Here is a 144179-nt window from a genome sequence, read left to right as displayed (position 1 = left end):
TCATTCTCCATCAGCACCTTGTATCCATTTTGAATGAGCTAACTCATCAAATTGTGCTTCATACTAGGGGCAAAATACATGTTTTATATTTCCTTCTTCTCACCTTTCTTGGTGCGGACCATAATTGATCATTTGCCAACAACTGGTAGGGTTCCATTCTTACCCATCTTAATTTCTGATTTGAAACTCTTCTCAATGAATGAAAACAAGGTTTCATTACCACTCATGTGGTTGCTACATCCACTGTCGAGGTACCAAACCTTAGGGCTTCCTTATTCACCAACAGTACACATGATGAAGGCAGTGGCATTATTTCCACTTTCCGTTTTCACATCAGCCACATTTGCTTGTCTTGACTGATCATTTTGCTTCTTCCAGCATTCACTTGCATAATGCCCATATTTATGACAGTAGTAGCATTCTACATTATTCTTATTTGAGTTGTAGTTTTTTTTACCTCCTCTTGAGATATTTTGTGAGCTACTTGCTCCATCTGCTCTTCCTGAGCTTTTTGCTGCAGCATTCCTGTGTCCTCAATTACCTTGGCCTCTGCCTTTGGAGTTTCTACCTGAGCCATTTCTTCCTCTCCCCCTTTCTCTTGGATTTGTCTGAGCCTTGAATGCTTGCTCTTGGGAAGATGAAGAAGTAGATCTGTTGATCCTATGCTCATGGGTTTGAAGTGTACCCATCAACTCATCCATTATCAAAATAGTGAGGGCTTTTGCCTCTTCTATGGTCATGACCAAATTGTCATATTTATAAGGTAAACTCCTCAATATCTTTTTCACTATTCTCTTCTTTTGATAGTCTTCTCCATTTGACTTCAGTTGGTTAATCACATTGGAGGTCCTTGAATTGAAGTTTGCAACTGATTCATTTTCTTTCATCTGAAGGTTCTCAAACTCTCTCCTTATGTTCTTTAATTTTACAGTACGAACTTTATCAGTTCCCTTGAAGTTTGTCTCAAGGGTATCCCATGCTTCCTTTGCATAATTTGCTACTGCAATCTTGAGAAATACTATCTCTATCGTTGCTACTTCAATAAGACTTAATGCCTTTGCATCTTTCCTTCTTGACTCTTTCAAATAAGTCTTTTGTGCATTTGTAAGAGCAGCATACTGAGTTGGATCAGTCACATCATTGAATCCATTAACTACAAACTCTCACAAATCATTTGCAACCATTATGGTCTTCATCTTCTTTGCCCATATATCATAATTTTTTTCATTAAAGGATGGTGGCTATTGCCATATCTTTCCTACATCTCTTGCCATGTATCCCAAGAAAACAAATGCCCTAACTCACTGTGGATGTGGAGCCTCAAAGCTCTGATACCATGTGAGAAATATCAATTAAAATTTAATTTAATACTCACAACCCTAACTCAAAAAACTTTACTCGGCACTTGAAAAAATGCTTGGCACGAAGGTGCCGAGTGAGCTCGGCACATGAAGGAAAATGTAGTAGATGCCGAGTTAGCTCAGCACTTAAAGAAGATGCTCAACACTTGAAGAGCTCGGCACAAAAATGCAGTAGGTGCCAAGTGTTCTGTTTCAACTGAAATATTATAACTTAGAAACAATCTAACATGAATGCTTTCATGATTAAAACTAGAGAGCCAAGCTTTAACCTTTCAACCAAGTTTCTCAAATGCAATGAATAGAAGAGGAAGAACAATAGATTCAAGTATGTCTACTTTCTTTCTATTCAATCTTTGATATAAACTATTACAAAATCTGGAAGCATTTAGCTTCAACCAGAATACCCTAAAATAACACTAAACTGATAATACTTCAAACTTCAATAAACTTTTAAACTTGCAGCTCTAATGGCTACATACAAAGGTGCCTGGAGCAATCACTGCTTCAATAGGACAAAACAAAACAACAACCAACTCACACAATGAATAGAGGAGTCGTGTGCGATTGGAGACACTGAACATACTTCCTTCTATCTCTGCAACAAGTGGATCTGCTGACCACTTTCTTCTTCTTCCTTTTCTCTGCTCTGCCGAACTTCTCTCTGATCTCCTTGATCTGCAAACTCTATTGAATGAATGAATAAAACATTCCTTTTTGTCATATCTTTCCCCCTCAACGTCCAAATTCAAAATCTCACCTACCAAAAATAAATGTCTGCCGTTCATGGATGCCTACGGTGACCTGACAAGGTAGATGGGTGTGGGGCTCGAGGACAACCTGCTGGCTCTTCAATGTTTAAGTTTTCCAACACTTTTTACTGTCGGGATAGATATGTTTGCAAAATACGAACAGCTACAAAAGGCACACAAACTGTTTGTAAAAAAAATGCCTAAACAAAATGTGATCACACGGACTGTAGTTATTGAGGGTTATACGCAAAATGAGTTTGTTGAGAAAGCCTGATGCAATCGGTAGCTATAGTGCCAAACTCATCAACCTATTCCAGTATCTTACCGGCTTGTACCAAACTTGAAGTTTTGGAGTAAGGTATACAAATCCATTTAAAAAATGGTTGAAAAGTGGATTTTTGTTAGCTGTTGAGGGAATGCTTTGATGGAGATGTATTCAAAATGTGGAAGCCTACACGCAGCACGTGAACTGCTTGACAAAATGTTCGGAGAGAGTGGGAATATTGAAGAAGCAGTGAAAGGCCTTAGGCCAATGCAGTGCCCGTTTCTTACAAAGATTATAAATGGTGTTCCAGTTTGGTAAAAATCAAGCGTAGTTTTATTTTCAAGCGAAGATTTGTCAGGCTTCAGTTTTCGGCACATCCAGGTAACTATTTATCTTGTGAGGATACGCATGTTACATTTGATCCACGACGGGATGGTCGACGTGGTCAAACAGGTCGGTAAAATGCTAACGGTGAAACGTTGATATGTAAGCCTAACCTCACGATGGCTTTGGAAATAGAGGTGTTGCCTTGTAATATGATGTTGCTTGAGAGGAGCTACCATACTCCTCCACGCTGGCGTTTAGCAACTTTTCAGGAAGTAATTGATAATCTTGACATGATTAAGCAGCTGTGTGATCCTCTTCAGGAATGGCAGACGGCTCGTCTTCTTGACGGTTGGATAAGCAGGCCATCTCATCACTTCCAGATGGGAGATCACTTCAGAAGCTATTTGGGATACATGCCTCTTACACAACTCTACTCACCGCCAAACTACAGCTCTGGTAACTCAGATGATGTGAGGAGCAGATATGAAGATGTTCCCCTCACCCAGAAAGGAAGAGAAGTGGCGCTGCTTTTATGTTCGGAGGACTGGAATTTTGAAGTTTTGTACTGGCTGCTCAACTTTTGGGAAATAAGAGAGCCTTTCAATCCACTAGATGTTAGAGAGGGCAACATACCTTTCAGCAATAGACGCAAATTTGAAGAGATGAACAGATTGATATGTCAAATGGGCAGAATATTGGGAGAAGAATGACTTCCCTGTGAGAAAGCGATGAGGAGGCATTTTTCTGTCGAGTCAGTTAAACAAGTCGATGATTCAACCTTCTGAAGACATGTTTTAAGCCGTATATTTCAATTAGTGATCTTTGTCATTTAAGGTAAATTTTAGTGAGTTTAATTAACCTCACCCAAATTATGTATTTGGGAAGTAGTTATTAACCACGAAAAGGTAGTTCTTAACCTTGATGTCTATAGAAAGAGTCTTTTTAGCTTTGTAATGAGACTTTTTGAATTTTAGAAAAAGGGACCACTATGCTGAAATTTTGATTAGAATATGATATTTGGAAAGTATGTACAAATCTTGTCTTTGTAATCAGAAATTCCTCTTAGGTTCTTGGTGCAAGAAAATAAAAGAACATGCAATTTGAGTTCTCTTCTTCTGAATCTAAACTGTTAGAAATGTTGATTCTTTTTGTAGTGAGCATTCTCACGTATTGTGCAAATGTTTATCAATTTTGGATCAACATTGTGTTGGTAATAGTTCTCAAGCGTAAATCTTGATTGTTGTTATTAGCAAGTTATGTTAAATTCTAAGAAGCTATGAAGTTGTGTGGTGCATTCGTCATTATGAGCTTTCTCATCTTTTAAAGTTTGATTTCATATTTATTTGAAAACTTCTAAATTATATCATATGAGGGAGTTGCCCCTCTAAATGCAGAGGAAGGCCACATACCAAGGGCCTATCCAACTATCGAAAACATCAATTTGCCACACACTCCATTGGGCCAAATTGCATATTTTCTAAGTGACAAATCTATTTACCAACAAGAATAAAAGTTTGTTATAAAATTTAAAATTTCTTATAAATATGTAAGAATATGTTTCATCTTATTGTACAGAAATCCAAATAAATGAACATACATTGTTTACATACAAGTCATAGAAGAAATTATAAAACAAAAATACACATTTTTAGAAAATTTATAAGAAATATTATACATAGCAAGTTTGCAAAAGATTCACATTTTAATATTGATTGGAAAATTAGAACAAAAAGAGTGGGAGAGATTAATTGTGAATTTATGCCATCGATTTGTTGCTCTTGTAACCCAATAACTAACCGTAGTGGCGGATACTTGCCATTATAGTTGTAATGTAGTTATAGTTAATAAAATACAAAGATAATTACAATTAATCCAATAAATGTGTAGTTATAGTTAAGAAAATACATATGTAGTATTATAGTTCATATTTTAAATTTTATTTTATATGCTATAGATAGTTTTTAATCATTTTTACTATAATATAAAGTAATATTTGAAATACTAATAAATGATATTAAATTGTTGAAATAATGAGTTGTACTCAACTTTGGTACTAGAAATATACCTATAAATGCCTAACATTGATTTTTCCTCTCAATGAATTCTAATGTGGAGTAAAATATCAAATTTGGATGGAGCTCAATTATTTTAGTTGATTGGTACATATTCACATTTATTAAATTTAAATATGTAGATTTATGAGAGAATTATTAGTAATCATTTTTCATGCTCATTATTTTAAAAAAAAAAATAATTGTGATAAGCGAAGGAAAATTTATATTCTATTGAATTAAGATAATTTTATCAAAATCATATTTTATTTTATTTTTATTCTCACACCCATAAGCCCCACTTCCACTATTTTTTACAATTTAATCCTTCCGCTTTGCTTTCATGCCCTAGAAAATACATCATCATAAGTAGTAGTATAATGATTTGTTTGCATTGACATAGCATGCCTACCAATTAACAAGAAAGTTATAATGCTGGAATTTAATGTGTGGAATATAGAGATTATTTTTTTAGTTTTTATTAATTTTCATAAAAATATACTTTTTGGAACTTACATTTCAAATTTTATATTCTTTTTGATGATTTCCATACCATAAGCCCTATCCCCATTATCATGTCAGAATAAAAAAATGATGTAAAATTATATATTGTATTACAATAATATATTTTTAAATAAATTTCAAATTTTTCTAAATTATAATATAATATGTTTTCAAATTTGATTAAATAAGTTTCTTTAGGACATCATGAATAAAATATTATCACAGTAATGTTTAACCTTAAGAGAAATAAAATATTTAACAAACCCTAAATTCTTGCCAAAGATTATGAATATGGAGCACTGGTCCCAAAAAAGGGGCCTTACAAGACAAAATTGATTGAGCCAATCAAAAGTGAATAAAATCAATCATATCAACTTTAAAATTAAGAAATATTTATTAAAACTTTAGTAATAATGAAAGCCAAAAAAATATAAACATCTAATTGGTTTGAGAGTGAACAACTATTGATTAATTCAGAAGAACTAAATACAATAGTACATTGCCTACGACAAGTACAATAGGGCCATTTACAACTACAATTAAGCATATCAAAAATAAAACAAAAAAGTGGAAAAAGAACAAACACTTACAATACCTTTTAGTGCTTTCTCTGCCTTGACATTCTTAGTTTTTTGCACTAATAGTTTAGTTGTTATATTACAAACAATATACTCTACATAGCTTTTTTTCTTTAATTTTCATAATAATGATGAAAAAAGTTAGGGACTACAAAAAAACTTGGAAAGAAGAATTATATTCAAGAATATGAGCTCTCCCATTGTATGAAATGTTTGAAAATTTTATTTATAGATTCACTATTTTAAAGCTTAAAAAAATAATATGTGTACTCAATCGACATTTACAAAGTGACAAAAAGCAACATAAAAATAATAATAGTATATACATTTTTTAACTACATAAAAATAATAATAGTATATACATTTTTTAACTATCATATTGTTTTGTACAAACTCTCACTAATTTAATATTTAATTGGAAGATAACTTTTATTTTAGTTTAATAAATTTATTAGTAACTTAAAAAAAAAAAGATTTTAATTTAATTTATATAATTTATTATTATAATTCTATATAATATTAAATTATATAACTATAAATATAGTAAATGTAAGGTTTAAATATAACATCAAAATAATTACTATAAATTTTATTTAAAATTAAATTATTAATTATGTTTTTGAACAATTAGCTAGCAGTCAAAAGAAAGGGGGATGATCCCAAAGTACAAAAAGGTTGAAGAACAGTCGGGAGTCCTCCTACTTATCTAACCATTATTAGTTTTATACTTAAAAACCAAATAAGGTCTAGCTCCAAAAAAGAGTAACCCTTATCAATAATCCTATCCCTATTAAGCATATAAAACAGAAAATTATACCAACAGTCATACAACTTATTGCTACTACTAGTCCAGTTCATGATCATATACAAAATAAAAAACCCATAGGGCACCAAGTTTAATAGGATCCAAATCATAACAATTTTTTTTAAAAAACCAAAGAACTAGAGGCTAATTGCCCACTTGCTCACCCTATTCCTCCTCCTTCTTTTCTTTGGGTTCCTCCCTATCCAAATCCACTTAGGATCCTCTTTGATAGGTTTATCAAGCAACGTCTTCAACCAATCCTCCACTAGGAAATCATAGGTGGAGTGGGTAGTTTCGCTCTCTTTTCTTGTATCTTTCTCCTCCTTGTTTACCTACAAAAAATAGATAGTGGTGGCTATAGAGTGCATGACCTTCATAGTGAATTCTACCAAGGCATCAATTTTTTTGCAAATGCCAATCTGGTTATCGGCAAGCTTCTTCATTGAATTCTCTAGCTTCTCGAACCAAGCTTTTCTTTGACTTTGTTTGTGGCTATGTCTCTCTTTCTCCCCCTACCTTTGAGAGTTTCTTTCATGGGGGAGGTGATATCCTTCCCCCATGGATGAGATGGCTTCCAGGGTGTCCAAGATATGTGAGGGGCTAGGAACTGCCTTCTGGGTGTTGCCTCTTCCTTTTAGTGAGCTTGTTCTCACTCTTAGTGGACTTAGAACTAAAATCCCATTGAGGGGAGGGATTATTAATTATTTTATTACATATATTATTTTTTAAAACTTTATTTTAAGAAAAATATTATAATAAAATAAAATTTAAATCCAATAAATTGAATTTAAATTACAATATAATGTAAAGAATATTTTCAACTTAAATATTTTTAAATGTATAAATAATATATAATAAAATAATTTTTTAATATACAAATAAAAATAGCATTGAAATTTTGAAAAACTCTCTCTTCCTAGTGAATATTATGAAAGAAGCAGGGCACCTAGCAAGCTGTGATAGTAAAAATGAGTATCATTCTTATGCCCCCATGAATAATTCCATGCACTGGAATCACCCTAAAGAAGCATCAAAACACCATTAGACAATAGGTAAGAGCTCTCTTCTAACTCAAAATCAATTTGAAGTTTTATCAACAAATCGGGAAGAACAACGAACTAGTAAAACAATGGCAAAGATCAACAATTTTGAAACCCTAATCTAGCTCCATGTAAATTAGAGTGTAGACATCATCAAGAGTTAGAAGAACAAAGAAAAAGATGGATGGTAGCAAGTCAAAAATTGGAAAAGAAAAAAGCATAGATACGATCAAACAATCTCTAATCCAAGCACCATTGAAGATTTATCTGATCAACGATTGAAGAAACAAGAACCTTTCTTCAAACAAACCAAATACATAAATGACAAAGGTAAATAGAAGAATTATACCTCAATCATTAATATTCCAAGCCTAGGTTTGTTGTCTCGACCACAAAGGTTTTAGAAGCAAACAATATACCTATAAGAATCTCTAAATATCACCTGCACTAGGCTAAAGCCCTAATGAAAATGTAGAAACCTAAACTACCCCTATCAAAAAACCCTATAGATAGAGTGACTAAGATGGTAGCAACAACACCCAAGCCATTGGTATATATCCCTCTACATAAGAAGAATTAGCTTGTAGTTAACAAGCAGATTGAACTAGTTAACCCTCTTAGAGATACTAACAATGTAGAAAATAGTGAAACAATAATTATTAGCAACAAATATAGTGAAGTAAAATGACAAGAATGCTCTGATCTCAAAATTTATGTGATTTGGAATGGCTTGACAAGGTACAGAGCTAACTTGGAAAAGAACCTTACAAAGATATGTGGTGCAAAGGTGTGTAACATAACCCCTTTCGATAATCACTCTAGGTATTTGCAATGTAAAAATCATAAAATTGGGAACAAACTGGTAGAATTATCAAATTTCTATTACAAAGGGCATCCAATTAAATTCATAGCATGGAAACCTAATTTTAATGAAAATAAAAATTAGAAGATATAGACAATAAAATGGATGGAATGTGAAAATATTCCCCTAGAACTAAATGAAATTAGTATTCTAAAAAGAATAGGGCAAGCCCTAGGAGATCTTATAGGTTTTGAAGTAAACCATTATAAATCAAGCAAGACAAGATTCTTAGTTCAATGAAAACATAATAGAGTGAATCTATAATAAAGAAAATATAATGAACAGATCAATATACAAATTAGCTTTCTATAAATATGAAGGAGAAATCAATGGAATAATTGGAATAAACTTTAAAAAGGAAAACATAAAGTACAATCGAAAAGAAGCATTAAGAAATATCAGGAAAAGGGAGAAGAAAATAGAGAAAAGAAAAAGAAAAAATAAAATCAGAGGACACAGAGAATACAAATAGTCAAGTATTGAAGGAAAAAGTGATAGAGGAAAGAAGTTTAGAGGGAAAACATAGGAAAAATAGAAGAGCCAAAGATTTTTTTTAAAAAGTATGGATTATCAATTAATAATGGAGAAATATATAAATTTTAAATAGTGCAGACAAGATAAGGAAACCCTAGAAGAAATAGAGCTCAATATGAAAAATATGAATATTCTATATCATGAGGTGTTGCCTTGCAAAATGATCTAGAAGATCAATTTATTATAGTAGATAGTAACCACACATAACATAAGGGCAAATCAGTCATGAGGACAAAAACATAAAGTGATATAGAAAAAGAAAGAAATATAGAGACAAAATAAATAGAAGAGGAAATAGACAAGGATTAGAGGGTAGTGGAAAACAATAAACAAAAACAAAATAATGAGAACAGAAAAAATTATTAATCAAGAATAGAGCCCTATAAAAAAGGAAGAAACATCAATTGAAAAATAAAATCAGAGCCCTTGCATACCGATAGTTGAATCAACTCAATGAAGTAATGTTACTATCAAGAAAAAGTTAAAGCAAAAAAATTTATATGTTCTGGCAGACACCCATCAGTAAGATGGATATATTCAATCAGGAAAATGATGAGGAAATTAGGATAGAGGACAAGACATCTAAGAAACCATTAATACGAATGGAAATAGAAACTTTAATTAGATAAGTAGAATAGAGTAGCAGTAAATCAAGAAAACCTAGAGAAGATTAGGAAAATCAACCAAGAGACAATATGAATTGGGAAGAGTTTGGAATCCTAGGGGAAAAAATTCCTAAGAGAAGAAAGAGTAGAAAATAGAAGAAATGAGGGGGAAGGTAAGATTGTAGAAGAAGAAGAAGAAAATCCATTAAATCATCAAATGGTTAAGCTCTTATCAAAAGGTGAATAGGAAGCAAAAGAGTTGGAAATATCTGCAAAGGTCAAAAATCAATCAAATTTGGAAAATCTAGGAATATCCATCAATCAAGAAGGTCTAAAAACACAAACTGTGGAAAACAAAAACTTAAAAGAGGGAAGAAATCACTAAAAAAATCGAGGTAGTAGGACAAGCAAATGAACAAATCAAGATTAGTGAAATATTACAAAGTGAGAAGGGGAAGAACCTTTCCAAGGAACAATGAGAATAACAACATGGAATGCTAGGGGTCTAAATGCCCCTAGCAAGAAATGCTTGTTGAAGCGTAACCTCACATTGTTTGAAACGGAAATCTTATTAATTCAGAAAACAAAATTAAATAAAGAAGAAGGAGCTCAGTTAGGATAGAACCTAGGCATCTAGAAATCTAAATTTAAAGAATCAAATGGAGCTTCAAGTGGACTGGGAATACTATAGACTTATTAGAAAATTGGTCTAGAAATAATAGCCACTAATCTTAATTGGATGGGATGTAGGGTTACAAGTACCCAAAATAATCTCCAGAACATAGTAATAAATGTTTATGGGCCTACCCAAATATCAAACAAGTTAGCAATATGGAATGAGATCACCTCATTCTTAATTAATCATCAAGATAAGAACTTCATAATTGGAGGAGACTTAAATGCAATATTAAAAAGGGAGGAAAAATATGGGGAGATACAAACAATTCCAAGAGAAAAAGAGGATTTCAAAGAATGGGAAAAAAGTAACTCATGTATAGATATACCAACTAAAAATGGAATATATACATGGAATAATAGATGAAAATATTTTAGCTATATAGCGAAAAGGTAGAATAGATTCTTTTTAAAGGAGAATTGAGCAACTTGAATAGAGAAATCCAGGCAGAAATTTTACCAATGGTAGGCTTGGATCACTTTCCTATAAAAATAGATATCAAGGAACCATCTAAACCTACTAGAAATCCATTTAAATGTGAAAAAATGTGGTTCCTTGGTAAAAAAACTTCATGGACAATATAAAAAACTAGTGGCAAGAAGGACAAGTTTAGGGATAAAAAATGTTCTACTTTGTATCCAAATTAAAAATAGTAAAGGAAAATATTCTAAAATCGAATAAAGCACAATTCAATAATATATTTAAAGATAAATTGGATATAGAAGGAAAATTGGAAAAACTAAATAAAGAAAACATTAGAAAGGGAATGAATAATGAAAAATATTTGCAAGAAAAAGAAAACCTATTAAAACAAGAAGAAATTTTAGCCAAAGAAGAGATGTTTTGGAAACAAAAATCTATGGAGAAATGGTTGGCAGAAGGACATCGCAACACAAAATACTTTCATACTAGTGCATTACAACACATAAGTACTAATAATATATCAAAAATAAAATATATACAAGGAAAATCAATAGATAATCCAACTGAAATCACAAGAATATTTGTAGATTACTTTAAAGATATCCTAAATAATTATGAATCATCCAACCGAGTAGCACAAGAGGAAATGTTGAAAGTAATTCCTAAGGTTATCACAACACAAGATAATAAGCCTTTCAATAAACCTTTATCTCTACAAGAGATTAAAACAACTCTCTTTAATATCAATCCAAATAAATCACTAGGACCAAATGGATTTCAGGCCTTCTTCTTCCAAAAATGCTAGGAAATTATAGGAGTAGGTCTATGGAAAGCAATAGAAGCATCAAGAAATGGAGGGAAACTACTTGCAGAAATTAATCATACATTCCTAACTCTAATTCCAAAGAAAAGTAAGGTTGAAGAACCATGCGACTTTAGGCCTATTTCTCTTTGTAGTACCATCTATAAAAAAAGTTCTAAAGTGTTAGCAAACCGATTAAAAGAATATCTCGCTAGGTAAATTTCAAAAGAATAGACTGGGTTTATTCTCAAGAGATCTGTTCTAGATAACATCTCAATCATACAAGAAACATTACATTCAACATCAAAGAATAAAGAAGCATGTATGCTACTAAACTAGATGTTAAAAAAGCATATGATAAATTGGACTGGAGATTCCCATGTAAAACCTTAGAAGCATTTGGATTTTCACATCAATGGATTAACATCATTTTTCAGTGTATTTCTACCCCTAAGATTTCACTCCTTATAAATGGAACCCACGAAAGATTCTTTAGTATATCTAGGGGGATTTGACAAGGTGGCCCTATCTCCCCCTTTCTTTTCATTATCATGGCTGAAACGTTCAGGAGATCAATCAAAATGGCACAAACTAAAAAGAAAATTAAAGGAATTAAGGTCATGAAGGATGTGACTAATACCACACACCAACAATTCACTGATGATACAATATTAGCCAAAGTTAGTACTAAAAAAGAAACAGAAAACATTAAGACAATTCTGAATAACTATATAAAAGCACTAGGGCAAAAAATTAATGCATAAAAAAAAAAATCTTTTTCCTAAATACACGATTAGGAAGAGAAGATTATATCTGCAATGGAATAGGATACAAGAAAGGTACTTTCCCTTGTAAATATTTAGGAATATACTTGGATAAAGGGTCAAAAGAACCAAGGATGGGAGCAAACATTAGAAAGAATAGATAATCATATAGAAGCATGGAAAGGAAAATGGTTAACCAAAGTTAGGAAAGACACAAAAATCAAAGTAGTTCTATCAACAATACCCATCTTTCAACTAAGTTTTTCACAATTACCAAAGAATATCAATTAGAATATAGAAATGAAACTAAGCAATTTCTTTTGGAAAGGCATAGAGGACAAGAAGAAGGCAACTTTAATAAGATGGATAAAAATTTGTAGACCTAAGGAAGTAGGAAGGCTAGGAATAGAAAATCTAGATTGGTAGCATGAAGCACTAGGTCCTAAACAAATCTGGAGAATGTACCAAGAAGGAGACAAAAAATGGGCTAGAATTCTATATAATAAATATCTGAATGCATCAGAGAAAACATCATTATTAAGGACAAGGGACCCCCCAAAAGGGTTTGCAACATGGAATTTTATGCTAAAATGTCACCCCCTGATGATAAAATATGCAACCTAGGATATAGGGAGAGGAGATAAAGCCCTATTCTAGGAAGACTCTTGGAATGGGTACCCCCCGCTTGATCAAACTAATATTTCTAACAATGCAAAAATTATATTAATATCAATATGTGGAACCAAGGTAGAGGACTATATCCAACATGATCCCTCTAATGAAGAAGCCCCATGGAAATAGAAATCCCCAGAAAATAGAGGTCTCAACCCTACCGAGCAAGAGACATTAGAAGCTATTCTTAGAGAGTGTCCAATCAACTATCACAATAGGGAGAATAAGCTTGTTTGAACAGTTGCTAAAGATAGAAATTACAAAGTAAAGGATGGATATAATCAAATAATAAACTCACAAAGATGGGAAGCAATAAAATTTCCTGTAAATCTATGTTGGGACCTGATAGGTCCACCCAAAACTAAAATCTTTTTTTGGGTATCATCTCAAAATCGAATCCTAACAGTAGATAGAATCAAGAAAATGGTATTTGAAGGCCCTTCAAGATGCATCCTCTACAAAGAAAACTCAGAAATGATAGAGCATCTCTTATACCAATGCAAATATGCTAAGAAATGTTGGGAATGGCTTAAATACAAATTCTACTAGTTTACCCCACTTTCGGGGAAATGGCAAAATCATCTAATAGGATGGCTAAAAAATAATAATAAAACAGTATATGGAAAACCCTAAAACATTACTCCAGCAATTCTAGCATGGGAAATGTGGAAGGAAAGAAATAAATGAATCTTTAATAATGAAGAACTTAATATAACATGTCTTCTTAACAAGATTAAAGAAAGTTTTATAGAAGTTATAAATTGCAACCTCAAAAAGACTTCAAAAGAAGAAGGGTCCTTCTCAGAATTGGATGTAGAAATAAAAAAGAACTAGAAATATCTAATTGATCCAACCCCCATCTATAAAAACAAGAATATTAAAGCTAGGAAAGAATGCAAATGGGAACCCTCGCCAAAAGGATGGAAGAAACTTAATGTTTATGGAGCCTCTAGAGGTAATCCAGGAGTAGCAAGAATAGATTGTATAATTAGGGAGGATTCTATAAACTGGCTCATGAAACGAGCCAAGCCTTTGGGAATGGTTTCAAATAATATGGCAGAACTAGAAGTAGTACATGGAGGTTTAAAATGGAGTATAAACTTAAAAATCAAGAAGATTATAATCAAACGAGACTTGCGGATCATCCTTAATGCGCTTAGAAAAGGGATGACCCCTAATTGGATTTTAAATTCAAAATTAGAAAAAACTATTAGGCTTTTGGATAAATTTGAAGAAGTAAGGTTCACAGACATTTAAAAAGAAGGTAATATAGAATTAGACCAATTAGCTAACAAAGGAACGGATGGAGAAAATATTCAATTGATTAACCAAATTTAGTTGGCCAAGGTATTCATGTTTTTTAGTCTTCTCTCTAGCATCTCCCTTCAACACTTGGTTATATGATTATCCCATTAAGTACGAATTTGGCATACATTTTTTTAGCTTATGTGGTATCATCACTCTTATTACTCATGATCTTTGGTACTCCTTTTTATTATCCCCCACATTGTTTTCATCATTACCTGGTTGTATCATGATTATGTCATCGATGGTTTCCTTCTAGATCTTTCCCAATTTCTCTAAAGCTTCTATATGTCTAAGTTGGGTCCTTAGATCTCTACATTTATCTTAATGGCCTAGATTCTATCATTAATAAGTGTCATCATGGATACTAATATTTTCCTGTGTCATGCTATTCAAGTCTGAACTATGGCATTCTGAGGTAATGTGAAGCCTGAGAGATGGACTCACTTGCTCAATCCTATAGATGATATGAGTAGGGTTGACATTAGTAGGTTTTTAGGGGAAGGTGTCTTCAATTATGACTTCACTTGGTGCACCAATAGTGACATTATAGGTTCCTAGAGTGGTTGCTTAGTTAGGGCCAAAGTCAGGAAATGAGATATTATTAGGCTCTGCTATAATATATTTGACCCTATTTGGTTGGTAGGTCTAGAACAGGTGGTCTTTAGTATTGATGAGAAACTCAAAATCCTCTTGTTAGAAGCTTATATGGCTCATCTGCCAGGGAGTTTTGAGCTATCAATTGATCCTAGGCACCCCACACTAGTTATTCGAGATAATATCCCCTTCTCGTGAATGACCTAGGATAGAAGCCAGCTTTTAGTTCCTGGTATGCTTGAGGGGTATTATAGAAGATCCTATTAAAGAGTGGCTTTTGAAGTACCTAAATCTATTTGATGCATACATACATCTGGGAGTGAATTTTTCATACTTGGAAGCCATGGAATTAAGCCTTCCTAATTTAGACAAGTCTAGCAGAGCCAAAAGTACTTACGAGTTTCCTCCAAGGTCTAGGGCCAAAGACATTAGGGAAGCTTTGAAAATCACCATGGTCTTATAGAAGGAGGATGGTGGTGTGTATCTTGGAGCTCTAGTCTAGCACTGGTGGCTTTTTGGTGCTCCTGTTGGCCTTGCAGCCATGGTGGTTCTCTCTCCCTCTCTTTGTGGGAATTTTGGGTGGTTTTTTCTGGTAGCTTCTCGGTTGGACAATGGAGCCTTCTCTTGGTATATTTTCAATTTTTTGGCTCTCCTACATAAGGTATAGGGTTGTTTTTTGATGGCTTCGATGCTATGGGTAGTTTATATGCTCATTGGGTTATTGTATATATTTATGCTATATATATGGCATACTATGAATATATTCCATATGTTTTACTAAGTCCTATTGTTTCTTTCTTCATTTCATCAGTGTTCTTGTGCTTGGCCTCTCTATTGATCTATCCCCCCTCTACTGATCTATCCCTTTGATTCATTTTTGGATATTAGCTCTTGCTTTCTTCTGTGTTTGTTCCTTTTTCATAGGTGATGGGGACACAACCCAAGCACAGAATGGACACAATGGGAAAAGGGAAATTGTATTAACTATGAAAATAAGCTAGTACATTCAATACAGAGATAATAGAATTCAAAACATGCCCTAAGGGCTTACAATGGCACAAAACTAGAGATAATTTCTCCTTTTGGTACCTCCTCTCAAATTTCACTCTGAACTGCCTTTTACAATGCTAGTAATGTCCTTAAATAGACCCTGGAGGATTAAGGACTAGGAGTACATTCTAGAAAGTGCTAGTAGGCATCCACCAACCAAGTAGAAGGCTCCAGAAGCTGCATTAGAAGTTGGTACAAATCTAGAAGAATCCAAAAATGGTAACTGAACTTCTGGGAGGCATAACTTTTGAACCGTAGCTCCGATTGACGAACCGTTTACATTTTCGAAAAGCTCTCGAAGCGCTCTTTAGCCCTATGGACCAGCTTTTCTCATCCTCTATTTTTTGGCCCTTTTCAAGGTCATTTAATGCCCCTAACCTGACTTTGATGCATTCTTAGGAGGTCTCTAGAAACTGAAAAACTGCGATAACTTTCAAACCATGGGACCTTTTGACCTAATTCTTTTTTTGGAATGCTCTAAATTGAAATTACATTCATCTAGCCAATTTACACCTCTTATTTCACCAAAATGATGGCTCAATTACATACTCCTATTTTTTTGGCATTTACACGTATCCCAAGGTGTTCAAATACTCTATCCTAGAACACTGATAGTGGAACTGTGAGAGTTGGAACCTTTATTTGACCCAAATGGGTATCCAAAAATGAAAAACATGAAACAGAAACTAAGTCTAAGTACATTTTTTTCAGGTGACAAAGGATTGCCTTTATACCTCTAGATGCTCCTACATCAGACACCCAGGGTAGATTGAAAAGTGACCCTATCACTTTATGAATGGTAGAGGAAATCCCAAATGGGAAACCTTAGCTACTAAAATCTAAGTTGAGTCCCTTATCAGTCATCCTTTCCACTTGACCAAATACTCTTCATATTGCCTATTTCTGGTACTCCTACCCACACGATGATCTAGAATGTCTTCTATCTCCTCCTTTTTAGAAGCAGGAATTAGACATGGCTCTAACATCAGTTCCTCATCTACACCATCATCATGATACTTTGTTAAGTCTACAATGTTTAAAATACTTGAGAAATGTGAATACCATCTGGCAACTCCGCCTCATATGCATTTCCTGAGTCATGTTTCTTCAAAATTTTGCAAAGGCCAAATTTCTTCATTTTCAGCTTGTTGTAAGTACCGAATGGAAATCTTTTTTTTCGTAAGTGTACCATGACTAGTTAGATCCCCTACTTGGAATTCTTTATGTCTTCTCCTTTGATCAGCCCTAGCTTAATACTCTTGATTCATCTTGGTAATGTGTGCTTGAACCTCCTCATGTAGACACTTGATATGTTCAGCAAATTCTTCAGCTTCAGCACTTGTCCTCTCCCCTTGCTCTATCTTTCTCAATTCTGGCACAGTCCTTGGGCTACTTCCATATACAATTTGGAATGGTGATCTACTAGTACTCCTATTTACAGATTTATTGTAAGCAAACTCGGCTTGTGGTAGAATCAAATCCCACCCCTTGGGCTTATCCCCAACTAAACATCTCAGCAAATTGCACAGACTTCTGTTTACCACTTTCGTTTGGCCGTCAGTCTGTGGGTGATGTGTGGAATTGAATTTCAAGTCTGTTCTCAACTTTTTCCACAATGTTCTCCAGAAATACCCCACAAATTTAGTGTCTCTGTCAGAAACTATACTCCTTGGAAGACCATGTAGTCTTACTACCTCTCTGAAAAACAAGTCTGCAATATGGACAGCATCATGAGTTTTGTGGCATGGAATAAAATGTGCCATTTTGGAGAACCTATCAACCACCACAAATACTGAGTCATTACCCCTTTGTGTCCTCGGCAATCCAGGAACAAAATCCATACTTATGTCCTCCCATGGCTTTGATGGAATAGGAAATGGCTGATATAGTCCAGTATTGTGGCTAAATCCCTTGGCACCTTGACAAACCTGGCAACTCTGTACAAAATTCTTCACATCTTGTGAAATCTGAGGCCAAAAATAATGTTCTCTAAGAATGGCAATGGTCTTATCTAGACCAAAATGTCCTGCCATCCCTCCACTGTGTTTCTCCTTAATTAGATTTTCCCTCATGGAACTCCTTGGAATGCACAATTGGCCACCCTTGAATAACATAGCATCCTGAATCAGATAGTCTAACCACTTAGTTCTGTCTACAACAACAGGCTCTTTACAAGCTTTCCACACTTCAGCAAAATCAGGATCACCAGGGTACAGATTCTTGAGTTCATCAAACCCAACTACTTCAACCTGCATTACTATTAGCAACAACTGTCTCCTACTTAGTGCATCTGCAACCCTGGTAGATTTTCCACTTCTATGCTTCAACACAAATGTATAGCTCTGCAAGAACTCTACCCACTTCATATGCCTCTAATTCAATTTACCTTGGCTATTTAGGTATTGTAATGTCTGGTGATCAATATACAAAACAAATTCCTTTGGCAATAAATAATGCCTCCATTTCTTTAAGGCCTAAATTATTCATAGAACTCTTGATCATAAACATAATACTTCTTCTTTGCATCATTCAATTTTTCACTAAAATATGCAATAGGCTTACCTTCTTAGCTTAATACAGCCCCAATAGCACTGCCACTAGCATCACAATCCACCTGGAACACCTTACTAAAATTTGGAAGTGCCAACACAGGTTGTTCTGTCACCTTCTTCTTCAGCATTTCAAAAATTCTCGCAACTGCTACAGTCCATTTGAACTCTTTTCTATCCCCTCTTATTGTGTTAGTTAGGGGTGCACATATGCCACTGAAATTCTTAATAAACTTCCTATAAAAACTAACCAGACCATGAAATGATCTTACCTCAGTAGCAAACCTTGGAGTAGGCCATTCCAAGATGACTTTTACCTTCTCTGGATCCATTTTGAGACCTTCCGGTGATATAACAAATCCCAAATAGACTAACTCCCTTTTTGCAAAGATACACTTCTTCAAATTAATTAACAGTTTCTCTTCCCTTAACCTTTCAAGGACACTACGAATATGCAATAAATGTTCTTTGAAAGTCTTGCTGAAAATTAAAATATCATCCAAATAGACAATAACAAATTTTCTCAAGAACTTCTTAAGTACCTCATTCATAAGCCGCATGAAGGTGCTTGGGGTGTTCGTCAATCCAAAGGGCATGACTAACCACTCATAAAGACCCTCCTTGGTCTTGAAGGTTGTTTTCCACTCATCTCCTTCTCAAATCTGTATCTGGTGATAACCACTCTTGAGATCTATCTTTGTGAAGTACTGAGCTCCACTCAAGCAGTTCGTAAGATCATCCATTCTTGGCAAAGGAAACTGATATTTGATGGTTATCCTATTTATATCTTGAGAGTCTGTACACATCCTCCACTCTCCATCCTTCTTTAGTGCTAGTACTACAGGTACTGCACATGGACTCAAGCTCTCCTGAATCAAGCCCTTCCTCAATAGTTCCTAAACTTGTCTATTTATCTCCTCAATTTCAGTAGGAGTCATCCTATGAGCAGCCTTGTTAGGAAAACTAGCTCTTGGGATTAAATCTATCTAATGACTGATTTGCCTTACTGGTAGCAATCCTTCTAGAACATTATCAGAGATAATTTCTCCAAACTCACCTAGTAAATTTGAAACTTCAAGTGGTATTTCACTACTACCTTCTTTATCTTTCCTAGGAATCAAAGCATAACACATACGCTGATGTTTCATTCCATCTAAAAAATTTCTTCCATCAACAAGACAAATCCTAGCACTGCTACATACCTTTTCACTTTCCTTTTTCATGGGCTTCAGTTTGTGGCGAACTCCATCCTTTTTAAGAGAGTATGTGTTTGCATGACCATCATGTATTGCATGTCTATCAAACTGCCATGGTCTAGCCAACAATAGATGGAAAACATCCATTGGAATAACATCACAGAGAACTTCATCATGGTAACTCCCAGTTTTGAATTTCACAAGACATTGTTCACTTACCAAGACCTTATGATCATCTTTCACCCAAGCAATCTGATAGGGCTGGGGATGTTTCTCCCTCTTGAGCTTCAGCTTAGAGACCATCTCCTTTGATACCAAGTTATTAGTGCTACCACCATCAATGATCACATCACAACATTTATCCTCACACTTGCATCTGGTACAGAACAAAATCCTCCTTTGTCCTGGTTCAATCTCACCCCTTAGTAGGACCCTTTCATTTACCAAGGTCTCTCCTCCCTCTGCATCCTCTGAATGTGATGACTGTGCATCCTCATCCACATGAGCAACCCTAGCTTGACCCTCAGCTCTCCTATCTGTCCTTCCTTGTCATTGAGGGCATTCAAAGGCACGATGACCTTCTTCACTGCAATGGAAATAGGTACTACGGAAGCCTCCTCTTCCTTGTCCACATCCTCTTCCTCTTCCTCTCTGATTTCCAAAGTCTTGATCATGGGAGCAGTTGAAACCCTCATTCCTTTGGTTCCTGCTAGTACCCACATCTTCATTTTTATTTTGGGTTTCATTTCGGCCTCTAGATGACTTACCGTTTCCCCTTCTTCCTTGACCATGCCCTCTTTATCTCCCTTCAAACCTCTTATTTAGCTTCTCTTCAACTCGTAGGGAAAACTGGTATGCATCTTCAATGTTAGTCATTCTTACCAGACTTAATTCCTCCTGGATGCTAGGTTGCAACCCACTGATGTAACGAGCAACCTTCTCCTTATTTGCTTCTGCATGCCCTGCTCTAATCAAAAGTCGATAAATCTCCTCTATATATTCTTGGACTGATCTTCCTGCTTGCTTTAGCCCATGCATCTTCTTAAACAAATCAAGCTCGTAGTCCACAGGAATGAACTACTTCTTCAATTTGTCCACCATGCGATCCCACCTTGTGATCTTCTCCTTTCCTCTTCTATTTCTTTTCAATTGAACCTCTTGCCTCCAGATTTTGGCATGGCCTTTCAGTTTGACCTTTGCAAACTTAACCCTATCTGGGTCCCTGGCATCCTCATACTCAAATTATTCTTCCAGTTCATTGATCCAGTCGATCAACTCATCTGGTTTCAGATTTCCTAAAAATACACCCACATCAATTGTAGGTCTTTTCCCAAACTTAGTAATGGCCCTAAAAAGCCTTTCCTCTGCCTGATTCAGAACTTCCCCGTCAAATTCCCCTTCTGGTCCAATTTCTTCTTCTTCATTGTCATCCTCACTGTCGTCACCTATGGCAACATTTTTTCCTCTACGGAGCTCCTCCTGTAATGCCTGTACTTGCCTTTGGAGGGCTCTAACCTCCTCAGGATTAATAGCTCCAGCCCTTCCACCATGCTCTCTTCGTGGAGGCATCTTCTTAACTCAAACCCAAAACCACATAGTCCTGGTGCAAACTACCTCATAGTCGGCGCTCTGTCTACACACTCAGGAAAACCAGCTTTGATATCACTTGATGGGGACACAACCCAAGTACAGAATGGACACAACGGGAAAAGGGAAATTGTATTAACTGTGAAAATAAGCTAGTACATTCAGTACAGAGATAATAAACTTCAAAACATGCCCTAAGGGCTTACAATAGCACAAAATTGGAGATAATTTCTCCTTTTGGTACCTCCTCTCAAATTCCACTCCAAACTACCTTTTACAATGCCAGTAATGTCCTTAAATAGACCCTGGAGGGTTAAGGACTAGGAGTACATTCTAGAAAGTGCTAGTAGGCATCCACCGACCAAGTAGAAAGCTCCAAAAGCTGCGTTAGAAGTTGGTACAAATCTAGAAGAATTCAAAAACGGTAACCAAACTTCCGGGAGGCATAACTTTTGAACTGTAGCTCTGATTGATGAACCGTTTACATTTCCAGAAAGCTCTCAAAGCACTCTATAGCGCTATGGACTAGCTTCACGCATCCCCCATTTTTTGGCCCTTTTCAAGGTCATTTAATGCCCCTAACTTGACTTTGAAGCATTCTTAAGAGGTCTCCAAAAATTGAAAAACTGCAATAACTTTCAAACTGTGGGGCCTTTTGACCTGATTCTTTTTTTGGAATGCTCTAAATTGCAATTACATTCATCTGGCCAATTTACACCTCCTAGTTCACCAAAATGATGGCTCAATTATATACTCCTTTTTTTTTGGCATTTACACGTATCCCAAGGTGTTCAAATACTATATCCTAGAACACTGATAGTGGAACTATGAGAGTTGGAACCTTTATTTGACCCAAATGGGTATCCAAAAATGAAAACACATGAAACAGAAACTAAGTCTAAGTACTTTTTTTTTGGGTGGCACAGGATTGCCCTTATACCTCTGGATGCTCCTACATCAATAGGTCTATAACTCAATGTATCTTTCATATATGGCTGGTACAGAAGCTCACTGACTCATGATTTCGTGATTGGTAGAGAATCTTCAAGTTTTTTATACCAAGTTTATTAATTAAAATAGAAGGAACTGAAATTTGATATAGCTGTTAAACTTTTTCAAGAGATGGTTAAGCCTTAACCTTAACACATTTGTTGCATGGCTAGATTTTTCATTCAAACTTATATTATTTAACTATAATCTTAATTTTTAGCCAAGCATAGGATCATAACGGATCTTAAGGGAGACCAACCACTGGGCTGTAATCATTGACAACTTAGGCACCACTACAATTTAATCCAATAATAATATCAAATTAGCATCATAAATCAGCAGGAGAACAGAATGTTAATATAAATAATTAACTGATTACAAACAAGGATATATTTGCATATGTAATGATTAACATATTTGACAAATTTCATCATAATAGAGTAGGATTACTATTTTTTTGTGTCTCTTATACCTAATTTTAGATAATTGGAATTTAAATAATTAACTGATAGTTATTCTTTGCACTTATTACTATTGTGGAGTTTGGAAAAGTGGCATAATCAGCAAAGGAAGGAAAGGGCAACATATCTAAAGGGGGCTATGTTGCAAAGTTTCCCTTTTGTGGTTATTGGATTTGTTTACTCCTCCCTTGATTTTTATTCTTTTCCGTAACTCTGGCTACTAATCCCCTTTGGGAAGATTGTTATGTGTTGTCTTGCATATGTAGGATAGTTCTCCACCTTTTGACTGGACTCTTTTGTCTCTCCTTGAGCATGTTGTCCCTTTCATAATATTTGTACCTATTGTAAGAAAAAAAAATATTTCACTACGGTATGCCCCTTTTAAAATCTATATAATATTGGACTTCAGTCTCGGCCTAGATTGGGGGTTTTCTTACTCTGTTCTTCCCTACTAGTGTGCATTTCAACAGAGAACTATGTTATCTTTTTTATCTAATATAATATAAGACTTCGGTCATTTACCGATAAAAAAATATATATATACAAATAAAAATAATTAAATGTTATTGTATAATACATATTTATAATATTTTTATTTTTATTATGAATTTTTAAAAATATATATTATATACTAGTGTAAAAAAAATTTAAATGCTTTTTTCAACTATCAAATTAATTTTTAAAAAATATTCAAAATTTTAGTTAGACATACAATAAAATTTTGTCGAAAATTATGTATTATGACAAAATTTTAAAACTTTTATAAATCATCTAACCAATCAAATAATTAGATTTATTCAAAAAGTGATACAGAGTAATTAGTCTAAAGACAAGTACTAATAACATAAGAATTATAGTGTAATTTAAAATAGTATGTCTCTTTACTCAGCTAAGAGGCAAGTAAGCCCATCTTTGGTAACTGTAAAACACTCTTATAGGCGAATTAGTTTTCGATGCTGAATTATATAGTCAACTTTGGCATTATATCAATAAAATGTAACGATGGAATATCACTGATATTCATGGGAAGTTGGCTGTGGAGGAGAATATCACGTTTTTCACTGCGAGTCCTTATTCCAGAGATTTCGCAGTACAATTTGTTGCATTACTATCATCCATCTTGCATGATGTTTTTGTATGCTAGGCGTTTAATTAATTAAGCACATAGTAGAAGGATGAATGTAAATAAAAAAATACTAAAGGCTAAGTCATCTTCATTTTAGCAGCAAAAGGATGGAATGCATTTGGAATATGATAATATATTTACTATTTAACATATTCTTTCACCATATGGAATATCCGATTTTTTATATGTATGCCTATATATATATATGATTATATAGTATTTAATATAAATATGTAAAATTACAAAATTAAAATAAAATAAAATTATATCAAATATGTTCAATAATATAAATATAGAAATTTAGTAAATTAAAGATTATTTATATATTCTAACTTATATGATTTTTATATTTTTTAATGATTAATATTTTTTTCTTTTTAAGAAGTATTTTTCTTATAACTAAAATCCGATCTCAATCTTTCCCTATCTTAATCCATAATTATCTATCTCATTTATCTCCGTATTCACTTTTACTCATAGTCTCTCTATCACTTTCTCACATCTCTCTCCCACACATAAATCTCCATCTCTCTCTCTCTCTCTCTCTCTCTCTCTCTCTCTCTCTCTCTCTCTCTCTCTCTACCCAATTACTTACTCTTTTTCTTTCTCTCCTACACTCCACCCACTATATCATCTCATGTGTTATCGTCTATGTTAGTCAATGTTAGCCTCATATCTATCATCCTCTTCCACTTCTCTCTCACATTTCTCCCTTTAATAACCATCTCTCTCTCTCTCTCTCTCTCTCTCTCTCTCTCTCTCTCTCTCTCTCTCTCTCTCTCATGCACACACACACACACACACACACAAAACTAACATTCACTCTCTCCCCAAACCATAACTTTTTGAAAAAATCAAGGTTGGAAAGTTAGATTTGGGGATTTGAAGTTAATGGTCAAGCTTTCTCTGAGCAAACTTTAACTTTCACTCTCTCCCCCCAAAGCTTAAATTTCTAACAAGTTTTGGTTAAAATTTGAACTTTGCCCAAATGCATACCCTAATCTTAACCCATACTTTTCAACAACCCAAGCCTCAGTTCATGAAAATATGTAGGCGACGGTGAGAATAAAGATTTCAAAATTTTCTTGAATCTTATTTTCTAGAGCTTGCTTATAATCTATATAGAATTTGAAATATGTCTTAAATAATTTTGAAATAAACAAAATACTGATATAATAGAAAAAAATGGCTATATTTTAAATTAAATTGAATCTCTTAAATCAGATTCATATTCAAAACCTATCATAAATTTCCAATTAAAAAATGCAAAATTCATTCAATTCTTTTGTAGGAGCTCTAAACATTTTATTAAGCCAAAACAATCATTCGTGTTCACTTGAAAAGATTATGCACCATCTATAGAAAGGAATGATTGGTTAATGTTGATGACTTTCCTATGATTTTGCAATTGGTTCTTTTTGTTTATGCAAATTGACTGGAAATGTTAAATTCTTTGGGTCCTATAATGGAGATAATATACTCTTGCCTCCCATATATAGACAGTTAGTGGAAACAAAATGGGTTGATTATAATTATAAATTTTAAGTAATGGTGGATAGAGAATTGCCTTAAGGAGAAAAATTGTGAGTTAAAATGGTATATATTGTCTTCTTTCATAGCTAAAAGTACTGGTATAAAAAGAAAAACTTATCCTATGTAGTTTTTTATACAACATGGAATTAATTGGCATTTCTCTTAAATCCTACACAAACTAGTTGGTAATTTGGCTAAGGTAGACGTTGGATGTTGTCATTCATGGCAAGATATCTTTAGTATGAAGAAGGAAAACCTTGAAGATTAAGTTATGACATTCATACTTAGAAAATTGTCTAAGTATCATATGTAGATTATATGTTAGAACAGATAGAGTTTTGGTCAGCGAGATTCACACAAGTCATATTGGGATGTACACACTTAAGGAAAGGTAGTGTAGACTATGATGACGATGTATATCAGAGAGCAGGTGAGTATGGACAATATAGACAAAGTTATGAGAATATTACCAGTTACAATAGGATACAGGCAAAATAGAGCATAATAGAGAAATGGGTATTTTGGGTTAAAGAATTATAATTTTACAAAATAATTACTTAACTAATTAGGGATGACATCCTCAATGTTAACCCTAAGTCAAGGAATTATAATAATACATTTTGTAAAGTGTATAAAAGGATGAAGACCAACTAGGATATAATATTGTAATTGTAAAGGTATAAAGGAAAGATTGGAAATATGAAGTTTAAGTGTGCAATATATGTGTTATGTGATATGTGAATTCTAATGTATGATATATGATCAGTGGAATGCAAACTAAAGTTTTTTGTTCGACACTGAAGGCAATATCAGATATTGAAGATATCAACAACACCATAAAAGAGGTTTTTGTATCTAACACTTTGAATTAAAGGAATCACATTGTATATTGCATGTTTGAGAAATGAGCTCATCTTGAATATATTTTGTATTTGTAGATAACAACTCCTAACAGAGTTGAGGCTTCTAACAAGGCCTAAGTCCTCTAACAAGGACCAAGACACTATACAAATGTAAGACTCCTAGCAGGGTCAATATCTTTAACCATATACTTTTGATTAGTGGATCATTTTGTAAGTATCATCCCCACAAGGGTTTTTCCTTGGCCAAGGTTTTTCTAGTTCAAAAAAAATTGGTGTTATGAGTTCTCTTATGACATGGTTATGTTTACTATTCAACATAATTAGTTTATTTTCATATGCAAGTTATAAGGCCATTAATACTATCCAAATTTGGGCTAAAGTTTGTAAAATACTAATTCACTCATCACACCCCCCCCCCGCCCACTTCCCCCTCCCCCCCCCCTCACCCCCACCCCCTCTTTTAGTATTTCCTATTTTTAACAATTGGTAGAAAAGCATAGTTACTACAAAGAGGCATAATAGCTTGAGTAAGATACTTTGGATATGGAAGAGTTACAAAATAACCTAGAAGAAGCTCTTGAGAAGATTGATATAATCACTGAAGAAAGAGATACTTTGAAGGAAAGATATGAAGATGCTAAAGACTATATTGGAAATCTAAAAGACAAGCTTGATCATCTCAAGTCCAAGAAAGAGCCTAAATATCAAATCAGGGATAGTGATGAAGTTTGAAGTTTGAAGAAAGAAAATGAGATCTTGAAGCATGAACTAAAGATTACTTGAAGAAAGATGATAACAAAATTGAGTCAAATCTAAAATTTGAGAATGCAGATTTAAGGTTCAACCTTACAAAAGTTACCTTTGAACTCGAATCCACGAAGTTGCAATATGAAAAACTTGAGAAGTAGAATGCTATTGTGAAAGGAGAGCTAACCCAGACTAAGAAACAACTAGAGAAGTTATGTTTTAGTAGTGAGAAGGTTCATGAACAAATGTATTTTCAGAGACCTTCTTATGATAAGACCAGTCTAGGATATTTTATTGGAGAAAAATCAGATTAAAAATATGAAGCTAGAAAGGAATGTAGTAATGAAATTCATCAGCCTATGCAAGAATAAGAAGATTCGAACAAGATTGAGTCAAAAGAATCTCATAATGCACCCAAGGAGATTGAACATGTTGATCAACCTAAACAAATTGATGAACCAAAATAATCTAAGAAAAATGAGTCACCTAAAGAAGTGAGATATGAATTCAAAGGTAGATGTTATGCATTTAATTAATTTGGTCATATGAATTTAAGGGAATGCATAGGTAAGCCATTTAAACATTTTACTAATTTTAATTGTTATAATTGTCATTTTTTTTGTCATAGAGAAGTTAATTGTAAGAAAGCTAAGTTTGATAATAGTAATAGTAATAGAAAAATGTTTAGAGCTACTAACCCTATAGGAAGAAGATCTGAAGAAGGAACAATGGAGAAAGGAACAACATTGTGTTTTATAAGTGTAACAACTTTGGACACATAGCCAAAAATTCTTGAGCACCTATAAACTAGCCTAGACCCAGAATTGGAAACAATACACCAATATGTCAATTTTGTAATAACTTTGGACATATAGTGAGATTCTGTAGAATGGATATGAGGAACATTAATAGGAATCCAAACTTCAGAAGAAATATGAACAAGAATGATAGAATAATAGATAGTAGTAATGACAATTAGAAAGAAAGCTCAAAGGAACATGTAGAATAATTCAAAGAGGTATTTTTCAAAGCTAAAGATCCATCCAAATCACATGTGGTGTTAGAAGAATAGTCATTTGAAGCACCTAAAGGAAGATTGAAGTCACCAATTGTATTCAATTCATCCTATTTGAATTAAGTACTTTAGATAAGAGATCGAGCATTACAAAGGTAAAAGCAATGATAGAGTGTGTGTTAAAGTTAGTATAAGGTAAAATATGATGTTTTGAATCCATGGTTTAGAGTGTAGATGATTTGGAGATCAAATGTGAGTGTGTATAAGAATTTGAGTTTCTTGGTAACCAGAAACAATTTTTTAGAAATTGAGTACTTGCACACTTAATACATCAATGAATTGAAAGTATTTTAATGATTAAAATTGATTGATGGAGAACTATTTGATCGTACAAGAGTTGAAGAAGTACTTTGGAGTGGTAAGCTTGAAAGAGTTTTCAAGTGCGAGTACAAGAAACCCTACTTCCATAAAGTTGATGTATTTAAGAAATTTTAAAAGCTTTATCTATGAATTTGAATTTAGAATTTGTGGTGGGCATGGATAAGAATTTGGTTTATAATTTCAAGGTTGAGGATACACCTAAGGTCAAGATGAATCCTATTCAACCCTTGGAGGAAGACCCCATGGAAGCATTTTTCATTATTCTAAATAGAGTGTTGTATTTGGAGAACGTAGGAAGTTATCTACAAAGAAAGTTTGAAATAGTAGGTGCGAGAAGCATATCAAAGGAATTTTATCATGTGTACAATAAATAGATGAGATTTAAAGATGGTTATGAAAACCTTGAACAAATTAAGAAAATTAAGCTTTTATTTTTGTAGGACTTTGACTATGAGGATTGGGCAAGAGCTATACTAAGTAGGATTTATGATGGGCAGTTTTGGTTAGGAGACAATATAGTAGATATATTAGCTAACTTGATTCATGAAGTGACTGGCTTGTGCAATGAAGGATCAATATTGGTCAATGAAAAGAATGTGAATAAACTTGTATTGCAAAACACCAAGTCTGAGTAAATTGGAAGAGGAATTGTGATAAACAAGATAAAATAACATGATGTGAGATTTATATGTAGAATCATGACATCTAAGGTATGTGCTAGTTTTAAAGAGGATGACATGGAATTTTTTTTACACATGTATCCTACAAGATGTGTATATAAATATTAAAGGTCAACATGTGTGAAATCCTTAGAGTGCAGTTGATAGAGAACTTGGAAAGGATAAAGAAAGTAAAGAATAATCAATTCAAATTTAGGTCAATGATTACTTATATGATTTTCCATTTAATTAAGAGCTTTCCATTCCTATCTATGACTGAATTGGTTAACAATGATAAGTGCACAATTGTGAAGATAACTAATATGTATATAAGAAATCTAGTTGATAAGATTGACAACAACCATTAGTAAATTTTGTGTTGGTCAAAATTTTGACCTATATTGGTCAAATTCACGAACAAGTTGTGTTTCACTATTTCTAGCATCAAAATTTTGACACACCCTCCAATTGGTTAGAATTTTAACCAAGTATTTGGTCGAAATAGGCTACATTTGGTGTGAGCATTATTGGTGGCCAATGGTCAAAATTTTGACCAATCTTCATCGAAAGTTCCACCAAACAATGATTGAACTATTGGTCTAATTGTTGACCAATATTTTTCAAAATGGTCATCAAACAATGGTCCAACTATTGGTCAAAATTTAGACCAATATTATTTGAAATGGCAAGCAAAGTGTGGTCAAAAGTTCAACCAATTCTGGTCTATCAACTATTGGAAATCTAATTGAAAAGATCATTGTTGAAGATCAAAGAGGGAGATTGTTATAAAGGAATGTTTTCAATCATTGTTTTGTCATTGATGTCAAACCTGCTATTTGTAGGAAAGATAATTGCTTATAAGATCCAAGTGCTATCACTAAGTTGATTGATGAAGATGATTTGATCAATAAGATGTAATAAGAGCACCTAAGGGAAAGGTTAAGTTATGGTTTTGTAATGAAGTGCAAGGATCAGTTAAGACATTTATAAAATGATGTATTGATAATATATTTGAAGATACAGAGGTTGGTCACACTTAGAAACATTAGAAGTATACATTGTAACAAGATTGATTGCAAAGCTTAACTAAGTTCATTAGTGAAGTGCCAAGCAAGCTAGTTCAAGCCGAGAAAATTTTTAGTTGGAACTAAGAAAAAGAAAAATCTAGTGTGTGCTGAGTGATATAGAAGAAGCCAAGAATGTTCAGATGCTGAGAAAACTTTAGGTGCCATCTAAATAAAAACTTAGTAGATGTCGAGTGAATCCATAGTAGTTGAGCATTAGTAAAATGTAGTTGATGCAGAGTAACACAAGATGTGTTGAGCACTAGAACTTCAATAGTGCTAAGCTGATCCATTATTTGAAAAGTCAAAGATTCACTAGATCTAAGCCAATAAAGTTGTTACCTAGAATTTTGTGAACTAGATGGAGGATCAGAATGAAGAGCTAGAGGCACAAAATTTTATGTAAACTATTTTAGGGCGAATTCAAAAGGATTATTCAAGAAGTTTCTAGAAGAAACAAAATATGGGTTAGATTCAATGAATCCTACCTAATCCATTTGAACTAGAATTAAAGAATGGAAGAATTGAGTGAGAAAGAGGATCCAAACTTCTATTTAAAGAGTCACAAGACAAGAAGCAAGAGTTGTTGGGGTGCCAAAATTACAAAGTGGTTGAAGGGTGTCAAGGAGAAGACATTCACATGAGAAGAAAAATAGAGCACAGAGACTCTGCTTTGACAAGTGGTCAAGAACAAGATTGCATTGGTTTTTCGAGCATGGAGACTCAAGGAGACAAAGATTGAAAGATAAAGACAAGCTATCAGAGTTGCAGAGATTGAAAGCCAAGAAAATTATGAAGAGCTGAACAAAGACCTAAAATCTACAAGATAAGTTGTATGTTGTAATCAGCTCAAAAAACCTTATTGTTACTCTCTAGAAATTGTATCAGTTAGGGTGAAATCCTATGGACTTAGGTTGGTTTAATAGCCATTTTTAAATCCTTTAATAGGGTGTCATTCTGAGTGAATATTCTAAAGTCCTCTAACTAGGCCCACTTCTAATAGGGTGGATAAATCCTTTAACCAGGTCACGTTTAATAGTGTTTTGTAGCCTTTAATAGGGCAGGCCTTTCATAGGGCATCACTTCAACAGAGTGAGAATTGAGTAACATGTTACTAGTGATTTTTTCCAAATTTGGTTTCCACATAAATCACTATGTTATGTGTTGATTCTTTATGTGTTATGCTTTCATATTGATTTACAGTAACTTGCTAAGTAGGAAAGTTTAGGCTTGGATGAATGGATAGTTGAATGGGCTCACTACACTTGATGAAAAAATTTGAATTGGACATTTGGACCTTGAATAACTGATTCACCCCCCTCTTAGTTATTCTAAAGCATTTCTAACATCAACGACTAGGATGCTAAACCCACAACCAATTCTAATCTTTGATCGATCACCATGTCATTCTCATGACCAAAGCATTGGTCAAAATTTTGACCAATATTTGGTGGAAATATCGACCAAGACTGGTCAAAATTTTGAATAGTATGATTTCTTTAAACAAAAATTAGTGCAAGATAAATATCCAAAGTAATCATCAGCCTAGTCACTAATTAGTTTGGATGTTTATCTTCAAGTCTTTGGTGGGTCTACCAACACCCTGAGATAAGATTTCATAGACCTATATTGATGGCACTACAAGTGGCTATAGATGGATGAGGTTCTAATATTGTCTGCATATACAAGTATAGAAATGTGATTGTACCTTGATCATTGACTACATATGGAGTTGGGAGTGGAGTTCTTAATTAAAAATGTGTGAGGTTAGGAGTTTTCAATGAAAGAAGTTTGTATTAAGATAACTTTCCTTCCAAAAATATAAACAAGCATTATAATTGTTGACATATATTATCCTTTGAATGGACCCAAAGCTAGGGCTTAAAATCTTGATGGATTCAAGAAGCAGTTGGGTTAAATCCATTTCAATATAGACTATGGGGTGCACTTTCAAGCTAGCCCATTTGTTAGCGTTAGTGTTGCACTAAATGAATCCCTAGATGTGAAACAACATTATGAAGAAAGGGGTGAAATGCTGGTTTAAGTAGTGGTAAATTTCACCCACATGATATATTTAATTTACAAACTCTTTCTAGACAAAAAATTTCATGAGTCTTTGAAGATAAAAAATTTGGCCACAAATCATACCTATATCCTTAACTATATGTAAATATTAAATTTAAAAAAAACATCATAAGATCTCTATTAGGCTATTACTAGCTAGTTATGTGCACAAAATTCGTACGTAAAAATGGAAGTAAAATTTTATATGGATCCAGAAAAAAGGTCAACTAATTTAAGGTAGAGAGTCTCAATCATAAAGATTGTACTCATAAGCTTAGTCAGTATCATTTAAGACATAATGAAGAAACTAAATATGCTCTATAAATGATATAACTACTAGCTCTACCACACCGGCACATTCAAGTACTCATGGCCTAAGGTTCTATAACTTCTAATAGTCCAACCACCCTTCTACTCTACTCCTTGTACTACTACTTTGTCCATATTCATATAGATAGAGACATTTTCATCAATTTAGATGATAATCATTAAAGCAATCAATGTCAAATAAAATATAGAAAAGATAACCACCATGTGCCTACTAAATTTGGATCTATGAAGTCTTTTTAACGTCAATAGATGTTTAATGAAAATTCTATTAAATAATTTCCTACTTTCATGAGGCATGACATATGAAAATTGTATTTGATCATTTCCTACTTTCATGAAGCATGAAACTTCACTTTTTTATGATAAGATTTGTGTTTTTTGGAAATGAATGTTCTCATTTCATCCAAGTGTCTACAAGATGTTTATATTGACAAGGACTCTTTTATAAAGGAAGCTCTAGAGAAGTTTCTTGGAAGCTCTCTCCTTATGGCTTTCCCCTAAATTGGTTCCTCCTGCTAGTAATAAAATTCAATCAACCCTTAAAAACTATCATTACAATATAAACATTAACTTCTAATTATAAATATTTAGTAACTACCAATCAATCCACCAATCACACGCATATTCTAAACTATTGAAAAAAAAAACTAAGATCTCAAATTAGATAATAACTTTTGTAACACTTTTCATTTTTACATTGTTTATGTGTGGGGCCTTCTCTCCATGTATCTTAATTGTAATCTAATTCTACCTTTAATTTAATGGAATCTACCTACTCTCAAACTCTTCCTTCTTTAAAATGGTTTATATTTATATTTTTAATATTAAAAGTTGGTATAATTCTATAGAGTGACTGATAAGATCCATCATTTATAGTAATGTTTAAATAGGTCAAGTATGTTTTGATGAAATTCTTTAACTACTCCAACAGCGACACCTCGAATGAAGTTTACCAATGACTAATTTTAAATTTTAATGCCCTTAAATATTGTCTGCAACACCAAACAATAAGCCAAATCAGAAATGAGTTACCAATAACAGAGCTCAATTAAATGGGAAAAGCCACTAATCAATACTAGAATCTAAAATATTTTGTCATTTACATTTATATTAGAAAATACTTCTTATCAAAAGCACATTAAGAATATTGTAAAGTAATGCATAATTTATAACTAAAAAAGTGTAATCTTCCTCAACTTTAATGACATCAAAGTCAAATTCCCAAATTAGATTTTTCAAACTCAATTCTTAGATTTTAAAAATAGGTTGTCTTTTCCTCTATTAGTTTTCTGTAATAATTATAAATTTATTTATCATCGTCTGTGCTTGAACGTGCAAAACATGAAGACCTAAACAATCATTTTCTAGGGTAAATATGTAAATACTCACACAAATTCAAAGTACATGTTGTGATATTTTCACTCCATCACCCCATTACAGATGGACAACCATGGGAAACCTTTTTGCTTAGCAGTTTTGTGGTTTGCCTAGTTTTGTCTTGGCTTACCAATATTTTTGCAAGTCTTAGGTAAGAAAACTCAGCCAAATAGAGGTTGGACGAGGTGAGAAGTGAAGCATTTGATCAGTAAAAGAATGAAGGTGTAAGGATGCTCTCAGTCAACAAGTCAAACTCCCAGTGTGGAATACCAATCACCTTGTCTCCATCATTCTCACAACATGCAAAATTTAGACCTTCATCTTTAGAAAATTAGTGTAAGATCATGTTCACAACCAATTCTTAGATGATAACTCTGAGAAACCATAGGTGGTTGGACATTAGACGGTGAGTGTGAATCTCACTTACACATGGAAATCATAAAGTGTTATACCAAGGAAGGGAATGAGGATTAGAATGAGTATGAAGAAGTAAATCACTCTTATAAAGTACATAGATTAGAGAAGAAAAGTATTCTTTTAAAAGAGTACCCCAAAAAAATCAATGAAAAATGTGTTGCAGCCTTTTGGTATTTGTTTGCAATTGAGAGAAAAGTTGTAGCAAGCTATTAAATTTGTGACATTAGAGAATGGGAACTCATGTAAGAGGATCAAAGAAAAGACATGGAGGAGTTCACAACTAAATTATATCATTGTAAGAGTGCAATAGAGGGAAGATCAAGGTATGATGATATGAAATTAGTTTAAGGGCAGCTTCAAACAGAAGAATTCAATCCAATGAACAAGAAGACTACCAAAATCTAGTTAAGTCCAACAAAATTTAAGCATCTACCTAAAACAAAAGAACCATTTGAGACTAAGAGGACAAATAGTCAAATGACCTATTGACTAAAACATTTAATATCTTGAGCATTTGCATCTTAATCTATTACTACTAAACCTAATCAAAAGATGCCATAAAGCACCTAGAGCATACCAACAACGAAAGTCATAAAGAATGAAAAACTTAATTAGCATCTATGTGTGCAAGAGTCATAGTGGATAAGTGAAGAATAAAGAGATAATCCTATGGTTGTTAACAAATTTTTGAGGTCATGCATAAAAATGGTAGTATAAGATCAAAAGGATATGGTTACATGAAATTAGTCTAATGGCAGCTTCAAAAGGAAGAACTCAGTCCAATGAACAAGAAAATGGTGTCAAAAATTATTCAAAGCCTAGTAGTTTAAACATCTAACTATAATGAAGGAACTATTAGATATATATTAAGACCACAATAGCATTAAGCATGATAGACTTAATTTTCTATGATAGTTTACACATCTACCTAAATGAAAGACCTATTGTAGATTACACATTAAGAGCATAGTTAGTGAATGGCATTTTGCATCAAATATTTAGTACTATGATTGTGTGTTCCTTAATCTATTCAGACTCTAATTATTGGATCTAAAAAATTTTGGCATTATGTTGTATTTTTCATTAGTGACAACACTTATTTGATTTCGAATAGCTACCGAGCTCATCACTCAATTCACAATTTATACCAAGAATTCAGTGGTTACCTTGTAAGTTCAATAGTTAAGTAGTTCACACCGAGCATTCATGTGGCTACCAAGTGAATATGCAGTTCAATAGTGTTTACCGAGCTCACAGTGTTTACCAAATAGATAATGGTCACTGAGCTTCACAATATCTACTGAGTCATCAGTTTTCATGATATGAAATAAGTTTCTATGAAGTGATGGATATGCAGTGTTTACCGAGTGACAACAAGTTAAATGAAGGTTTTAGTATTTACCAAGTGACACTATATCTACTGAGTCTCTAATGGTTATCGAGCTCCAAGCTATGTTTTGTGATTAGTATGGACTATGCTTCTACTTCTACTGAGTGCATGACGATGTTGAGTAATGCAGTGGATGTCAAGTATCAAAAGGTCACCAAGTCAGCTTGAAGAGCCTGAGTTTTCTACTATTTGGCCAACTCAATAATGTTTTGTTTACTTGTGCTTTAGCCGACCTTGAAATTGTAATTATTGGAATGATATATATGCAATGTATTGTATCATTTGAAATGTATGTATTATTGTCATGAATGTCAAGGAATGGATATGTAATGTTAGAGAAGAGTAAATGTGAATCAACAATAGAGTAGGGTTTTTAGCAAGGTCATTAAGGAGCAGCAAGGACATATCAGTAACAAGAGGTGATCTGTACTTCAAGATCTATTTAGCAATCAAATTGTAAGTTAGATCTATTGTTTCATCCTAATCGGTGAATTAATTTTCCAAATCCTTTAACAGGGTAGATTTAATAGTCTTTGTACAAATCTCCTAACAGAGTGCATACTTCATTGTATGTTTGTAAAACCTCTAACAAGGTGGACCTAGCAGTCCAAATTGCTCTTAATAGGGAAGATCATCAGAAGTGGTCAATTTAAGCCCTAACAGGCCAACTTTATACTATAGTAGTGAAGTTTTGTGGGTATCATGCTCACCCCAGTTTTACTTTCTATTTGGAAGGTTTCTGGGTCACCAAAATACTGTGTTTGTGTTATGAATGTTTATCTTTTCTCATGCATGCAATAGATTATATTAATGAATGATGAATGATTTATATGGTTAAGTACTTAATTGATTTAAAGTTTTTGAGGTTACCGATTCACTACTCCCCTCTTAGTAACCTAGCTAGTCTTGATTATTTCCAACAATTGGTATCAGAGCTTTGTGGTTCTCAAGATAAAGCTTGATAGCTTGAGTAAAGATCAAGGACAATGGAGATATTCAAACTTCACAAAGCTATTGAGAATGAGAATCTAGATCTGGAAATGGCCATAGCTCAACTCAAGATAGAAAAAGAGCATATTTCCCAATCTCTGAAAAGAAGAAAGGAAATTGCAAGACAAATGAATGACCATTAGTATGTTGAAGAAAAGATTGAATAATTTTTCCCATCAAGTAGCTTAGATGAAGCAAATGAGGCAATCAAAGAACTCTTAGCAAGGAATGGCTCTCTACAAGAAGAAGTAAGAAAATTGAAAAGAGAATAAGAAGTTCAATCAATAAGAATGTGTGAAATCTTGGAACAAAGGAATAATGCAAGTGAAGACTTGGAGGTAAGGAACAATGCAAATCAAAATCAATCCCTTTAGAAAGAAAGTCTTATCAATCAACTCTCCAATGCTATTGAGGAAATCATGAATCTGAGATCTGAAAATGCAAACCTAAGGAATGATCTAATCATTGAAAGATAGATCAACGAAAGATTGAAAGTTGATCTAATCTCTAAAAAGAAACTCAATGAAAGGATGATGAAATCTCAAGTAGACATGGATCAATTGAATCAACAAAGTGAGCAGAATCTTCATAGACAAAAAGGTAAAGCAAGAGTTGATTACAAAGAAGAAGGTGAATCTTCCAAACAAGGTACCCAAAGGAATCAAAGAACTACTTGCAATCACTGTAGAAAATTAGGTCATACATCAAACAAATGTTGGAGCAATGGAAAGACAAAATTCAATGGAAAATGCTACAATTTTAGTAAATAGGGTCATAAAGCTAATGAATGCAAGGAGGAACCAAAATTTGAAGGTAAATGTCACAAATGCAAGAAACAAGGTCACAAGGCATCTAAATGCAGAACCAAACCATTCAATCTAGCTGAACAAATTGTCAAAGAAATATTTGGTTGGGATTACAAAACTTGGTGTAGATGTCACTATTGTGGATAATATGGACATATTGGCATAGAATACATAAGGCATCAGTTAAGAAAAAGAGATTCAACAGTAAGATGTTACACATGCACTGAAATTGGTCACATAGCTAAAAACTACATGAACATAGGAAGAGTTTAAGATGAGAAGAAAGCTAAAATTGATAACATCAGGAAGTAGATGAGACAACAATGGATTCCCAAATCTACTAATAAGAATAGTTCAAATGATGGCAACATCACTCAAGAAGTGGGTGACTCCACCATTTCCAATTAGATTCTTCTAAGGAGGGACTGGAACTGTATCTTCAAGCTATATCCTGAGCAGTTGCAAATGGAAGAAAGTAGAAGATCCAAATTAGTGTTTTCGATACAAAAGGATCACATGAGTTTAGTTCATACTGAGCAAGGATGGTCATCGACTCAACCAAGATAGGTTAGGAGAAATGAAAGTTTTGTTTGATTGTCGAGTTAAAGTTTCTACCAAGCTAGTGAGTGGATGACAATCTTTCATGCACTACGTAAGTATGGTACCTAGCATTTATAGAAACTTTTCATCAAAAGAGGTAGAATTTGACTCCATTTTTTACCATGTCTTTAGTATTCAAAGAGAAAAGAGATTTCTAGGTGCACACAAGTATTTACAAGTGATTTTGAGAAAATTTGCAGCTAAGAAATTTGTTCAAAAAAATTCATCACTTACCGAGTAGTAATGGCATCCAAAAGTACATCCAAAAGTACTAGAAACAACAAGGTGAAAAGGGGTTCAGAGATGTTGGTCAAGGGTGTAGAATGGAAAGCACTAAATTTCAAACTTGTTCTAGCAGTGGTAGAGGCATTCAACCCTAATGGTGTGCAATCCCAAATTTTGCCAAAGGTACTATTAATAAATGATATCCACACTCATTTTAAGTGTTCAATTTAGGAGATAGGAACCCTAGAAATGGATAGTGCTTTAGAGGAAATGCATGTTGATGGCTCATTGAAACCTGAGCATAATCATCTTGAAAAAAAAGGGTTGACACACATATCACACCTGCCAAGGAGTTTTTCAGATAAAATGGATTAGGTATATTCTTAGTCGTGTACACAATGGTCAGTTATGGTTGGAGCAGCCAATATTAATAACCAAAAAGATGATTCACAAGATTACTGACTTTCTCATTCTGAGAAAAGAAAAATCCACCAAAACCCTAGGTCAGGATGAACTCCAAAAGAAAACCCTAGCCGAGTGGGACAGTAGAGGTTTGAAAATTAGCACCATTTTTGATATGGAGTTGAGGTTCAAAATTCATGTGATTTCCCATAAAATGTATAGTTTAAGTCATTTAAATAGCATGCCATGTGAGGCAGTGGACTTAGCATTCAAAGTCATGAAGAAAAGCATGGAATTTAACCTATCAGAGCTACTACACAAGCAATTGAACAAGAAAATGGACAACATCTAGACATCAAAAAACAATCCCTATAAATTTGGTTCTTTGTTGACATGCCTTTTCTTTTATGTGCAAAAATTCTTTCCATCCAAAGGTTCTATTGTATCGAGAAAGGATGTTCCCATTTTGTATCAAATAAATGAGTTTATTATAGAAATGGGTGTAAATTTTGACAGCATATTGGACAATTATTTTGAAAATTTCAAAGAAAGGATGAACAACAAGTTGAAGATTCCTCCTAATCTTGTTGAGGATTATAAAGATGAATTGTGTTTCATGGTTGACTATGATAGAGTATATATTCAGGCAATCAAGCCTTGAGTTGAATGGGTGAAACCTCTTCATTGTGAGGTCAATATTGATGAAACTAGGGACATCATTGAGGCATTGGTGAATAAGCCTATGGACCCTAGGCAACTAGTTTTTGGCACTTATGATGAGGCAAAAGCTAGAATTGAATTGGAAATCAAGCTACCTCAAGCAATTAGCAAAGGCAAGAGGAAGATAGCTAAGATGAAAATAGCCACTGGTCCCTTAATGCTTACTGAGGGAAAAGGAGACGATGAAGAAGAAGAAGAAGAAGGAGAAGAGCAAGAAGCTGAAAAGGAGGTAGAGCCAGCAAAGAAGAAGGGAAGGGTAATCATTACCAAGCTAGAAAAGGCCACTGCAATTGTTTTCACCAAGACAGGCAAAGGGAAAGGTAAAGGTGAAGTTGTGCTCAGCAAGCCCCAACTTACCTTCCAAGAAAGGATGAAATAGATGGAAGAAGGAGTTGGCATCACAAACTTCAAGGCTTTTAAGTTTGAAACAAGAACTAATGCTGAGAAGATGCAGATTGAGGAACTAGTACTCACCAAAATGGGAAAGTGGAAGTATTCCCTAGACCAGATTGCTCCTCAAATCTCAAAAGAATTATTAGTGAGATTACAACCAAGATGGAAATCTATTGTGCAGATAGCTAAAGATATCTATGAACAATCTTTGAGGAAACTATTTCCAAATCTTGGTGATGAAGTAAAGGTAGCCATGAAGAACAATGAAGCTAAAATGATGATCAGATTTCGCACATGTTTGATTTTAATTAAAGACATTGAGCATGTTGTAAGAGATGGAACAAACATGTGGAAGAATATCTACCATCTACATAAGCCTAGTGATGATCTAGTTGAGATCAAGGATGATGATGGTGATAGTGATGATGAAGAATATGATAACACTCCATGTGCTACTGTTGATGTTGAAGACTATCAGATACTAAGGGTTGATGATGAAGAGAAAGAGGAAGACAAGTAGATGAGGAAGATGACACAATGAAGATTGTATCAGAAGTCATTACTTCCCTTCCTCACTCTCCATGTAAGCCAACAACATCATCAGGGTTGGAGTCAACTTCAACAAGATTGATTGCAACTACATCAAAAATATAATCTACTCTTATCACCTCACAACTCTAGGTATCTTCAATGGAAGTATCAGTTACTTCATCTACTGAGATGCATCCCTCTTCATTAGCACTCAAGCAATCCACCTCAGCAATGTGCACAGCTACCAGTTCTTTAATTGTATCAACTTCTTCTGCACCATGTATAGTAAGTCTACAAGTTTGTTCTACATTTTTTTCTATTATAGCTTTAACTACATCAATTTTTGTTCTAGTTAGCTCTTCAATTATAAATATTCCATCTTGTACATTACCTATTGGTACATCATTTTTGGGAGGCACATCAATTTTGGACACAATTGGTACTTCTCTCAGTTTTCCTCTAGTTAGAGCAATCCAAGTATTTATTGCTAGTCCATCTACATCAACTATTGTCTCTATTTCTAAATCCAAGGAAGTAAACATTAAAGTAAAACCAAAGACTCCTCTAAAACTTTTTCTTACTAACAAGGCAATTGATGAAGATATAGACTTCGATAAAGAAATTATTATCCCTAAGATAAATTTGGACACTACCTTAGCCAATGAAATGAGATTGGTCAGTTAGCTTTTAGAGCAAAAGGCAAGGTAGAAATAGCTAAGGGAAGAGAGAGACAAAGAATTCACAATAATTGAGAATGCCAAAAACATAATTACTGAGGCTATAGGTGTTGATGTTGATCCATCTCAACACATTTTGTTACAATTAGAAGAGGCTATAAATAAGTTCAATGAGGACACTTCTGGTCAAGAGAAGCTCATTGAGAAGGCAAAGAAGAAATTTGACAATAAGGTTCTTGAGCGCATTGCAATAAATCAAGTAGAGTTATCCTCAATTTTGAGCAACCTTGAACAATCCTTCACAAATGTAACATTCCTTTTTGACAAGCTTTGTGATGTTACTAAGTATACCAAGGTATTAAGCAGAAATTGAATAAGATTGATATGGACATGAAGGCTAGTGCTCAAAGGTTATAGCTTGACCCTAGTTCAAGCTCAGCACATCACATGAAGGTGAATTTTTTTTTAGAAATGCAGGTAGAGTTACTCAGAGAGGAAGCCAAGATCAGGTCTATACTGATGGATATCTAGAATATGATCCTTCAAGTTATGGACCCAATGCAAAAACATATTGCATATTCAAAAACATTGGTCTGAGATAACAATTTTTCAATAGCATATCATATGATTGAGCTTTCTGCAAAATTTCAAGTGGCACTATGCAAGATAATTGGGATAAGAGATTGGCTCTTATTCTCAAGGTAGACTCTGAATTTCTCTCACATTTTGGTGTCTCTATTTGAATATATTTTATATACCCTTTGGCATTACTATCAAAAAGGGGGAGTATGAGATGAACAAGGGATAGAATAGGGAGAGTAAAGAGACTTGTGGAGAAATAAGGAAGATAATAGATTGATATATGTACAGATAAAGCTATGTATATATTATGCCATATGTATGGGGGAGATATGTAAGATATGTATATATAGCAGCTTTACAAAGATCAATTTTGAAAAATCAAAATCAAAATGTCATTGTACATAAGTTTTGGCTCATAAGTGTTTTTGTCACTAATGCCAAAGGGGGAGATTATTGGCATTATATTGTATTTGTCATTAGTGACAACACTTATTTGATTCTAAATAGCTACCAAACTCATCACTGAATTCATAGTTTATACAGAACATTTAGTGGTTACCTTGCAAGTTGAGTAGTTTAGTAGTTCACACCGAGCATTCCTATGGGTACCGAGTGAATATGTAATTCAATAGTGTTTACCAAACTCATAGTGTTTACTAAATAGATAATGGTCACTGAGCTTCACACTATCTACCAAGTCATCAATTTGCATGATATGAGATTAGTTTCTATGAAGTGATGGATATGTAGTGTTTATCGAGTGATAGCAAGGTAAACGAAGGTTTTAGTATTTATCGAGTGACACTATATCTACTGAGTCTCCAATAGTTATCGAGCTCCAAGCTACATTGTGTGATTAGTATGGACTGTGCTTCTACTTCTATCGAGTGCATGATGATTCCAAGTAATGCAATGGATGCCAAGTATCAAAAGGTCACTGAGTCAACTTGAAGAGCCCAAGTTTTCTACTGTTTGGCTAACTCAATAATGTTTTGTTTACTTGTGTTTTAATTGACCTTGAAATTGTAATTATTGGAATGATATATATGTAATGTATTGTATCATTTTTAATGTATGTATTATTGTCATGAATGTCAAGGAATGGATATGTAATGTTAGAGAAGAGTAAATGTGAATTAGTAGTAGAGTAGAGTTTTTAGCAAGGTCATTAAGGAGCAACAAAGACATATTAGTCACAAGAGGTGATCTATACTTCAAGTTCTATTCATCAATCAAATTATAAGTCAGATGTGGGTAAGTGCACCAAGTTGTGGTGCCAAAAGGGGGGTATAAGTGGACACCTTTTTCCTGAAATTAGAAAATTCTGGACTTCAACAAGAATTTGAAGATAGTTACGCTCAAAATTTTAAGATATGACAAAAACAAAAGTCGTAGTCCTTTGAATCTAGTTTCTAAACTACTAATTTTTTTTCAAAATGGTTTAGTTTTAGGTCCTCAAAAAAGGGGGCCACAAAAAGTGGTACTGTTTATTCCAAAAAAACATAACATAGTACAAAGTGTGGCCCCCCTAAAATTTTAACTTTTTTTTTGAAATTCTTTAATCGCTCCAGTCAAAAGTTACCTAACACTATGTAGTTTATCCCAGATTTTTCGAGTAATTTTATAATGTGTATTTTTTTTTTAATGAATTTTTTAATTAGACCCATCCCAAAAATGTGAAATATCTGTGTGCTCCCCCTAGAAATGATTGAAAACTAATCTAAAATCAAAACTTCTTTTTTTCAAAGTGTGTAGAATGGAGTCTAGTTTCTAAAAAACTAAGTTGTTACAAAATTCGATGAATGAGCTAAAATCTACAGCCCAATTAGTACACGGTGGTTTTTGACAAAAAAAGAACATACATTCAAAAGAAATTATAGATGAAAGACTTAAAATAGTTAAAATTAAAAATAAATTATATGGTTAGATAGCTAACACAAAGACCTATAATGTTATGTAACCTGATCTTATCAATACCCAACCACGAGGAATCTTGAAGGGGAGCACACAAGAAAAATAAATCATTTTTTGTATGTTTGCTGGAAAACATGTCTCAAACCTGTTTATAAACTCCAAACCTTTGGGTTGGATCTCCAAGGGAAAACCAAGCCTTAGGCTTGGTTTTAATGCAAAGCTTTTAATAGCGCGTGCGCCCTATAGCATGTACGCGCTATTAAAATGCTTTTGAATTCGAAGTAGTGCGCACGCACTATAGTGCACACACACTATTGAGACCTAAATTGCAAACCAAAACCAAGAGAGAGCTAGGGGGGGCGGGGCGAGGGAATGGCTATTTGTGTGTGTGAGAGAGATAGAGAGAAAGTAGGGGATGGGAGAGGGGAGAGAGGAAGTGAGAAAGAGTAGGGGTGGCAAAGAGAGTATAGGATGGGAGATAGAGGAAATGTGAGAGAGTAGGGGTGGCAAAGAGAATATAGGATGCAAGAGAGAGGAAGTGAGAGAGAGAGTACGGGATGGGGGAGAGAGATTGAAAGTAGGGGATGGGAGAGAGAGGAAGTGTGAGAGAGAGTACAAGTTGGGAGAGAGAGATTGAGAGTAGGGGATGGGGGAGAGAGAGAGTAGGTGGTGGGAGACGGAGTGGGAGAGGAAGAGCGAGAGAGAGGAGGATGGGAGTGCATGTGTGTGAAAGAGAGAGAGTAGGGAATGGGAGAGAGGGAAGATAGAGTAGCTTGAGAGAGAGTAGGGGATGGAAGAGAGAGTAGGCGATGGGAGAGGGAGTGAGAGAGGGAGAGAGAGAGGGGGGATGGAAATGTGTGTAAGAGAGAAAGAGAGAGAGTGTGAAAATGTGAGAGAGGGTAGGGGGTAGCAGAGAGAGAGTAGAGAGGGAGAGAGTGAGAGTGAGAGGAGGTAGTGGGAGAGGGAGATCAAGTGAGAGAAAAAGTAGAGGATGGGAGAGGAGAGAGGGGGGATGGGTGTGTGTGAAAGAGAGAGAGAGTAGGGAATGAGAGAGGGGAGAGAGAGATAGAGAGAGTAGGGGATGGGATAGAAAGAGAGTAGGCAATGGCAAAGGGAGTGGGAGAGGGAGAGAGAGGGTGGATGGAAGAGAAAGAGATTAGGCAATGGCAGAGGGAGTGGGAGAGGGAGAGAGAGGGGGGATGGAAGTGTGTGTAAGAGAGAAAGTAGGGGATGCGAGAGAGTGTGAGAGTGTGAGAGAGAGTAGGGGTGGTAGAGAGAGAGAGTGAGAGTAGGGGATGGGAGAGAGAGGGAGAGAGTGAGAGAGAGAGAGATAGTAGGCGATGGGAGAGGGAGTGGGAGGGAGAGAGAGAGAGGGGGAATGGAAGTGTGTAAGAGAGATAGAGTTGGGGATGGGAGAGAGTAGGCAATGGGAGAGGGAGTGTGAGAGAGAGAGAGAGAAGGGGGGAATGGGAATGTGTATAAGAGAGATAGAGTAGGGGATGGGAGAGAGTGTGAGAGTTTGAGAGAGAGAAGGGGGTGGTAGAGAGAGCTTGTATAGGATGGGGGTGAGTGAGAGAGAGAGAGAGAGTAGGGGATGGGAGAGAGTGTGAGAGAGAGTAGGGGATGGAAGAGAGAGAGTGAGAGTAGGGGATGGGAGAGAGAAAGTAAAGAGGGAAAGAGAGTACTTGAGAGAGAGAGATAGTAGGTGGTGCAAGAGGGAGTGGGAGAGGGAGAGAGAGGGGGGATGGGAGTGTGTGTGACAAATCTAGAGAGTAGGGGATGGGAGAGGAGAGAGAGAGAGGGGGGATGGGAGTGTGTGTGACAAATCTAGAGAGTAGGGGATGGGAGAGGAGAGAGAGAGAGGGGGGATGGGAGTGTGTGTCTATGAAAGAGAGAGAGTAGGGGATGGGAGAGGGGAGAGAGAGAATAGGGGATGGGGGAGAGAAAGTAGGCAGTGGGAGAGGGAGTGGGAGAGGGAGAGGGAGAGAGGGGGAATGGGAATGTGTGTAAGAGAGACAGAGTAGGGGATGGGAGAGAGTGTGAGAGTTTGAGAGAGAGTAGGTGGTGGTGGAGAGATCTCGTACGGGATGGGAGAGAGAGAGAGAGAGAGAACTTGAGAGATAGAGAGATCTAGTAGGCAGTAGGAGAGGGAGAGGGAGAGAGATAGGGGGGATGGGAGTGTGCGTGATAGATGTAGAGAGTAGGGGATGGGAGAGAAGAGAGTGGGGGGATAAGAGTGTGTGTGTCTGTGAAAGAGAGAGAGTAGGGGATGGGAGAGAGTGTGAGAGTGTGAGAGAGAGTAGGGGGTGGTAGAGAGAGAGTACGGGATGGGAGAGATAGAGTGAAAGGATGGGAGAGAGTGTGAGAGAGAGTAGGGGATGGGAGAGAGTGTGAGAGAGAGTTGGGAATGGGAGACAGAGAGTAAGAGTAGGGGATGGGAGAGAGAGAACTTGAGAAAGAGAGATAGTAGGTGACCTGGGAGAGGGAGTGGGAGAGGAGGAGAGAGAGGGATGAGAGTGTGTGTGAGAGATCTAGAGAGTAAGGGATGGGAGAGGGGAGAGAGAAAGGGGGGTGGGAGTGTGTATCTACAAAAGAGAGAGTTTAGGGGATGGGAGAGGGGAGAGAGAGAGAGTAGCCCAAGAGAGAGAGAGAGTAGCAGATGGGAGAGAGGGGCAGATAGGAGTGTGTGTAAGAGAGAGTAGGGGATGGGAGAGAGTGTGAGAGAGAGTAGGAGGTGGCAAAGAGAGAGAATGGGATGGGAGAGAGAGAGAGAGAGAGATTAGGGGATGGGAGAGAGTGTGAGAGAGAGAGTAGGGGATGGGAGAGAGTGTGAGAGAGTAGGGAGAGGGAGATAGAGAGAGGGGGATGGGAGTGCGTGTGACAAATCTAGAGAGTAGGGGATGGGAGAGAAGAGAGAGGGGGGATGGAAGTTTGTGTGTGTGTGTGTGTGTGTGTGTGTGTGAAAGAGAGAGAGTAGGGGATAGGAGAGAGTGTGAGAGTGTGAGAGAGAGTAGGGGGTGACAAAGAGAGAGTACGAGATGGGAGAGACAGAGTGAAAGGATGGGAAAGAGTGTGAGAGAGAGTAGGAGGTGGCGGAGAGAGAGAGAGTAGGGGATGAGAGAGACAGAGTGAAAGGATGAGAGAGAGTGTCAGAGAGAGTAGGGGATGGGAGAGAGTGTGAGAGAGAGTTAGGGATTGGAGAGAGAGAGAGAGAGAGTAAGAGTAGGGGATGGAAGAGAGAGAGAGAGTAGAGAGGGAGAGAGAGAACCTAAGAGAGAGATAGTAGGTGGTGGGAGAGGGAGTGGGAGAGGAGGAGAGAGAGGGATGGGAGTGTGTGTGAGCAATCTAGAGGGTAAGGGATGGGAGAGGGGAGAGAGAGAGGGGGATGGGAGTGTGTATCTACAAAAGAGAGAGTTTAGGGGATGGGAGAGGGGAGAGAGAGAGTAGCCCAAGAGAGAGAGAGAGTAGCAGATGGGAGAGAGGGGCGGATGGGAGTGTGTGTAATAGAGAGTAGGGGATGGGAGAGAGTGTGAGAGAGAGTAGGAGGTGGCAGAGAGAGAGAATGGGATGGGGGAGAGAGAGAGAGTGAGAGTAGGGGATGGGAGAGAGTGTGAGAGAGAGAGAGTAGGGGATGGGAGAGAGTGTGAGAGAGTAGGGAGAGGGAGATAGAGAGAGGGGGATAGGAGTGCGTGTGACAAATCTAGAGAGTAGGGGATGGGAGAGAAGAGAGAGGGGGGATGGGAGTGTGTGTGTGTCTGTGTGTGTGTATGTCTATGAAAGAGAGAGAGTAGGGGATGGGAGAGAGTGTGAGAGTGTGAGAGAGAGTAGGGGGTGGCAAAGAGAGAGTACGAGATGGGAGAGACAGAGTGAAAGGATGGGAAAGAGTGTGAGAGAGAGTAGGAGGTGGCAGAGAGAGAGAGTACAAGATGAGAGAGACAGAGTGAAAGGATGAGAGAGAGTGTGAGAGAGAGTTGGGGATGGGAGAGAGTGTGAGAGAGAGTTGGGGATTGGAGAGAGAGAGAGTAAGAGTATGGGATGGGAGAGAGAGAGTAGAGAGGGAGAGAGAGAACTTGAGAGAGAGAGATATAGTAGGTGGTGGGAGAGGGGAGAGAGAGAGAGTAGCAGATGGGAGAGAGGGGCGGATGGGAGTGTGTGGATCTTCGTGTTGGAAATACAAACTAGCTCATTCCAAATGATGCCAAAATGTTGCAACCATAAGTTTATAATGCAAAATGGCTCTTTGGGCTTGGTATATTTTTGAAGAAACTTAAGCAATGTGTTGTTATTGAGTCTTTTCTTATGATTGCCAATAATGATATATCTTGCATATAAAGTTACAGCTCCCTCAAAGGATATTCAATGAATAACATTGATGGTATGCCTTTAATCAGAAGGCATAGAAGGCAAGCTATCATCTATCCATAGACATGAGGTAGATGAGAGAATTTACAAATAAGAAAATAAAAACTAAGAACTCAAAGATTCTAAATTAAATATTCACAATCAGAAAATCAAGGGGAAAGATCAAAATGATTTATTTTAGATTGTGTGATACGCGAAACTCAAAGTTTTCCTTATATGCACAAACACAATTTACTCTATAAATTTTATCAGAGATAACCAAACTAGTAGAAAGAACAACACATCTCAAATTAATATATTTAAATACAAAGATTTGAAATATATTGCATCTCCTCTCTGATAAAAGATAACAATTCACAAACTATCATTCTTATTCACGCAGAAAGCCCAATCTAAAAATGAAAAAAATGTTTATAATTTTCCCTCTACCATTATTACAAAACTAAAAAAAGAATCCCTCTTCCTCTTTTTTTGTATCTACTGAATATTTGTGGGTTTGAAAACCTTATAAACATATTGGTTGAAGTTGTTTAAGGTGTGTAGAGGTGGAGGAAACAATTGGTGAAGGTAAATCCAACTTAAGCTTACTTAGGTCATGCATTTATTTAATATTTTGTATTTAATGCATGTAGTGGTTGTTGTTGACAACTCGGGAGTTTTCTCCTTTTTTAGCATATTCCACTTTTTGTGGATGTGTGCTGAGTTGTCAATCTTATCTTCTACCTCCTTCCAGCTTGTTCTACAAGCTTCCATGAGCTCTTTATATTCGGGCTCTCTCTCATTGTAAACATTGAACATCAAGATCATCATATCATTTCTTATTGTAAATACATTTCTTCTTGTGTTTGCATTATGATGGCTCTCATGTCCGTTTAGGGTTTTTGCCTGTGTTCCATGCTCTCCCCTTCTATGGCTTCTCTTTGACAAGTTTGCATGCAGGTGATCTTGGCGTCTTCGGAGTTGGCTTTCCTCAACTCCAACATGGTATCAGAGCCTTCCTGCTGCTGCTTCGTTAAAGAAATTTTGAAGCCGTGATTTGAAGTCACAAACCCTAGTTTGTTTGTGCAATTTTTCTTCAAATCAGGGGATCAGCGAATTTTCGGAGCACTTTCAGCCCAAACGGACATCACCATTGGATCCGGAAGGCCATTTGCAGTCAGGATTCATATAAAGCTTTTCGTTTTTGGAGACAGGGCATTTTTGGCGATTTTTTGAGGCTTCCAGGGCCGCTGCCGTACGGATCGTACGGACGCAGAGCGTTAAAATTTTTTTAAAAAGCAGGTTTCCGGGCGCACCGCCGCCGCGCCACCGCGGGGCCGCCACCGCGCCACCCGCGCGCCGCCCGCAGCGGCCGCAGCAGGCAGCGCCGCCCGCGAACCATCGCGGCCCGGCCGCCTCCTGGCCGCCGCCCTCCACTGGCGGCGCCTCTCCAGCCCGCCGCCCTGCGGCCACCTCTGCCGGCGGCTCCTCCCAGCTCCGCCGCCCGTGCGGCTGCCTCCGCCCGTCGACAGCTCAGCCGGACAGCACTGCACAGTCAGCGACAGATATTCAATCCGCGTGTGACACGTGGCAGGCGTCCCACGTGGCACATTGCCACGTGGCCCTGCCACGTCATCGTCCGTACTGCCACGTGGCACTTCTTTTTTGCGGCGATGGCCTCCAAGCCGTCAAATTTAATCGCGTGACTTGCTGATGTCAGCGCTGCATCAGCCCTTGCATGCACCTCTCCTGATTGACTTTTGGACCTACTTGTGGTTTTTTGGCCATAACTCTTGCATACGGAGGTATTTTTCCGATCCGAAAGAAGCGCCGGAAAGCTGGTTCCAAGACGGAGATTTTGGTGCAGGTATTTTTAGGTTTTGATGCTTTTTTATTGCTCGTTTTTTCTGTTGAAGTCCGAAGTCTTATTTTTGACTCCGGCATGCATATCTTTTGCGTCCCATGTCAGTTTTTGGAAAACTTTATATTTTTGGAAAGCTGGTTTTCTCAAATTTTCATAACTATTGTCTTTTTTCCTCACTTTTGGCCTCTTCTCTTTCTATCATAGTTTTGGCATTTTTTGCTCTATGGTTGATATTTTGAGTGTTTTAGGCCCGAGGATCATTTTCCTGGCATGGTTTGCTTTTTTTTTGGCTGTACTTTCTCTTGGTTCAGCTCTTTTTCTGTTTTGATCATTGCAGCTATCTTTTTGAAGCACTTTTTCTTTTTGCACTGAGATAAATTGTCACTTTTGTATTTCGGGAGTCATGAACGTTGTTTTGAGTCAGGTGTACTTGCACTATTTCATAAAGCACCATGGGGGGGATTATTTGTTTACTGTTTTAGGCATTCTCCCTTTGTCAAGTGAGTGTCCCTTCCACGACATTAGCCCATGCAGAGTCAGTTAGACCGTGTCTTTATCAGTGTCTGTACCTCTTTTCCTCTTTCCTCGTTCTTGGTTCTTTTGCAGAAGATTTTGGCTCACCTTCTCAGTTGCCTGTCATCACACCCCGTCTGCATTAAGGGGGGATTATGTTGTGTTCTAATGCATCCGTGGTTCGATGGTTCAATAGTGTGAACTATGTATTCAGTGGTTGATCCTACATACAAGGCGATTGCAGTGGCTGGCTACCTATGCATTTCGGTGAGATGGATCATCTACCATATAGACATGCTCGGCTCGTGCCTTCTTCTTCCATGGAGGTTTCTTCAGATCAGCAGTTTGACAGATTTGCGGCTCTTCATGCTTCAGTGATGCTGCTTCTTCATGATCACTCATTGTTCCTGTTTTAGGGGACATTTTCCCTAGTTGGAGACTTCTTCAGCTCTTCACTAGGTTCTTACCTCTTTTTAGGGGAGGGTTTTTCCCATGTGGTTTTCTCTCTTTCCCCGTTTACAGAGGTTTCATTTCTTCTTGCATTGTACTTGGGTACCTAAAATGGCCTCGTTGTCGGGACCCATTATGCATTCATCTTTGTTTTGTGAGCTTAAGGCATTTCCCTAAGTTGCACTTAAGGGGGGGTGTTAGAGTAAATAATTAATATTTAATTATTTATTCTATTGCTTAAGCTTACTTAGGTCATGCATTTATTTAATATTTTGTATTTAATGCATGTAGTGGTTGTTGTTGACAACTCGGGAGTTTTCTCCTTTTTTAGCATATTCCACTTTTTGTGGATGTGTGCTGAGTTGTCAATCTTATCTTCTACCTCCTTCCAGCTTGTTCTACAAGCTTCCATGAGCTCTTTATATTCGGGCTCTCTCTCATTGTAAACATTGAACATCAAGATCATCATATCATTTCTTATTGTAAATACATTTCTTCTTGTGTTTGCATTATGATGGCTCTCATGTCCGTTTAGGGTTTTTGCCCGTGTTCCATGCTCTCCCCTTCTATGGCTTCTCTTTGACAGGTTTGCATGCAGGTGATCTTGGCGTCTTCGGAGTTGGCTTTCCTCAACTCCAACATATTTGTGGGTTTGAAAAGCTTATAAACATATTGGTTGAAGTTGTTTAAGGTGTGTAGAGGTGGAGGAAACAATTGGTGAAGGTAAATCCAAGTTTGGAGTCTTTGGTGGCATTGTGTGCATTTGGGAACACCATTTTGGAAAATATCAGAGATCCTTCACGCTGCCCCTGTTTCCAACAATGTAAGAATAATAACAACTATTTATTAAACTTTTATTTTTACCTTAATCTAGCTACTATAGAATAATAACAACGCATTCCAATCAACTGGTGATTATGTTACAATCATTAATGTATGAAAACACAGAAAACTATCAGTGATTATGTTACATTTATGATATTTAAAATGACTTTTTTTGCAAATAATCCATCTTTTATCTACTATCTCTGACATTTTTTAATTGATGATAAAGAATGGTGGTTATGTATTGAAGCTTAACAAATGGAGAGCTTCTCAAGCTACTGATTTCTTTCATGGAGTTCCTAATAAATCTCAAGGTTCTCATTTAGGTGACCAATTGCCTGGAGGTCCAAGAATATTGCCTGATAAAGTTTATTGCCAGGAGGTCCTAATCGATCTTGACTGATAAAGTTTATTGCTAATCAATATTGTATCAAAAATTCAAACTAATTAGGTATTGAATTAAACTTGATAAACAAATGATAGAGAAGGAAAAATTTAAGCATGAACAAGATCATAAATCATATGACGATGACATATTGCAAATGATTAACTTATGCTTAAACAATGATAAATTTTATTGTTACTCAATATTCTATCAAAGTTTCGAACATATTAGGTATTGAATTTAATGTCATACATAAACATATCTAATTTAATGTCATACATGCACATATCTAATTTAATGTCATACACGAACATATCTTATTTAATGTCATACATGAACAAACATATAATATAAAATGATAACCAATAATGTCATGTACATTAACAAACACATAATATATTATGATAACCAATAATGTCGCATATGAACAAACATATCATATATTAACCAATAATGTCATAAGTTGAATAATGTCATACATCAAATAAATGTCATACATCAAATATAAAATGTCATATACATCAAATGTGTATCGAATATGTCCATTGATGCCTATATATATATATATATATATATATATATATATATATATATATATATATATATATATATATATATATATATATATATATATATATATATATATATATATATATATATGTCTAGATCAACTATATCTTTTCCTTCCCACGAGGGGAAGGAAACAAATCTCTCGACATCTTCTGTCGTCATGTCGAGGGAGATGGTGGAGATGATAGGGTCCTCCTGACACGCTCGCTCATCCTCTTGTTGAGGCTCTTCTCCAACTCGAGCTGATACAAAAAAAGTAGATATGAATTAGTATTTATTATACGTTGAAATCAAATATATGTACACACAAAATCAATTATTTTCTTACCGCCATCAAATAGTCACTCTGTACATCCACCTTGAAGGCTCGTGGATGATCAGGCGTGATGAGACCCTACAAAAATTCAATAAATATAATCACTTATAAATACCATTAGAAATTTTGAGACTAACTATTATAAACAACAACTAAAATGGAGAAAATTCTTTCATACCTCAGTCAATGGCTGTGAGCTAGCCATAGCTGCGGCCACTCCATGATCAACAGACTGTCGGAGATGAGGAGGTGTGTCCGACGTCATGAGCTGCATGCCATACAATACACGTTACATGTAACATGAAACATGAAACAAATATAATAAAATGAATTAAATTAACATGAAACAACTGTACCTGTACGAAGCTCGTACGATGTCTATGCTCTGAGTCCATACTAAAGGTTGAGGGTCCTGTGGAGAACTGATGCACATGCATAATTTTTTTTGTCAATCCTTAATATGATAACTTAATAAATATATGTATTAATTTAAATGATTAAATCAATACATACCTCTGGACTCGTGGAGGGGACAAAAAATGGGGCCGGAGCATCACTGCTAGGCTCGGCAACACTCTGACCCTGAATTTTGAACAATGTCAATAGATGCTAATTAATTAATCATTCACTATACATATGAAATGTGATCAAATTAGTAAATTATAATTGTAATTTACCTGTGTGTCAATGCCAAATGTTTCGTTCAAGAACTGATCAGTGACGAGCCCATCATCCGCAGCATCTCCAGCATGAATGCCAAATGTGCATAGGGATCCGCATGAAGTGCACATGTGACCACGATGCACAGAAGGCTCCCCCTCAACTAATGGGCTCATGGAATGGATGAGGGTCTATGTCAAAGAATTAATGGTCCCTAGAGTGCTGGCCTCTACATGTTCCTTCACAACTGAAGGAATAGTCACATGCTCACGTTGTGGCTTGACCACAGGTGCCCTAACTACATTAGGGTCACGACGTGCTCCCAACCTCTCGAATGATGACCCCACACCTCTACCCTGGGAGTCTAATAGATCAAAATAATTGGGGATCTCCCCAAGGACAAACTCACAATACAATTTCTTCAAAAAATATATTGGGACCTCATGATTGTTGCAAGGAGGGGCAACAAAAACCATCCACCATCTATCCCAAAAATGATTTCTCATAGCATCATGTATACACCAATGGATGGGGAACCGTTTAGTACCCTCTCTAACAGTATTTTGCTCACCGGGTTTTCTAAATAATGCACATATTGAACCTTTTGGTATTTCTTTTTTTTTAACATCTTCATATGACAATTTATTTGCATAAAATCTTTTTTGTTCTTCCCTCTTAACCCGCCAAACATCTAACTGACCAGTAACTGAGGCTATCTGGGTCTTAATGGATTCGAGGGATGATGCCAATTGAGCCCTCATTGGATTGGTTTGTCCAGCTTGTTTCAACTGACCAATGAGTCCTTCTAATTCAATTTTGCCTATCTCAATTTCATTTAATATATTTTCTTGTGTGCCTGGTGGAGGTCTTGGAATTGGTTCGGGTTCTGGAATTTGTTGTTCTTTAGGAGGGTTTTGTGGATTTTGGTTTTGAGGTTCTTCAGGTTCTTGAGGGTTTTGTGGATTTGCCGGTTGATTATGGACATTTCCTGATAAAGAATCAATTGAAATCCAAATGAATAAACAAATCTAAATAAAAATTGTAAAAACCCTATAAAACAATATGAAAAACATATAAAATAATGCAAAGTCAAGTTTAGATTACATATAGCATCGGCGTCGGCGTGCTGGTGATCTTGGATTTTGTCGACGAGGAGGCATATTGGCAAGGGATGTTGAAAATGAATTGTTCTCCAACCCGCGTGCGCGCTACCCTTATAAATAGTAAAAATCACTGTTAATATGATGGGCTGCGGGTGTGCAACCCATCATTTATAAAAAAAATTTCTTTTTAATAGCGCGTACGCACTATTGTGCGTACGCACTATAGCACATATGCACTATGGTTTGGGTAACCCGAACCATAGTGCGTATGCACAATAGCGTGTGCGCGCTATTGAAAAATGAAAAAAAAAAAGGCTTGTCACCTTTTTGGCACCACAACTCGGTGCATATGCCCATGTATTGTTTCATCCTAACAATTGAATCAGTTTTCCAAATTCTTTAATAGGGTAGACTTAACAGTCTTTGTACAAATCTCCTAACAAAGTGCATACTTCATTGGATGTTTGTAAAACCTCTAACAAGGTGGACCTAGCAGTCTAAATTTCTCTTAACATGGTAGATCATTAGAAGTGGTTAATGTAAGCCCTAACAGGCCAACTTTATACTATAGTAGTGAAGTTTTTTGGGTATCATCCCCACCCTAGTTTTACTTTCTATTTGGAAGGTTTCTAGGTCACTAAAATATTGTGTTTATGTGTTATGAATGTTTATCTTTTCTCATGCATGCAATAGATTAGATGAATGAATGATGAATGATTTATGTGGTTAAGTATTGAATTGATTTAAATTTTTTAAGGTTACTAATTAACCCCTCCCGTCTCAGTAACCTAGCTAGTCTTGATTATTTCCAACAAAAAAGTCTTTAAAAAATGAGAGTATGTCAGCAAGAGTAGTCATTAAGCATGATAGAATTAATTTTTATGTGCTATAAAAGTCATAGTTGATAAATAAAGAGATGGTCCCATGACTATCAACAACTTTTTAAAGTTATGCATAAGAGTTGTAGTCAAAGATCAAAAGGGAGGGTAGCTTGAAAAGGAAAAGTTCAATCCAATGTAGAAGAAGACTACTAGAAGATAGTTAGACTCATAATTTAAGCATCTCCCTATAATAAAAACACTGCTAAAGATATATTAAGAGCATAATTCTAGTAAATGACCTTTAACCTGAAACATTTAACACCATGACCATTTGCTTCTTAATCCATTCAAAATGTAATAACATATTGAACCTTATGCAACAACTACAAACATTATTCAATCATAATGTTCATAAGTAAAGAGTAAAGTGATAGTCCTATGGATTTTGACAACTTTTTCAAGTGATGCATAACAACAATGGTAGAAGATAAAAAAGGTATGATGATATGAAATTAGTTTAAGGGAATCTTCAAAAAGAAGAATTCAATCCAATGAACAAGAAGACTACAAAAAGCTAGTTAATTCTAACAAAATTGAAGCATCTACCTAAAACAAAAGAACCATTTGAGAGTAAGAGCACAAATAGTGAAATGACCTCTTTGAAAATTCATCTTCTTAGAGGAATTTTATTGTATTTGATTCATTTATTGTGACATCCATATTTTTTAACATCTATATATGAGCTGCATTGATGTGGTTGTTCAGGTTAAGTAATTTGTGAGGACATATTGTAATGATCTAGAGGGAATCATTTCAGTAGTATCTTTCCTTTAGCATTTTCAAAATTTCATGATATGCTAAGAAGATTTGGGGAATTTCCCTTCATGGTCTTAAGGTAAGTGATCTTAATTCTTAGTTTTTGCAAGCAAGGTGTAATAGGTCTTCCATTAGGTCTCTCTACTCTTGGATATATGAAAACTTATTGATAGACAATATTTTGATTTCTCGTGACATATCTAACAATATTTTGGTATCATGTTGAAATGTTGTCCAAAACAGGTCCATGTACAATTTGGAATGGTAAGTGTATGGAAGTAACCTAGTTTTCAAACAAACAACCACAAATAATTAGCCAAAATAAATCACAAATTAAAAATTTAGCATACTTATAAACAAAGCATGTGGTTTAAATTTTTTGTAGGAATAAATACCTTGTATGGTGTTTTTCTTGTCCTCACTACATCATTTTTATTGAAAATTGGAACTACGTGCAGCTCTAGCAAAGAACCTACTATTGGAATTAACAATTGGGAATACTTACTTTTGAGAGCGAGAGTGAATCATAAATAACTAACTTAACCATTTTAAATTCTTTTAACTAAAACCATTCACATACATTCAATCTATCTATTGAACTTCAAAGTAAAGACATGGATGAAAATAGACAACAAACAAATTTGGTAACCTAGAAACCCTCCAAAATAAAAAAGTAAAATTGGGGTGGAGATGACACCCACAAAATTTCACTAGAGCAATGTGTAACTGTTCAAGGTTACAATGTTTGACCACTTTCAATGGCCTGCCCTATGAAAGGCATGTCTTGTTAAAGACTTTACACTCTGTTAAAAGTGACCTGGTTAAAGGATTTTCCTACCCTACTAAAAGTAGGCCTAGTTAAAGGACTTCAGTACATTCACTTGGAATGCCACCCTATTAAAGGATTTACAAATGGCTACTAGGCCAATCTAAGTCCATAGGATTTCCATTATCTAATACAATTGCCATAGAGTATTAGAAAGTCTTTGAGCTGATTACTTGCAATCTCCAATTGCTAATTCTAGATCCTTGTTCTGCTCTAACTGACCTGACACTTGCTTGATCTGATATGTCACCCTTTGAAGTTTTGATACTCTATTCTTGATCAATTGAATATTGCAATGCTACTCTATTCTTCTAAGTCTTTTCACTCTTCCCTCTAAATTTCACTATAGTTCACCCATACACTTCATTCATCCACACATACAATGGGTTTTCATCCTCCTTTTATATATTTCAAAGACTTAGGGCTAGGTATGAATCTATAATCCATATTAAATCATTATTTCCCACTCAATTCATGCACTTTTCTTATTGGTTGCATGCCTTCTCCATTTTTATTATTGGATGCATGCAAATTGCATAGTAATGCAAAAGTTTCATTCTTATCTTTAATATCCTTTGAGATTCTTCTATGTCAGCTTAGAAAATGGTTTACATAGGTTTTTGTGCAATTACAAAAAACTATGTCCAATCTATGTTACTTGGTAGTTTATCAAAGTCTAATCTCCTCAAGTAAAATATGCATATAGTTTGACATATATACAAAACTTCTCAAAATTCTATGAAAACTATATATATATATATATATATCTCAAAAAATTAATAACTCCCCTTGAGCTAATGTGCCATTTCTATCTTGTAACTGTAAGCAAAATTCTTGTGCTTCTCCTGAGTTGATGTATCTATGTACCCTATACTCTACTTCTTGTACTCTATATCTGTGTTAGCTTCCATTCTTATTTACAACTCCCCCAAAACATTATATCTCCCTCTTAGTTATTTCTCCCTCTTAACTATATCTCTCCCTTTTTGATACTTATGTCAAAGGGTTCTAAGGGTTAAGACCATATTTTTCCAAAAAAATCTTATTGACCTCCATAATCATCTTGAGAGATGCATCCCAATTGTCTAAAGTAGTTTCCAATGATTTATGTTGGATTGTTGTCTCTATTGCAAGATGAACAAGTCCTTCCAAATTAGAAATATTTGAGTCTTTCTTTAGTACATTCTTAGCATAGGCTTGCTCTTTATCGAGCACTTCTAGGTGTGGGCTTATGGAAGACTATATTTGCATCAGTTTGGCCTTAATATTGGCCTCTTCAATTATCAACATAGCTAATTCTTTTTGTGTGTGAAGCGTTTAAGAAAAATTCTTCTCACTCTAAGCTGGATTTTTTGGTAATTGTGTGATGGAAATCTTTAGATTTTTCTCATGGCTCATTATTCTTTGGCTTGTCTCTTGTGTGAAATATGAGAAATCACACAACTTTTTGTACAATGAGAATATATTCTCAAGTACCTTTTTCACTTTTTCAATCTTTTTTACCAATTCAACCTGTGACAATGCTATTTCACTTGACATCTTTTCATTTACTTTAATCTAAAATTTCTTCTCTAACCATTCCAATAATTTGACATTGGTTTCAAGGTCCTCATTCTATACCTAGTCCACAATGTTGGATAATTTCTCCATAATGGGCTAAGTTTCATCAAGTACTTGCAAGCTAAAGACATCAAGAAATATGTCTTTGATCTCCACAAATGCCTGCTTTTGCTTGTACTCATTTCTAAGTATCTCTTATATTTTCCTCTTTTCTGGTGCTTCTTGCACTTCATATATCTATTGCAGGTTCATTTTCTTTGAGTCATAGCTTGGTATGACTATTTCTTCATCTAATGTAGGGTCTCCATAGTGAGGTACCCATGTAACCTTGATAGAGCTTGAGCCTGGTGTGGAGATTTGCAATGGCATTGCATCAATGCTCAACTACTTTTGAAGGGTCCCTGAGCTAGGCAAGTTTATCAATGTTTTTATTGCCTCCTACTCCTTAGGGATTTTCTCTACTTCTTTCTCCTCTTCTCTACTACCTTGGTCAATTATGACAATTTAAGGAGGTGCACATGTGGTTTGTGCTATAGGAACATCTTGTCCTATTTATTCCTTTGGTTGCTCCTCGGTAGTAGTTGTCACCTTTATTGTCAGGGATAACTTTAAGGAATCCCCCCCGCCTCCCAAAATTTATAAAATTGTGGTGAATCACATGTCATTCGGGTGAAAAAAAAATTAATAGTGTTGGCGAATTATGCGTCAATCGATGGATATTTGGTGGCAATTTTTTTAATAGTTTAGACAATTTTTATAAAATAATGGCCATTATAATTTTTGTTTTAAAAAAAATTATTAATATTGATGGAAAATTATGTTTTGAAATATGGATATTGGTTGGCGAATATTTTAATAATCGATACCTTTTTTATAAAAAAATGGCAAAATTATTTTCCAAATAATTGAATTAATTTATTTGTTATGGCGAATGGTTTTTAGAAAGTTATAGTTGGTATGGCTATTTTCAAAAGATGGGAAATAAGTAGCCTAACCTAACATACCAACTTACATAAATTATTGGCAACTGGCAACTGGCAACTGACAAGTGATGGTTTAAAGATGTGGTTGTTTGACCATACATTATAGAAGCATAATCTTTGTCACTACCACTGTAATTATGTTAAATGTATTATTTGAGAACTCAGACTATCTGATGATCCAAGATCAATGGCTGAGGTTTAATTTAGGCCAACATTTCTTGAAGGAAGAAGAATTGTCAAGGTAATCATCGAAATGTTGACACATATCAAGGTAAGTTGTTTGCAGAGTATAGTGTACCCAGAAAGAATTAAATGCCATGTCAGTGATAGCGACATTCTCTCACTAGTATGCTACCACTAACCATACACCACTTTCCAAATTGTTTAGCCAATTTTTGATAGTTTTTTATTGACAGTTACCAATACCATTATAGTTTAGTTTATCTATAACTATATATAATAAGCTGAAAGATATATTATTATTATTACCAATACAAAATGAACAAAGCTAGAATGATTGAAATGATAAACATTAATTACACGTAGATTATAAACAAAAAATTAAAATTTAAAATGAACAAAGCTCAGGTTGTTTAAATGATAAACATTAATTACATATAGAATATTAATTACATGATTCAGACTACCGTCTGATGATAATATATCAATGGTTGAAGGTTTATTTTGGGACCAAATATCTGGAATGAAGCCTCAACCTTGTTCAAGTGTCCAGAATGGTGCCACGTTTATATCCAATGTGTATCACTTAAGTTGCAGGAGATAGTATATTGATTTCTTGTCACTGTTAATTACAATTTACAATTGGCCTTTTCCATTGGCTAAGAGACTTCACATGCATTACAGGACATGCCATAGTCCACTAGTAGTAGTACTATTAGTCTTAATTACAATTGGCCTTTTCCATTGGTTAAGCAGCTTCACATGCATTACAGGACAATGGATGGTGTTAGTGTTTAATTACAATTGGCATTTTTGACATGTACTTGCAATTATGTTCAAGATTTGAGAATATTTGCTAATTTAATTAATTGAATTGGTAGTTAGACAAACAAATATTTAAGAAATATTTCTCAATAGCTAAGCTTATTTAGGAAAAAAATAAATAATCCTTGGCACCCTGCCCACCAAGCTTATTTATAGGCTATTGAGTTACTTCTTTCATCATTGCTCATCTCATTTTTGGTAGTCGATAGGTCTGGTTTGTTTGGTGTTAGTCTTTTAGAACTTAGAGTTTGAACTTTGCAGTAAAGATGGACAACCCTATTCGCCTGAGATGCAGTTTGGAAGAGGAGCAAAAGGCCTTTTGAGGTCGCGTTCCTAAGGAAAACCTCTTGTCAATTTGCAATGAGGTTGTTCCATGTTATGGTGTGAAGTTTGTTATTGATGTTGTCAAAATGGTTTTGGGGAGTGAGTTTTTGGAGAATGAGAATTTGTATCATGTCAACAGTGACATTACATCACAATTTATAGCCTCCCCGCTTGACCTCAGAGAAGCAAGGGCCAAAATTGTGCTGCTCCTAAGGAAGATTTTTAAAGTAGTATATCTAGGCGATGACATTGAAAGTGTTGCTCATGTAGTTTTAGGAGTGGGGATCCCTTGGGTAGGTGAAGTCCACAAGCTTCTAGAACCTGGCTAGAATGTGGTCCTGCAACCATTTTTACTAGGCTTGACTATTGGGCAGTTGAAGCACCATAGGAAATGGGCAAGAATTGGGCTGAATTTTCTTCAAAAATGGTTTTTCCTAGATGAAGTGGAAGATCGCAACCATTGGCTACAAGAATTTGCAACCATGGTCAATTCTGGTGGTTTCTATGATGAATAGTATAGTAGTACTAGAGTCTAGGGTTTTCCCCTAATTTTGTAAATTTGTAGATTTCAAGAAATATCAATGAAATTTCTAGAGTTTTAATTCCATATAAAATTTTATTTCATTGTTTTAACTTCTTATGCTTACTTATGCAACATTACAATATTTTGCATTTTTGAATTTTCTATTGAATTATTTATAAAAGCCTATGTGAATAAAAAATATTATTTATAATGATAATCACTAATACATTTCCCCTAGAAACAAGGTTGCAGAGCAACGTAGTTCCTGCCTCAAACTTTACCTAATAGCAAAATATGTTATTACTTATTATTAAAAAATTATGTGAAACTTGATTGGTTAAAGTTGTTTATTTCAAACACTGATTAAAAAATTATGTTGCCTATAGTTCCTATGGCAGGCACTAATAACTAATGTCCAACTAGTAAAGTTAAACTACCAAGATTAATTATGTAAATAATTGTATTTCTGCCTTCATTAAAATTGTTAGGTAAAATTTTATTATTTTATGTATTTTGTTGCTTGTGCAAAAGATCCATTTTCCACTTCTTTTGATTTTAAATAAAGTTTTGCGAAAAAAAAAAAAATTAACAACTACAAGAGCTCTATTGGAGCATGAGTCCCTACCTATTGTGAAAAGAAAGTAGAAAGCTCTAAAGATAAGTAATATTAGTTAGAGATATAATTTGTGAATATATAATATTAATATTATAATACAAAATTTAGATATATATCTATGTCTTATGAAATATATTTAATTTTAGCTATATAGAAAATTTAATTTAATTTTTATAAATTAACAAATATATTAAATTGTAATTTTGATTTGAGGCAGACTCATTGACCCATGTTAATTATATGATTAGAACTTATATATTAAATCTTGAGATGATTAGTAATATTAATATTAGTTCAAAATATTAATTTATAGATAATGTCTTAAAATTCGATTAATATTAGTTTTGATTGTACTAGCTAGTTGTTTTCCCAAATATTTAGTTAAAATTATATAGTAATATTATCTTAAATTACTCTGTCTATGCAATTATACAACTCGGTAGTCTCATGGGGCCACCACACCATTCACAAATCACCATTTCGTTGGATTCTTATAGATGAATGATCAAAGTTGAGTTTCGGGCTGAAAGGAAAAAGAAACCCTGTCATTTTAAATGCATCCTAGAATCATGACACATGTCACTAAACTCCTTGATCGACCAACAAATAAGTGTCAATTCGGTGATGATGTGACACTAACATGTCTGACTCATGATGTGAGCCATCCTGATAGCTTACTAGCTTAGTTAGTGGGAGTGGGACCCACGACCCATGGGGCCACCACACCTTTCACCAGTGTCATTGGATGTTTATAGATCAATGACCGAAGTTGAGTTTTGGACTGAAAGGAAAAAGAAACCCTGTCATTTCAAACACGTCCCAAAATCATGACATGTGTCACTACTCAGTTAACATATTGACATAATCACATTCCACTTGTAGTTAACAGTGATGTTATGAATGACATTAATACATTATGATTGGTTAGTTAACACTTAACGCATGTCTAGTAACTAGTGGTCCATGATTCCACTCACATTTAAATTAAAAGTGTAGTATGTGACAAGTGTGATGACTATAGACTATAGAGTATAGATTGTACAATTTTGGCTTGTTAAGTTTCTTTAATTTTGCAGATATACGTTGTTTGTAGATTTAGAAATTAGAAAGGGGTTACAATTTACAAAGTTATAGCACAACAAAGTTACAGATTCTTAATTTCTAGGTTGAGGATTGTGGTCCGAGGAAAGCAACAAACTACAGTCTCTCAGCTCTCTGCAAAAATCGAAACTAAGGGTAACATGAACATGAACGAGTAAGTGTAACTACTAAAATCCTAAAAATTTACGTCTCACATTTTAAATTTTTCAAGCCTCATGATTTTAAACTTTACTGTTTATATTATATATAAAAATTTAATTTGTAAGGTTTTAATTTTGAATCACCCCTGTAGGCTTGTAGCTATGTTTAAATATTTACCATGATGGGAAAAGCAAATACCAAGAATAACATGGACAAAATAACAAAATTCTACAATATGCTTAAAACACCAGGTTTCAGTGATTTATTCCATGATATACATGATCTTGTTATTCATGGAAATAAGGGTATAAAGGAGATAAAATTTGCACTTGAAAACAAGTGGAATGATCCAAATAAGGCTTCAAATTTGTGTTCATTTAACCCTAGTGTAAATGCAACTGCAAATAAAATTGCACCATGGGTAGGTGGGTCGACACACATGGTATTACCTCAAGTATTCCCTTGCCCGAAAATTGTTATGCTCTACACCAAAAATTATGATGAAAATAGAAAATAAATTGTGAATAAAATTCCTTAGGAGGAAATTTTTTCCATAACTAAGAGTGAATTTGCTAGTCTGTTGAACCTAGGGTTTCAACAACAATAGTCAAATGTACATATTGACCTGGGAAAGTTGGCAAATGATTATGAAAAATTAGATGCAAAATAGAGAGATTCTTATATTAGAGGAATAACAAGCGGTTGTAGGCTGAGTCCAAATCACATGCCTCCTTATGATTTTGAATTATTTGTGCCATGGGCACATGACAGTATTTCCTTGCTAACATTTCATTTGGGATTGGATAGTAACAAACAAGTGGATGCCAACATTCTTGAAATGCTTTATCATATTCATTTTAAAAAAGAACCAGTAAGATATCATTTTATTGAGCACATTGTTCATTGCATGCAAGATCAATTACTAATTATTCAAAGAGGTTCACAGAAGACATTCAGATTCACAACCTACTTGTGCTATCTTCTCCTAGCAAAGTATCATGCATTATTTGAGGCAAACAAGCTTCGCAGTCAGACTCAAGGCCAAAATCCAATATATGAGTGGACACCTCAAATAAGGATGATTGATAACAGAAGGAACTACAACAATTTTTTAGACTTCTATTTGGCACCAATGTACTATAAAATTATAGGCACTCCAATGTCTAGATTGCCTGTTACTTGTAGAAATTGTATTCAACTTGGAAGTGAACTACAATTGGCTGACTAGTACTTAATGGAAGAGTACACTGTGTTAAGGTTTTATAGTTCATGGGTAGAACCCTACAAACTTCCAATTCATGTAACAGAGAGGGTACTTGCATTGGAATATGTACGAAAAATGGAGAGCATAGATGTACTCTTTCATGGTCAGCAAAAGAAAATTGTATTTCCCTCCTTGCCATTCTCCTTTGGAGGGTTCGGATTTGAGAGAAGAGGATTCAAAGTGGCAGAAGCCTTTTTTTCAATTTTTTGATTTGATGTTGATAGTCATTGGCAGTACGATCCACTGAAGATAATTGGAGCAAGGCTTAAGGGCATTGGGACTTCTATAAGAAAATATCAACATGAAAGTTTTCCTTTGATTGAAAAATTTAAAAACATGGACTCCTGGGAGGAGGTCAAAAAATAGATGGAGAAATATGCTACTGAAAATAATATGTCAATACAAGAATTGTCATCACAAATAATGGCATTGCACAAATAGAAAGAAAAAGTATAGGGCATGACATCGTTCAATTTCTACAAGAAATATGATAAACTATATACAAAACCTATTCCAAAAGAGCTAATGAATGAATATATAGATGATGGATGGAGTCAAAGAAAAATTTCTCAATTTTGGGGAATGAGGAAGAATCTTGATGAGCCAAAGACCTTTGCAGATTGTGATGAGGTTGAAGAGGATACAATGTTTGACAAATTTTGGAATAAGGAGCATCCACCTAAAGCACATCATAGTAATATTGATGATGATTATGATGACCAGGATTCTTTGAATCCCTCATCTAGTACACAAATTCATAGAGGAGTTGATGCATCCACCAAAATTCTATATAGCAAAGGGGCAAAAATTGTAGAAAAAATGGGCTAACAAGGTTCTGGTGGTCTGGGTCCCAGTGGAGAAGGGGTTTGGTTACCACCACAACCACCAACTATAGCACCAAAACATGGTTACAAACCAAGCCTTGGGCATGGAGATCAATCATCAACTCAGTCAATTCCATCCACATTGGATTCATCTTAGTTAATTAAATTTGTTCCTACTTCATTTACAGTTCCACTTCCAATCACTTAGATTCAATCTAAATCAACTGTCACTCCCACAGCTATAGATATCATGGGTACAACTATAACTAGTGGTCCAAAAAGGATATTGTATATAGATGCAAAAAAATTTGGTCCCAGAGATCAAGAAAGTGTAAAGAAGCACAAGGTTATGACAAGTGTTAGTAGTACTACTAGTACAATAATGCCAATGGTGACTGTGAGTCCAACAATTGCCCATCCTTTAGGAAAAAACCCTCAGAATAGTCCACAAACCCCACTAATGGGTCTAGATGTTGGTTATCCTCATGGTATTGGTGGAATCTTTTACATTAGAGCAAGTGCTACTGCTATTTCACCATTCAAACATTCAATTGTCTCACAAAATCTTGATTTTTGTTACAATGAATTTGTAACTAACTATGAAAAATCAAAAAACAAGAATAGACAAAATAGTAAGATAATGAAGATGGAAGCAATTGTTGCAGCTCGTGATGCAAAACCTACAACCAATAGGTTATTTCCCACATATGACCTAGATAAAGATATGATGGAATTCATGGTTGTTATGCCCCCAGCTAGACATAACAATCCACCAAAGAGTCAGTTAGATCCATCTGAATTTCAAGTTAGCACCCTCCAAATGGATTTATCCAAAATTAAAAATGTGGACAAGATAAATGTGTCCAAAATGACTAACCAAGTGGTCTATAGTTCAGTGATGAAGTTGGAGAGAGAGAAAGGAAAGCTTTAGGGAACAATAGATAAGTTAAAGGTAGACTTGGAAAATGTAAAGGCAAGTGAGAAAGCAATAGTAAACAGGTGCAAAGAATTAGAGAAAAGAATTAAAAATTAATCCTCTGGCTCTAAAGAAGCAATTGAATGGAAAGAACAAATGGATGCAGAACTAAAAACTCTGAGGGAAAATTTGGAAAAAATGGAAAAAAAACTTCAGGATGAAAAAGACTCTTCAACAAAGTTATACAAAAACTTGGAGAATGCTACAAATGTAAACAATAAGTTAAATAAAGAATTGGAAAATTAGAGGGTAAAAACAAAAGAGTCGGAAGAGAAAGCAAAAGGGTGGGAAAATAAAGCAGAGCAAATAAGAAAACATAGTGAACACTAGTACTCAAAAATGAAAGAAACCTAAAGAAGGTAAATGATACTATTAAAAAATATGAAAATGTCTTGAATGACGATGTAAATAATACAGTAAAGCAAATAAAAAATTACTTCTAGGGGAAAATAAAGACTTCTACTGATAGGTTGTGTGATTGGTTCGAACTCTATGAAGCTCTTACAGATGTTTTTGGGAAGTTGAAAGAGCAACTTAAGGAGAACAAATATTTTGGTCAGAGACAGAAAATTACAAAGTGGATTATGGAAGAAATCAATAGCATTGGTGACAAGCATTTGGCAAGCAAGGGAATTTAGGACCACATTGGTTCAATAATAAAGGCAACCTCTGTATTTCATAAATGTCAAAAACTAATAGAAGCAGAAGAAGTTCTTGCTTTATTTGGGCCAAAGCTTGCCAAGATGAATAATAAAACAACAAAATTGATATCTCTTGTTTTACCTAGTCCTGGACTTGATTTCTCAACAATAGGTTTTGTTGGAAGAGAAGTTTACAAAAAAAAATTGGAGGACCAAATAACCTCTAATTTAGGCAACCTTCCTCAAGACAAAACTCATGAAAGCATTGCAAAGTGCATCAAAATATTAACAAATTTGCATGCACTAGTGGAAGGAACATTGCTTGAAACTCGCTCTTCCAAGTATGGAATACTGACAAAAATGTAGGTCATTTACCATAACATCAAAAAATTTCCCCTTCCAATTGAAGAAGAATGGAGCATACTATAGAAACTTATAGTCTGTATGTGAAAGTACTTTCAATTTCAATCATCTCTATATCTTTACTTTATATGAATATCTTTCATATTATCCTACATACTACAGTCTGAACTCTAGAATTGAGTTTAAAGTAACAAGTTTGAACTTTGTTTTTTGAATATGATCAATGTTGTAGTCTTGCAGATGCTATTGCCTATGCTAAAATTGCTAATTTACTAAACCAGCCTATCAAATGTAGAAATGTACAATTAAAGCTATAGAGATGTTGTAGACTTGTAGATGTCTTACTGATTTAGATTTTGAGACTTCACATTAGGCAAATCGACCTGAAGTTGTTGTTGCTCCCTTGTTTCTATAAAAGGGAATTTAGGGTCATTGGCTTATAAGAATTGTACCATATTAGCTAAATATTGTAAATGAAGACCATTAATAATTATTAATTGTGGAATTGAATCTATGATTCTATCTCATTTTCATGTTTTCCAATTCAATGTATGTTGAATAAATGAATAAAATAGAAAAAAAAAATTCATTCAAGAATTTCAAATTCAAATATGAATGATCATTAATGACATGATATAAACTACACTCTACAGTAATAATACTCTTTGTTCTCAAATTTTAATGATGAAACATAATACATTCTAATTTCTTGCTTTTCTAAAATGAACATTGAATGATAGGATATCATATAGTAGTTAATAAGTTCAAAAAATACCTATTGGTTACTACTGCTAATTTAGCAAAAATTTCCTAAATTTTCCAATTCATCTCTATGTCGTCATCATCATCCAATTCTAGTAGTCCAGTTTCTTTATTGTTCTCTTAATTTTTATTTGTGTCTTCTTCAACTTCAAGTTCACTCTAACCTCCGCTTCTATGACTCCCAATCCCATGGCTAGTGCCACTGCTAACTGTACTTGTCCCACTTGGAGTCACTATAGGGGATTGGTTAATGGTGTTTCCTAGTCCCACCCCTCTTCTTTTGCATCTTTTCTTCCAAATTTCCATTTCTTTTTTATAAGGAAAAGTATTGACATCATACCGAGATGTGTATACCCTCAAGCATGATTCCAAATTCTTGTCTAGTTTGTTTCTTAGCTTTGATTTTAGGAAGCCCAAAGCACTACAAACTCTCTCATCCTTCATTGAACCCAATATCATGGTTTGACATAGATCAACAAGCTTGAAGTACTTTGAAATTTCTTCACGCAATAATCTACTCTATTTTAGTTTTGTCCAAAGCTTTGTTGCTGAGCCCTCTTCATGTGGGTTAAGAATTAATTGATATTAATGCTTCATGGTCCTTGCAAAGGTGCCTGATTATTGTCTAAGAAGACCCTCATCTAATATTCCATTGAGAATCACTCCATTGAATTCTATAGATTTGCAAAATTCCTTTATCAAAATCAATAGCCTTCTACAATAATCTTCCTTATTGTTGAAGGACCAATATTGAGGAAACACAATTGCCATTGCCTCAAGTAGTTGATCATATGGGAATCATGATATTATTTTAGAGGAAGCTCTATAGGCTATGTCCCTTGTAGTAGATGCTATAGACTCGATGATCTTGGTAAAATCTTCCCTTGTAACTCTTGTAGCTCGCTTATTTGGGGCATTGTAGTACATTGGTATCTAAAATCCCCTTACACAAACACATAAATCTCCATTTTCAATGATATTTAAATAATTATCAAGATCGTCCAAATCTATTAGTTTCTACCAGTGATTAAATCTATCATCAAATAAATTTAGGTTAGCATGATAGAGACTATCGAGGGCTTGGCATGACATTTTACGCAATTGAGCATATTCTGCAATATATATGGCTCTTTGCTGGCCTTTTTTCATAATTAACCTCATTTCTTCTAGCATGGGAAGAAGAGATGCCAAAGTCAAAAGTATCTCTATATTGCTTAACCTCCAAAGTAGGTCACCACATCTCTGATTTTCTGCATTGTCCCGATTTTCATACATCAGTCCAATCAAAGATTGATATTCGGAAAATACTCGATGCCTTGGTCCATCCAAAGAGATCCATATGGTATCAACATCTTTTAGAAGCTTGTTTCCATTGGTAATTCCATCAGCAAAGTGTTGAAATTCCCTAAAATGCTTGAGACTTCGACAAAAATATCCATACAACTCTCTTACTAAATCTTCAAACTTGTTTACTAAAGGAAACTTCTTCACAACTCTAAAAGCAATATTCATCCTATGGGCCATACAATGAATGGAAACAACATATGGTGAAAAAGAAGCCTACATCTTTGTGCAAAGACCATTCCTTTGACCTTGCATTACTGAAGCTCCATCCGCTCCAACACAAACCAACTTCTGCGCTATTTTCAATTCATCCATAGCTTCATATTCAATTAAATTGCTCTTTACTAACTAAAATAAAGTTTCTGCTATCACATTGTCTCTCAATTTAGCAATAGATATTAGATGTGGTTGGCAGACATTATTCTATACTGTATAAACATGCATGCATACCCACAAAATATTATCTATTGCCGTAACTTCATCTAAGGACAATGCAATAAAGGTTGACTCTTTTATTTTTCTTTGTACATCCTCTATTTCAACCTGCGCAATACAACTTGCCCATTCCCATCCACTGTTTATTGACCAATGACTGACAAGATAGTTAGGAACTTTCAAAAAGTGTAAAAGACCACTCATTTCTGGATAGTTTGTCATTGGACACCCTCTGCTCAAAATATAGAAAATATTACTTAATTGAACAACTTTTCCACATTCTTCTACTTCACTTTCTTTTGCAAAAATAGCATTAATAGAACCTTGAGCTTCACCAGGCTTCATCTAAAATTTCTAAAACATATAATATTCTTTAGCATTCCTTTTATGTTGACATTGCTCCTTTGTTTTATATCTTACCACTTTGATTTCCTTACCATCTACAGTTGAGGTTTCATAAATCTTACCAACATGTTTCTCTATGGTGTCTAGTTTAAGCTAAAACCACTTTTCCTTTTTATACTTCCAACTACAAATTGCACATCTGCATTCTACTAGTGGCTCACCTACAATTGGATTGTCCACGGGCTCAATGAATGGATACTTTTTTTCCCAATCAAATTTAAATCTCCTGGCCATCTCCGAGTGACGATCAATTTTTTCTTTCGGTTTTCCTCTCCCTTTAGTGTTACTGTTAATTGCACCATCATCATCACCAAAGTTGATTGATTAATCCCAGTACTGGTTATTTACTAGATATTCTTCTTCAAGGTCATCTTCATTAGAGATAGCAAGTTCTACAACTTTGTCACTAGATTTATTAGGCTCCCCAATTTGTTGAATGGACTCCTGTGTAGGTTGAGATTGTACAGGCTTCTCTAATGATGTACCTTCCTTACTTTGACCAACACTGTTGCATCTACCCCCGCCAAAGTATGAAGATATATTTCTACATTTTTTTGGCCTCTCTTGGACATCTCCACCTTCATTAGTCCTACTCCTCTTCCTATTTAAATTTGACTGTGACATCTCCATCAAATTAAGGCTGTAATAAAATACTATGGACTCATAGTCATAGTCATTCTAGTTCTCTACTAATCACAATACTATGAAAAAGTCTCCTTCTTTCTGCAAGTTTCAATAATGAAACTCATATATCTTAAATAGACAACTACAAGTAAATTGTTTTCATTTTGGTGAATGGGCCGACCGTTACATATGATAAGAACTAATATTTGGCGAAGCTCGTGTAATTTCAAGTAATCGAGTGGGTGAATAGGGTGGGAATTTGGGATCCCATTGTGTATGATGCATGGTGAATTGGGTCCTAGGACAAATAAAAATTTCACATAGGAAAACGAGAATTTGGTGAATGATGATCATCGAAAGAGACACTCAATTAATTCTGTGATGAATAAGAGTAAACATTAAAGAGAAATATGGGCAAAGAACTTGACTACCAAACTGAAATTACATAATAATAGTGGTGAACATTTCGAGCACTATATGAGTATTTTATAAAATCTGGGCGAACTGGTCAAGTAGTATATGGTGTTTTTTTTGGCCAATTTCTATAGCCTAATCATGACATATTCGCCAATTGGTGACTAATTGTCACTAAAAAAATACCTATTTGTTGTAGAGTCAACCTTAGCAATTTTTTCTTGTACCTCTTGCTCTTTAGGTTGCTCTACTATAACTATGGGAGGTTGTGAGGATTTTTCTTGTGTAGTTTCCTTATCCCTTGTTATTTCTTCTACAACTTTTTGCAGTTCATCAACACTCACAAATACTAGATTTGTGCATAGTTGTGCTTGTATTGTTGATTGGTGAAGGATCTTCTTGAGATCCTTTGTAGTTAAAGGGATGATGTTCTGAGCTAGAGTGTTAGGAACATCCTAGACAATTACTATGTCTGCATGTGTTGAGATGACATGTGGAGGGGTAGGAGGTGGCAATTGTGTATCTTGCATACTCTGTTTAGTTTGTTGCTCCTCTTCACCATGTGTCTCCACTGTCTCTTCTTTTGGCTCTTTTTCTCCTTCATTCTTTTCTTTCTCTCTTTCTTCCTCTCTCTCATTCTCTTCCTCCTATTTCTTACTAGCCTCAACCTTATTTGCATCACATCCTTTTTAGTGTTCTATCCCTCAAAGGGATCTTCTTCTCCATCCTTGATAGTAGTCAAGCCATATATCAACTTCCACATTCTTGTCAATTTTTGGACAACATCTTCAATTTTATTCTGCAAGATGCTGAAGGCTCTATATTTTGGTGCAAACTTCCTCCCATGTTTCTTGCTTGCCTTAGTTATTTGTCCTTTATTCAATTTTGGCATTACTTGTCCCAATGTGGATTCTCTTATCTCTTTTTCCATTTTTAAACAATAATGCCACTTATTTTCAACAATTTCATATAATTCCTTAGGCATTGTATTGTCTAATTCAAGAGAGTGTTCTTGAATTCTACCATCATGGCATATACTAATTCTTCAACTTTATTCTAATCTTCTCTACTTAATTTATTTAAATCAATAGTTTTCAACTCAGAAAAATCTACATTCTTTCTAACATTATCACAAATTTTATCAACATTTGACTTAGGAACATGGCTTACCACTCTAAATTAGCTGATATCTTCATATTCTATCCTTTCCTCATCATCTGACTTTGGTTGTGCAACATATTTTCTCCTTGGTCTAGTCTACTCAGTAGCCTTCTTCTTTTCTTTTCCTTGTCCCTTGGCCTTTTGAGTTGAGGCTCTTGTGGTGGCTCTTGTTACTGGTATAGTTTTCTTGGGTTGGGTTGGCTTTTCAACCTTCTTTGCTTTAGGCTAGGCTTTAGGCTGAGCTTTGGTCTTTCTCTTCTTGGGCTCAACTTGAGCTAGTGCTTCTTTGGCTTCTTCTTCCTCAGCACCTTCTTCCTTTTCTTTATCCTTACCTAAGCCTTGTGTTAGTGCAAGAGGTTGATGTTTCTCTTCATCATCATCATCTTCCTCGATATCAACACCCTCTTCTTCTGCTTCTTCTACAGTGCCTTCTCCAAACTTTGCTTTCAGCTTCTTTACAAGCTTGTCTTTCTTATTTAAAGTGGAGGCAATCTTCAATTCCATATCTACTTTGGATCACACCACATCATATGTTCCAAAAGGTTGGGCATTCTTATCATTTCCTCTACAAGAAAATTTGTGATTGCTACTAATACCTCATCAATGTTAATTGGTCTTAGCTATCTAACCCCTGGAACTACTGCTTAGATATAAGTATAATCCATATCAACTAAGAAAAAAATATCATTGATGTGTCATTCCACTAAGGAAACTTGTATCCTTAGTCTTTTCTTCATGGATTTCTTGAAATTCTCAAAGTAAATAGTCATTAAAGACTCAAAGTTGTCTCTCATTTGCTCAATGTACTCATTGATTTGAGTAATAGTTGACTTATCTAATTTACAATCTATTTTTCCAAAAGAGGGAAATTCTTCTAGAACATAGAAAAATATATAGATCAGAACTGATCCAAACTTACATTGAGCTCCTTTTGATCTTCTTATTGCTCCTAGATTCTCCATGATCTGCTATAATAGAATTCTGCTAGATCATATTTGTGATCCTTTGTGACAATTTTGTAAGCCACATCCACAGCAATGCATGGAACACTATTCAATCTACTTGATTGATAAAACTTGTGACATATGATTCTTACTGCAAAGTCCAAAAGGGGATCTGTTATTGTATCAATAGTCATACCCCTTTTGTTCCATTTTTCCCTAGTTTTCTTTTCAATAGCTTCCCTAGAATCACTTCGTAGAGTCTTGTACCAATATAGGGTTGGAAAGCCTATAACCCTATGCATAATTCTCTTTGTTATATTGATAGGTCCTCCTTTTAACCATAAAAAACCATTATGTATCCTTCTTAGGACAACTCTTATCCATTTTATTTTGAAAACTGTGGAGAAAACTAGGGCATGGGTTAAGCCCTTTCTTTCAACTACCTAAAATTCTTCCTTTAACACTCCATTTTCACACAATTTATCATATGCCTAATGAATTTCCATGTCTCCTACTACTCCTACCTTGCAATTGTAACATTTCCTAACATCTTGCACCATTACAACTTTGGGTGGAATAATGGATAGTGCACCAGCAGGGTCATTTTTGTATGAAACTTTTGGAATTGGCCTAAAATTTGGTTGTTTAACCTCATTCCTGACTAATTGAACCTCAACATCTTCCTTTTCCTTAGGGTTTTTAGAACTAGAAGCCATATTGAAAATCTAGGGTTTCAAAAGATATTAAACTTTATAACTATGCAACTTGGCACTTGAGGAGTACCTTAGATTGATGAAAATGGTGTTGGATCTTTGTTGAAATATGTGCAAAAGCTTCAATTTCTATTTGTCAATCACTTCTGTGCTCTTTCTTGTTCTTGCACTATGTTTGAATGATGAGAAATCATCAAAAAATTGACCTTATACTCTCCAAAACATAGCATTAAATGCTTGGTGCATATATAGTTGTACACTCGGCTCCTTAAGGATTTCAACATAACTCAACTTCCATTGGCTTTCCATTACTTAGCTCCAATTAGGTTTCTTCTTTACTCGGCTCCCATTGCCAACTCAGCTATGACCAATCACTCAACTCCTACTATTAGCTCGACATATACTAACATTCACTCGACATCTAAGGACAACTCGACAACACTAGTGAAAACTTGAATTTTAACTTTGCATCTCTAATCATGTTGAACTCTTCTTTTCAGTAATATCTTTTCTAGGAATTGATGCATGATGAAACTTTTTAAATCCATCCCTTATGCCTTCACTTGCTTAGTTTGATGAAGTGTGATCACTTGACCTATTAGGTGAAGTGATCCCTTCATTTGATGTGCTAACCTCATCTTTCTTCTTCCATATCTTGTTCATTTCTCTTTTGATGTGTTCAACATCTACCTTCTCTTTACCTTTGTCATTCTTTGAGTTAGGTTCCTTTGACCTTGCTGGGCAGTTCTTGCTTATATGACTAGTCCTCAAGCAACTGAAACATTCAGTTTGACTTAACCATCTGCTATAGTTTCCTCTGAAATGTGTCCTTATGCAAATTTTAGGAACATGTCCATATTCCTGATAGTAATGATAGCTATACTTGGTGTTGTTGTCTCAATTTTAGTGATGTCCATGGTTGTTTCCCTTTGCAGGCTAATTAGGTGTCCATTTAGGCTTTGATCTACACTCAAAAGCTCTATGTCCATACTTATTAGAATTGTAGCAGTGACCTTCAAATTTTGGTGTCCTGATAGTTCTAGTCCTGCAATTATGTGCTTGATGTCCTTGTTTTTGGCACTTGTGACAATAGCTTGAATTCTTAGGCTTATCATGTTGTTGGGAATTCTTGCTCCTACATACATTAGAAGTATGTCCCTTTTTACCATAGAAATGATAGGTAGGTTTAGTGTTCTTACCTTTGTTACTCCTTTCTTCTGCAGTCTTGGAGGACTCTCCTTGTTCAATGCTAGTGTAACCAAGTCTTGAAGTGTCATTACTTGTCTTGGGTGATTTCAGTAACTATTCAAAATACTTGATGGCCTCATTGGGTTTTTTGAAGCTTTCTACAATATCCTTCTCTCTTTTCAGGTCATTTTGCAATTCAATGTGGAGATCTCAATATCCTTTATATTCAGCTCATGATGTGCATTCATTATCTAGCTTAAAGTATCTAGCTGCATGTTAGAGATTCTTTCAAACTCAATTGTATTTTCCTCCAGTCTATTGGTAAGATTTCTCTTGTCATCTTCTAGCATAGCCTTGTCTTCAATGGCTCTTTTCTTTTTCTTAGTCACTTCACAAAGCATTATGGTTTGTGATTCTTGTTCAAGCTTGAGTATTCTGATTTCTTATACTTGAGCTCTATAGTTCTCTATCAGGTCTACTATTGCTACATCAAATTCTTTAGAATCTCCATTTGAAAATAGACTTGAGGTGTCAAACTCCTTGTACTGTGTGTCATTCTTAGCTATGGCAATCTCTTTTCTTCTTTTTAAGGATTTTCTCAGTTCTCCTCTAGCTTCTTCCAAAGCATGTAAAGGAAGCTGTATGTTAATTTCTAGACTCTCTATGATCTTCCCAAGTTTGTAGACTTCCATTTTTAAGTCTTTTCTCCAAGCTATAAGGCTCCTTCTTGAGAGAATTGGCTTTGATACCAATTATTGGAATTAACAAGTGGGAAGACTTACTTCTAAGAGGGGGTTGAATTAGAAGTAACTAACTTTAACCATTTTAAATTCTTTTAACTAAAACTATTCACATGCATTCAATCTATCTAATGAACTTTAATGTAAAGACATGCATGGAAATAGATAACACACAAATTTGGTAACCCAGAAACCCTCCAAAATGAGAAGGTAAAACTAGGGTGGGGATGACACCCATAAAATATCACTGCAACAATGTGTAATTGTTCAAGGTTACAATGTTTGACCACTTCCAATGGTTTTCTCTATGAAAGATGTGTCCTATTAAAAAATTTTACACTCTATTAAAAGTGACCTAGTTAAAGAACTTTACTACCCTACTAAAAGTAGGCCTGGTTAAAGGACTTCAGTGCATTCACTTGGAATGCCACCCTATTAAAGGATTTAAAAATGGCTGCTAAGCCAACTTAAGTCCATAGGATTTCCATTATCTAATAAAATTTCTATAAAGTATTAGAAACTCTTTGACTTGATTACTTGCAATCTCCAGTTGTTGATTCTAGATCCTTGTTCTGCTTTGACTGATCTAACCCTTGCTTGATCTGATATGTCACCCTTTGAAGTTCTGATACTCTATTCTTGATCAACCAAAGACTGCAATGTTGCTCTATTCTTCTAAGTCTTTTCACACTTCCCTCTAAATTTTTCTATAGTTCACCCATACACTTCATTCATCCACACATACAATGGGGTTTCATCCTCCTTTTAAAGATTTTGAAGACATAGGGTTAGGTATGAATCTTGATCCACATTAAATATTTATTTCCCACTCAATTCATGCACTTTTCTTATTGGTTGCATGCCTTCTCCATTTTTCTTATTGGCTGCATGCAAATTGCATAGGTAATGCAAAAGATTCATTCTTATCTTTAATATCCTTTGAGATTCTTCTATGTTGGCTCAAAAAATGGTTTACATAGGTTTTTGTGCAATTACAAACAACTATGTCCAATCTGTGTTACTTGACACTTGTTACCTTTGATGCTTGGCTCATATAGAAAAATTGGTTCACTCGGCTCCTATAGCAATTCTGTTTCACTTGGCACCTATACTTTTCTTAGTACTTAATCTTCACTCGGCACTTGAAGACTGCTTGACACATGAAGTTCACTCAGCACCTATTGTAGTTCTTGTCTAGCTCGGCACACTTTGTAGCTTGGCATCAATAGTTTACTCAACATCTATACATATTTTACTCAGCATGTGTTACTAGCTTGACATGAACTTACTAAACATCTTATGTGTGTTGACACAAAATAGTCAAAACCAATCTTAGATTCAACGCCTATAATTTCACTCAATTATTTTCTAAACTCTAAATCCTTGAATTCATTATTAGTTACAAGAAGTTTATATGATGCAACATTCATCCACATGATAGGAAGACATACTTTAATTTGTGTAATGTACTAAAATAAATTCTCTTTCCTATTTATCTCCTAAGAAAGTATATTGAGCATTAGAAATATGGAAACTATAAATAAGATTAAGTCTATTGTACACATGACTAAACAAATTGTCATATAGAGCCATGAAACCACTTTTCCCAATAGTAGCACATGGTTTTCCATCAAGTTCCATTTGTGATTTCTAGAGATCTACAAAATTGTTCAATATTGTAGACATCAATATCGATATAATAGAGTATTTTCAAGTCATGGATAAAAGGGATGCCAACACAACCACATTAAATATGAATATGAGCATTATACAAGAAAGAACAACATATTGAACAAGGTCAACCATGCATTTCAACACACATTCAAACACTTGTATGAATATATAAGAAGATTTACTGCACTATTGATCAAAACATTGTTTCAACCAAGTAAATACAATTTAATCCATGTCACAAATAGTATCACTCTCTCTAGATAAGTTATATAATCTTATTTCAATAAAAGAACCAATATTTTGTTTTAAATTCTATGCACTATCCTTTTAAGGTGATTGTAGAGCATTATAAATAAATACCTTTGTAGGACATTTCTCCCCTCTTTCCTTAGCAATCTGTTGAATATCCAGTAGAAACTTGCCACACTGCTCATAGAGATCAAATAAATAGTCAAGCCCATTTTTTTTTCCTCTTGCAATTTCTCTTGGTTTAGTTAAAATAAAAGGTTGTTCTCTTTGGCTATCTTTTCAATCTTCTCCAGACTCTTTTGAGCACCTTCTCCTCTACTTTTTGCAAGATTTGAGCTATTGATCACTGCAATAGTTGTTATTATTGGGTAGTGTCATTAGCCTACTCACTACAGTACTCAAATGACCACTATTTTGGAGCAGTAACACATGATCATTGCCCATAATCAAGTTCAATAGATAGTTATTCTATGAAAGAATCATAGTGTTATCTCCATTAGGTTCTTCCATTGATAGACCTGTATCAACAACCCAACTAAGTTATCATCATTTGATCTAGTAGACCCTTATAATCAATATATACTCCTTCTCTTCACAAAATATTAGAAAGAGCCAATAAATCAAAGAATAGATTTCATATAGAAGTGATGAATCTTAGAAGCTATTGAATCTCGCCCCCTTCGCCACTAATCATTGTTCATGTTACATATGTATCAAATTTAATTTCCAAAGTGTATCATATTTTAATAATTTATACCAGATAATTATTTTCTCTTCTTGAATAGACTATGAGATAGTTTTTAGTATCAATGTTGATCATAGTACATGATTCATAATCAGAATGTCTTTTCTCATGATGTATAAGACATCCTGAAATATGATCTGAAATGTCAATGATTTGAAACATTTAAAAACTATCACAAAATCGATCCCAGAAGAGAAAATTACCATATTTGACACTATTAGAGAGGACAAGTTTTAAACCCTAGCTGAAGCATAAAAAACAATAGCATCTTTACAAATGATGCAACAATGGTACTTGGAATAATATGAACAATGAAATAGTTCTTAGTTCTCATTTTAATGGAAGAGTGATTACAAGAAACTATTTCTACACAAAGGTATATACAATGCTACAAGTATTTACTATTTTTATAGCTTTAGAGGCTACCTACTAATATGATATAATTTATGTGACTTTGTGAGGAGAATATCTAGAGGCAAATATGAGGAAAATATGGACACTAGAGTACAAAATAGATTTCTCAAAAGAATAAACTATAGCTATCATGTGCAACTATATAATTGATTAATTTATCAAGAACATATATGTCCCCCAAAGGAAAAAAAGCACAAAAAAAAGTAAGAAAGCATCTATATGTGCACACAAAACTAAAGTATAATGATAACTCTTCCATTCAAATATATATAGCAATGGATAGGCACAAATTACCTTCCTGAGATAGTGTGTCTAATGCATTCTCATCACTCTTATGTTGTTTTGTACCCATGACAACAAAGAGTTCCATATGCTTCTTCCTCTCTGCTTCATCAAGGCTTCTCCTTTCTACCCCAATTGTATATTTAATGCCATATTTGTCTCTAACAAGAAGATCAAGACTATACATTTCATCAATGGTCCTAACAAAATCACCTAGCTCTTGCTCAGTTAGATTGACCAACGTATTGGAAATGAAACCCATTTCAACCATCTTGCTCAGTGTTATGCATCTCAATCGATCAACTTGCTCCAAGGACTCAATGATAGCCTATTGTTAATCAATCTCTACTAGAACTAAGAGATGACAAAAAACTACAAATGTAATTTATTCTGATAATAGAGGGGTCAACAAATTTTGGTGTTAAATTCTCTTTTGTTGTAGAGACAAGAATAGAAGTATTTCATACCATTTATTTACTGTTCTATGCATATGTTAGTCAGTGTATTTCTTATAGGTTAGATTAGAATTTTGAAGACAAATGAAGCTTTGTTTCTCTTTTTGATTTAACGAACTAACAAAGTAAGTAGAAAATTACTAAAGTTAGAAGGAATATTTCTATCATGAATTCATATCATTTCATCCTTTATTTTATTCATACTACAAGTTTTTATAACTGCATAATCAATTGCATGGATTCATAAGATGTGTGAATTTTTGGAGTTGATTTCATTTCAAGACCAACCCATTTCCTGAGTTATTCCTACCTAGATCTAACTTGGTTTACCTCTTCTATTCTCTAGTCAAAGACACACCATAGTAGGATTATAAATGAACAAAATTCTTTAAAAATCACCTATAAGGGAGCTATACCTATAATCAGAGGGAAATTAGTTATCAAGTAACATTTTCCCAACTATTGTATTCAATTGTTCTTCAAACATTTGGGCATTTTGAGAGTTATTAAAGAAAGAATAATATGTTTACCAACATAATAGTAATATGTTTGGTAGGCTTGGGAATAGCCTAGTTATAGAGTTTGGTAATAAGAATTTATTAACACCTCCTCCTTGCATCAAATGTCAAGGTAGGTTAAAAAGTGGTTCCCGAAAAAATATGTTTCTTTTAACGAAAAATATGTCTCTCTAAGAGATTATAAATTTACTTTCCAATTCTTGAGTCTACAAATTTTTGGGGTTGCCATCTCCAAGAGTTTAATAAAAAAATTGTCATTAATTTCCTTAATACAATTGATTAAAAGAAAGAATTGCATTTGCATTGCTTATTAGTTAGTTTCCTAGCTCTCACAAGCCTTAAAATTTTGTGCTTGGAAAAAAAAAAGGGATTTCTAAATAGAAATGAAAATCTTACCAAAATTTTCTTTTATGTATGAAGCTAGTAAAGAAGTCAATGCATTGTATAGCCAACCTTAATCCACCAGCAGAAAATGTTCACCTAGTTCCCTGCAAGAAGGCTAGTGGAAGTATGTGTTGGACATGATTTTATTTTTTAATAAAAATATTGCAAGTTTTAAATTTAATGCTATAATGAATTCATATATGTATTATAGGTGGTGAATTAAATGCTATAATATGAATCCTAGAGAAAAATAATGGAGAATCGCCAAAGAATCTTAATAACAATTGATTTCAATCTATTGTCTCAGCCCATATGCTCCCACATTCTTGTTCAAACCACTTTCTAGTTTAGCTAAATATCATTGAGGATTCACTCCCAAAACAATGTCATTTCAATTTTGAAAAAATGTGGGTGACGGATGAAAACCTAATGAATACAATAGAATAGTAGTTGAAGGAAGCAAACATAACAAGATCAAAATTAAATTGCTTGGTAACTAAGCTAAAGATGATCAAGAATAAGTTTCTACTTTGGTAATAGTTTTGAAGCAAAAGAAAGAATAGAGTAGGAAATTTGAGGAGCCTAAAAGGGTAGCGATTGATAAATGAATGGACACAAAACTCTATCTCAAAGAAAAGAAACTATTAGTTGGTTAGGAAGATATCCTTGGTATGTTACTTTGAGCTTCACTTGGTTTTGAGTATACTTTAATATTTTCTACTTAATAAGGCCAATCACGTGAAGGTGGAAGCTCATCTAGCATCACCCCCCCTCCCCCTAGCATCAATCTAAATTCCCCATTATCATCTAATTACATACTTCAATCATTCATTCATCTATTTATAAACTATAATATTCAATCAATACACTCACATAACATTCATTAATATGATATAGAATTCATTAATACATAATACTAATCAAGACTTCATTAACACATAACGATATTCATTAATGTGAAATAAAAATCAATATTAATACGCAAAATCCATAGATAATTACTTAAAACAATGTTCTTTCATTATCCAACAAAGTTTATCAATCAAGGTTTATCAAAGAGCAGTTTTAAAAAATCATTTCTTCTTTTTGTTTTTCTTAGCTCTCTTAAGAAAAAGTCTAATTGGAGCATCAATACATTCCTCATTCTCCTCCTCTTGTGGCCCATGTAATGTCAAATTATGATGGCTCCTCCTATTTTGAGGAGTAGGAGACTGCTGAACTAAAGGGAGCTCTGTTGCAAGAACAAGTAAATGGGTTGAATTAGAATACTCTTTTTCTTCTTTAAACTGTTGCAAGTATCAAATTAACCAGTACAACATTTTTCCTTACCTGAAAATTCCACATCATGTACATTAACATTTTGATCCATCGCCATGTCAACATGTTGAACACTTGGAACATGCTCCACTCCTTCACCATGATCTTCAAAACACTCTAAAATACTCAAAAAAATATTAAACATTAAATTTTTATTGATGTTAAATTGTATTCATAATTGCATAATTAATTTCCAATAGAAAATTAATACCTCCACCACTACGATGCACATCATGACCTTCATCACATGTACGTTCTATGATAGGATATGAAGGTTGCAGTGAAATGTTATGCACATTGTTATGCAGTCAATTTATGTTCGAAACTAACACTAAAAAATAAATTTCTCAACTATTCAATTTGATTTACTTTTCATTTGACCAATTTACTTGTGTCTCATTTGGTGCACTAGATTCTTGGGTATGGCTTTCAGATTCTTTGCATAGGCATGCAACCATGACTTTATAGTGTTCCTTCAAGGCTATTTTTTTATCTTCATCCATGGGCTCTACATTGAATTCTATGCCCTATATTTTTTGCTCTCTATTGTCATTTTTTCATGTATGATTTGATTAAACCAAATGGTTTGCAACATTTTATAAAAAAAGAATCTATATGAAATTCCATTGCTGCTACATACAAGTCAAGACTGAAGATTCATACAGCCACCAGAGCCAAGTTTGTGTTGGCCAACCTTTTCTACTCTCACTTTTGTAGCCACTAATGTGTTCTGTAGTCTATGAATAGTTTGAAACATGTTACATTATATATTTACAAAAATAATTAATTATTGCATGATTACATTCTACTCAATAATATCATGGCATACCTTCTTTTGTCCTCTTCTGGTTCATTTCCTTTATCACGTAACCTTTTCTCTTTTGCATCTTCTATTATTTCATTCCACTCCTTTAGTGGACTCATAGGAGAATGTTCATACTTTGGGTTCTCCTTTAAACCCCTTCTATGTTGGTCCCTCATAGTCTTTATACATTTTGATGCACTTCTGAGAAGTAGGGAAGTGTCAAAAATGTTTTTTTTCCAAAAAGGTCTTCAAAAGATGTAATGAGCTAATTTTTTAATTTAGGAACCTGGTCATTCCACCTTTAAAAATAAATAAATTATTAGATCAATAACTTTAATATAGTACATTGTAATAATGATATGAAACTACATACCTTTTTTGTATGGTGGGCCCAAATAACATCAATGTCATATCAAAAAGATATCAAAGAAAACATTATTTCCTACAAAAACATCATGGGATTATTAGTCCAAAACAAGTTATGTATAAGTAAACTAAAATTACACTATAAATAATAACAATTTTAAAGCACTTGGAATCTTTCATAATTTTAATAGAAACATAGTTTTCTTGTTCAACAACAATGTCCCTGCAAATGAACTAGTATTGATCACACAAGATGCTCAAAGAAATGGATCAACTTCAGTAGTATTGGTCTTTGTTTCTCTATCAACTAAAGGTCTATCTATTAGTGCACAAACTAGGTAAATGAGTATAAAATCCACCCAACAAAAAAAATGCATGATTAGCACATTACAAAATATAGGAAGACAACATTTTACCACTTGTACTTGGCATAGTCGAGGATTTTTGCATGCTCCTTGTTGCCAACAATGCTCTCGACAATATCAGAGTGATGACCAAAGGAGGAGTCCACACTTCATCATGAGCTAAAGAATATAATATTTTTAGCAAAGACATTTGCAATTGATAACTTGATCAAATGGGATACTAGCTAGAAGCATCTAAAAATAAAAGTTAATGTTATAATGTTGATGAAAACAAACAATGTTGCACAAATTTTACTTTCAACATTAGATGTCTTATTTCAACACTGAGTAGGATGGGCTATAAAATTAAACAAATATACCCATAATAGTCGTAAGGTTACTAACACAAACACAAGGACCAAGTTAGGTAAGATGGCCAAGTGAAATCCATGTCATTCTTCTCTACATACCTTTCATTTGTGAAATGACTATAAATTTCTTACACACTCAATTTAAATATTTCTTGTATCTTCTTAGTACATAAATTTTTTTTAAGAAAATGATAAATTAGTAATTACCCAATATTATAAGATTCACTTTTAATATTCATATTTCATTTGAATATAGTAAGCATAGAATTAATCATTTATTTAAACATAATGGAGAAGGAAAAATAGGTTAACTTATAGTGTAATCTTGTTGTTAATCTATCGAAAAGGCACCGAATGTACTATTTAGTAGTAGAGGAATCATAAAATTAACATCAATTTGTTTTCCACTACATTCAAAATGGTCCACCTACTAATGCCAACACACATAATCAACCTTGCTCATGTACCTAACTTTTGAAACACATTAGTGCATTAAATAACTTTTGCTAGTCTTAATATATTATTGTTACCTGCCTCTAATGTTGCTTTAATATTATAATTTCAAACTTTTATGAGACATCTTATACCTTTAATATTACTTCTATACTAGAATTACAAAATTTTATGAAACATCTTAAACCTCTTTTTCTTTACTTATGGTCACTTACAATATTGTTGAAAGCATATTAGATATATTCAAATTCTAAGGAATTGAAATTTAGGTAACTTGGTTGACTCTATTAATTTTAACTCTAAATGAATTATTTTATTAAAATTAATAGAAGAGGTGAAGTGGTATTTTTCAAAACAAAAAATATTGATTGTTCTTGCAAAAGCAATCTAAATGTATCAAGAATTGGTTAAGATGTGTACATTATTCTTGTGACTTTGAAGAATTTTCTAAAGAGGGTTGAAAGAAGATAATATGTGATATGATATTAATTTCACTAGTATGACATCTATTTTAAAATAGTGGGAGTTTTCAATTAGTGAATTCTAAATTAAGATAATTATATTCTTTCAAAAAAGGAGGATTGGATTATTGGAATAGTGATGCTTTAATCCTCTTTATATCCCATGTGAATCTTGTGTTGCTGCATTTTAAGAAATCAAACATACCATGAGTCACTAGCCATGAATACCTAATTAAATACCAAACTTTGCTGAGCAACTAGAATGTGTAAGCATATTACAATGTCTGGAAACCCTATGTCTAATTTAGAAGATTACAATTGATTTAACTAATAAAATATTTCTATTACATGGATCTATTAATAGTAAATAAGTTCTTAGTTTAACTTGATGGTCATAACACTATCACCTTTCCTAAGCAAGCACAACCTAAACTAGTTCAAACAGAGATCAAAGTATGGAATAGCACTAAGTCACAACTTAATTTGCCTTAACTAAACTCAAAAATGTAATAATACTATACTTTTTAGTAATTTTGTTTAAAGAGAAAGTGTTACTTACATGAAGGTTGTGTGTTACAACCCTCACCATGTTCACCATGCGGTCTCATAGGTGTCACAAATTGTTGTATAAGAACACATAATGTTTTAGATCATGATCCATAAGATACTATAAAATATAAACATCTATTGAATTTCTATTATTACTTGAGATCAATTACTTCTTACCTTCAAATATTTGACTCTATGTATCAATTCTTCTTTCAGTGCCTCTATCTCCTCGCTTGTGTCACTCTCGAGGATAGTGTTAAGAATTTCATCACTGTATCTTTGTATGATTTGGTGGGCCATGAATGTGGGGTCAACACTAAGGGTGATGTCATCTAGAAATGATACTTGTATTTTAGATTGCATTTGATCTACTACCATTTTAGCTTTTCTCTATCAAAAAGTACCGATTTTTTACATCAATATCAATAAAATTCCATCAAAATAAATCCAAACCCATAAAGATAAGAACATAATAATATGACCATTTTTTCTATATAATTTTAGCAATTACAATAATTAAAGTTTGCCTTTACTGAAGAAGGTGTGTGAGATGGTGCATCCCTGCCTATGGGTGGTGGTCTATCCATGTTGCCTTGTGAAAAAGATTAGTAATTCTTAGCAATTAGTAGCAAAATGAAAGTAATAGACTTACTTGTAGATGCTTAAAATCATCCCAAAATGCTATATTAATTTATTTAATATTTCCTTTGACACTATAATTAATTATGTATTAATTAATTATATTTGTCATATTCTTCTACCTATTTAAGTAAATTCATTTAATTAAGCAAGTTCACTTTCCTAAGGTTTTTTAATTTAATTTAAATACCTCTAGCCTTAATGTGTTAAAAAATTTAATACATGATTCCCCATAAATCCCCCTTTTAAATAAATTCTATTTATTTAAATCCCTCCATCTCATTAATTTCTCTAAACCTATGATTAAATTAAATCTTATTTAATTTAATCTTAAACCTAGCCTAAAGCCTAGCCTAAAACCATCAATTTCATCCTCCTAAGCCTATCCCCCATTTTAATCCCACTTAATTACCTTGATCATCTTGCTAAACCCTTCTTAAGCCTAAGTGTGTTCTCACACATGTGTGAGACCACTCCCACTTCTCACACCTCTTACAAACTTTGTCCCCCACTCCTCTCTCCAAGTTTCCTCACACATGTGTGAGAAAAATTTGAATGTTGACCACTTGCATGGCTTGCCTATGTGTCTCCTTGTGGCACTATGTGGATGCCACATAGATGCCACCTCACCCAGTGTCTCTCTCAAGCTTATAAATAGAGCCCTTGTCTCAAGCATTTTCATCTCCTCTACATACATAGGTGTGTCTTCATAATAGATTACAAAACCTAAAGATTCATTGGGAAAGAATGCATGTCTTTTAAATGACAAGGCCACTTATGTATTCTCTCCCCTTGTGCCTTTATGTGGTCTTAGGTGCACAAGAAATAAGTGGTCTTGTTTTTCTTCTTTAGGAGGTCTGCTTAGGGATTTCATCACCCCTTGGGATGACCTCAACTCTGGTGTTCTAGTAGAGCATAAAAATTGAGAGGTGAATCAAAAGACACCTCTCTTGGAAGTAAAATGTTGTCACTCTTGGCTAAGCCCCAAAGAACTTTATACCTTTGAGAAGTGAAGGAGGAGATTTGGGTTACCATCTCCTTCTGGTTGTATGGCATTACTTTCTTTCATCTATAGATTTGGGCCTCATGTACCTTGTGTATATCAAGAATGCCCCTTAGATGAGCCTTGTACATCCTAGTAGCAACCTTAGTAGGATTGTTGGCATGTTCAACATGCTTTTTCAAACACTCAAAACCAAAGCCAAACATCAAACAAGTTCAAAAATGAGTGAAATTGTGAGCTAAACTTTAGTGGGTGAAACAGTGGTAAGTGGGTCCTCTTGACTCATGGTTATTTTCAAAAGTCTTATATTGGTCTAGTATTTGAAATTGATTGAGTCTAGTCATAGTTGGTGCTTGAAACTGAGTCTTTTTTTATTCTTGCCATGACCAACAAAGTCAAACATAAGAAGGTGAAATTGTCCAAACCATTTGTCTACAAGGAAAGGAAGAACCTAGCACATAGTGACAAACAATTCTGATATGCCATCAAAGACATTCAGAAAGAAGAAGCTAAGGAAGACCACTATGATAGAATTGAGTACAATTCAAAACTTCAAAATTAGTCTACCTTCCTAGGAGTAAACCCTAGGTTTTTTTTTCCAATGAGTGAGGATTGAGTTAACCGCATAAGTGACCATCACACTTGCATTTTCCACATACCATTTTCTTTTTTTCACATTTCTAGTCCTCCATTTACAAATTTCCTCTAGAGAACTTGATCATTTGAACCTAAAGACTTTGGCATAAGAAAACCTTCCAAGATTATAACATTAGATCTTTCATCCATAAGTAAACACCTATCACTTATTTGGGATCACAAGTCCATCGCCAAATAGTGAGTAATCACACTTTGTTTGTTAAACCAAGGTCTTTTGTTTACATATAGGTTATTGGCCACTTTCATTGCATAAGGTTTAGTAGTTCTCTCCCATGTTTTCCTCTTTCTTCCATAGTCTTCCATCCATTGATTTGGTCACTATTGTATGGTACATACATGATCCGGTAGATTCACATTTAATCCCATGTCTCACTTATGTCATGCCCAAAAAAATGAGGGAAAAAACACACAATTTTTTTTTTTTTAAATTAATAATAATAAGGTTCACTAAAGTTTAAGAGTTAAATTTGCAAGTGCAAGAATAGGTTTACTACACTCATCATAAGTTTATAATCATGAGAATAAATACATCAATAAAGTTAAATTCTCATTATTAAATTGGCATAAACATTTGGTTCATTATTACCTTAGGTTTTCAACATATCGTGCCCAAAATATAGGGCAAAACAACTTATTGGACTCATTAAGGCAAAAAGAGATGGAGAATCCTTTTCCTCCACATGTAACATCATTAGGGGGAGGATTTCCCTCTAGTTTAAACCTTGGCATGCCTAGCTTAACATCCACACAAGAACCAAAAGATCCTTTTCGCAACACAACTTTCGGAAATGATGATGAGGAAGTATACCAAGAGGAAAACCCTATTGACAACAACAATATCCCTAATGATGTTTGAACATTCCTTGCAGATCCATACAATGTCAAAATGATGGAAAAATATATTAGGGCAAACAAAACTAAGATCTTCCTAAACTTGGTTAAAGATGATGTCGATGTCCCTACAACCTTTGATGAGACCACCTTATTTAGATAGATTATGAAGGGTGGTGCTCCCGTATTGCCAAACACAACCCAAGCATCTAGCCAAGGACCAACGGTGACAACTAGTGCTACATCTACATCAAGTGGCACCACACAACCAATATTCTAATTAAGTGCAAAACATATCCAAAAAATCATTAGTGCCATACCTAATACCACTTTGCCTGCTAGTGTTTCAAAATCCACCTTAATAGATCCAACTGTGGGATGCTTAAAAATTGGGCAAATGTTTACTCAACAGATGGAAATTCTAACACAACCAACGTATTCTACTCATTCACAAATTCCAACAAGTATGATAAAACAATCTATGCCAATTCCAATAAAGTGGAGCACTTCCACCACCTCATAATACATTTGGAACTCCTTATAGCTTGGGAGGTGGATTTACAAATACTCAAAAATCACAAGTCCAACCAAACCAAGATTTAGTCCAACAATTGCATGAACTTTTAAATTTGGTACATAGCATGACTAACAAAGGGGTGAAAGATTTCTCTTTTTAGGAAGTTTGTCCCTTTCCATTTGATAGATCTATTAGCATGGTACCATTCCCACCAAACTTTGAGATTCCTAAATTTGACAAATACACAAGAGAAACATGTCCTATCACACATCTCAAGAAGTTCTCAATTTTGTGCCAAGTAGCCTATAATGAAGACTATCTTAAGAGGCTCTTCACATGAAGTCTTGGAGGTCCCACACTAGAGTGGCTAATGAACTTACCCAAGGGTTCCATTACCTCTTTCAATGATTTAATAGCAAAGTTTGTAGCACAATACTCTTCCAAAATTGAACACCATGCCTCATTAAGTGATTTGTGCAACACAAAACAATGAAATGGTGAAACATTTGCCAACTTTCTACAACAGTGGAGGCATCTTGCTAACCACATGCCCTACAAAATTGAGGATTCCCACCTTGTCGATAGATTTATCAAAAACTTGATACCAAAGATGTCTTTTCACATGAAGATGGCTAGCCCTGAAGATTTTGCTACATTAGTCAAGAGGGGCAAGATCATTGAAAATGGGCTTTTAGACAAAGGTGTCATCAAACACTATAGCTCATCATCCTCAAACAATGCCCTAATGCCCTAACTCCTTGATAAGAGACACCTTAATTCCCTAAACCATCTCCACGTGTATCAAAATTTCCTTTAGCTTTAGTATCACAAAAAAGTCAAGCCATGGGAATTTGAAGTGGGTGACTTAATTTTGTAGCATAACATGAAGAATCTCAAGAACCATGAAAAGAAAAGAAAGTTTGAAGCTAATTGGCTTGGTACATTTATCATTATAGCCAAATATGATTCTGGGGCATATCAGATTGCCACTCCAGAGGGAGATCCACTTCCTGAGCCTGTAAATAACCAACATCTCAATCAATTCTATGCTTGAGTTTTTCAGTTCTTCTACAATTTTCTTATAGTCCCACAAAATTCAAAAAAAATTATGAAACTTAGAAAAATCCAAAAAAAATCATAAAATGTTCCTAAAAAATGACTAAAAAGAAGAAAAAGTTCCTGAAAACAACATTTTGATCCATTATTTATAAGGCTCGTTTCCCTTCACTCCATCCTACTATTTCATTCCTTTTGTGCCAAGTCTTATGCAGCTTATACTTTTTGTGTATCCAATAAAAGACCTCTTATCTACAAGGCTCCACTTCACTTCCATCTTTAAGACCTCTAGTCTACAAGGCATTTTCCCATCGAATTTTTGTTTCAATCCTATCACACTAAGCTTTTCAACAATAGTGACCACAATAGTACTTGAACAAAATCACCTTTGAGACTTAACGATTCGAGAAGCATTTTCTTTTTCACAGCCCTTGTCAAATCAAACAAATGATCTATGATAATTGATGATACAAAAAAAATAAAAATTCATAGAATGAATCCTTCCTATAGGTGGCATTACAATGTTCACTTCTAGACCTAAGGTTCTTGGCAGGAACTATGGACTGAATGACTACTTGGTCAGGAGGTCTCTTTTTGGTTGATTTCATTTGGTGTGTTAGTGGAAGCCATTTATGGTGCACCTTGAGCTTCAATTATTTTGGTCATACTTGAATGGCTCTCATTGACTACATGTGTTATTTTTGGTATGATCTATTTTTGAGGCTTTAATACATATGTGTCAGTTTCAGGTTATGTTAATGCATTGTGCACTGGGGGCAATGGGTTAGTACATGTTCCACCAAAGATCCCTAAAAAGACTTTGGGTGTACCTAGACCTCTCTAGGGAATATATGACATTTTTTCCATCATGACTATGTAAACTACACCTATTATTCTAAATTCTCTAAGTCTACACAAAAGAGTCATTTCATTTATGCTTCTATAGCATATAATGCATAGACTCGTTTGCACAATCAAACTAAGGTGTGCTTTTTCATATAAACACAACTAAATCTCTTGATATCATTTAGTTAGGATTCATGTAGTATAGGGCATCATTAAGCCATGCGCTAGACAAGGGTCTTGTTTATTCCCCCCCTCCTATGCTACGCTACTTGGTTTCTATGAGTGAAAAGTTTTTATAGATAATTATTCATTAGGTTCATTCATTCTACATTTTTATTTTAGGTTGCATTCATTAGTGTTCATTAGGCATTAGTTACAATTATCCATTTTAGTCATCACATCTAGGGGCATATACATCATAAACACATCACATAAAAGCATCCATACATGTAAAATAATATAATGCATACATCTCATAACCACTAGAAAACTTGCATTATCCACATGTTAGGAATCATATACAAGTATATACATATATATATATATATATATATATATATATATATATATATATATATATATATATATATATATATATATATATATATATATATATATATATATATATATATATCACATCACACACATCTTGCATCACATAATCCATACACATATAAGGAAATTAAATCATGTTATGTATATATCAAAATAATGTCTATACAGTCTGTATACAAAATCATGTAGTACAAATGCATCGTCAAAACTTGCTGCATCTGCACATATCTGTCAAAACTAATTGCTATACAATATTAAGCTGCTACCTATGAGGGCCCAACTCCCTTATACCATCCCCTCATAGAGGTCTATGCTATCTTACAAATTGCTATGATCTAGCCCTACCCCCTATGGTCCATGAGCTAGCACCCCTCTCAAACTGATTGTCGTTGCTTGCCAGGCATGACCTCATGATATAGTGACTTGTAATAGGCCACCTCTCATATGGCCCGCACCTCTACTCAGTTAGCTAAAATGGCCTCCTAAATAACTATGATAGTCACCCTAGGTTGTAGAATTTGTCTGGCTATGTCCCTTTACCTGCGGTACCCATCCAACTATGCTTAACAGGTAGCCCGCTTAGCTCATAATGCGGCCACCTCTCCTCAGAGTCACTCTAGCTCTGGAAGCTCCTCAACATCTGCATGGGCCTCCATATCTGTGAACTCCCTAGCATCCACCTGTACCTATAGGACTGCTAGAGCCTCTTGTGTACTATCTCCTCTAACCCTCTAAGCCTACAAATCTACTTGTATGGCCACCATGGCCTACTCTAGACTATCTGCATGTGCCTATTGGGCCTATGCCACTCCCATAATCAGGCTACCTCTACATGGAGGCTATCCCACTCAGCCCTCACCATGTCCAAATCCTCTACCTCTCTCTATCCTTGTCTCTGTACCTATGGCCACTGTACTAGTGCCTCTTGTCATGCCCAAAAATACTAGGCAAAAACACACCAATTTTTTTTCTCATTTATTTATTATTATTAACATTATTATTATTACCATTATTATTATTATTTTGCTTACAAGTTCCCCATTAAATTTGACAAAGTTAAGATCACAGGTTTCGCCTTCACACATTCAGGGGTTTACTCCAAGTTAATAACTTAATGAATCTTGCTTATGTATGCTAGGTCATACATCATTTTACCATATCAATTCCATGAATTACTTTGGGTTTTACTTTCATACCATAGATGACTTAAATACACTAGATCCATTCGTTAGAAGAACTAAATCTACTCTTAAAATTTAACCTACCAATTGTATAATATTTGGCTCCCAAAATTAATAGGATTTATTAAAAATATAAATTTCTTTACCATAAAATTAACTCCAACTCAAAATCACCCTCTATCAATGCTTTATTCAAGTGATCTATGTAACCCTTATTGTTAAATCCTGCCTTTACTACATTCCAATTGAGGAGAAATCTTATTAAGGTTAAATGTATGAATCCAAAAGTTTTTTTTTTTGACACATGATTTAGTTGGTAAACAATACTTACTAATCTGAATACTACCCTTTAATTATTAATTTTAAGTCCTAACTATATTAACATTATCTAATCCTATATTAAAATTAAGTTCCTCCTTTTAAAAAAAATTAAATTCTTTAATACATGAATATGACTCAACACGTTAAGTAAGATTTATAAATTCTACTTGGTATTCACAATGGAACTTATTGAATAACTTGATGATTATATTAACCAACAATTCACAAATTCTCTATTACTAACCACAACTACCTATCTTATTAATTCTAACATGTCCTTTAGAATACCATCCTGACTCTGTACCTTAGACATGCTACTAAATATATCACCATCAAACATCTAACCTATATGCTATCTAACTTTTCTCCACCAACCATAATCCTAATGAGAAACCCATTTCTTTTACTATAAGCAACCCTTCTCAAATTCGAATTCCACTAACCAAGATTCACGTGTCCCTATGACTTATTAATCCTACATGCTAGCACTTGCCCCTAGGAGGCAATAGACACCCAAGCAAACATTAGTCAACTTAAAAAAATCTACACTACCCAAGGCCTGATGCCTAGAGAACATTTCAGATTTCATGTCAGATGCTAATCAAGCCTCTTCCATGAAAGTACACCTAGCTATATTAAAATAAAACCTTTGAGCTAAGATATCGATATAACATAGTTAAAAGTTTAAGGCTATGATTTGAATTTTTTTTGCTCACTCCCTTGTTCTTCCTAGGTCCACGTGACTACCTAGGACATGGCTGTAATCATACATTTCCTTTTTTATGGTTGAAGGATACACTTTATCCCTTAATTTCAAATCAGAGTCCTATTTGGTTTTTCCCACTAAACTATGCTAGGCACCTAGTTTCCACGTGAGAAGGTGGGGATACATGATGGGGAGGCTCCCAAGGTGGTCGACCTTGGGGAGTCCACTTATAGTTATGTCATTTATTTATTTTATTTATTTAAATACTTCCATCAATCTTCTTTTTAACATGTCTTTTCCATGTTGACTTGCTCATGGGTTTCTTGTTCCTAATATCAAAATTTGAAGATGACATACCATTATATCTATTACTACTATATATTGTTCAATCATTTTATTATTTTAACAATGTCCTATTAACAAGATTCTAAGTATATTCTTGTTGAATAAAATATTAGACTATAATAGGCATCCATTATATTTCTCATTCCAATACAAATTCCAGAGAGGTAATATGCATCTACAACAAGTTTCACTAAGAGTTTTATTGCATTTCCTCCTATTCTCCATTTGATAGGATATGAGTGTGGGTTTGAACTTGGCTTAACTGGGCTATTCTATTTTATAAGATTATCATTTCTATTGATGCTACTTGAAATAGTAGCAAATAAAACTAGAATCTAAAGAACTTTCCATACTATTGATTTGATATATTACATCAACTTTATAGCTTACATTTGATCATGTTCCATTGCAAAATTTTACTGAAGTATTCATTATAATGAAACCTTAATGAGAATTCTAGCTTCTTACATGAACAATAATAGTCAAATGCATCTTAAATTTGTTATTCTAAGATATAATTATGACTATTACTAAACATGAAACTCTCTCATATATGACTAAGAGGATAAACAACTCTTTCTATTCCAATTGAAAACTATGCACATATAGATAGAGTCTTACAATACAATGAAATTAGTTATGAGAACCTCCAAATTGCTTTCTCTGCCCCATGAACCCATACATCATAGTGGTATATACAAATGGAGACTTTCTTTTATAGCTCAATACACAAAACAAAATAATAGGGACTATACTTTTACAGATACAATATTTGATGCTATGGAAAATAAAACAATATCTCCTTTCAACAAATGACATATCCCTTCTTCTCTACTATGAAATCATTCATTGCTACCATATGAACAATATGGATAGTTCTCCATCGCAGATACAAAGAAAAATGAAAAGTTTTTATCTTCATAAAACGTCCATAGGATGATCATTCCAAGCTTGTTTCCATTGCTCCCTTGAGCACAAAATCTGCATATGCACCATAACAAAACAACAAGGACCATGGGTGCTTTCCACCCAACCATAGGCCTCAAAGAGACCACCCCCGTGCTAGGGGAACAAGGCTTGAACCAAGTTACACACACATACATCACAAAATTTTGCATGAAGACACAACACAAAACACAATCAACACCCTTCCATGGCTTGCACAATGATTCACCATTGGAATCATAAAATGTTGGGTGAAGGTAGAATCTTCAAGGAGGAGAAATTTTAACATCATAAGTATCATATTGCCAATGCATTTTTCCTGTCAAGGCCACCACAACATAAAAAACATATTGTCACTGCATTGCCTCTCAAGGCCTCCAAAACAACCATCTTCTCCTCATCCACCAAACCTCCTTGTACCTCCCAAACAACAAGATTCATGGCCATGATGGAGCCCATGCTCCATGATAATAACAACCTTATCATGAGGTAAAAATAAAATTTTCTTTCTCACCTGCAATGTCAAGCCCAACTTATGCCCTTCACCCAAGGCTTCTCTACCCTCCCAAGGGTGAGTGAAGCCTTTACACCCATAATCACAATCAACACTCACATTCAAACAAAAACAATAGCAAAACAAATGAAGAACACCAAAACAAATCCAAGAAAGGATCTCCAAAAGCACAAAACACATTCACTTCTTTCCAACACAATAACAAACTCATAACACAAGATTGACAAATGCAATGCATACTCCATTGATAACTTTTCACACCTATAGATTTTCTTATCCATACTAAAGAAAAGGAATAAAAGAACATGTTTAAGCCACCAACCTTGGTTCAAGCTAGGGTAAGGATAGTTGTAGTAGAGCTCCCTTAATCTCCGTTCACAACCTAACTGTCTCTAAAATTAGAGAGTGGGTAGAAACCCGACCAGTTTGGCCAAGCCTCTCTAATAAAGCCTTCCCACTAACTTATTTTAGAAAAAATACAAAGCCATTACTTCTTACAAACTTGTCTCCTCTAACTTTTCTATTTTTGACTTAGTGGGAACATAGATAAGACAACTCCAAATTCGAATTGATGGAAGAATGCATGGGTAAAGGGGCCCTCTAGGTTGTCTAGGCACTCACATGATCAAATTTAGGCCTCTAACTTTTTGTACTATCATATGGATAACTTATTCTCACATAAAAGACAATTTGGGACCACCTAATGACCTCTACAAACCCTAGCCAAGTCCAAATTCGAATTTCCTTTGATTGAGACTCCTCATGGAATTTTTCTATGTGAGGTTAACTTGGGTTCTTCATTGGGGTTAGGTTTAGGTAAGGTTACTTCTTGACCAACCCTGAATGACATGGCATCTTCACATGGACAACACAAGTGTCAAGTGACACACACAAAATATCACATTACATTAAAAATGACTTGTTTACAATAATGCATGAACTAGGCTATTACACACATATACAATTCACATATACAAAATAAAACACATTGCAATGAGGTTTGAATCTTTTCCATTGATTCAACCTTGGCTATGTCATGTTTTTAGTAGTTTGAGCCTTAATTCCCCGTTAATCCCATGGTCAAATTCTTGCATACTAAACTCAAGCATCAGTAGTCCAAGAAAATCATGTAAACAATAAGTACCTAAGTGAAATAATCATTATCTCATTCAACATTAGACTTGCATATATTTCATCATCTCAAGATAACTTTTCCTTTCTTAATCATTTCAAATATAACCTTTAAAATATTAAAATATCAAAACTTATATATCACATTCGACATCTGAGTTCCATACTTCATTATTTTTAATTAAATTACTTTTTCTAATAATTTCCATGTAAAATGCTAAAAATACATCAAACTTTACTTATCATGACATGGTCAATTTAATATTTTGAATAGCTTCATAGTCTATTTTTTTGTGACAAGATGTTGAATCCACAACTATTAAATCCCTAGGTATGCGGGTTAGGTCTAGAGCATAACAAAATTTATCTTTTAACTCTAATTTCCACTTTAAACATTACATTCTTACATTACAAGCATTTCTAACATTCAATTTCTATTAAAGAAATGTCAATAGCTTAAAACATGAGTAGAATCATTAATGCATTAATTAGGTCATAATAAGTAGAAGTAATTACGGATCATCAAAATGCAAATATCAAAATAACATAACCCTATAGTCTCAGAAGTGTATCAATACATAGGATTAAAATTAATGTAATACAATTATTTCATTAGTACTAGGACGGATTGGGTGAGGCCTCACACCTCTGTTGGTACCTATGCTAGTACTAGCCCTAGACCTCTCCTTGTACAAGCTTTGTGCCCTTGTAACCCCTCCTATGCTCCCTATGCTAGTGGTGGCATCATCACTACCTACCCACCATCCCCTACCCCCTCTCCCTCTCCCTATGCCTGCTCCACTAGTGGTCGTGCCCCAGGAACTGTCAATCTCATGGGCTAATAAGCTACCCACCACTATTCATATGTTGTTGTCATGCCTACATCCTTGTGATCCTACCTATGTACCTAGGGCACTAGCTACATTTCCAACCATGAGCTTTGAGCTAGCCACAAGATGGTCTTATTACCCTAGAGTCTATCGTACTCCCGAGACATCACAGGGTACAAAAACCTATCTAGAACCACATCTTGGACCCTACTGAACTGTCGACACACCCTCAAAAACATATAATGCATCACCACATGAATTGAGCATCCAATAATCTAGTAGTCGATCTATGTAAACAAGAGATACATCTAGTCCTCTAAGTCATCCTCTCTAATAGCTACCAAAACTACATCCCACTACTCTACCCCATCATATGGTGTCCAGTCAAACATAATAATCTCATCAAGACATCACTGCCAAAATCCCATAGACTCTATAGAGGTATACTAGATTGGAGGCTAGTATCTGTAGGCAAATGGCTTATTGGGATGTTTGGTCTCCTACCTTCTAATGGGCCATGTGACCCCAATATGCTCCTATGACCATACCATGAATAGAGTCAGCCCTGGCCCCATGGTCCTCTATGTCTGATATGAACACATGTTCAGATCATGATATAGCTCGTCCAGAATGGTCTAGCCCCAATAGTAGATCTCTCTTTCCTCTTGTAGAAGGTTTCTTAGTACCAATTCCTAGCCAATAAGAAAGCCATGCCTAATGTGGTCTAGTAGCATCTGTTAGATTAGAGATTCCAAGTACACTGCTAATCGATGCAATCTCTACTTTAGTGCTCCTCTCCATGTCAGCCAGGATCTATGGACCGACAGTCTCTACCATCGCCATCCAAAGCACTCCCATAGATATGGGTCTAAACCCTCCAACACATACTCTAGATAAGACCCCCAGATGGGCACTCGCAAAATCCATCACACATTTAGTAAAGTGACTACCACCTCTCTAGTATGTAGATGGAAGCTCCTTGTCAGTGTGTGCCATTACTTGATGAGAACCAATAGCTATGCTAAGTGTTCCTTTAGCTTTGGCCACTCATGGACATGATCTAACTTGCATAGTTAGACATGTCCTTAGTTTGCATCGATTAGCCTCTCCTCTAGCACCATGGTTAGAGGATAATGCTCCCTCAACCTAAAAACCACCATCTCCACTTGTAGCATAAACATTCATAGAGTCAGTCTCCTTAGCCTAAGCCATCCCCAGAATGGGGTATCCTACCTTCTCCTCTACCAATTTTCCCAAATCTATGTAGATGCTAATCGGCATAGATGCTGATCATCATAGATGATAGTCTTCACAGACACTGGTTTCTTGCTAGTGATTGTCTTTTGTCATCTGCGAAGATGATAAACACTAGACCATCATCTCCACTCCCCATTAACTCCTTTTGTCATTCATGTAGATGACATGTTGAACCATGTCCTCCCCATGGACACCCATTTTTTGGTCCGTCATCTACATAGATGATAGGATAGGTCATGTCATCTCTACAAATGATGTGGTCTCTAGTTTGTCATCTGCATAGACGACAAGGTGGAGACTATCGTCTCTACCCTGACCACATTTTTACCCCATCTAGGGTGCAATAAATTCACCTACTCTAGCCTAACTTACCAAATTAACAAAGAGGATTAGATGACTTACCAGTGGGCCCATCTCGGCTACTTGTTGGTACTCCTGAATGTGCTCACCAAGGTACAAACAATCAATCGCGTCCATCTTTGCTCTAGATGCCCTACTCTCTAAGTGTGTAAATGACCTTCTTTGAGCCTCTTGGAGGCTTATGTAGGCCCTCCAAGGACCCCTTTTGAGCCCGTGTCTTCCCTAAGATGTATTCATCCCTTGTTTACCTACAAGTCATGCAATGTCTTCATTTCTTTCCTTTTTTCTATTCTCTTTCTTCCAAAGACCTTTTCGCGAAAATTGTCCAAAATTTATTTTTTGTGTAATTTTCACAAGGGGGCACCCTCCTCCTCTGTCGTCACTCCTAGAACTCCTACATTATCTGGGACAACCTATATTTTCTTTTCATTGATATGATGTCATCCCAACATCACATCAAAGAGGGGCAAAATATAGATGCTTAAAATTGTCCCAAAAGACTATATTAATTTATTTAATATTTTCCTTGACATTATAATTAATTATGTATTAATTAATTATATTTTTCATATTCTTCTACCTATTTAATTAAATTTATTTAATTAAGTTCACTTTCCTAAGGTATTTAAATTTAATTTAAATACCTCCAGCCTTAATGTGTTAAATTTATTTAATACATGATTCCCCGTAAATCCCCTTTTAAATAAATTCTATTTATTTAAATCCCTCCATTTCATTAATTCCTCTAAACCTATGATTAAATTAAATCTTATTTAATTTAATCTTAAACCTAGCCTAAAGCCTAGCCTACAATTATCACTTTCATCTTCCTAAGCCTATCCACCATTTTAATCCTACTTAGTTACCTTAATCATCTTGCTAAACCCTTATTAAGCCTAAGTGTGTGCTCACACATGTGTGAGACCACTCCCACTTCTCACACCTCTTGCAAGCTTTGTCCCCCACTCCTTTCTCCAAGTTTGATCACACATGTGTGAGAAAACTTTGAATGTTGACCACTTGCATGGCTTGCATATGTATCTCCTTGTGGCACTATGTAGATGCCACATAGATGCCACCTCACCCAAGGTCTCTTCCAAGCCTATAAATAGATCCCTTGTCTCAAGCATTTTCATCTCTTCCACATGCTTTGTTATCATGTTAGTTTGAGTTTTGAGCTTTCATAGTGATTTCATGCTAGTTTGAGCTTTCATAGTGATTTTCATGTTGCATACTAACCTTCGGTAGCTGATTTTAGATTGCATTTCCATTGTTAGATTTAGCTTATTCATGCATTTAGATCTTCATTTCACTTGCATACTAGCTTATTTTTCACATCAACTTAGTTTTCTTTATCTCATTCCATCTCCATATCCTTGAATGCTTTCAAGCATGGCTTCCTCCATAGCCATTGTTTGAGGTGTTCATCTCATATAGTATAGTTTATAGTTTCATCAATCACACTTGCACATTCACATCAAGAGATTCAAACATAGTTGTGTTTGGGAGAGCATACCAAACATCCCTCCAATCTTAACACACCAACAAGGCCTCTCATGGGTGCCTTTGTTGAGTTGTTTGAGGTTGCTTGAGGACTTAATTAGTTGTTGGTTTCTTGGAGTTGCAAAACTCAAGAAAATGTTAATTAGTTTTTGTTCAATTTTGAATATTTAATACATGCACATCAACTAATGTTTGTTTGTTAACTCTTGCTTCCAACAGGTCAATTTCTTTAGCATACATTACCAAAAAAATTTCTTAATAAAATAGAAAATTATATATTGGAGTCAATATTAATTGGAGGGAATTGATTTAAATGTTATGCTTACCAGTCTCATGATAGGGAATTTTTTTGTATCTACACAATTCAAATTGTACAATCTATCAGAAGCTCTTCCCTTGCACATATTGATTTTATCACACATACAAAAACATGATTTCCCTTGCATGCCTTGAATATAGAATTCAGCCACTTATTAGTTGACATAACTCAAGAAATATTTATAAATCTTGCAATATTCCCTATTTCTTTTGGCCTTCCATCAATATACATAGCGAACTTTTTACTTTGATCATTTTCTTTGCATTGTATATAAGTTGGTGACAATATTTACCCTATGCATATATTTTTTTCATTGTGCAATCCACATCCAATTTTTGTAATTGTAACAAAGTCCTACATACTCCATCAATTCAACAACTTTATTGTAATATAACTTTATGCCATCCATGGAAAATAGGCCCAAACCATGTAATGAAGATGGAGCTATGCGATATATCCTTTCATTAACATATAAATTGGTGTTAACTAGAGGTAGTTCCTTAGGTAACTATTCTTTCTGAAGATGTGTGTACCTTAAGGGAACCTTCATATTTCCCTCACTCTCATTATCATAAGAACATGACCCCTCCCCCCCTTGGAAAGAGAAAATTCCATTCATTTATTGAATTTTCTTCTAGTCTTTTGACCTCTAGTTGATATCCCTATTTTAGACCTACTAGATGTCTCACTTTTGTCTTCTATTCTTGCATTTCATCACTCGAGGAAGACAAATTAGAAAAATATTTATTTGGTGATACTTGTAATCCATAAAATAAGAGACATGCTAGGACTAAATTTGATGTTGATGGTAAAGAGAAGATATGCGAATAAAAAATTATATCTATAGGGTCTATTGACTTATACCTATCGATCCATGTGACTGTGCAAGATCCTGGTCAAAGGCGTTGAATATCCTGCATATGTAAATCATTTATCTTAAGTTAGCCAAAAATTTGGTCTAATTAATGTGTATATTACAAAAATATTGGACATGTTTTAGTTAATGCTTATATCTATACATATGGTTTTGAAAGAAAAATTTGGTCACCTTGCTTATCAAATTCACCCATATTATAATGAATGAAAAGTCATCCACTCACAATGCTTTATATACTACAAATTACATAGAAGACAAAAATTACATGATGCATTCATCAAAATCATTGTATATTTATAATTCCTTACCTTTACTTTATGTGTGGTAGCTATGCAATATAATTGTATATACTTTGTGACTATAGAGTTTAGTACATAATAACTTAATTATAAAAACATACAAGTCAAACACATTTCTATAAATAAATTATGACCCCATCATACTTGACATTGATCTATGTCGCATACATTTTATTGATCATGTCATTGATCATCATCTTCATCCATGTCATCATCATCATCACCATCATCATAATTATCAATGTGATCATCATTGTCACCACCACCATCTTCATTTCCATCATCATCATCGTCATCACCATTATCATGACCATCATCGCCTTTATCATCACTATCTTCATCAGCATGATCATGATCATTATCATAATCATCATCATTTCCATCAGTATCACCAGAATCGTCATCATCTTCTTCTTCATCATCATTATGTAATAGTCATTCATGATCATCATTTACTTCATCTTTTGATTCTTTAGTATCTTCTTCTTCCATCACATTATACTTTACTAGCCTTCCTCTTGGATCATGTCTAACAAAAAATGACCAATCCAATTTGTGTGAAATGTAAAAGTAAAACACTTGCTTACATTGGCTTGGAAGAACATAGGGCTCATCTCCAACTAGTTCAAATGATCTTGTATCAGGGGAAAAGTACAAACATGTGTCACCCTTTTACAAAAGAAAAGGCTAACATCAAAAAAGGTGTTAAACTTCAACATTGTAAAAGTCATATTTCTATTTTGCATTTTAAGTTGGTGTAAACTGATGAAATGTGTATAAAAGGATAAATTTTATGTATGTTATTTTTTCAAAATTTTAAAAAATAAAAATAGTATGTTTTTATAATTTTCAATGACATTTTTTTAGTGTTAAAATCAAGAAAATTATGGGTTATAGTTTCCACCACAAAAATAACTGCAAATAATTTTTTTCATCTAAATTTGAAGTATGTGGTTGATGACATATGTATCTAGCACTATCAAAAAGAAATTTTCAAAATATTATATATTTTGTTTGTTATAACTATTTTAAGCTGAACTTTTCATAATTTAATGGTCTTTTGTTCCCACCATCTTTCCCCTAGTAAATCTATGTTAACAATTACAAATGTTATATATTATAGAAGAGGACTCTCTCCTCTTGAACAATTCATTATTTTTGAAATTTTTTGGTATCATCTACTAATTTTTATATCTTTCCAAATGTGCATCATCTTCAATGTTGAAATACCTGCTTGCATTATTTTGCAATTATTGTAATTGATATTGTGTCACCAATAAAAAAAAAATTATATTTGCATAATTCTGACTACAAGTTCTATCCAGTGGTTTTTTCTGAAACCCTAATTTTGATGATGAAATTAGCCTCTGAAGTCTTATCTTCAGAATTACAAAAAAAATGAAAGAAACAGCCACATCAGATGACACATAGACAGTTTTGGCTGAATCCAATTTGGCAAGACCAGTATGACCAAAAATTCATCCACACAAAGTCACATGTGCGAGCTTAAAATTTTAATCCACTTTAAACAATAAAATAGGTTATTTATTTTAAAGCTAAAGTTTTATTTTTTAAATTGTTATATTTTTTTATTATCAATAAATGATTGAAGCCTTGTATTATATTAGATGTAAAAATAAGAAATTACAAAGTACTCCATTCAAATGAGCATTGGTAGGAAAGAACAAAGAAAGAAAACCTCTAGTCTTTCCCAAGACCAAAGTCTTATATTGTACAGATTTAAAAGGGACATACCCCAGTAAATATGAAGCTCTATTTTTTAGGTTGACATATAATTAGAAGAGATAATTTATTACAAATAGAATTTCAAGTGAAAGGTAATAAACCAAAATGTAGCATTAGGAATCCATCCATGTTATAGTGATCTACCAGCCATCTACATGAAAAAAACAACTATCTTCCAGTATAGGATTAGTAACCCAACTAAAAATGATAAGAACAAGATGAGAGGAGAAAAAAATCCAATCAACATACTAAGATTCTCTTCGTAACTGAGCTCTTAAGATGTGATTCCATATCATTCCTAGTCTAATTTACCACACCTCAAGACTTCATATTCAAATTTTTAATCAAATTATTATTATCGGTTAGAATACATAAATTCAACTTATCTAATATTAGGCATTAATCAAAAGAATACTAAACAAAATCACTAAGTTACCTATACTATACTGATGGAATTTTTAGAAAAGTTTAATATTATGCATTAAATATATCCTTATCTTGATTCTCATCTCGCAACCTTTTCAATTAAAAATTTATACTAAGAGAGGATTAGATATTCAGGGTCCCTTCCTAGCCCAACTATAAAAAAAACATGATTATATTAACTAAAATAATTTAATATATTCATTGGTACATCTAACTATAATCTTGTGATAATGAGATAGAGAGGAGAAGTCCTCAACAACCAAACAAACCAATTTCCCACTTGAAGTCATGCAATGATCCAATCAAGATAATAAAATTGAAATAAGGGGTTAATAAGGCAACAAGCTCTGCAAAAGCATAATGAAGTGCATGCAAAAACTAGTCAATAGTAGGGGAAGAATATTGATCACTAAGAACTATACAAAACTAGGCGCATAGACCCAAAGGTGTTTTAAATTTCCTCTAGAATATAGAGTGGCTAATATTTTAACGAAGCCACCTTCATTAATTATTACTGAGGAAGTAACACCACATAAATATTGCTCATGTCAATAGTAGCTAAAACTAAAAATATTTAATCATTTATAAGTATTATCTACAATAGAAAAATTTAACAAAATCCCAAAAAGCTAGAGATAAGAGACCAAAAAAGAAACAAGAGAGGCTTGCATCGAAGCCAGTGTTAGGAAACAACTAAACTTGTCATAAAAATCATATAATATTCCAGCTTTACATTTAAGGAACCAAACTATACTATAATCTACATCCAGATAAGGAAATAAAGGAAAACACTAAAAGGGCCACACCTAGGGCCAAAGCTTATACTAAGTAGTAATGCTTATATAATTTAAATAGAGCCAGGAAAAGATAGATATAAATAGTACAAGCCAAAAAACCTAAACCACCAAAACACATATTAATCATTGGGCCTCCTCCTCTTTCTTCCAATAGACCATCACATGTCTTTAGCTTTGTCCATGTCATCAGCTCTAGAACCCATTGGGAACACATACATCATGAGCTATCTACTAGACTTAATGAAATTGGGCAATATAAATTTCAACCTACCCAGATCCTTAAAGTTGATGTTTGGCTCAGCATAGGCTTCAAACACTTGTAAAAATTTAATCAACAAGTCCTTGTTAGGGTCTTCATGGACTCCTCTCCATCTTAGCAAGAAATTGATACTAGCTTCCATTTTTGGCCATGCATTGAAGAATTTTATATTATCCCTAATGCTCCTCTAGTTCATATGCTGTATAGACCTTAGTCAGCAAGATTCACAAATTCTCATCCATGCTTAGAACTATATTTTCCAGATCCACTAGCCAGGTGAGTTCAAAGATGTTATAGCATAACCTAACTATTTCCCCTATCTCAACATTATCCTTAGCCAAGAAACTTATAAATGAGCCTATAATAGAGTTATTAGTTTTCCAAGTATAATCAAAATTAAACTATTTCTCCCCAATAGCCCAAGCAATAGAAAACCTAGAAATATCATCTACTGGGTTAAGAATCTTATTCCACCTCTTCTATTTTATAGACCCTCTAAATGCCATAGTCCTCACTTCTAGAGCATAAAAGAGGGAAATTGAATACTCCATACTAATAGAGTTCCTATAGGTATTTCAAAGGAAGAAGAACTATATAAAAAAGTTTTCAGAAGTTGAGCCTTAAATAATAGATGGCATTGCTTGGGGTACAAGCAGTGATTAATGCCAAACTCACATTCTTAAAGAAATAAATTAATAGACAAAATATGGAACTAGACCTAATTTTTAATGATTTTTTTCCTTGATGCCTCGTGATTATTGAGATAGCTTCTCCCTATAGAATTAATTCTAATAATTACTTCTTTTAATGATGCGAGAGTGATTCTCTAAATTGCTCAAATTCTCGGCCTAGCTTTTCCAGATCTGCTAAAAGTATTTAGCTTTTTTATTCTAAGTTGCTATGTTTATAAAATCTTCTCTCTCTGCTCCTTGGTTAGCTAGCTTATCATCTTCTATATTTCCTTCATGATTAATATGTTGAATTCTAATCTCCTTGAATTGATCAATTAGACTAAGGATACTTTCAAGTTTCACATTTAATTTCTAGTTTGATGTCTATCTCTTTCTAACTACATTTAAAATAATTTGTGAATCTCCTTCATTGATTAATTTTTTTATCTTAAATTTTAAATTTAATTTTAAGCCTTCCTTTAGGGCCTCTAGTTTTTCAATATTTTTAGTTACAGTGCCCAATGGTTTAGCTCTCTTTAATAGTCATTCTTCATTATCTAATTTCACTATACATCCCAATCCCACTTTCCCTAGATTCCCTCTAGATGCTCCATCAAAATTTAAGTTCTTCCACCCTATTGGTGGTGCTACCCATTTGCACTCTTTTCTTGCAATAATATCCTCTTTTAGATAAACTAAGGGTGGTTTATCAAATGATGCCAGTGTTTCCTCATAATCTCATCCTACTTTGAGAATGTCCCTTTGATTTTAAATGTATTCCTAAGATGACAATTCATAACTTCTATGATGGCTATCCCAACTTTATTAAGAAACAATGTTTTGCTAAATTCTACACTTTGAAATATTCACCTATTTCTCTCCTTCCATATTTCTCACATAATGATTACTAGTGAAATATTCTAGAATTTATCATAAATGCAATTCTTATTCTTAATAGGCCAACCCTTGAGAAGGCCCTAAAGATCTTGAGGAGAGGAGATTACCTTGGCAATTTAGTCAATCGTATTTCAACTTTCATAGATGAGGTGTCATTCTTCATGGCCTTGATTTTGTCTCTTCTTTTCCATTAAAAAAATGTTTTTCAGTAATTTGATACTTATGATTATTGTGGAGAAAGTTCCTAAACTCATTGAACACCTACTTTCATAAACTTCTTGAATGACAAGATTTCATCTTCAAACCACAAACTGGACATGCAAATTTTCCCTTTGTCTGAAGACTTAAAAGATTATATTTCAGTATGAGTTGTGTATTCATTATCAAGATACTTAGAACTTGTATCACTAATAGTTGCCAAATGTAACCTCATAAGTCCTTGTCATGTTGTAAAGTTATCTCAGCCCAACTTGGGAATCTCTCTTCTATAAGACATCTTGATCTTTAGCTTAGGTCCTTAAAACCTTCTCTAAAAGCACCAAAAGCTCTGAAACCAATTGTTGGAAATATAAGAGGAGTAACTAAGAGGGGAGGGGTAAATTAGTTACCACAAAAATAATTCCCAGATCCCTTAGATGTCAATACAAAACAAACTCTATGAAAGCTCAACTCTATTGGAACTCAGTAAACATATAGAAAAATGTTGTACAACTTGGTAAACATTGTAATAGCTCAAAAAATGCTTAACATAAAAAATCTTTAAGATATTATCTATTATTAATATTAATTTAACTTAATTGCAAACATATAAAATAAATATCATGAACACACTTGACACCAAGATTTATCGTGGAAACCCAATTTGGGAAAAACCACCAATTGCAACTAGTTATTGATTTTCACTATTTTGAAGTGAGCCCTATTAGGAACCAACCCAAAAACACACTCTTCGATGTGACCATGTTAGAGGATTGAATCACCTTGTTAGAAGTGGCCTTGTTAGAGGTCTTTAGACAATTCAATAGAAATGCCACCTTATTAAAGGATTTACAAATAGCTATTAAGCCAACTCTGCTAAGAGATTTAGATCACTACTACAATGGTTAGAGAGTAACAACTGAATTTCTAATTATAGATCTCAATTTTAGCTTGTATACTTCATCCTTCTTGATCGAATGTATCTTTGCATCTCAACAAGGATATTTTTCTTATCCTTCTAATTATCTTCCTCTTGGCATCATCAAATCTTCAATTATGTTACACTATACTTCTTCTTCTAATCCTTAAGTTGACCTTTTATTTATATCTTTCATATTGTCAATTCTACTTGAATACAACTTAGAATAATTAATATTCATCTTCTCAGTCGACTAGAACCAAAAAACAATTCAATTGAACTCAATATGCCAAAATAAGAAAATCCTTTATTAGCCGACCTTGCTCGATAGTCGCTAATTTAGAAACAATTTTACTATGTTAACCAAGGGAACTTGGTCGACACTACATATTCACAAAGTTCCTTTGGTAACTGAGTGAGTTCAGTTAACACTGATTCTATCCAATATTTCTTATTCATAAAGTTCCTTTGGTAATTGAGTGAGCTAAGTTAACATTCAACTTTTGTAAACTTTCCTTTGACACCTGAGTGAACTCAGTAGACACTATCTTCTAAACTAGGAAAAATTTGGAATGCTCGGCAAACACAAGAAACTATCTTGAATGCCTGAGTGAGCTCAGCATACACTAACTTGCAATGATATGACATTTTGTGTAACATCATTTAGACAATACACAATTAATCATTTATACTCAATAGGATATTCACATCTCCATGTTCCTCTAGTTGGAAATCCGCATTCAACAATCGATGAAAATCATGGTCCTCTAAGACGTGACCATGTTGCCTACAATGACTCTAGGTTGTTATGATTCTAATTATTTTATTCTTTAAAACCTTACACTTTTTGAAAGGATAATTACATTCATCAACTTTTCTTCAGAACTGAGACCACAATCTAGAAATTGTCTCATTATTTTGTTATGGGTTCATATTGTCAGGCATGGTCTTTCTTCATAGGAAAATATATTTTCAAAATTATTGGACATGTTGGACTTAATATTTATATCTACACATATGGTTTTGAAAGAACAATTTGGTGTAATTAATGTGTATATCTTCAAAAATATTGGACAAGTTTTACTTAATATTTTTATCTACACAAATGGTTTTGAAAGAAATAGTTGTTCTAACTAATGTTTATATCTACAAAAATATTGAACATGTTTTACTTAATTTTTATATTTGCACATATGGTTTTGAAAGAAAAATTTGGTTACCTCGCTTAAATTCACACATATTATAATATCAATAACTTTTGTTCACATAAATTTAACAACTTGCATTGAGCCTTTCCATTACTCATTTTTTGTGATGAGTGGGGGTTGTTTAATAGGGCAAGTTTATATTTAGTGTAGAGTATGCACACATTAGAGTTGTGATTGTTTATTTTAGTAGTGTGATATGATTCATTATGTCAGTTGTTTGGCTTTCCTTGTGTACATGTATAGCCTTGTGTTCAAGCACCCATAGTTAGATATTAACTCGAACATATTACTATTCTATTGATCAAATGTGGTGGTATTAATTTTTACATAAAATATGGACAAGTTACATTTCTTTCCCCATGTTTCAAATAGTGTCTATCATGAAATGTACAAATGTTGTGGTCGTAATTTTGGGACACTAAAAAACTCTACCTTACATTAATGTACTCCTCGGAAATCCAAGAAATAGGAGTAAAGATTAGAGCTCTTAAGGAAATCTTTGTCATAGAAGAATGAACTATAGTGCACATGGAAGATGTGACCTTCAAAACAATAAAAGGAACATCGTCGATGTCCAAGGCTGTAAATATCATGTGCAATAGGATTGTGCCCTCTAGAGGATTAATAATAAGAGATATTGACATCAAATTAGTCATGACTTGCCACACAAAGTCAAAATTCATTAATCCTTTTTGCATGGCTTTTGTAGATGTCTAGCATATTTTGTGAATTGGATTTGGGATCTCAAACTACTTATCATACAACAAATGTATATTTTACCCAAGGGATTGTTCCTAGCTATACTAGGCATAACTATGAAGATTTCTAAAATATTTAAAACAAATTTCTCCCAAAATTTGCATTAAATGTATGTCTATAATCATTTTATAGAGCACTTTTTGATAGATATATTCTCCAAAGGCTTAGGTATTCTTTTCCATTTTTTAAGTTGGGTGCATAGACCAATGTCTTTGTGGCAATTCTAGTCATTATTGTATGGCTAGGGAAAATTACATTTTCTAACTAGGTAATAGTTGATAATGATTGTGAGTCTTTTCTTCACCATCTCTTGAATCCTTAAACAATTATACATAATAGTTCTCATTAGTTTAGCAAGATGCTTGACACCTATTTGTTTGCTAGATATCTCTCTTTTTGTTTAAATCTTATGATGGAAATATTATTTTACCATTTTAGCACAATGTTATAGACCACATTTTGTAATCAATTTTGTTCAAACTTCTATGATTTCTTCATTTTTTAATTTTTCTTTGTCAAAATGGATACCAAAAGACACCTTAACTTTTATCGATCTAATGGTGTTTCTCACTTCAAGGAGAAAATGGAGATTGATTTTTAGTTGTTTCATAGAATAACTATTCCAATTTTAGATGTTTGAACTTGAAGATACTCAAACAATAGTAGTTTGTAGGTTCATCAATTTGCAAACCTAAAACAAATTCACAAGTCCTCCTATGGGTATAACTTCCATATCCAATTTAGAATCCATCATAAAGCACCTTTTCCCTAATCTAGTTTTGTCATGGTCCCCTATTTGATTTGTTAACACAAAGACATAAATTGTAAAAAAAAATAACTTATTTCCTATTATTTTACTCTTGCTCATATACACATCAAATATCTACTCACTACTACATACTACCCAACCAAAAATAATACAAGAACTTGAAGACTATTTTTCAAAGGCAAGTGAAATAAGGGGAAGTTGACTTCTAGAATATGTTGCTCTATCTTAAACTTATAAGGAATCTTAAATAAAATATTTTATTTTCAAAAAAAGGAAAAGAATAAAGAACCTAGACTATAGTGACTACAAGCTAATGAAGAAGCGATCAACAAATAAGTCTAAAGTTAGTACACCCCCACCTTGTCCAACTTCTTGCAAACATAAGGTTATATATATTAGATATTATTCCTATAAGATGCATCATCAAACAAATAAACCAATATGAAAAGATTGTAAGTGCAATTTTTATAGAACAAATTGACAAAATAACAAAATATGATATTCAGGTACCTCGGTCTTCAATAAAGATGTTGTGGGTGTATATCTATCAACTACATTTTCATCATTATCAACCAAAAAATTAGTGAAGTTCCATTTATGCTATCACCAAAAAATCCACCTTTAAATGATTTTAAGAACTTGTAAATAGGGGTTGTGTTACTACCATTGACCTCAACCTACATCATCAAGGTGCAATAGAAACACAAAAGATAAAATGTAATAACTTTGTTTACTATTTAAATGAAACTTGAAAAAAAAATCAATTATTTTACAATAGCATTTCCCCTAAAATATCTAGTAAAGATATCTAATAATAAATCAAAATATAGCTAATATGCTAACCTTGCCAAAAATGAGAAACTCTGTTAGAAAGCAAGTACATGCCACCTCTACAATCTCCACATTACCACCTAGTTCCATGTACATGATTTTTTTTGTACTAAATTTATTTTTTGTATTCACTTTAGGATGCATAAGTTTAGTTATATCTTCCATTATTCTATAGTAGTAGATAAATGTAGTTTCAGAGAAATATATGGATCAATATCCAGATTAGGTTCTAGCTTCCATTATTCTATAATCATCTAGATTTACTTAATATTTTATTTCTTCTAATTTAATTTGACAGCTAGAAATATTTGATTATGTTCCTTTAGAATTCTTGTTCCACTTTGCATGATTATTATTATGTCTATTTAGATTTTCAAAAGATCTTTAAGAAATCACAACAGATCAAATAACATTTCGAACATTTTTGTTGATCAATGGAATCTAACTACTAGTTGGGTTGTAGTGATTCATTATCTAGGTCTCACTATTAAAAGGATATCATTATTCATTATTTTGACACTAAATATTATACAATTTCAGAGGGCAGTTGTTAGAATTTCTTTAGAATAACTGAGGAGTGGGGGGGGGTGTGGGGGTGGGGGGGTGAATCAGTTATTCAAGGTCCAAATGTCCCTTTCAAAATTTTCACCAAATATGGTGAATCCATTCAATCATTCAAGCTTTAACTTATCTAATTAGCAAGTTACTGTAAATCAACATGCAAGTATAGCACACAAGAAATCAACACATGACACAGTGATTTACGTCTAAATCAAATTTGGGAAAAATCACTAGTAACATGCTACTCAATTCTCACCCTTCTGAAGTGATGCTCTTTGAAAGGCCTACCTTGTTAAAGGCTTACAACACACACTATTGAATGTGACCTTATTAGAGGATTTAACCACCCTATTAAAAGTGGACCCGGTTAAAGGACTTTAGAACACTCACTTAGAATGTCACCTTGTTAAAGGATTTACAAATGGCTATTAGGGCAACCTAAGTCCATAGGATTTTTAGATCTAATACAATTGCTAGAGAGTATTATAAAATCTTAACCTGACTACAACATACAACTTATCTTGCAAATCTCAGATCACTTCTTTGCACGTTCCTTTGCCTAGTCTTCTATCTCTACAACTCTTAACTGCTTGCCTTATCTTTCAAGCTTTGTCTCCTTGAGTCTCAATACTCAGTGTACCAGTGCAATGACCACTTACAGAAGTAGAGCCTCTATGCTCTTCCTTCTCCTAGACATCTCCTTCTTGACACCCTCTCAATCTCTTCACAGATTTGACACTTCTGAAGCAATAGTATTAGCAGCTCTTTTCTTCTTCGTCTATGACTTCTTAAATAGAATTCTTGGAGTTCTTTTTCCTGCTCGATTCTTCTTTTCTTCAATTTCAATTCACATGGATTAGGTAGGATTCATTGCATCTAACCCATATTCTTTTTCCTCTAGAAACTTCTTGAATAATTCATTAGAATTCACCCAAAAATGATTTACATAGGATTCTGTGCCAACAACTCATCATCCTTATCCTCCAACTTGTTCACAAAATTCAATGTAACCACTAAGTCAACTTGGATTTGGCAAATCTTCATTATTTGAAATAATGCAGCAACTTGACACTATTGAAATACTGGTGCTCAACACATACTATGTTGTTTAGCATCAACTATGTTTTTCCTGATGCTCAACACTTGAAGATTACTCAGCACCAACTAAAAATTTTCTTGATGCTCAGCACATACTGTGTTACTTGGAATCAACTATGTTTTTCCTGATGCTTGGCACCTAAAGATTATTCAACACCAACTAAAAATTTTCCTAATGCTCGACACCTAAAGATTACTTGGCACACACTAAAATTTTTCCTGATACTCAACATCTGATCTTTTACTCAGCACTTGAAGATCACTTGATACACACTGAAAATGCCTACTACTTGGCTTCTACTAAGAATTTTCTCAGCTTTAATTGATTAGCTTGGCTTCAAATGATGATCAAGATTAAAGCTTTGCAGTGAACTTTGTTACAACTTCTTCCTCTAATATGTCTAAGTGTGACCATCCTCTGTATCTTTGAGTATGTTATCAATACACTACTTAACAATTTTCTTAGCTGATCCTTACACTTCATTACAACATCATAACTCAACCTTTCCTTTAGGTGCTCTTGTTACATCTTGTTGATCAAATCCTCTTCATTAATCATCTAAGTGATAATGCTTGAACCTTATAAAAAAATATCATTCCTACAAATAGTAGGTTTGACATCAATGGAAAAATAATGATTGAAAACATTCTTTTACAACAATCTCCCTCTTTGGTATTGATGGCAAACCAAGCTAATCAACCATCAGACTAAACTATTCAACCACAAATTAACTAGGTTAGAATAGTAAGTCAAAAGCCAAAAGTAAATTGTAACATTACATCTCCTTCTACTATTCTAATTGCTTCATTTCAGCTTCTCCCTCTTTGCTATTGTAGCCTTATTCTTTATCTTTCTCCCTTTGTATTCTTCATCTTCTACTATTCTGATCAACCTCTAAAATCTCCATCTATCTTTATTTTTTCAGTTGTCTATATTCAACCTTTGTTTGAATCTTTTATTTTCAATAGTTGTTGATTAGTTGTTCACTTCTCCCTCTACTTCTTTGATCCTTTATCTTTAACAGTTGTTGATCAGTTGTTCACTTCTCCCTCTTTGACAACAATGCCAAAGATGTATTAGCATCTTTAATATGCCAATGTAGCTCTTATAGATTTAGTCAATTCACTTTCTTGTGACTGATATAAATTTTTTAGCATTTCTATTACTTTTAGGATGGATCCCAAAGTAAACATCCTTTGCATCAATGTGTAAAATCTTCAACATTCAGCTTATTTGATGGAGGGCATTCTTGCTTTTTCTTTAAATAGCCTTAGTTAGGGGTATCAACCCTAACTTACCTCTAAGATACTCAAAAGCATCTTTAGGTAGTGCTTTTGTGAAGATATTAGCAATATATTCCTTTGAGCTAACATATTCCATCTTCACTTGTTTATCTTCCACTAGCTCTCTTACATAGTGATACTTAATTGCAATATGCTTGGTTTTAGCATGCATTATTGGATTATAGCACTTATATTATCACAATAAACTGCCATAGGCTCAATTACCTCTTCCTTCATACCTTGTAGCAAATGCTTGATCCACACAATATTAATGCAGTTTATGGAAGCTGCCACATATTCAACTTCAGTAGTAGACTGTGAGGTGTAGCTTTTTTTTTTTTTGCTTGTCCACGCAATTAACATTTTTCCTAAGAAAAGTGCTCCTCCACTAGTGCTTTTTCTATTATCAATGTTACCTCCCCAATCTGCATCAGTGTAAGCTCTCAGTTCAAATTTCTCATTCCTTTTGTAGTATAGTTCATTTTAGGTATCTCAATATTCTCTTTACTACCATTAAGTGGTTTTCTCTTGGATTGGTAAAAAATCTAGCCACTATTCCCATAGCTAATGCAATGTCTGGTCTACTATGTAGAACATATTGCAGCTTTCCAATAATTGACCTATACAATGTTTGATTTACTTTAGTAGACTCATCATTCTTGGATAGCTTATGTCTAGTTGTCATTGGTGTGCTAACTAGTTTTGAGTCTTCTAACCCAAATGTTTTGAGTACTTCCTTGATGTATTTAGATTGAGTCACAAATATTCCATGCTTCAACTAATGTACTTGTAATCCAACAAAAAAATTAATTTCTCCAAACATTGACATCTCAAATTTATGCTTCATTTGATTTGCAAAATCTTTGCATGAAACATCTTTTCTTCCAAATATTATGTCATCAACAAAGATTTCTAAAATCAAAATGTCTTTACTTTCCTCAGATTTGATGTACAAATTGCTATTGTCATCTATTCTTTCAAATCCTATCTTTACAAGATATTTATGCAACTTTTCATACCATGCTCTTGGCACTTGTTTTAGTCCAAAAAGTGCTTTGTGTAGTTTGTAGACCATGTCCTTGTTCTTCTCATCAACAAACCCCTCTGGTTGTTCTATGTAGACTTCCTCTTCCAATATAGCATTTAAAAAAATTGACTTCATGTCCATCTAGTAGACTTTGAAACCTTTATATGCAGCATATGCAGGTAATGTTCTTACTCCTTCCATTCTTGCAACAGGAGAAAATGTCTCTCCATAATCCATTCTTTCTTCTTACGCATAGCCTTTGCAAACTTATCTGGCTTTGTTTCTTGTTATTTCACCATTCTCATCAAGTTTGTTTCTAAATATCCACTTGGTACCAATCACATTCTTATCAGCTGGTCTGGGAACTGGAGACCAAGTTTTTTTCTTCTCAATCTGATCTATTTCTACTTTCATGGCCTTATACCAGTCATCATCTTGCAGTGCATCTTTGATTGTTTTGAGTTCAACCTTGATTAGTAGACATGATTCATTTTTGAGTCTATTCCTTGTCATTGGTCTAGCATCCTTATCACCAATGATTTGATCTACAGGGTGATATCTTTTTACATACTTGGCTAATTTGGGTTCAATCATTCTTTCCATATTTGATCCTTCAGCTTTAGAGTCATGTCATTCTTCTTTATTAGGTAATTCATCATTCCTTTCATGTATACAATTTTTAGAACCAATTTTTTTATTTTCTACATTCTGCAACTCAACTTCTGAATGTAACTCGGCATTCATAGGCTAAGACTCGGTAGATACTGAAGTTTGTTGCTGATTCCCAACTTGGTTTGCAACATTGTCTTCAATTTTCATTCCTTTGTAGAGGTATACAAAGGATCTATAATCCTCTATTTGATTTGACTCATCATCCTAAACTTTTTCATGCTCATCAAAATTTACATTTGCACTCTCCATAATTCTGTTAGTATTAGTATTCAAACACTTATATGCCTTGCTTTTAGTGGAGTACCCAAGAAATATTCCTTCATCACTTTTTGCATCAAACCTTCCATTTCTAGTGTCTTTTAGAATATAGCATTTACAACCAAACACTTTGAAATGTTTAACATTAGGTGAATGACCATACCATAATTCAAAGGGTGTTGCATTTGTACCTTTTTTGGCTTGAACTCTATTTAGTGTGTAGACTGCAATACTTATAGCTTCTCTCCAGTACTTAAGTGCAACATTTTTCTCCATCATCAAGGTTCTAGCACAGTCAATCACTGACTTATTTCTCCTTTAGCAATACCATTCTATGGTGGAGTTCTTGGTGCTGACATTTGCCTTTTGATACCTCTGTCATTGCAAAATACTTCAAATTCTCTTGATGTGAATTCACCTCCTTTGTCTGACCTTAGGCATTTTAAGTTCTTTCCTATTTCCTTCTCATCTCTAGCCAAATACCACTTGAACATTTGAAATGCATCATATTTTTTCTTTAAGAACATAATAGTCATCATCCTAAAATAATCATCTATAAATAGTATTATGTATTTGTCTCCTAGGTAGCTTTGTACTTCTATTGGGCCACATAAATCTATATGAACTAACTCTAGAACTTCATTGGAAGTGTATTCTTTGCTTTTGAAACTAGATTTAGTCATCTTCACTAGTTGACATAGTTTACACATTATGTTTTTAGGTTTCTTCAACTTGGGCAATCCTTTGACTTTGTTCTTCCTACTAATGCTGATCAGATTATCAAAATTAACATGATACAACCTTTTATGCCACAACCACACATCATCAAGTTTAATAATAAGACAAGTTGCTTCTTCCATGTCTAGGTGAAATAGATTACTTCTATTTTGTTCACCTTTTCCTCTCAGATTTCTATCAATATCATAAATCTTGGCAATTTTGTTTCCAAATTTTACTTTGCATCCTACATTACCTAACTAAGATACACTCAACAAGTTGTAGTTCAATCCTTCAACATAGTATGCATTATCACATGAAATTTTATCTGTAAGTATGATAGAGCCTTTTCCTTTGATTTGACATGGGGCATCATTACCAAATCTAATGTTATTTCTAGCATATTGAGTAAAGGTAATGAACTTACTTTTATCTCCTACCATGTGATGTGAGCATCCACTTGTCATTCTTGTTCACACAGTTAGCTAATGTTGTTGCTTCATCTTCATCTTTATCTAATTCATCCTTCATGGCTACATAGACTACTTCATCATCATTTTCATCAGAGTCTTCTTCAATAATGTAGCATCTCTTGCCTTTCTCCTTGTAATCTTTGCTATCATCTTCTCTTTTGTTCCTGACCTTGCTTCCTTCTTTAAAATGTTTCTTCTATGGGCATCTTGCAGCTATATGACCCAATTAATTATTATTGAAACATATGATAGGAAGCTTACCTTTGAATTTTCCTTTACCTCTATGGAATCTCCTAGCCAGTAGTGCTTCTAACTATTCCACATCTTCCTCATCTATGATGCTATCACTAGATGCATGTTTTCCTTTTCTTCTTCTCTTGCTTGATGTGTCCTCCTCAGTATCTTTTATTGTTATCTTGGCCTTGAAGGTAGATTCAAGATTCTTAGGTCTGTAATTGTCAAAATTGGATAGCTCAAATGTAGTCAGTCTTCCAACTATTCCTTCAAAAATTAGTGCATTCCCTTATACACATATTAGCTCTTGGTTGGCTAAAAATCTTATAGCATAGATAGGGAGCAGATTTCTTAAGTATTTTTTGATGGATTTTTTGTCTTCCAATTGTCCACCTAGACTTCTTATTGCACTCACCACTTCTTTTATTCTTGTAGGATACTGAGTAGCATTTTCACCTTCCTTCATCTTCATGTCATCAAACTTCCCTCTTAGTCTTTCTCTCTTTTATCTTTGGATATTTTGATCTCCTCCATAGATTTTTGATAGGGTTTTCTACATCTTGAATGTAATGGCATAGTCTTTGACATCATCATATTCGGCATAGCTAAGTGCAAAGGAAATATCCAACATTGCTTGATTGTGCTCCTTTTTGTTCAAATCATCTATAGTAAGAGGTCCTATTAGAGTTATGTGTTCTATTTCAATTGAAGTTTGTGCATAGTCACCTATTGATCCAAGGTGCAATTTCATCAAACTCTACCATGTAGCAAAGTTGTCTTTTTTAAGCTTGGGAACTTCTCTCTTAGGCATCTTGATCTTCCTACTTCTAGTACCTTGAAACTAAATCAGCAAAAGGCTCTAATACCAATTGTTAGAATTGCTTTAGAATAACTAAGAGGGGGGGGGGGGGGGGGGGGGGGGTGTTGTTGAATTAGTTATTCAAGGTCTAGATGTTCCTTTCAAACTTTTCACCAAATGTGGTGAATCCATTCAATCATTCAAGCTTTAACTTATCTAATTAGCAAGTTATTGTAAGTCGACATGAAAGTATAGCACACAATAAATCAACACATTACACAATGATTTACATGTAAACCCAATTTGGAAAAAACCACCAATAACATGCTACTCAATTCTCACCCTTCTGAAGTGATGCCCTATGAAAGGCCTACCTTGTTAAAGGATTACAACACACACTGTTAAATGTGACCTCATTAGAGGATTTAACCACCCTATTAGAAGTGGGCCTAGTTAAAGGACTTTAGAACACTCACTTGGAATGTCACCCTGTTAAAGGATTTACAAATGGCTATTAGGGAAACCTAAGTCCATAGGATTTTTAAATCTAATACAATTGCTAGAGAGTATTAGAAAATCTTGACCTGACTACAACATACAACTTATCTTGTAGATCTCAGATCACTTCTCTACACATTCCCTTGCTTGGCCTTCTATCTTTGCAACTCTTAACTGCTTGCCTTATCTTTCAAGATTTGTCTCCTTGAGTCTCCATACTCAATGTACCAGTGCAATGACCACTTGTAGAAGTAGAGCCTCTGTGCTCTTCCTTCTCCTAGATGTCTCCTTCTTGACACCCTCTCAATCTCTTCATAGATTTGACACTTCTGAAGCAACTGTATTAGTAGTTCTTTTCTTTTTGGTCTATGACTTCTTAAATATAAGTCTTGCAGTTCTTATTCCCACTCGATTCTTCTTTTCTTCAATTTCAATTTGCATGGATTAGGTAGGATTCATTGCATCTAACCCATATTCTTTTTCCTCTAGAAACTTCTTGAATAATTCATTAGAATTCACCCAAAAATGATTTACATAGGATTTTGTGCCAACAACTCATCATCCTTATCCTCCAACTTGTTCACAAAATTTAATGTAACCACTAAGTTGGCTTGGATTTGGCCAATATTCATTATTTGAAATAATGCAACATCTCAACACTATTGAAATACTGGTGCTCAACACATACTATGTTACTCGGCATCAACTATGTTTTTCCTGATGCTCAACACCTAAAGATTACTCAGCACCTACTAAAAATTTTTCTAATGCTTGGCACTTGAAGATTACTTGGCACCAACTAAAAATTTTCCTGATGCTTAGCACCTGATCTTTTACTCGACACATGAAGATCACTCGGCACACACTGAAAATGTCTGCTACTTAGCTTATACTAAGAATTTGCTCGGCTTCAATTGATTAGCTCGGCTTCATCTAATGGTCAAGATTAAAGCTTTACATTGAAATTTATTACAAATTCTTCCTCCAATATGTCTAAGTGTGAACATCCTCTATATCTTTGAGCATGTTATCAATACAATACTTAACCATTGTCTTAGCTCATCCTTGCACTTCATTACAACACCATAACTCAACCTTTCCATTATGTTTTCTTGTTACATCTTGTTGATCAAATCCTCTTCATCAATCAACTAAGTGATAGTGCTTGAACCTTATAATAAAATATCCTTCCTACAAATAGAAAGTTTGACATCAATGGCAAAATAATGATTGAAAACATTCTTTTACAAAAATCTCCCTCTTTGATCTTCAACAACAATGAGCTTTTCAATTAGATTTCCAATAGCAGTGTCATTTTGTTTGCATGTTTTTATTATGTGAAGTCTAAGAAGATATAAGTTTTCCTTTATTATTATTTTATTGTCATTTTTTGGGTCCACACCATAACCCTTTTCTATACCTTAGAGTTGGCTAAGAATCAACAAGTTTTCCCAGAATGACTTTGTGGGTGGTGGATAGGTACTTTCCAAGAGGAATAAATGTTTACATTGAAAATTTGGAAGGGAAAATGCTAGAGGCCATTCTCAACCACATCGATATGAATGCTAGGATTCCCTTGTGTTGAATGATTTATCAATATAACCAAGTAATAAAAAATCATTTCTGTACTTTCTGGAGTTGTTCTAGTATATGTAGAGTGCTAATGGGGCTGACTTAAACATCACATGCTTAAGAATGGTTGGACTAATACCATGTCTATAAATCAATGCAAGATTGGAAGGAATGTTATGGAGTTAGAAATATATTTAACTTGGTAGGGAAATGTGGGAAAATGCAAGGTTTTATTGTGCTTCAATATTTCCATCATATTGAGGAAGTTTTGTGGAGGTGGGAGGATATATGAAACAAGGTAAACTCAAATTCAAAGAATATGTGATAGAGGGAATATAAAACTTCTTGGAAGCATTCAATTCTCTCTTTACTGGTAGAAATATAGGAAAAGCTCTTCTTCACCTCACACCCAATTCATAAGCACAATGTTTTGTTTTTCTCATTTGGAAATGTGATTAGAACATTCTAAAAAGCCTCTATCACACTAAAAATTCCCATGGTTAAAATATTATTCTCTACTAGATTTTAGCTATGGAGAATTCAATTTCTCGTGTGTTGTAGAAGTTTATAGAATTATGTAATAATTTATGTGTTTTTATAAAATTATATAGATATTTTGTATTACTTTATGTAAAAAAATTAAGGAAAGGTACTTTTCTCTATTTTAGGTAGCTAAAAACCTGAGGAAGAACATTTTGTAGTGGAGGAACAACCAAAACATCAATGCGGACACATTCTTTTCTATGGACCAAAATGACATGTATTGCCACGAACTAGTCAAGTGCACTTGGAACCAAGCTAGGATTAAGTACATGTTAATACACTTTTCCATACAAAACACTAATTCTATCAACAAGAAATTGTGATTCTCATTGTAAAGCATGAATTTAGAAAAGTTTACATAACTGCCAATAGAAACAAAACCATCTTCGAGTCTATGACAAATTAATCAAATGGTGATGATCCTATATTTAACTAATGGATGTTTTATTTTTCTCTGCAATATGATATTCATAAACATGCCTAGTATATTTTCCTCTGCAATATTTATAATAAAAAGAGTTTCCTTATTAAGTGTCAATTTGTTTTTGATAATATAATGAGACATCATTACTAGAAGATACCATGCACAGTGATTAAGTATATTTGCAGTAAGTATGATAAGAGTAACTTTGCTTATGGCTCTTAATAATAAGTGCTAACAAAATCTTATTAAGTGTCAGTTTATTTTTGCTAATATAATGAGATGTCATTACTAGAAGATACCATGGATAGTGATTAAGTATATTTGCAGTCAGTATGATAAGAGTATATTTTCTTATGGCTCTTAATAACAAGTGTTAACAAAATCAAGTATTCTTGAAAAGTCATTCAATTTTTTTAGGGCATCGGCAAGGCACAACTTGGACTCTTTTAGTATAAGAAACATATGATTTTCTTATCTTCTTGAAACTATGGTTCCAATTAAAATGTTTTTTCCTATTTTCTCAGAAGATCAATCATACTATTAAATATATTTTTAATCTATGCTTTGAATTATATCTAATATTCATCATTAGAATGAGAAAATAATGAGTATAGAATTGTGGATGTGGACCTCTCTATTTAGTAATAATTATTTTCTCATTTTAATGATAATTCACTAGGAATTAGTTTAAACATATGGATTATAAGTATATATACAATTCAATCCATAAAACTTGCATTGAAATTCCACATCTTTTCTAAAAAAATGTTCGAATGAAATTTTACTTTTTTCCAATATTATGTTAGTATTTTCACCACAAACATTTCTATAATTAGAATGAAGAAGGGATTTTGCAAGAGAAGATCATGATACTAGGAACTACTAAAAACAAAATTTGGAAATTTGACAAACAAAAGAAAGTGAAAGAAATACCTCCACCTGCACTCTCAATGATGAATTCCAATTCTTTGGTAGCTGAATTTTCTTTGATCCTCACTACAAGGTAGATAAATGAAATATTTTTACTTGTTATATTCACAAATATTTCATTTGTCATGTGTGAAAAATAGAATAGCACAAAGAATTTCTATAAATTTCATTAAATTTTTTATGTGCTCATGAAATTGAATGATTTCAAATGAACCCACTAAAAATCAAATTTTGTTGAATGTGAAGACTTTGAACTACATTTCAAAGTGATGACTAAAAGGGTTAGTAGAGAAGAAGAAACAACAATTAGATTGTGAAGAATCTTTAAAGCTATGATGTATCTAAGTTTTTGATCTCCTTCATAAAATGTTTATATTTTCAACACGAAACTATGTCCCCTCTTGATAATTGTAAATTATCTTTTCACAACTCACTAGAAGCAGAGATGTAATGGTATACATACGAATTGCCATATTCCAATTCAATCAACCCCAATTTCATAAATATCATTTTTGTTCTTTTAATGAATATATTATCATATTAGTAGTGCAAAGATTCCTAAATAGATTTATCTCCATATTTTAGTTATTGTGATTTCTAGTGCATCACATTGAAAACTATAATGTTTCTTAAAGTGTACAGAGCATGTACAGACCATTGCAAAATTTTTTTTAAAAAAATCTAGTAGCTGCTACTGATTTCATATGTAGCTCTTATTGTATACAGATTTGGCATGCTAGAAAAGAGAGTTTTCATGTTCCTATCTTTGATTTGGTAGTCTCAAGGTTTGCAAAGGTTATATGCTCTTACACCAAAAAAAAAAACTCTTTCTTTTACTAAAATAATCCCCAAATATTAGATGTCAGAGATGATTGAAGTGTTGTCATTTTTTATCCTTCCCAAGGCTAGAATTTAGACTATGTTTTTGGATATTGTTGTGTTTTGCTCATAAATTGAAGCTTTTTTGAGCTACTATATTTATATAGTTTCCTAAATTTTGTGTTAAAATATCTATTCTTATAACTTTATGTGTTATGTCCATACATTATGTGAAACTCTATATTTGTAGCTTAAAATTGAATACCTAATAAATTAATTTTTATTCCATTCAAACCTTTAAACAACCAAATAAAGAACAATTTTGATTCTAATCAAGCCATTTAATAACCAAGAATTATTTTTAGAGTCATCCCAAGAAAAATCTAAGGTTATGTTATGATATAAAACAAAACCCAACAAATAAAAATTTGCAGATTTCTACCACTTAGGAATATCACTTGAAAGGACCAAAGTTTTAATCCCAAGAAACTCTTCCATTTGGACAATGGAGGAGGCAACTTAAACCTACCAAACATCTACAATGGCAACTCAAATTGCAAACCATGTGAGAAATTTCATATAAATATAATTTTTTTAAGAATGTGGACACCAAATCTCTAATGGCAACTCAAAATGCAAATGTAAATAGCCATATAAGGGGATTGATCGATGTAAAATGCTACTTCTTACCTCAAATGGATCCCATGCACATCTAGCACATCCAAGCAACTCCTCTAGCCAAAAAAGAAAATGTGATGCCATTTTTTTTCTTTTTTGCTATTGAACTTAATTTGGTTGAAATTTTAACCAAATTGGGAAACCCTAATTTGGTCAAAATTTTGACCAAATCAAGCAAAAAACAAAAAAAAACAAAAAAAAATCATAGGCCAATATGGCCTTTGGTCTTAAAATACGGGGAAATGTATGAGTGAACACATATCTTAGTGAAGACATTCCGAGAAGAAATGAAACAAAGGTATAGAGTCCCACCTTTAGTTGTGAGAAAATTCAAGAATGGTATATGCTTTATGGTTGATACTGATTTTGCTTACATAGAACCATTTGAACCAAGAATGACTTATGTTGAACCACTAGGTTATGAAGTTGCTAAAGAGAAAGTTGAGGTATATGTGGAAGTGATTATAAAATTAGCAAGGGATAATGGATTTAATAGGTTTAGAACTATGATAAAATTATGCAAGAAACTACTCAAGCTCAGCTTGAGAAATCTTCAAAGAAGGTAGAGGCTATAATGAGGAAAATCATGGAGGAAACTAAAATGACTCCAAAAGAAGTAGCAATAATAAGAAAAATAATTAATGGAATGAGGTAGACTGGTTGAGAAGGAATCATGTATGTGACACCACTTACAACAATAGGACCATTGGAAGGTATGACTATTGTCAAACCCCAAGCAATAGCATCATCTATACCCTATGTTGTAGTTTCTCAGGTACAACCTATAATTGTACAATACATGAAAAATGAAAAAAGGTGAAGAGGATATAAGTATAATAAGAATTCAAATAGGAATCCCACCTAGCACCAGGAGATCATGAAGACTAACAAAAGTGAAACATGAATTAGTTAAACCACAATGTAAGAAAAGGATCAAGTAGATGGCTAATGGACCAAGAAAAAGAAGGCAGAATCTAATAATTGAAGTAGAGGAATTAGAAGAAGAAAAAAAAAAGATAAGAGAGGTAGAGAAAATAAAGGAAGAGTTGAAGAAACATTATAGAATAAAATCATGGAAGCTAAAGGTTGAGAACTTAAATGTTCAAATTATTAACAAAAATTTTGTACAAATAAATAAGTTTTATGATCATTATAACAACATGGACATATTATAGTTGGAGAATGATGTAGTTAGGCATATGATCCTTAAAAATAAGAAGTTTGAACATTACAGAAGGATATACAACAATATTTATATAGTAGATTGATTAATAGAAGAAGGGTAGCAGATGAAGATAAAAGAATTAGAGAAAATCTAATTAGAGAATTATGTGAAGTTAACAGTGATTGATATGGAGAGAATAATGAATGGTATTGAACCCTTGATAAGAAATAAAAGAAGATAAATTTTTTTAATGGCTGGAAATTGTGAAGAGGTGAACAAAGAAATTTAGCAAGCTACTATAAAAAAATTGACCTCTACATCAAGCCAAGAACAAGGAGTAGCAACAACAACAACAAAATTACCATAATCAACTCCTCAAGTCTCAAATGGTACTAATATGATGCAAGTGGATAGTATAAGGATCACTTTAGACACTACAAAGGATCCATTCAAGGACTATGACACTAGTTTTGGCAACTTAGTGAGCTACACCAACTCTAAAAATGAAGAAGAGGAAAGAAGTAGGAAAAAGAAAACAAGATGAAGGCAAGTGCACCTAGTTCTTCTAGGATACCCCTTCCACTAGTAACCCTAAGAGGATCAGATGATGATGATCCAACTGAGTTGATCTCATCATCATTAGAATAGTAGAGAGGAATAGAAAATTAAAGAGTCTACATAGTTCACTGGTGGAAGCTACTGATAGACTACAAAATACTATTTCTATTAATATCACTGAACTAGATCCTAATGATAGAGAAAAAGCTATAATCCAAGATTTTGATATATAATTAACAATTTTTTTAGACATTGTAGTAGTTAAGGCACAAACCCTGCATGATGTAGAGATATTTAGAAAGGTTTTTGAAAGCATCAAGGGATATCTAAAGAACCTTGATGAAAAGATAATGGATTTAAGACAACGTCTAAATGAAGTAAAAATAGTCTATGGGAAGTGTGTTGGAGTGCATACACTGATTAGGGATGTAATAGATGAATTGAATAGAAAAGTTAGAGAACTTGAAGCAATAATGAGAGAAGTTCAAGATCCCTCAGTCAAGATTATAGATCTTGAAAATAAAACCAGCAAAAAAATGATGACATCAGGCTTTTAGAGCTACAAAAGGAGATGAAGCTAAAAATATTTTCATTGCTAAAGGAAAACCTTGCATTAAAAATTGATTTAATGTAGAGACATCTAGAAGAATGTATGGCAGTAAAGGTATCTTATGATAAATTTTCTTACACAAATTTAGATGTAGTAGAGATAGCATCATATGCTTTATGTATAGTTTTGAGTGTAGAAGATGTAGTGAAAGACAATTAAGACATGGAGTTCATCATGTTAAAATAGAAATTTTATGAGTGCATTGTACAAATTCTTAGCCAAAAACAACTATCAAGGTAAAGTAGCAAATTTTGATTTGTTCATATGTTTTTTACACCTTTGCCATTGATGTCAAATGGGGAGATCTCAGGAAAATTGTGTGTGTGTGTGTGTGTGCACGCGCGCACGTGCGTGTGTGTGTGTAAAGGAGAAATAAGGTATATGTTAGGGGGAGTACTATAAAAATTAGAATTATAATCAAATGATGAGTTATAATATAATTAGGAGACATAAGGAATTATGGTTTAAAATGTAATGATCCACAAGTTTTGAAATTTTGTAAATATTGATTAGGCAAATTTTGTAAAGTTTTATAATTGCAATTTTTTGGGACTTAGCCAATTTTCCCATATGCTTCCATCAATGCTAAATGGGGAGATTGTTGGACATTTGGAGATATTGAATGTTTTTCTCCATGCAAACATATCTTTAGTATGAAGAAGGTAGACCTTGAAGATTAAGTTATGACATTAATAATTAGAAAATTGTTAAAGTATCATATAGATTTTCTAGTAGAACAAGTAGAGTTTTGGTTGGTGAGCTTCATATAATTCATATTGGCATGTGCATACTTGAGGAAAGGTAGTATTGGCCACAATGATGATGTATGCCATAATACAGGTTAGTACAAACAATACAAACAAAGTTATGAGAAAATTACCAGTTAGGATAGTATACAAGTAGGACATAGCATAACAGAGAAATGGGTAAATTTTGGGTTAATGAATTATTTATTTTACAAAATGATTACTTAACTAATTAGGGAAAACATCCTAGATGTCAACCCTAAGGCATAAAATTATAACATAATATTTTATAAAGTGTATAAAAGCATGAAGGCCAACTAAGTAATAATATTGCAATTGTAACTTAGGTATGAAGGAAAGATTGGAAATGTGAAGTTTAAGTGTGGAATATATGTGATATGTGATATGTGATATGTGAATTTTTATGTATGATTAGATGAATGCAAACTAAAGTTTTGTGTTGAGTAGTGAAGGAAATATCAGATATTGAAGGTATCAGCAACAATGTGAAAGAGGTTTTTATATTTAACTCTTTTGTATTAAGGAACCACATTGTATATTACATGTTTGGGTAGTGGCTCATCTTGCATATATTTTGTATTAGTATATAAAAAATTCTAGTAGGGTTTTGGCTTCTAACAAGGCCTAATTCCTCCTACAAGGACCAAGACACTTTACGATGTAATTGAATCCTAATAGGGTCAATATATGTAACCAGATACTTTTGATTAGTGAATCATTTTACGGGTACCATCTGCACCAGGGTTTTCCCTTGGCCAGGGTTTCCCAAGTTAAAAAATTATGTTTTTATGATTTATCTTAGTGCATGGTTATATTTACTATTTAATATAATTAGTTTACTTTTATATGCAATTGATAAGGTCATTAATAATATCCATTTTTGGGCTAAATTTTGCAAAATATTGATTCACCTCCCCCCTCTCAGTATTTCCTAATTCTAATAGAACTATCTTGTTGAATTCACACCATTAAAATTGAACAACATCTTAGAAACTAAAGTCATAGACATCTTTGCTTCACCCAAATTAGCATTTCTTAAGGTTTAGAAAGGCATAGTGATGGGATGATCCATGCTGACTATCTTCTTGAAACTCCTAAAGAACTAAAGTGTAAGGCCACTTTGTAAGGATTCCTAGACTCTATCCATCTAGAATCTAAATGATGAGTTCTAAATTAGCTAACTCTACTCCAAAAATTGTCAAACCAAGAACCCTGTAACCCCCAAAAAATACATTCACAAATAAGAAAAACAATTAAAAATGTTGCAAATATAAATGGTTAAAATGAAACGTAGCTGCCACTCACTTGTAACTTTCAATGAAATGCCCATAGTTTTCAGAAGAAATGTATGCTACTACATCATGTAATTTTATTATTAAAAAAATGAACACTAATAGATAAATAAAAGATTCATATCAATTAAATAAAATGTTTGTAAAACTAATAATGTACACCTTGATGTTTATGGTGATGAAGCTCACAAAATCAATAATGTTCATACTAATAATAGCCAAAGATGTAATTCATTATTGACAAAAGATAGTTTCAAATGGTTATGGAACCAAATGCTAAATTTTAATTAACATTTCAAGTATTTATTAATTAAAATTATAGTTGCACATTAACAATTTGCAATAACTTCATGAATACTCATGATATTCCTATGAAGCTCAACCAATAGGCTGATATATCCAAGGTGAACCTCCACCTCTAAAATTAGAACATTCTAAGCTCATATGAATAGTCTAGTAAATAGAAAGCTTTCACAAACAACAACTTTGTACTTAGACAACCCTTATTTAAGAGACAAAGATAAAATATTTTTTGGTGATGCCTAATTTCTCTTACAGCCAAGATGCTCATGCATCACCTTCTATGCTTCTCATTCCTTGAATAAAATATATCATTTCCTTAATTTTCTTATCCATCACTTCTAGTGAAGTGATGTGTAAAAGCTCATCCTCTCAATTACCATTTTCATGAATCTTATCAATGCTACCTAGATGCAATTAATTTTTTCTTCAACCTTTGGTTCCCAACTTTAGTGATGATTACTTCATTGATTTGACATCCAACTTGGGAGAAAGAAGAATCATTGCTTCCCTACATATATATTTCTTCATACCAATGCACTTGAAAGTTGATCAAAGCAATAATATCTTGATAAGATGGGAAAGCATATTTAAAATGTGAGTGGTGATGTACACTACACTAAGCATTTCCTCCATGTCCAATTTTTTCTTTCCTATTTATATCACCTTTGAATTCAAGGAACTCTCTTTCTAAATTAACAAACACAATAGGCTCATACTTTTGAAAAATAAATTTTCTGTCATAATGCCCAATCCACTCTAAAATGGAAAATCAAACCATGCATGCCCTCATGCACAATTGTACAATGTATCATATATTTTTTAGCTACTACCAATTAACAAAATCGACATGCTTCCAACATTTAATTCAAATCAAACCAAATTGGAAGAAAATCAACCCGCATTGCCATCTTTGAAACCATGTTTTTTATTTTTTATTTTCCAATATTTTTACTTCTTTTTTTTTCACCTTAAGAGGGATCTTCTCATCTCAAATATAACTTTGAAAGATTAATCTTTTTGATAATGTCATGAATGAATTTTTTTTGGGCCCTCCTTTAGTACTAATTTAGTTTATTTGATTTTAATTCAACTTCAACCTAGAGAATCAAATACATAACATTTTGAGAAATGATTTGTTTTTTTCTTCTCTCATTTGGTACCAAAACTACTAATGAATGGAAGAATGGTAGAATGTTTTGAAAGTATTTAATAATGTGTGGATATGGTGATGGAAATGGAGCTTATTTATTAAGTGAATACATTTGTGAGAATCATGGGTGAAATGTTAAATAATTCAGTACTTTAAAATTGTACGTAAAACATTTGGTTATCCTTCTCATTTAAGGATGTGACTATCCTCCCACAAAAATCTAGAATTGACCAATTTTAAAAAGATTAAAAACATCTAGGATTTTTTTGAAAATTCCAGCCATTGATCTTCATGACCTACATAGTTTTTAGTTAAAAACAACAAAAATATTGGAAAAAAATCACTACGTTTTCGTGAATCTAGAAAAAAAATGTTTAACTTTTTTTTTTCTTTGGTACTTTTTTGATGGAGATTAGCCTATACCCTTATTTAATCTCTAGATAGATCCACCAAATTTGTCAGGTTTTTGGTGCCTGATTACAATGCATACAACTTTTTCTCTTAGAGATAAAGTTGCAAGGAAGCATTACATACGATGATTAAGATAATTTTTTTTTTAATTTCGTAGGAAATTTATAGTGTCCAATGGTCTCCAACAAATTAAAAAGTGTGTGTTGAAATTGATATCATCAATGCTAAATCAAAGTCACACTTGAAGTCATCATTCACCACTACTAGTTTTGCATGGAAAGTAATTCATTAACTATATTTTTTATAGATCACTTTATAATGGTAACAATGCTTCATATTTTACATCTATTCAACATTTTTTAGCCTCATCAAGTTCTACTACTATGTTTTAGCTAGATGTTGTTGCCAATACCTAAGAGTAGAGTGTGAAATTTGTGCAATGAAATGTCAAGAAAATTATTATTTCTTACGATAGTTATAATAGTGGTTTGAAAAGACCACGAATCTCATTTTTCCTTTTCAAATGTCAATTTTCAAAAATGGAATGGATATCTAAATCATATCTAAGATCTATTTCTCATGAGTTGTGGAGACTAATGTCAATGTAAAAGATTACATTTGATGTGCCATGCAAGGTGACAGAAGAGTCCTATGGATGATAGCAAGGAAATTTTAACTAGAGATGAAGTTGTAGCTTAAGCTAAAGGGAAATGAGAGAACCCAAGAAAGTCATCTGAGATTAGTATGCACATATTGTATCCAATAATTTCTTGAATATCTTCTAATGGGAAAATAAAAGTAAATAGTACTATTCCATAAAAATGGAAACATGCATAGTCAATTTCCCACAATTAAAACTTGAAATGAAAGTGATTACAGTTTATCAATCTAAAAAAAATTCAGCATCATTATGACATATAGATTTAATATTCTATCATCATGAAAGTAGAATAATGTGACAGACAAGAGAACATAAATAGACATGGAGAAAACCTTTCCAAGTAAAAACCCCATGCTCCAAACCATCAAGATAATGTATTATTCATCAACAAGTTATAATACATTTTTAGCCTTCACATGGAGATTTGCACCTTTCTCCATTCTAGCGAAAATCCAATAGCATAACCATGTGAAAAGAACTTTTCATCTCTATCTTTCATATATTTAGCAACTCTTTGTATTAATAGAGTTTTCATAAAATAAAGAAATAATTTCTAAAGCATCTACATTCAATGTATTTACAACTTATTTAGAAAAGTTCTATAAAACTCTTGCATAAAAAACAAAGCAAAAAGGATAAAGCCCAAAAAATAGACTTTTTATTTTTTGCTCCATGTCTATCTTTGTGGAAGATTTGATCTCATTTACAATCTTCCAAAAATACATAAATAAAACTAATAATTCATGATAAGGTTGACTCACCATATCCCAACAATATCCCACTTGAAAAAGACCTCACAAGAGTTGAACTGATGAAATTATATATTATCCTACAGCCATTTATGAAACCACATAAATCTTAATGCATGCTCTCATGCTCCGACCAAACACCTATCTAAAAAGCACAAGCATAAGATCCTAGTGATAACAAAGGCTTAAAACTACTACCAACACTCCACTATGCTCATGAGCTACATAGAAGCATTGATAAAATCAACTTCTTAACCCAACACAACTAGAAATTAACCCTCCCAAAAATAGGATTAAACATTAGTCAAAATAACAACCAAACTGATTGCTCCAATCTAGATGACTTATCCACAAGATTGGAAATAGAATCCATAGAAAATGCTAACCCATCCAATCACTCATACCTCAAAGGTTTCCAACATCAAAAAACTCATGCCAACAACATAACCTACCCATAAATTGCAACCTCAAGCTCCATGTGTAAACTAGTCAATAAAGGCCAAACACATACAAGAAATCTCACTACATGGGTAAAGTCAACTCTGAAAAATCAAAGGAATATAGAGTCTACTAATAAAAACACAAAGAAAGTGTAACCATATATCACCAAACACCATCCACAAAGATATGAAAATCATGTAGGCAAATTGTTGCAAAAAACATATCTCTCATCCAGTCTCCAAAACTCTCCCATTTTCTCCACATCCAACAAAGAAAAGAGATAAAGGATCCACCATGTTGTGACCAAAAAATAATGAAGTACGAGTGATAACATATGAACACAAAAGAGTGACCACCATAGCTCAAACAAAATTTCAAAAAAACAATATTACGTGAACCCAAACATCCTGGAAGATAACCAAGACCAAAGAGAGAACTTTCAAATCATAAGTGTTTAGTATGTCCTTCCACAAACACCTTTAAGTATCAGTTGTGAAAAGTATTATCTCCTTCATAACCCCAAGATAAAAGTTATCACAAAATCCAAAGGAAAATCCATTCAACCCCAAGAGATCAAACATAATATGATATCATGAATCTAGATGGATGTAAGCCTCTCAAAGAAGTTCAAACAACTCCATTTCCCATTTTGGATAAATCAACCTACTATGATCTCCTACTATCATCATAAATGAAAATATATCTCAAGGAGATAACTATGCTATTCATATCTCACAATGAATCCTCTAGAACCATCTAGTTGTATCTCAAGATCCATGAATATGGAAGAAAATATAAAGCACCTAAAAGTGAAATTAGGTAATACCTCTCACATGATAAACTCCCAAGTATACCAAGTGTGGGGAATGAGAATGATCCTCCCAGATATGCAAGTCATTGGGACTTATCCAGGAACAATCTCCTCATAGGTCTCTCTTGAACTCACATCTAACCAAGATGTAGGCTCCTTAGACTCTTTATTGAAATCTCATCAAGAGTATACATCTCAACAATGTGTCCCTCATAACAAGATAACTATAGCCTCACCTAAGTCTCCAAGAATCTATGAGCACCTATAACCAATCACTCCATGCCAAACTCCACTTCTATAACATAACACTATCATGAAGTATCAAGCAAATGATTAAAGTACTCAATACCAAGAACTAAACCAAGATCAATGTGAAAGCTCAAACAGAGGAATCCAAAACATAAACATGACATCTTAATCGAAACCATCTCCTCCAAAGAGATAACATGCTCCATGTGATCATATCAAATAACTGTATCGTGCCACAACTCTAAACTAGTAATAAAGAGAAAACCATGACATAAAAGCCACTATGATAACATATCAAATAAAAGCATAGACAACATCTCTACCAAGGACCCCTTGAATCCTAAAGATGTCAACATTTCTAATCACACAAAGACATGATCTCTAACTAGTGAAGCAACCCATGTGAAAAAACCTATTGTAGCAACATGATCTAAGGCATCCTCCAACATTTGTAACACTAACAAAGATTATCCATAACCATGTGCTAAAAAATAAAACCACTGCTTAAGCTCCCACTGAAATGTGATACCAAGAGCATTAAATATATGAAACACCATTCCCAAAATCTAAATATCATCTAGGCCCACACTTCACATCGACTGAAACCAAGATTTCCAAACTAAGGAAATTCATCATGCTATAAGACCCCATAACTAACTATCCAAGTAACCACTTATCATCCATCATATTATTCCAAAGCAACCATACAAAAGCATAAGTGACCAAAAAAAAGGATAGCCAACAAGTTTTTACCAACACTGAGCCAAATTTGATGGATATAGATAGTCCACATCCAAATTATCCCACTGCAATTAAATGGGTGGCCTACCCACCTAACTACATAACTTGTAGACCCAATCATGCAAACATGAAAACTTACTATCACATTAGAAATATGTAAAAAAGATATCAAAGAGAATAATCATGTAGACAACATGACTCAAACACAAAATCAAGTATAAATTGGATTTTCCAATTATGTCTACATCGAGCACTATGGTCCAAGAATTGAAAAAAAGTATCACCACATAAAATAGCTCTTCAATGGATCCACAAACAACCATAAGTTTTATTTCAGCATGCAAAACCAAAAAAAATCATTGTGTTTAAGAACACCCATGGACATCCACACCCACTTCTCATCTAAAAGACTCAAAAGTCTAAAAAAACACCAAATAATTGAACCTAGAATAAGGGATTTTCACATATAAGCATCATCATAGATTTCTAAGGAAAATCTATAAACCCCTTAGATCGAATGAACAATAATCCAAGCCATGCATCTATAATCATCCACAACGAAAACATAGTATAGGAACTTCATGCCCACTTGTAGACCAACTCGAGAACCTCTACTAGTACATACATCTAAAAGAGATAGGTTATATCCATAAGCTTCCAGATCATCGAATGATCAACTCCATAACCTATATGCATTCTAGGTAACAAAAGAGACATCTTCCAATAGCCATGTATCAGGGATTTATTCCACTATCAACCAAGAGCTCTAGATCAATGCAATTTGAACATGACCAACTCTTATTTTCTTTATTTTCACCATCCTTCAAGAAAATTTTGTTGTCTCCTAAAACACTAAATAAACTACAAGACTTCCACTTGTCAAGTGATTAATTATCAGCTAATTTCTTCAAAAGACTTCAAGCTCTGCAAGAAAAAAAATTTAACAAAAGAAATACCTAGAACCAAAAATATTGTGGTTTATCACATCCAAGCAACATGCAATTCACAAAGCTAGCTTTGATATTGATTGAAAGGTAATGAGAGCACCCTAGAAAGTCATCTAAGATCAATTTGTACATCATGTATCCAATAATTTTTTGAATAGCTTCTAATAAGAATATACAAGTACATACTACTATGCCATTAAAGAGGAAGAATGAATAGTTGATTTACCATAGTTAAAACCTTAAAGGAAAGTGATTAAAATTTATCAATGTAAACAAATTTCAGTAGCATTATGACACATAGATTTCTACCATCATGAAACTAGAAGAATGAGATAGAGTAGAGAACTTATATATACATATGGAAAACCTTTCTAGGTACAAACCCCACCCTCGAAACCATCAAACTAATGTATTATTCAGCAACAAGTTACAATACATTTTTAGCCTTCATATGGAGATTTACATCTTCCTCCATTCTAGAGAAAATCTAGTAACATAACCTATGCATAAAACTTTTCATGTCTATATTTCATATCTTCAACAACTCATTGTATTTATAGAGTTTTCATAAAAGAGGAAATAGTTTCTAAAGCATTGATATTCCATGTATTAACAACTCATTTAGAAACTTCATTTTTGTAAAACTCTTGCATAAAAAATAAGGCAAAGAGAATAAAGCCCAAAAAATGGATTTTCTAGTTGTTGTTTCAAGTCTATCCTTGTGGAAGATTTGGTCTCATTTAGCATCTTCAAAAAATGCATAAATAAAATATAGATAAAGCATGATAAGGTTGAGTGACCAGATCCCAACATAAATTTCTTTTTGGATGATCAATTCACAAATGAAATAAACTAGTATTGAAGTATTTATGACTCATGGGACATATTTCTTTTACAAGGTCAAAGATGAATGGAATTATCAAGCTTGCAACCTAAAAAAATTCTTCACTAAGACCACTGTGATGCAGCATAATAAGGGTTTGTGGCAACTTGAGGACTAAAAAATTGAGGAAATTGTAGAAACGAGAGCAATTGATGGTATGGAAAATACTTTGATTTCTTTATGCTTTGGAGGTATATAGTTTCATGATTATTTGTGTTTTCTTAAGGCTATCTTCCTTATATGGGTTAAGATATTCAAGGAATTACATAGAAGTTATCAAATGATGAAATATTTGATCTTTAGAAAGTAGAAAATTTAAGAGGAGGTTGGCTTCATTGGAGAATGGAGGAATTTCCATCATCTCAAGTCATCTTAAATTTTACTAGCCTCTTACATAAGAATTCAAATTAAAAGAAATAATCTTAATAAATCCTCCTTGCACTTAGGAGAAAAAATTAGTTTTAATTTTCCCTTTGATGTATGAATTATTTAATATAAGAAAATGAAAAAATAAAAAATAAACAAACAAGGAAAACTGATCATTTAATAAGAAACACCAATTATAACTTTCGTCCTATAGTAATTTTTCAACTTTAAAAGGGAAATCACGAGAATCATTTTATATTTCTTCCAAAATAAAATCAATAGATGGACTTCATTATACATTGAAGTTGTAAAGTATTCCAAAATGAGAGAGGATTTTCCAAAATTCAACTTCATACTATAAGGTATAATTGAGGATTTTGAATTATCTCCCAATTGCACAACAAGAATGCAAAAGAAGGGTCCCCACTTTAAATGTAATGGTGGTATGAAACTACACAACATTTTCATGCAATGATTTATAATATGATATGCTAATAAAATATTACCTCCCCATAAGTAACCACCCATAGATCCCCTACTAGAATAACTTCTTAAAACTAACTTGTTTATTATTCCATTTAACATAACCTAACCTTGAAACTAACATATTAATGTAAAACCTCCAACACAAATTTCCTCTCTTTCAATGTAGAGTCCTCAATGACATCTTCACAAAAAATATATAAAATGCAATTGCAAAAAAATTCAAGAATGAATTGAATTCACCTAATTTACACTTTAAATTTAATAAATAAATGTCTTGTAATAAAAAAATCATCTTGGAGAATAATCAATATAATGTATAGATGTAATGCATTCAACATATTGAACTTTTTTTTCTTAGTAATCTAATGGTTTCATTGTATTTCGGTGATGTAGCTCAGCATGTAAGTAAGAATAAAATCCTAAATGCCAAGTGTGATGTGCATGTTATTGATCTTCAAATGCCTACTCCTAGTTGACTTTTCTTGTTATATTTTCATATTCTTTTAGGCCAATTTTATGATTATGATTTATGATTAGCGATACTTCGTTGTTGAATTTGATTAGATGTTATTTCATATTCAGTTAATATATATGATGAGCTACTTCATACTTAGTTATTTTATGTGTTCATGATTATTTGATAGTGATATATGTATGTTTAATTAGTGATTTTTAGTTCTCTCATGATGATTGGAAGATGGATTATTTATAAGCAGTTCTATGGTTACTTAACCCATACTTGCATGTGTATGGTGTACTTCTCTATTTTACTTAATGTTTGATGTTTTTGATATGATTGAGAGAGGGATTTGTAGTCACTTCCTAGATGGGATCTACGAGATCCACCACTTTCCACCATTGTCATCTTAGTTTAGATTATATGTGTACGTACATGCTCATATGTTATGCAGATTACAAGTACCAAGGATCGACTCCCCTAAATTGCTAGGATGAGTGTGCCCTATTGCAATATCTCAATGGTAAAAGATGGGAGATAATTCTTGAGTCCAAATCTTAACCTAAGACAATTTTCCTAGAAAGTAGGACAAGTATCTGACTTGTTTACCTGTCTAAATTTTTCAAGTGACGTGAATTTGTGATTTTCACCCTTCAGTTTGAGTTAGTATTTTGTACTTTATTTTGAAATTTTGTATTTAGTCTTATGGGTTTATGGTGATTCTAGGTTATAAATAAATCATATTAAAAGATAATTTAATGGATTTTTTTAAAGAAAATTCAATATTTAATTATATTTAATTAATTGAGAAATTAATTAAATTAAATAATTAAATTTAAAAGATTTTCTTAAAGTTCTAATTTTGGCATTTTTAATTTTTATTTAATTTAATAATAATTTATTTAGGAGTTTCATTTTAATAATAAACTCTACATATTATTATTAGTTGAATTAATAAATATTTAATTAAAAATGTCTCATGAATTAATAAGAGAGAAAGAAATAGATTTAATAAAGTCATTTTAATTAAATTGCAAAAAGGTTGTAGATGAAATTAAAATAATAAAATTAATAAAGGAATAGGGTTTTGCCTAGTTGTTAAATCAAAACCCTAATTTGAGGAAAGTACTTTATTAGGAAATCAGAACTCATTTCTCCACACATAGTTTTGGAGGAGCCAATTTTTGAGAAGAGGGTTTCGAAAGAAAAGGAAAATACTTGTGAGCTCTATGCATTTAGTTGTTTAGCATTAGATCTAGGTAGGATCTTCTGAGTCTTGTGTAGTACTTCCTGCATTGAAAATATCTATCTTCTCAATGTTTGAATAAAATTGTTATCAAAATTCAATTGGGTTGAAACCCTTGCTTGCATTCTTATTGTCTTCATTTTCAAAAGCATCTATAAATAAATGGAAGAATAGAAACCCTTGTTTGGTAGATTTTATAGATTCGTAGTTTGGTCGCTTGGATTCAGGATAGGGTTTTGAAAAGAAAACTAGTTCTAAATTAATAATTTTAACTATTTAAACTATGTTACCCTATCAAATCTAGATTGAAAAATTATTTTAAAAAAACATTTAAATAATTATCATAGTAATTTGTAAAATTACTATGATAATTATAAAAATGTAAATCAAAGAAAATTTGATTGATAAAATTCATGTTTTATGACAAGGTTTTTTGTTTTATATTAAAAAAAGATTTAGAAAATTTAAATGGTGGGTAGGGGCCACCACCCCCCTTACTTTCTTCTCTCAGTGTTGCGCAATCGCTGCCAATTAATGTGCGACTGCTATAAGTAGACCCCAACTGCTATGGTAGCATGTGACTATGTACAGTAGCACATGACTACTTGTACAGGTGGGGACTACCCGTGTCGAAAGGTTGTGATCACGTGTCCCCCAATAATATTATGTAATTGTTTAATTTAGTTATTTCACATTAAATTTATTTTATTAAATTTTATTAAATAAAGATTTCAATATTCTTTATATAATTAAATATTAATTAATATAATAAAAATTAGATAGTATTAATAATTATTAGTAATTGCTAATAACTTTTATTATATTATTAAATTAATGATTATTATTATTAAATAATGGTAGTATTATTTTAGTAATTATTTAATAATTATTATAATAATAATTTAATAGGCTATGATATAATTTCAATAATATTTACAAAAGAATATATTATTTTAAGTTTAAGTGTTATAAGTTCTAGAGATTGAGTATTGATTAAAATGAACAAGGAATAATTGTGTTATTTAATTATTTTTTAATATGTCATTGATTTACTCAAAAAATCATTTATCTAGAAAAGGGGAACTTTGTAAACTTTATTTACTTTGAGACTTGAAATGAAAATGAAAACTTGAACCCTATTACATAAACCAAATCTTGTGTTTTCAAAACCAAACAAAATCTATGAAACCATACTACTTGGATGTATGTTTTCTTTTGAGTTGGATTTGGGGTTGACTTAGAGTGTTGACCAGTTTTGGATGTATATCAGAGGGTGGGAGTTACTATTTTGGTGATGCCATGATGATGTTATGTATATGATCTTTTCTACCAAACCATGATAATGTGTCACCCTTTTCTATGATGAGTGTTGATCTGTTGTTTGTTAATGCTTTCCAATTGCTTGTATAGAACTGAGGTGAATGGTATGATTTCTTGATATAACCTTTGAGTGTTCAATTAGTTGTCCTTTGAATGCTTTCTAGTTTCTTTTATATGACTGAGGTGATTATTGTGATATGTCTTATTGTGCTTTACAATTTCTTGTGTAGGACTAAGGTGAATGTTAAGATTTTTCTTTAGGTACTTTCTAGTTGCTTGTAATGGACTAAGGTGAATATTGAATTTTATCTATAGGTGCTTTCTAGTTGCTTGTAAAGGACTGAGGTGAAAATTGTAGTTTTTATGAGTTACAATTTTATGAGCCTAGGGTAGGTAATCAATGTGTACATTGGGAAGTGGCTTGTAATGGAGGCTAGAGCCCAAAGTGATTGTTTGGGTAACCCATTGTAAGTTGTTTTAATAAGTGATAACATTTCATTAAATGGGTTTTAAAATGAATTAATGAGTCTTTTTTTTTCTCGCCCATGCCTTGATTTTTAGTACAAGCTAGGATGGGAGTAGAGAGGATGCTTGGTTGGGATATTGCTTTGTTAGTATGCCTTGTATGTATGAAAGGATACTAGTGTTGCATAGAGACACTAGGCTGTCAGAGTCCAAAGAGGCTACTAAGGTAACCTTAGAGTTGGCTCATACGATGACACTTCCAACTTGTATAGAAGATTCCATGTGTGTCTTTGTTGCCTCTTGGTTTAGATGTCATTTGTGTCTTGGTACCTTTGAGATAGATTGCTTTTAGGTTTTCCTTGACCTAGATGTTGGATTTGAATTTTTGGATTGATACACATATGGTACTTGAGATTATCTCCTTAGTATAGTGGGAGTGAGCCATTTACGTTCCATGAGGTTGGGTGCTAGTGCATTTTTCTTATACCATTGAGATCTGATGGTTAGATGTTTTTGATGGATGTGCTTGTGTAGTTATACCTTTCTTTGTAATCTTGTATTTCTATTGGATGGTTATATTCTGTTATATTGTACTTGATTACTAGAGATCTTATGAGACAATGTATTTATTTATGATGTATATTATTTAAGCTTTTCATAGCCTATGACTTGTACAATGGACAATTATGCAATTCTGGTCATGCCAAGGGGCATCCTTTGTAATTGTATATTATTTAAATGGATTTGTACTTATGATTATTCTTTGATGTGGATTTGTTATGTATTGGATTTTGTATTAATTAAACTTAAATGTGATTCAACATCATGGGACCCTTGAGAGATGTAATATGTTTCATAATTTGGTTTAATGTATGTGGTTTTTGTTTCAACTATATTATATCTATTTTTGTTAAGTTATTATCTTTCAAAAAAATGTGTTTGACAAATTTAGTGAAACTTTGGCCTAATTTATTTTGGGTTCCCTGGTGGGGCATTACCACTCTCACTTAAGTTTTCAAATCAATAAAAAAATTCTCCTAGACAACTCATTTTCTCCATGACTGCTCATATTGTTTCTTTATCCTTCAAGTCCTTTTTAATAGAGAAAACATGATTGATTGTTATTAATAAATTGTCTAATATACACACTTGTACATTTTTTGTGGCTAGATCAAGGATCTCAAAAGAGAATAGGAAAATTTTAAAGTGATGATATTGGTTTTATCATTGCTTTAGATGAATTTCATACCAAGTATGTTTTGGCATGAGGGAATCAACTACCAAATTTCTAATGGGCCTATTTCTCCCAGAGGGTGTTGCGATTCCAATATTTTGCAAACTATGGTATCAATGCTACACGTGGTAAAGAAGATTTTTTTTTTGATTCCATGTTCAATTTTGTTTTAAAGATAATAGAAGTTAGTGGTTAAATGTAGTAATAGTAATAATAATAAAATTATTTTTGCAAACATATTACTTCCCATGGTGCATCAGGCTATGGAGATTGTACATTTTTAAAAGTTAGTGATAGGGTGGATAGATTGGGCCTACAAAAAAAATTAAAATATATATATATATATATAATACAAGCATATATACAAATTATAAATTCATTTCATTATCTGATGATCAAAATCATTACATTGTGTCTCTTTTATAGAGGTCTTTGAAAGTTGTTGGAAACATCTAAATTAATTGATAGATAACTTTCTATAGATCTATCTAACAAGATAACTTAAATAACTTCTAGAACTTTACACACATGAAATATTATTTTTTACCTAATCCTTAATTTTTTGTACCCTATTCGTTAATTAATCTTGTAATCCCTAAGTTCAATGAATACTATGCTTTTTATTTGATGGAGAAATTTTACTTTCCACCACTCCTTAATTTCAACATCAAATGTTGTTGCATATTTTCTCCTTGATTATTCTCTACCTTTTGTCAATCTATTATATTCAAATCCAAGCTTGTAGGATTCAAAACCTTTTTCCTCTTTGATGCCTTTCTCTAATTTGTTTCCCACTATAGGGATACTCTTTAAAATATTAGGTTTAGTAAAAGCATTTGTAGTCCTCCTTGAATGTTTAAGGTTCTTCCAAATTACTATCATGAATGCATAGAGTTTAGCATTTTTACTTAGAATAAGCTCTGGTTACCTATTTCATTTTCTATTTAGCCAAGTTTTTCATAATGACTCTTCAAACCCCAAATATTACACTAATGTAGATCTTGTTAAGATGATGAAGTGCACCATACGTGCAAGGAATGTCATCATACAGTGAGTCCACCATACCATATAGTGGAGATGACTCACCATATAGTAACACAATGTTGTTGTTTTTGTATAGTGGAAGTGAGATGTATGAAATGCTGAAGCAGTGCAATAAAGTTGGTATGAGTGATCAAGGCCTAAATGGAGTGTCTGAGGCTAAAGGGACTACCAACTAGAGGAGTGACCTTCAGATGGATGAGTGACCCTTGGGACTATTAAGACTATCAAAAATCATTTTTTTTCTGTGATAGTTAATGCACCAGATTCTATAAGGAATTCATTGAGTCGAATAGGCTAAGGTAGTGAAAGTCAAGTTTATTGTAAAGGCAATCTGAGCCTTTGAGCCTATCTAGAAACCAAAGTTTTCAGTATGCAAATTGTGTACTATAATGCAAAGCTTCTCCTTAATTTTTGGGTGGTAGAATTTTCCTGAAAGGGTTTCCCATGTTAGATCTGGTCTATGTTTATCTTGTGTGCAATTTTTTTTCAATATTCTCTTTTTTTCTATGCATCTCAATGTTCTAAAGTAGATTTACAATATTTTATAGTTTCCCTATAAATTGGCATTTGAAAGGCATTTTCTGTAAGTAGCTTTCCTAACAAGTGGTATCAGAACCTAGGTTATCATTATTGGGTAGGGTTATTTTCTATGTCAATTTGTTTCTAGTGGGAGTTTCAAATGTTTTTATTTGGTAATTGAGATGGAGGGTACAAAGAGAGTAGAGATTAAAAAGTTAAATGGCATGAACTTTAATTTGTGGAAACTTAAAGTTGGAGATATATTGGTTGATCATGATTTGTGGATTTCTATGTCTAGTAGTAAGTCTTCGAGCATGAAGCAAGAATATTGTGATCTTTCATATCAAAAGGCTAGAGCACTGATAAGGTTATTTCTTGTGGATTCTATTCTATTGAATTTTCATGAGGAGAAAATTGCACATTCTTTGTAGAAGAAGTTGGGAGATATTTATCAAGGAAAATGCTTTGTAAATAAGCTCTTCCTAAGAAAGAAGTTTTATTATTTGAAGTTGGATGGAGGAATGACTATGATTGATCATTTAAATGTGTTCAATAAGGTGTTTCTACCACTAACATATGCTGGTGTATCTATTAATGAAGAATAGTGTTGCATGCTACTATTATGCTCATTGGCTGATTCATGGGATCATCTTGTGATGGCCATTGGATGTACTACCTCCCAATTAAAAATGAATCAAGTGGTTCTCGCAATTCTATCAGAGAAGATGTGGAGGAAATCTTATGAGGTGGCTAAGGAGGATCTCATCATTCAAGGTAGAGCGAAGGACAAAAGAAAGAAGGACATGAAGCCTAAATATTTTGGGAAGAAGTCCAAAGCGAAGTGTTGGAACTATGGGCAGAGTGGTCATATATGAAAGGATTGCAAAGAGAAGAAGAAGAAAATAGAGATTTCTTCTAATTCTGAGTCTTCTGATAATGATGATGAAGATGCAAAAAATATTTCATTGGCTAATTAGTCATCTCATAATGCCCAATTAGAGTAATAAAATCTTCATACGGAAGATTTTTCTCATGATGCCATATGTGACTTGGCACCA

At 33.7% G+C, this 144179-nt stretch overlaps 1 pseudogene; it reads right to left on the bottom strand.

Annotated features, from left to right (window-relative positions):
• Positions 1 to 40532: 40532 nt before the first annotated feature.
• LOC149539133 (floricaula/leafy-like protein FL1) lies at positions 40533 to 99298 on the bottom strand (annotated as a pseudogene).
• Positions 99299 to 144179: the final 44881 nt, after the last annotated feature.

This window comes from Cupressus sempervirens, chromosome 9 (assembly GCF_028749045.1).
Source record: "Cupressus sempervirens isolate cs-2001-9-10 chromosome 9, ASM2874904v1, whole genome shotgun sequence".
NCBI classification, from domain to species: Eukaryota; Viridiplantae; Streptophyta; class Pinopsida; order Cupressales; family Cupressaceae; genus Cupressus; species Cupressus sempervirens.
This window is presented reverse-complemented; position numbering and strand designations above follow the sequence as displayed.